Source organism: Dendropsophus ebraccatus, chromosome 11 (genome assembly GCF_027789765.1).
Source record: "Dendropsophus ebraccatus isolate aDenEbr1 chromosome 11, aDenEbr1.pat, whole genome shotgun sequence".
In the NCBI taxonomy this organism is placed as follows: domain Eukaryota; kingdom Metazoa; phylum Chordata; class Amphibia; order Anura; family Hylidae; genus Dendropsophus; species Dendropsophus ebraccatus.
The window spans coordinates 41,867,422-41,999,030 of record NC_091464.1 but is presented as its reverse complement, the minus strand read 5'-3'; the positions used below and the strand labels follow the sequence as shown (position 1 = coordinate 41,999,030).

Here is a 131,609-nt window from a genome sequence, read left to right as displayed (position 1 = left end):
GATGATGGGGTGACAGAGGAGGTGAGGGGATGATGGGGGTGATAGAGGAGGTGAGGGGATGATGGGGGTGATAGAGGAGGTGAGGGGATGATAGAGGAGGTGAGGGGATGATGGGGGTGATAGAGGAGGTGAGGGGATGATGGGGGTGATAGAGGAGGTGAGGGGATGATGGGGGTGATAGAGGAGGTGAGGGGATGATAGAGGAGGTGAGGGGATGATGGGGGTGATAGAGGAGGTGAGGGGATGATGGGGATGATAGAGGAGGTGAGGGGATGATGGGGGTGATGGGGATGATAGAGGAGGTGAGGGGATGATAGAGGAGGTGAGGGGATGATAGAGGAGGTGAGGGGATGATAGAGGAGGTGAGGGGATGATAGAGGAGGTGAGGGGATGATAGAGGAGTTGAGGGGATGATAGAGGAGGTGAGGGGATGAGGGGGTGACAGAGGAGGGGATGATGGGGGTGATAGAGGAGGTGAGGGGATGATGGGGCATCGGGGGGTCTAATCGGGGCAGAAAAATCCTATTCAGACCTGAGAGGGATCCGGCCAGCTGTCAGTGAACCGGGCCGGCGAGGACTGGTGGTGCGCGGGGCTCCCCCGCTCCGGGCTGTGACAGGATTGAAATGCGGCCTGGGAGATGGGGCAGCCCCGGCGTCCACCGCCCGCCGCCGCTGTTTCCACCTGGTGGCCCTGGACGCCGGGGCTGCCCCATCTCCCAGGCTGCATTCCACTCCTGTCACAGCCCGGAGCGGGGGATCCCCGCGCACCACCAGTCCTCGCCGGCCCGGTTCACTGACAGCTGCCCGGATCCCTCTCAGGTCTGCATAGGATTTTTCTCGGGTCCGGCAGCCGCAGGGGGGACAGCATGCAGCAGACGCTGCTGTGCCCTGCTCCCCCTGCCATCAGCCTTACTCTCTCCATCTTCCCCCCGCAGCATCTCCAAGCCCGTTCCCCCACAGAACGCTGCTGAGCTGCTGCTGGGGGAAAGAAGGAGAGAGCTGCGGTGACTGGTGCCGGGACATTGCTGGGTGATAGCAATGTCCCGGCACCCAAAGCAAAAGTTTATTAAATTTCTCCCCCTCCGGCGTGGGGGCGGGGGGGAGAGAGAGCTGCACACAGTTCTCCTGTCCACTCACTGTGCGGTCTCTCTCTCCTTCCCGGTTCTCGGGCTGGGACCTCAAGAAAATGGCGCCGCCACCCGCCCCATGTACTGTAGCTGTGTACTGCGCATGTCTATGCACATGCGCAGTACACAGTGACGGAGCCTCCAGTGAAGTGAACCAGACGGACTCCGTCGGTTCACTTCAATGATGTGGAGGTGCCGTATAGTGTCTGTGTGTGTGTCGTGAAATGACGTCACACACAGACACTATAAACATGGCAGCCCCCTGTGCAGCAATACATTTTAGAAAAAAATACTGAAACACTACATTAAAAAAAAAAAAAAACATCCTACAGACTTATTTATACTTATTACTTTTCATTAAAAAATTATCAAAAACGTGACACTGTCCCTTTAAAAGGGGAAATATCAGCAGGTTAGACTAATCTAACCTGCTGATAGCCCCCTAATGCGCACGGGGTGCAGAGGAGGAAGGTATGACTCTTACCTTCTTCCTCGGCACAGTTCTTGTGCTGTTAGTAGTTGAATCCATGGCCCGGAATACCAATAGGAACACTGCCCCACCCCTATCATGCTGGCACAATCTGGCAGCCTGGTGGCAGCTTATGCCTCTGTGAACATATGGGTTGGCCAGTGAAATTTCATCATGCTCGATACCTATCTTCACTGATATCATCTGTTGGTGGAGTCCGGGGCGACCCCTATACATCTTATACTGCAGGTTATATTGCAAAGTAAAAAAAATTATTTGTGGCATTATGCTTATTATATTGCGTAGTGTTGAGACCTTTTTAACATGTAATTTGCATGGTTGCAGTGATAGGCTATGTTCCTACAATGTTTTTTGTTTTGTCCATTTATAATTTTTTAAAATAACGTCCATCATTTTGAGGCCAAAATAACGTCCGTTATTTTGCGGTTTGGCTGTTGGTACATTATTCTAGTTTATTATTCTAGTGGCCTCTGTATCTGCCCTTAATTCAAAAGTTTATTGAATTTAATAGTAAAGACGGTGAAAAAACTGTGTGTGAACAAGTAAAAGATAATGTCTACTGTTTGCAAACAATGTCCGAAAATAATTGTCGTGAACATTATTTGGCACGCGCCTCAAAAGACGTCCATCCTTTCATACACTATGTGCAGTGTGGGCGTTTATTATTTTATAGAATTCAATGCAAGTCAATTAAAATGATACAATAACGGATGTTTTTTATAAAACAAAAAGAGGACGCCTTTTTCCTTTTTTTTTTATTTAGTGTGAACATAGCCATATAGTAGCTACAAGAAAAATCAACAGTTTTACCTCTTAACTTCACAGCGAAATAATTTTAAAAAGATTATTTATTAAAATTTTATTTTATTTATTTTCTTATCCTGTCCCCACAATGTCTTTTTTTTTTAATGGCCGTTTGCGGCAAAATAACGGCCGTTATTTCATAATTACAGTCATTTGTACAATAACAACCTTCATTGTGAAATAACAGCTGTTATTTGGTTTCAAACATCCAAAAAAAAAAAGATGTTGACAGACGTTTTGTGACTATAGAAACATATGAAGGCTTTTTAATTGCGGGACCAATTGTTATTTGTACATGTTATGTATATTATTCAGATTAGTACAATAATAATACCTTACAAAATAGAAATTATTTTTAATAAACAGGTTTTAAATTGTGCTATTCTGGGGTCTATTGGCACCACTTTGGCATATATGTGACCTTCTGATCGCTTATTCTATTTTTTTCTGTAATGTGATATGACCAAAATCAGCTATTTTGGACTTTGATGTTTTTGTGCCTATGCTGTTGACCGTCCAGGATTAAAAGTGTTATCATTTAATAGTTTGTATAAATATATATATTCTTTTTTACATACTTTTATTTGAAAAAAAATTGAAAAGGGGTTAGATCTCTCTATTGGTACAGCCTGGCAAGTTGTATTAATAGCAGAGTCACAGCAGCCACAGAGGCCTAACCTACGGCTGGGATGACTATGGATCAGCTTCCCTCAATGACAACATGGGGTGTCAATCCAAACCACTACATCACCAAAGACGCACAGTTTAAGGGAATGTACCATCTAGGGCTCAAGCACTGGAGGCAGGCCGACCCATCCCCAGTGGGAGGAAACCCCCGCCCCTCTATGACACTACCCCATCAATGGAGCCGAATCATAGAGGTGCAGGGGTTTTCTCCCACTGGGGGTGGGTCGGCCCACCTTCAGTGCTTCAGCCCAGGCCTGATGGTACATTTACTTTAAGCTAGTTAAATGTTGCTGTCAACTTTGACAGCAGCATTTAATTTGGTAAATAGCTGGCATGGAGATCATTCTGTGTCAGCTATTAACAGTGGCCTTCAGCTGCTGAAAGAAGCTGGGAGTCGCCGGGTATAGAATGGACTTGAGTTCTGTAGGACGCATGATACCTTCTTGAAAGTGTGGCAACCCTTGCTGAAGTAGCAATACCATCATGGTTTCCCCCAATGGCTGCTCCTCCAGCAAGCCCTTCACCTCCCACTTCTGAGACAGGTGACGTCTAGTTAGCCTCTTGTGCGTCTTTGGTAGAGGTAACGGCCCTCCACCACTGCTCCCCCCCCCCCCCCCCCCCCCCTCCACTCGCTCCCGCCTTTGCTTGTGCCTCCTTATTTCTCCTTTGTCTCTTCTCGTTCTGTTTTTGACCTACAGCCCTTGGTCTTCTTGTTTTTCATTGGTAATATATGATAAGTATATGTGCCTTCCTACTTTGGATGGGTACTCTCTGACACCGCACTTGGACACCACTCCTCGCTGTCTAATCCCCCGTCTTGAGCATATAATATAGGTTATAATGTTAATGAACAGTATTGGTATTTTTTGTCTCTTTTCATGTCAAATTTTCTGTTGCTCCTATTCTACCATAGTCATCAGATTCCCGCTGTCTGCCCGCTCTGTGCAGCGGGTGGATACAGCCAGAGGACCGCCTGGAAAACTAGGATACAGCTTATGGTTATGGCTGTATCCCAGTTTTCCAGGTGGTCCTCCCACTGTATCCACCATCTCCACGGAGAGGGCAGACAGCGGGAATCATTTCCGAGGGTTCGGGTTCGTACGAACCCGACCCGAACCAGATTCGGACCATCCCTAATACAAATTAAAGGGGTAAAACATTTTTTTTTTTTTTTACAACATCAACTATTTTCAGAAAGCTATACAGATTTATAAATGACTTTTGTTTTTTAAAAAAAATCAAGTCTTCCAGCTGCTGTATGTCCTGCAGGAAGTGGTGTATTCCTTCCAGTATGACACAGTGCTCTCTGCTGCCACCTCTGCCCATGTCAGAAACTGTCCAGAGCAGGAGATGTATTTTGTAGGAATTTACTCCTGACGAAACAATTGGTAGTCCAGCACTTGCAGAAGAATGAATTTATTTTCCAATAGCATAAAATAGCATCGTAAGGAACGCCTGAAAAACTGGGATACAGCCAATGCCAATGGCTGTATCCCAGTTTTCCTGGCGTTCCTTACGATGTATCCACCCGCTGCTCGGAGGGAACAGACAGCGGAAGTCAGCCGCCGAGATTTCTGATTCATACGAACCAGAAATCCGGCTGGTTCGCTCATCTCTAATCAAGAGCGCGCATGCGCTTGAAACGCGTTCTGTGGGGTCACTGCACTTAGGTGTTTGTTGGATTTTATTTTATGCTATCGGAACAAGAAATTAGGCTGGTTCACTCATCTCTACTCTTGATCACCTATCATTCCCCTGTGTACAACTTCCTTAAATAATCACCCAACCAGGTGTATAAACAGGTGCACAAACGAGATGAATAAAAGAACATTATATGGTTTTGCCAATGCAAAAACAGATTAGTACAAAGTAAATACAAAAGAACACAGAGAATAAATATGCTGTATGCTCTGTGTTCTTTTGTACTTACTTTAAAACGCGTCCTGTGGGGTCACTGCACTTAGGTGTTTGTTGGATCTTATTTTATGCTATTGGAAAATAAATTCATTCTTCTGCAAGTGCTGGACTACCAATCGTTTCTTCTCCAGTATTGTATCACGCATCAGCCAGATATGAGTTTGGGGAGTGTTACAGATCGGTGAGCTGACATCACGTTCTCACACAGGAATTTACTCCTGCCCTGGACAGAGGTGGCAGAAGAGAGCACAGTGTCAGACTGAAAAAATAGAAAAAGTAGAAACAGCACTGGTGTCTCACAAATATCCTGGCCGCACGCCCTCCACAGCCTGGATCCTTCGGCTCCAATACGAACAGCAGATACACATGTAGGCAGCACTTCAAATCAGTGAATCCTTTTTATCGCACAGCAATTTTTCGGTTTAGACTTGAGAAAGGTGTAAGCCGAAACATTGCTGTGCGATAATAAAAGGGATTCACTGATTTGAAGCACTGTCTACATGTATAGACTGAAAAGAATACACCACTTCCTACAGGACATACAGCAACTGATAAGTACTAGATGGCTTGAGATTTTCAAAGAATTTATAAAAACAATATTTTATATATGTTTTTTTAATAAATATTTTTTCTCTGCTGTACCTCTTTAACAGCACAATCACGTACAGTATGTGTATGTGATTTTGCATCAAAAGATTGAAAATTTCAATAGGGGACACAAATTTTGGGGCATGTGTAATGAAAAGTAACATCATGAAAACCATGCTTTTTACTTGCTCAAAGTACACTGTCTCCTCAGTTTTATGAGATACCTATATGGTCCTGGTTCCCTGGTGACTGTTGTTTTCAATTTTAATGATTTTTATTTTTTTTTGTGTATAATGAAGATTCTTTAGTGTAGCTTTGTTAACTTTTAAGCACATTGATTTAGGCTTCTCACAGAATTAATATATGTTACATATACAGTACATTTGGGGGGGGGGGGGGGGGGGAGATTTATTAAACATGGTGTAAAGTGAAACTGGCTCAGATGCCCCTAACAACCAATACGATTCCACCTTTCATTCCTCACAGACTCTTTGGAAAATGAAAAGTGGAATCTGATTGGTTTCTAGGGGCAACTGAGACAGTTTTACTTTACACCATGTTTGATAAATCTCCCCCTAAAAGTCTATAATTATTAAGTGATATTATTTTAGAAATAAATTAAATACAGGACAGGGGAATTAAAACATCATGGGTATTACAGCAAACTGTGCAAGGATATCCCAATTATACCTCATAGATTAAAGATTAAACATTTGTCTCCAAGGAGATCTTCTAGGCCAGAATTGGCAAAAAGGATCCTTGAGAAAATTCATTGTGTCATGGTTTTCTGCATTGTTAAAGTATTTTAGATGCGTTCACGTTCCTTCCTCATTCTTAAGCACAGATAAACATTTATACAAGTGAGACATTAAGTTGAGGTGAGGTTATCCTCCATATGACCGGATAAAAGGAACATATCACCTAAGTTTGATTTATTTACGTATGTATGTCATCACACATACCATAAAGTTGTGATTGTGTGTCTGTGTGTGTGTGTGTCTGTGTGTGGGGTGGCGTTTGCTTTTTGGTACTGCCACAACTGTTTTCAGAAGATCAGCGGCAAAAAAAAAGCCCTCTAGTAGTTTTTCAGATAGACGTCCTCTCTACTGTAAACAAGGAAATTTGTCTATAACATACAGTGAATGTCTATATAAATGATATGAGTGTAGTGTTATTTCAGGTTTACCAGACTGTAAATTGTTTATAACATAAGGAAGTAACTGTACTCTGCAAACATTACAGTTGTGCAATCCTGTCCTCAAGTTCTCTGATTCTGGTATGATATTGATCAATCATTACAATTCTATTGTTATTCTAGAATAATTATAATGTATCGATTCTAAGAACACCATGATATTTAGAGGCTTATACAATATTAGGCCATGTTCACATTTGGCCAATACTGAAGCATTATTTTTTTCTGACATGTTTCTTTCTGATTGTATCATAAAAAGTTGATTTGAACAATAGGTAATTTCTCATGACGCGTTCCCTTCCAGGTCTTGTCACACAGCAAAATTAGGCAAATTTTTTTATTTATTAAACATGTATCCCCATAAGAATATGGTAGCCATGATGGCAGTAGTAAGAGACTTGACCACTGAGGTCACTGGCTGGCTGCGGTCACATGTTGAACCAGAGACTGGTGGCCACAGCTTCTTTGTTGCTGGATTGATGAAGGATCAAATAAATGAGTAAAATCTCTATATGTTATTTTATGACATTTTGTTTTTGACATTTTTTGTGAAAGGTTGGGGAACACCTCTACTTACCTCTGCCCACATAGGTGTCAGTTGTCAGGTGCAAACATTAACTAAGCTCCCCCATTACCCATGGTGGGACAGAGCTTTAAAAACAATGCCTCATGTAACCAGTCTATACTTAAAAAAAAAAAAAAAAAAGTATTCTGTATATTTACAGAATCCCATGCAGAAATGTTAATGTCTTGGGTTTTACATAAGTACATGTGTGGACACTCTGCAGCTAGACACGTTAGTTGTGAGACTTGAGAAATACCAATGCAATACCAGGGGTCCATTAGGAACAACTGTATTTTGGTCAACCTCAGATTGAGAAAGTGAGGAACTTAACTGAAGAAACTGTCAGAGAAAGAAAAGGTGAAAAAAGACGAGTGTGACAACATAATTGTTTCTACACACAAAAGGGATTTAGACATGAAAATTACTCTATACTAGCAAATAAAGCAAATGTAGGATTTTAACTTAAATTGCTGTCTAAAGTGTTTGGTAGTCCTCCCTATTCATAAAGAATGAGTTTTTAATGTCCTGAAAAATTTTCCAGTTCTCTTGCACACCCTTTTATGTAACTATTGTGTCATCTATCAGTGTACTGTATATACATCACCTGCTCAGAAGCTTCATACCTATGTAAAGGATGTGATTTCCATACTGTATATTGAACAAAAAGGGTCTCCTGTGGCAAGTATTGTACTAACTAGAGATGAGCAAATATCGAGTATGCTCGAGTTCTTCCCAAACATTCCGCATTTGGCAAAGAGGTTGGAGGCCGCCCTAGGGAGTCCTGGAGACACAGATATAGTCAGCCTCGTTACATTCAGAAGATGTCATTGCTAAGCCAAGCTGCGGCATATTATAGCAATTCTTGAGTAGTCGTGGCAAAAAAAATCAAGCAAGGTGACCTCTACCCATTATGAATCCCAATCTCCAACACTCCAAATCATTCTATAAGACCCTATACTACACAAGGCCAGAGCACAGCGTTGTAGCTCTGTCCTGAAGACATTGGAGTATGTAGCTGTAGGCTTTGGTCTTTAACTTCAATGTTAGTAATATAACAATATTAAAAAAAATAAAAAACAGTTTTCATATTTAGTAGTTCTTTGTGTTTCACCTAAGTAATCATAAAACAGACACACTTGTCAACGCGTTTGATACCAATTTGCAGGACACATGTTAAAGCTACTCTGTACCCACAATCTGTCTCCCCCAAACTGATTGTACTTTCGGATAGCTGCTATTAATCCAAGATCTGTCCTGGGGTCCGTTCGGCAGGTGATGCAGTTATTGTCCAAAAAAAAAAACTTTTAAACTGGCAGCCCCGTGCCCAACGGCCAGGGCTTAGATTGTGTATGCATTAGGCTGGCACAACCTCTCTGTCCCTCCTCCCCACCCTCCATATCATTAGGAATGGTCCAGGCAGATTGTCTCCTATTCTTAAGCTGTGTGAATACTGAACATGGGCTGGATCGTTAAGGCACCTGTGCAATGTTTAGGAGAAAATGTTCCAGTGGCATTCCTAATGATAAAGAGGGTGGGGAGGAGGGACGGAGAGGTGGAGTAATGTAAGGGCACAGTTACTCTAACCCCCGGCTGTTGGGCACAGGGCTGCAAGTTTAAAAGTATTTTTTTAGGACAATAACTGCATCACCTGCCAAACGGACCCCAGGACAGATCTTGGATTAAAAGCAGCTATCCAAAGGTACAAGTGGTTAGGGGGTTAGATTGTGGGTACAGAGTCGCTTTAAGCCTGCATCTACTTATTACACCTATAAGAGTTTATAAGACATCCCATTCTACATATACAGGCATTAAAGGGGATATCCGGAGAACAGGGAAGCTTTTTCGTGCTGATACTTCCACAGACAAGAGGGGGCAGGTTGTGGTCAGTGATCAACAGGTTCCCAATGTTATTGGTGTTGCAGTGGCATTGGGCAGCTATTGAACTTTGGGTGTGGGTGTGGGCGTGGTTTCCCGCCCACAAGATGCCCGCAGCGCCTGCAACATGCTCCCCCCCTCGTCTAGGGAAGTCTGCAAGGATAGGCAGAAGGAAGAAGGGGAGTGCTGGAGAGCAGAAAAGGCAGGACCTCTTCTGCTCTCGGGATATCCCCTTTGATAATAAACTTACCATTGACTCCCACCACTTTTCCGGGAAATGTATTTAAAGTGTATGTGCTCATTCATCTAGAAGAACATTTGTGAGATCAGACCCTGATTTTAGATGAGGTCTGAGAAAACACTGATGTTAGATGAGAAGTGACTATAAGACTAAAATAATGGCAAGTAGTAATGATTTTCTCTTCCATGTAAAAGGAATGGTTCTTTTTTAGAGATGAGCGAACCTTGAGCATGCTCTAATCGATCCGAACCCGATCGATCGGCATTTGATTAGCGGTGGCTGCTGAACTTGGATAAAGCCCTAAGGCTATGTGGAAAACATGGATATAATCATTGGCTGTATCCATGTGTTCCAGACAACCTTAGAGCTTTATCCAAGTTCAGCAGCCCCCGCTAATCAAATGCCAATCGTTCGGGTTCGGATGGACTCGAACCCGAACCCACTTCACTCTTCTCTATTCTTTTTGTATTTCCTTTTGGTAGCCAAGATATTTCTCACCATGCTTCTTATTAAAGAAAAATCTGGTTCAAAGTAAAAAGAAATTCATATATCCAAATTTATGTTACAGAATAAAAAAGAACAGCAAAAATGAACATGGATTTATTTGTGTAAATGCAATAGTGACATCTATGCGTGCCAAGCTTCATGGCACAAATGTGAAAACATTATAACACCATGGCCTATATAATGTCTTCTCTTACAGTCACAGTGTGTTCAGAATCCATGGCCTAAATGCCTCCACATCTCTCTTCCTGCTTAGATGGCAATGCAGGATATGACAGGACCCTGGGAATAGACCCATATAGCACCTACCAAAGGGAAGAATTCACACAGGGTTTTGTCTAGAAAATGTGAAATTTCATAGACAAATATCTGTGCTGGGGTCTTAAGTTCACTGAGTGATCTTAGGTCATGAGTGCTAATCCTCTCTCGGGTTATGGACACAGCTCCCACTGTACATTTATACAATATATAATATTGATGTCTTCCAAACAATTCTACATGTTTAGTTAAAACCAACTTATAATTTTTACTCCTCCGGAGAACATTGCTGCATGTGTAAGTTTACAGCACCAGGAATATCAAGTAATTCTCTCTTTCTGTAACTATACTATTGTCCAGTAACCTATAAGGCAAAAGTTGTAGTCCATTTTCTTGTACAGCTAATTTAAATATGACTGAATAATAGCTGCAGGTCTCTCATACGCCCCCTAGGGGCTTATTTGTGCTCCTGGTCCCTTGACACCCGTTAATGAATTGTATTGAGCCGTGAGGAAATAACTGAATGCTGTTATCAAGCGCCCGGTTGTCTCCTTTAGGTGCCAGAATCTTACAGGCTTTTTGACGTGACGCCAAAGGCTTGAACTATTGCTCCGCACCCAGTTGAGTTTTTTCTGGCCCCCTTCATGTGATCCTAAACTAACATATATATCAAGAAATGGAATATATTTGTCTCCCAAGCATTGAAGGTGAGTGGTGGCAGTATAAAGGTTTCTGAATCCTCTTTGATTCACCGTGGATACTCGTCGTCTTCTTTTTCGCCATTCTGTAGCCCATTAGGAAAACTCAGAACCAGTTAGACGTGGCCAGTCCAGGCTGTGTTGAGAAGATCTGAATTGAATGCCATAGACGTGTGCTTATTTATCTGCTGTGTGCGTTCTGGATGTTGAGTGGAAGCTGTAATACAGCTTATTCAGCAGCTGCAGTGAAAAATAAATAATAATATAAATAATAACAATCACAATAAATATCACATTCTTGCAGTAAATATACATATTAATGAAGAAATAATAGGCTCATACAGTAGAAGCTAAAAGCTGACATGAACAAAACTACCAGTGTCACAACCTAGGGGTTTATACAGTTCCTCTGGTAGGAGCTGAGCACTGTCGGCTTCATTTTATTCATTGTTTAAAGGAAAACCAAGAAAAACTGAAGCTGACCATTGTATTTATTCTATAGAAAGTACTTTAGGCTATAGGCGTTAGGGGAGACTGTGATAGATGTCCACACTTTCTAAACCGTCATCCACTCTCTCTTTTCCAAGGATAGTTCAAGAGGAATCAGGAAGTGCATAAACAACACGTATCACCTATCTGCAGGATAGCTGTTAAAAGGCGGGTACCATTTTATTGGTGCGGCAGGATACCCTTTCAAAACGAAAAGGTAGTACATACCTTTTTAAAATTTCCGTGGCTCTACACTCTACACTTTTCTGTACGGAGTGCACAGCCATGGCAGTTTTGAAAGGGTATCCTGCGCACGAATAAAATGGTATCCGCCTTTTAACAGCTATCCTGCAGATAGGTGAAACGTGTTGTTTATGCACTTCCTGATTCCTCTTGAACTATCCTTGGAAAAGAGAGAGTGGATGACGGTTTAGAAAGTGTGGACATCTATCACAGTCTCCCCTAATGCCTCCCCTAATCTCCTTTTAAGTGTTTGATCAGTTATGGTAAGATCAGTGGTATTCCCATGCTCCTTAGAACTGGGGTTCCTTGTTTCCCATTTGAATGAAGCAGTGGTTGGAAAATGCTTTTTTGCCTCTCCCTTTAACTCTATGGGGAAAATAAATGAGTACAGAGCTCAACTATGTGTGACAGGTCTATAGAGCTGAATGAAACGGTCAGAGGTTCAAGGTTTGTGTTCACAAAATATTAATAGAGATGAACCAACCTGGAGCATGCTCGAGTCGATCCGAACCCGAACTTTCGGCATTTGATTAGCGGTGGCTGCTGAAGTTGGATAAAGCCCTAAGGCTATGTGGAAAACATGGATATAGTCATTGGCTGTATCCATGTTTTCCAGACAACCGTAGAGCTTTATCCAAGTTCTGCAGCCCCAGCTAATCAAATGCCGATCGTTCGGGTTCGGATTGACTCGAATTCGAACCCGGTTCGCTCATCTCTAAATATTAACAATAAAAACAGGAATTATTGCTTCTACTGAACTTGTGGAAATTAGTTTGTTACTGATCCTCTATAGGAAGTCAATCAGTCTAGATGTAATTTCACCTTTTCATTTTTTAGTTTATAAAATCATTCTGAAATGTTTCTATGACTTATACTCAGTATCACTTCGGGTTATGCAATATAGCGCGGTACGCTTACCATCTCCCCACCCTTCTGAGACTCCAGCTAATTCATAGTGCTTCTTCCTTAAATCTCCAAGTTTTTCTCTCTCTTTTTGCAACTGGCTCTCCAACTCCAGCACTCGCACCTATCAAAGGGAATGATCATCAGAAGACTAAATTACAAATAGTTATACAAAAACTATAAATTGTTAATTAATTTACTGAGTAAAATAAACATTTAATGACAAATTTTAGCACACCTAAAGTCCTATGAGGACAGGAAGGCCATTTCTAAAAGCTTGTTGATAACAAAAAAGAAAATGTAGACACCTACTTTGTTACATAGGTGTTGATATGCTGTATGCAATAATATCTGTAGGCAGATATACTGTATAAATGACTAGAAAGATTACCTAGTGTTGCCTGGGTATAAAATGTTAATCTTTTTGTATGTTTGTTGGGTTGTTACAAGGGTTCCCAGGAGGTCTATTCATGCTCTTGGTGTTATGTTAAAGGGGAAATTGCTAGTGTCTCTATATAGAGAACACATGAACATTCAGCTGTGCAGAAAGTTCATATGTATAGGGAGGACAGAAAAGATATATAATCGTTCAGCCAACAGCGATTGAAGGTGTATAGGCAGCTTTAGCAAGTATGTTTAGCTTTGTACTGTATGTTCAGCAAGGTAAGGACCTTTACAAAAAGCTCCCCAGGCACCTAATGTACCTACAGTATGTGTCAAATTTGGAGCCAAACGGTTGAGGCATTCACATTCACGGTTGAGACATTCACTTTAGTAATCTGGATTACAGGGGGAGTCTGATTAGACAATGAGTCTTGCCACAAGTGGTGCAAAAAGTGTTTTCTCTGCTGGATGAGGATGAGGAGCCGCTAAAGTACAGACAGGGGTAGAGCTTGCTGCCATTGTGCTGTATGTCAGCTGAAGATGACGTGGCCCGGTAGAGGCTGTGAGACTTTCTGGAGATGAGGTGGAAAAGTGGCAAAGAGCCCATGACTAAACTACTAACAAAATAATTTTAATGCATACTGAGGTTACATAACTTTATTTCTGGATTGTGCTATACGCGCTGCCGATAAAAGGAATAAGAACGTAATGCATCCAAAAGCAAAAAAAACTGGAAAGTCCAATAAAGAAGGGGAAGGGGGGGGGGGTGACTGAAAGGATGGATTTTCCTTCCCACCCCAGCTCAGTGATATGTGCCGGACATCCTGCTGCCACATGTGTTATCCAACTGGTGTGATTCCAACTGGCATTTTTCTGCAGGATAATGCTCCCCACACACAGCAAGGGTTTCCCAGGAACGTCTCCACCTTTCTTTAGCTTGCCTGTTACCAAATTTATTGCCATTCTAGCATTTATGGCACCATCTGGATGCCAGCTTTAGCAACCTATAAGTGTGCAGGATCTACAGGCCCAGCTGTAACATCTGTGGGTGAATGTGCCCCAAGATGCCATAAGGAACCTGTATTCTGCATGCCCAACCATATTTCATCCAGTATTCAGGCTAGAGGCGGCCCCACAGGTACAAGAGCCTCCTCACAATTGTACAATTGTCCTTAGTTTATACTTTTTCTCTTATATTGTAACCACCTACATACACTCACCGGCCACTTTATTAGGTACACCATGCTAGTAACGGGTTGGATGCCCTTTTGCCTTCAGAACTGCCTCAATTTTTTGTGGCATAGATACAACAAGGTGCTGGAAGCATTCCTCAGAGATTTTGGTCCATATTGACATGATGGCATCACACAGTTGCCGCAGATTTGTCGGCTGCACATCCATGATGCGAATCTCCCGTTCCACCAGATCCCAAAGATGCTCTATTGGATTGAGATCTGGTGACTGTGGAGGCCATTGGAGTACAGTGAACTCATTGTCATGTTCAAGAAACCAGTCTGAGATGATTCTAGCTTTATGACATGGCGCATTATCCTGCTGAAAGTAGCCATCAGATGTTGGGTACATTGTGGTCATAAAGGGATGGACATGGTCAGCAACAATACTCAGGTAGGCTGTGGCGTTGCAACGATGCTCAATTGGTACCAAGGGGCCCAAAGAGTGCCAAGAAAATATTCCCCACACCATGACACCACCACCACCAGCCTGAACCGTTAATACAAGGCAGGATGGATCCATGCTTTCATGTTGTTGACGCCAAATTCTGACCCTACCATCCGAATGTCGCAGCAGAAATCGAGACTCATCAGACCAGGCAACGTTTTTTCAATCTTCTACTGTCCAATTTCGATGAGCTTGTGCAAATTGTAGCCTCAGTTTCCTGTTCTTAGCTGAAAGGAGTGGCACCCGGTGTGGTCTTCTGCTGCTATAGCACATCTGCCTCAAAGTTCGGCGTACTGTGCGTTCAGAGATGCTCTTCTGCCTACCTTGGTTGTTACGGTTGGCTATTTGAGTCACTGTTGCCTTTCTATCAGCTCGAACCAGTCTGCCCATTCTCCTCTGACCTCAACAAGGCATTTCCGCCCACAGTACTGCCGCTCACTGGATGTTTTTTCTTTTTCGGACCATTCTCTGTAAACCCTAGAGATGGTTGTGCGTGAAAATCCCAGTAGATCAGCAGTTTCTGAAATACTCAGACCAGCCCTTCTGGCACCAGCAACCATGCCATGTTCAAAGGCACTCAAATCACCTTTCTTCCCCATACTGATGCTTGGTTTGAACTGCAGGAGATTGTCTTGACCATGTCTACATGCCTAAATGCCTAAAATGCCGCCATGTGATTGGCTGATTAGAAATTAAGTGGTAACGTGCAGTTGGACAGGTGTACCTAATAAAGTGGCCGGTGAGTGTATATCATCATTACATTTACACATATCAAGTTTCATTCAATTCCAACAAATCCTCCTTGGTGCATTACTTTGTTTTTGTCAATGAGTGTATGAATTCATTAATAAGGCTTCATATTTTAGACACATAAGCTCCCCCAATGAAGATATTTCTAATAGGGTAAAGGGGTTGTTAGCCATTAAACATGTTTTAACACAGTAAATTGCTTTCCATTAGACAGCTATAGTTATTACTGAGAGTTATGCTGCGTTTACACGGAACGATTATCGTGCAAATTCGCACGATAACGATTGAACGTGTAAACGCTGCGAACGATCAAACGATGAACGAGAAATCATTAATTTTGATCTTACAACATGTTCTAAAATAGTCGTTCGTAAAAAAAAATTCACAGATCGTTCCGTGTAAACAGTCGTTAGCCGATTTAACCAATGTGTGAGATAGGCCTAAGCGATCGCAAAAGATAGCAAAACGAATTTTCATACGATATAATGTACCGTCTGAACGCTGACCGTAATGAAAAAAAAATCGTTACTCTGACATCGTTAATGGTACGATCGGGCCAATTATCGTTTCATGTAAACGCAGCATAACTCTCACCTTTCAGACTTACAAATTTCTCAGTTCTGCCCAAGACTCCTGTACTACCAATCTGAATCTGACTAAATGGACAACAATCCTGCCCTGATGCTAACACCTATCCTGCGAGCGCTGACAGAGGGTCACAAATGGTTACTGGCGGATAGGTATGTGGAAATACTGCTGCACACATAGGGGTTACCTGACTCCTCTAGTGGCACATAGACTTGGTATCCTACCTCAGGGCACTTGTGGGGAAGCTAAAGTGAACCTATTTTACACCCTTTGGACCTGCCCCTTACTTCAAAAATTTTGGAAAAAAGTCAGAAGTTTTAGCTCCAACTGACTCATCATTACAGGTCTCTCTAATGCAGTTTCAATGATATTTAGTTTTACAGACATAGATTCACAGGAGGTGGACAGGAATGAAGCCCACCATGCCAGATTTTGACAGCGTATCAGAATAGATGATGAATCGGGGGCATCTGATAAAATACTTTTCAGATAACTTTCTTCTCAGGTGGATGAGAAGCAAATATGAGTCTACATGAAGAAATATAAGGGAATATGCTGTGAATGAAGAACAGTTGTTGTTATTAATACCTGTGAGTCCATTTCTTGTCGCTTGATCTGAGTGAGGGTCATACTAGAGAAGTCCATTGTATCTGTAGACAGAAGAGGAGAAGTCCTCATATGCTTGGTCCTTACACTAACATTGTCCTTAGACTGGTATGCCACTAATTTGTAGCAAGATGCTTCAAAAATATTCTTGAGAAACAGAAGAAAACAAGTCTTTACTTACCTACTTCTTCTATCTGAGACTTGACGGATTTTGTAGAGGCCACCACCCCAGCAGCATTGTGATTCACAACTTTAGAGGCTTGTTGTAGTCTGGTCAAATTAGAACTGTTCTTATCTGCCTTTACCTACAGCAATCACAGAGAATATATCATAAACCCAAACCTCCCATAAAAGCTACTGTGATGGTGAAACATGAATATACTCTACTTGGTAACATCATCAATGCCTGTTTCCTTTCAAACTGATATGATTTTAAAGGCTATGGGAGAAGAAAACTTACAAAACTCAACCTACTGTAGTTCAATATCTACTAAGCCATTCTAGTAATCTAATCTCGGAAATGTACTATACCTTGGAAGCCGCTACAAGCTGGGCAGTGCTGGCTGCAATTTCATGGGAGCAAACGATAAGATCTTCAAATTTCCCCTGTCCTTGGACCACAAGGTCTGCAGCATCCCTGAAAAGGCAAAAAGGATGATCAAAAGAAAAGCATAGGTAGATATTGTATAGGACTGACAATTAGTGTTGAGCGAATTTGCTGAAAGTTCAAGCTCAGAAATAATTGTCCGAACACGAATGTCCTGCATTTGACTCCCAGCTGCTGAAAAAGATGGATGCAGCTCTAGGAAGTCCTGGAAAACATGGATACAGCCATAGGCTATGTGCAGACCTCGTATTAGACCAGCGGGGTCACGGAACGGGCGGTCTATGAAAAGATTAACCCGGCCAGTACTGCAGTACCGGCCAAATGATCTTTCGGCCCACAGAGTTCTGATGCGGGTGCATCCGTGCGCGCCCGCATCAGAACTTCCCACAGCACACAACAGAGCACACGGCCAGAGCCGTTCTGGATCTTTGCGGCGCCGCTAGGGATCCTGTACCTATGTGTATACACTCCGTCTGGGATTCCATAGGCATTAATGTAACGTAAATTTTCGTATAAATCATGGCCGTTATACAATGGCCAAGGTTTTACGAAAATATACGTTGTGTGAACATAGCCATAGATTGTATCCATGCTTCCTGAGAGCCCTAGGATGGCATCTAACTTCTCCAGACTTTGGTAGTCAAATGAAGAGTATTTGGGTTCGGGCTGAAATCTGATGAGAAAGCCAATATAAAGTACAATGCAGATAGTTCCAGAGCTGACAATAAGCGGGCATGGTTTGGGAAAAGAAAATCACTTGAGATCAACAGTCTGTGATTGTCAGGGCATGCTGGGAGTTGTAGTTTTGCAACTGATAGGATGCCACAGCCCAGATATCACTGTCTAAAATTATCAGTCAAGCTATTCCCATGAGAGCTATTTGGGGAGGACGACTTTTTCGTCATGAACTGGACAAAATATTATTCGGCTGTTCTCAAACTGGGTTTGAAAAAGTCTAGTGTCACCTTCATCTGCACTTTACATGAGAGCTCAACATTACATGAGAGTTAGTAATACACTCATTGTCACTTACACCATCACAGTGGCGCCCCACCCCACTGCCTTAGAAGCTGAGATCAGCCCTTCTGTCCACCTCGAGTTTCTAGCATAAAATTCTTTTGGAGATGCTGCACCCTGCAGAAAAATGAACATAAAAGTGACAATGAATACGCAGTATGAAGAATGACTGAAGATTTGCTACAATAGCTCCTGCAACAAAACTGGTCCACAGGTTGCATGTGGTGTAGCATTTCATCCCCATTCGATTCAGTGGAGCTAAGCTGCAATTCCACAAACAACCCGTGGACAATTGCTGTTAAAGGAAAGGCAGCCACAGTTTTCTAATCCTGGACACCCCTACAGGTTACATGCACTCTCAGTTTTTTGGTCTGTTTTTAGCTTCAAAAAACAGCTGAAAATTTCCACAACTTTTTCTGCTTTTTTTTTTTTCTTTGCAATTTTTATTTAGACGTTTCTTTGTACAATTTTTCTGCAAATGCTATTATTTTACTTGCAAAACAGATGGTTCTAAAGGTCCTAAAGGACTTTAAACCTTATTTTATAGCTGTAAAATTAGGATATTAAAATGCTATGGGGATTACTAGCAGTTTGTCCACTGAATTCTGTGGAACTTAATATGATAAAACTGACAATTTGTCATTCTTTCTTGAGCCATAAACTCAAATTTTATGGGCTGTTTGTGGGTGTGAACATAGCTTCAAGAATTAAAATTCTGCAGGTCATACAGTCTGATGCTCTACAGAGGCAAACTAAAAATATCTAAGTAATGTTGGGAGGGGAATAGAGATGAGCCCAACTCAAGGTCTGCTCAAGTCCGATTGTTCGCCATTTAAATACCGGTGGCTGAAGAAGTTGGATGCAGCTCTAGGAAGTCTGGGAAACATGGATACAGCAATTAGCAGCCAGGAAAACATGCAGAGGTACAATAGGGCAGATTTCCCAATGTTTGCTGGCATTTATGAAACCTTTGCATCACTTACGGTAACCCATGGATGTGCCAGGAAAAGAAGCTGTGTGCTATTCATTTCTAACAAAGCTCCCTACTCTTCAACATAGAAATGTGGCTGCAACCAAAGGCAGGATTTTGCTACCATTGTTTTTACCAACAGCAGGGGAAATAACAGGGCACCGCCCCCATCATCGGGTGGGAGACCGGCCCACCTAACAAAACTTTATAGCGCGGATGTCTTAATCTGAACTTGTCAAAAGCAGCTAAAAGGAATAAATTTACTGACACTTCCACTCTCCACGATTTCCTTCTGGAGGTCCTTTGAGGCCAGTATCAAGGCTTGAATTGCCTGCATGAGATCTGTGCATGAGCCGAGAATCCTGCAGAACACAAACACATATAGTATACAGATGAGCTGATCTGTGTATTGCATGTCAGTCCTTTGATTTGTCCGGGGCTATGCTACAATACCACCCAGTCAATGGACTAGAATGATGCTCTTTATGAGGAAGAAAAATACACGTGCTTCAAAGGGATATTCCAGCTCTTACAAAAATGAATACGCTGCTCGGTTCTTCTTCTTCTATTCCCTTGCCGCTGATCTCTTCAGCCTGCTTCAAGACCTGCCCGCTCAGCAAATCACTGGGCGAGACAGGACACTGCTGTGACCAATAACTGGCAGGTCCTGCTCCGAGCAATATCCTCAGAAGTCGCTTATGCAGGACAGCCGCCCAGTGGATCATTGGCCATAGCAGTGTCCCCTCTCAGCCAATGATTTGCTGAGCGGTCAGGCCCAGCTTCATCGATCGTCTTGGAAGCAGACTGAATAGATGAACAGCGGCGGACTGGAAGATGATCCAGAGCTGTGGGGGGATCAGCAGGGGACCAGGGCTGGGTAAATATAGCTAAGAGCCAGAAGATCCCTTTAATACTGACTCCAGTGTGCTGACTTATGGTTAGAAAATAGAAAATATCTTACTGTTCGTTGACTTGTAATTTTAGTCCTGTATCATCTGTCCGTGACTTTTTGAGCATTTCCTGTGGGGGGAAGAATATGATGAAAGCACAGCAGCTACACAGTCATTTTACCCCTTACGAAAAAGTTTTTTATAGACATAAATAATGGGATGCATCAAAAGAGGTATAGATGCTAAGGATGAGAACATAGTTTTGCCTCTTTATAAATCACTAGTCAGACCACATATGGAATACTGTGTACAGTTTTGGGCACCGGTATATAAGAAGGACACAGCTGAACTGGAGCGGGTGCAGAGGAGGGCGACCAAGGTCATTAAGGGAATGGGTGGGTTACAGTACCAGGACAGGTTATCACGCTTGGGGTTATTTACGCTAGAAAAAAAGACGTCTCAGGGGCGATCTGATCACAATGTACAAATATATGAATGGACAGTACAGAGATTTTTTTAATGGTCTTTTTACTCCATGACAAGGTGGCATCCTCTACGTCTAGAGGAAAGAAGATTTCATCATCAGCATCGACGCGGGTTCTTTACTGTACAAGCGGTAAGACTATGGAACTCTCTGCCACATGATGTTGTCATGGCAGATTCATTAAATAAGTTTAAGGGAGGCCTGGATGCTTTTCTTGAACAATATAATATTACAAGTTATGGGCATTAGATTTCCGGTGATACGTTGATCCAGGGATTGTTCTGGTTGCCATTGGAGTCGGGAAGGAGTTTTCTCCCTGTGATGGGGCAATTATCATCTGCCTCATAGGGGTTTTTGCCTTCCCCTGGATTAACACAGTAGGATTTCCCTAGGTTGAACCTGATGGACTCTTGTCTTCTTTCAACCTTATTAACTGTGTTACTATGTTATTATAACAGAATAACACTAGTAACATCCAGTATATGGTAATACTGTTACACTTCCTTCATATCCCTGTGTTGGGAGACCCCCTATAGACATCAGACAGCCATTCTCACTGAAATTGAAGGCTTAGATAATGTGTGTAGGCAACCACAGAGTTCAATAATGGTTTCAGCTCTGCTACATTTTCAATGGTGTGTCTATAGCAGCGAGCACACCCTATGTTACTCGTTCAGCCCATTATGAGAGAGCTGTACCTAGAAAAAGAACAGCAATGACTTGCATGCCACAGATATAATCTAATCTAAACAAGTACTCTTCGTCTATTTGCCTTACAGATTTCATGGAGCAAGACTGGCAGAAAGAGAACCTGGCTGGGGATCAAAGCAGCTGTACCTATAAGTATGTCACACAAAGTAAAGTCAATCAGTTATTAATATGTGCAGTATAAAACACAGGCTGCAGATAATGTGATACAAGCCAATGCTTCATTAATTCTTAGAGGACTGGGCCAATTTGCATTTTTGCACTTCCGATTTTTTCCTCCTTGTGCTTAAAAGGCCATGGCGCTTGAATTTTTTTACCTACAGACCCACATGAGCCCTTATTTTTTGCGCCACTAATTGTACTTTGCAATGACAGGCTAAATTTTTTTCATAAGGTACACTGCATAACCAGGAAAAAATTTAATGTGTGGTGAAATAAAAAAAAAAAAACGCATTTTATTTATTTGGCAGGTATTTGTTTTTACGCCGTTCGCCCTGGGGTAAAACTGACTTGTTATATATGTTTGTTACGATAAAAACGATATGTAACATGTATAACTTTTATATTATGTGATGGCTGGTAAAAAATTCAAACCATTGTTAACAAATATATGTTCCTTAAAATCGCTCCATTCCCAGGCTTATAGCGCTTTTATCCTTTGGTCTATGGGGCTGTGTGAGGTGTCATTTTTTGCGCCATGATGTGTTCTTTCTATCGGTACCTTGATTGGGCATATGCAACTTTTTGATCGATTTTTATTACAATTTTTCTGGATTTGATGCGACCAAAAATGCACAATTTTGCACTTTGGGATTTTTTTGCACTTATGCCGTTTACCGTGCGAGATCAGGAATGTGATAAATTTATATTTTGGCTGATTACGCACGCAGCGATACCAAACATGTTTATTTATTTATTTTATTTTATAACCTGGGAAAAATGGGGTTGATTCTGACCTTTATTAGGGGAGGGGGCTTTTTATTAATAAAAACACTTTTTTTTTTTACACATATACTAGAAGCCCCCCTTGGGTTAGGGTTATTCTCCCTGGGGTTAGGGTTATTCCCCCTAGGAGACTTTTAGTATATGCACACTGATCTCTCATTGAGATTATGCAGTATAGTTATACTGCATAGATCAATGAGATAGGCACTGGATTGCTTTCGGCTGCCGCACCCAATCCTCTAAAAAGTTTTTTCTTCTACAATTATCTGTCAGACAAAGGGTCAGAAATATCATGAAATGTCGCCATATGGAAAAATGCTACAGTGCTGGAACAGACACTGGGATTCTTTGCAGCCTAGTTTTACATTGCTGTATATGTTTACGGTAGTCCAGATGCGGAGGGCACTGTACAGAAGCAGCAATGGTTATCTTCAGTGCCAACATATGTTGTGTTAGAATATTTTAATGCTCCAGGGATTACAAAGATCTAAAGCCCTAAGTCTTAAGCACCATCCATGCACATATATTGATATATAACAGCATCTGTGGTTCACTTCTATCACTTTATTCCTTGTTCACTGTTGTACCTCAATTCTGCATGCAGCTGTCTCGACTGCCGCCGCCGTGGCTGTCATCTCCTTCTCCACCAGGTCTCCCAGCTCTTCCTCTTTAATATCAAGTGAAGGGGGCCGCAGCTCCTGAAAGACAATAAGTAATGTCATGGCCCAGATTACTCTATACAAATCCCACCCTAACCAGCACACAGAAGTACACAGAAGGAGCACTTGCTAAACTGAAGCTCTTAATGGGACAGGCAATGGGGTCCTTATAACTACTTGGCTTTGGCATAGAAATGCTAATTTCCTCTTCACTGTATTCCCTCTGTATTACTGATTAGTGCTGAAACCAAGGCAGAAAATTATGGAAATGTCATAATTAACACAAAGTATAATTGCAGCCGGGACGTGAAGCTCCTGGCGCAGAGTAAAGTAGGTCGTGTCACCGGAGGGACTGTGTGTGATTAGACCTGAGGACTGGAGCCTGTGTCAGGGCTTAAGCAATCCTTCACCTCCCGATGAGATCACATCTATGATTAATACTCTGTGGACATTCATATTAACCATGGGTTTATTCAAGGAAATAGGAACTCGCTTTTTTATTCTAAAAGGAAATATTGCAAGTTTTACATCCGTACCCTCCCTCTACAAAGCAAATATTATCTCAGATACCTTGCTGACAATAGGAGTAGACAGTATGAAAGGTTAAGAATATCTGAGAGGCAGCTGGGGAGGGGAGATAAGAAATAGTCTTCTTTTGGTTAGGTTGAGATAGAAACCAAGAGGAGTTTTATTAAAAATGTTTAAAGGTCTCCATACAATTTATACTATATAATGTATGCATCAGTATCAAGTATATGTGGCTCTGCCGAGACTCCTGGAGACAGGGGTCAGGCATGATGGAACTTTGTTCCCTTTGTTATTGGAGAGATAAGCTGCTGCCAAAACTGCCTGGCTGTGTATTACCCCTCCCCACAGAGAACACAGGAATGTTTTGTCTTGCCAAATGTTCATGTGTATGAGGAGGATGGGAAAGACAGCTAAAAGTTATTGAAAGTTTGACGGTGTATGGCCACCTTAATTCTTAGAGAGCGCAAAGTTCACTAGACTAAACAGAGTAAGGCTAGCAATACACAGTGCCCCCTCTGAGCCTTGCCATGCACTCCCTGCTCACCCATCAGGTAAACAGGGCTTACAGTAGCAAAAAAATCACACATTTTTGCTTATTTGAGCAAAAATTTGCCGCTGTTTGACAATGTATGCTAGGAGGAGGGATGTTAAATCCCCTCATAGTACAACAAAGTTTATTCATGATTAATGTCGAGCAAATCTGTCAAAATGTTTAACGCGACTCCGTGCCAACAATCTGTCCCCCCCAAACCGCTTGTACCTTCAGATAGCTGCTTTTAATCCAAGATCTGTCCTGGGGTCCGTTCGGCAGGTGATGCAGTTATAGTGATAAAAACAACTTTTAATCCGGCAGCGCTGTGTCTAACGGCCGGGGCTTACATTGTGCTTGCATTGAGCTGGCACAACCTCTCTGTCCCTCCTCTCCGCCCTCCTCATTATTAGGAATGCTCCAGGCAGATTGCTTCTTATTCCTCACCTGTGTGTATATTGAATATGGGCTGGATTGTTAATACACCTGTGCAAAGCTCAAACAGCAGTAAATGTTCCTGGATCATTCCTTATAATGAGGAGGGTGGGGAGGAAGGACAGAGAGGTTGTGCCAGCCTAATGCATATACAAATGTAAGCCCCGGCCGTTAGACACAGCGCTGCCGGATTAAAAGTTGTTTTTATGACATAAACTCCATCCCATGCCTAACGGACCCCAGGACAGATCATGGATTAAAAGCAGCTATCCGAAGGTACAAGTAGTTTGGGGGGGACAGATTGTGGGTACGGAGTCGCTTCAAGTTTGGGCAACAGTGTTCGACCCCAAAAGTTTGGCTTTTGATTCCCTGCAACTGCAGAAGATGGATGCCTTCCTAAGGCTGCCAGGAAAACACGAATACGGCCTGTGGTTGTGTCCATGTTTCCAGGACTCCCTAGGGCAACAGCCAACTTTAGCAGCCACAGGGACTGAAATTCCGAATGTTCAGGTTCGAATAACATTGCCAAACCCGAAGATCATGATCCATCAGACCAATCCCAAATCGGATTATCCATATGGATTTAGCATTTCAGCAATGGTATGAGCAGGTTACCTGCGCAATGTCAGCAATGTGCCTCAGCGAGGCAGTAATCTGGCTACAGTCAGCAAAACCTTGCGTGGCTTTGTTCTTCAGAGTGGAGAGATAGTTCAAAGCTTCAATACCACATGTACGACAGCTATCACACAGCTCTGAGAAGCAAAACATGATGTAATATATAAGAATTTATAATCATGCATTTATATACTGTCACAAATGTTCAAATAATCATGATGACAAAAGTGTAAAGGGCCCAAGCCAAACAACCAACATCTAATGTACAATATACTTTACATTATCTGTATATAAAAACATCAAATATTCTATAGTTAAAGTCATGTTAAAGACATGTCAAACGCTTTGATCAATGGGGGTCTGTATGTTTAGACCTTCCTTAAACATTAGAACCAGGGGAAGCAGTAAACATTACCTCTCCCTAATCTGTGGGCAAGACAGAAGACAAGCCCATAGACTTTCTATAGAAGTCTGTCTCCTGACGCACAGAGAGAATGGAAAGTGAAGGTGCTTAGCATCCTGCCTGCTTAAAGGGGACCTGTCACTCCGACTGCTGGGGTGAAGCCCGCATGACCCCCTCGGTGGAACCCCTTATACTTATCCCCCTCTCTAAGTCCTGGTCCCGGACCCCATCCCGCTGCTGAGATATCGCTGTCGGAAGCCGTGCACGCACTCACCAGAGATGAGTCCGACGTCCATAGAGAATGACTGGAGCAGCGGGGGTGTCGGGCCGGCTTCACCCTGGCAGCTGGGGTGGCAGGTCTCCTTTAAGCTAAAGATCGGTTGGGATCTAATGTCCCAGACCTTAACCAATCTAAACTTTTTTTATATCTCCCCAGGATATGTCACTTTTTTATGTCAATGACATTTAGCCATACACACTAGATATGTGTCAGCTGATGTATCTATCAGTAGGACTGGCTACTTTAGGGCCTTCCTGCCAATATTATGAACAATTTTGGGTGTATTGTACCTATGGATGTTTACAGTATTAGGGTATATTCACACGGGCGGGCTCGCAGCGAGATTCTCGCTGCGAGCCCGGCAGGTCCTGGCAGTTCCCATAAACTACATACTTGCTGCGGTCTAAACGACCGCAGCGAGTATGTAATTATACCGCGCTTAACCCCTTCTACTTCCGCCGGCTCCCCCGCTGTAAGCAGCATACATTACCTGTCCTTGCTGCACGGGTCCGGTGTCCTGCTCTCCCGTCCGGCCAATTAGTGTGTTGCCCAGCCGCAGCCACTGATTGGCCGGGCGGGAGAGCAGGACGCCGGACCCGTGCAGCAAGGACAGGTAATGTATGCTGCTTACAGCGGGGGAGCCGGCGGGAGTAGAAGGGGTTAAGCGCGGTATAATTACATACTCGCTGCGATCGTTTAGACCGCAGCAAGTATGTAGTTTATGGGAACTGCCAGGACCTGCCGGGCTCGCAGCGAGAATCTCGCTGCGAGCCCGCCTGTGTGAATATATCCTTAGTGAAGCCACCGAGCAGATTACATCACATGGAGGAGACAATTACTCACTGTCAGATGTCCTGGTCTGGGCTCCTTGCATGATCACATCACTTATTCTGTGTGCAAACTGGACCATGTTTGGCAACAGGAAATTTACATCTATGAAAAGAATAGAATAAGTAGAGAGATCTATAAAACAGAAATGATTCTACCATATACTGTATAAAAATCCCAGTGACCAAAAAACAAATGTCCTGACCATTTCCAAAGATTAAACCTAATATGTCTTCGTGACAAGTCTGCATCCTCTAGATCTTATTAACAATGTTACTGGTACTGTCAGCTGAGATTTTAAAGATGGTGATAAATATATCCTTTGTATATATGCTGAACAACTTCCTTAGTATAACACTGCAAAAGCAAGAACAAATGCATGCAAGCAGATATTGAATAGTGGCATAGTTGCCTATGATGGCCAATCATATTCAACTTCTCATTTTGCAGTGGCTCTGCATTGGAAAATAAATGCAGTGATGTGAATGGCTGCCATGGGAAACTACTACAGTTTTCCTTTCTGACAGTATGGCTACATCTGCCCCTCAAACTAAATATATCCACAGCTTGTTACTGCAATGAAGATGTGGCTCTTGAAATACTTGTGAATACTATCTATCTAATATTTCCCTGGTGCCAGTTAAAAGCAAAGAGACTTCTGTCTCTTCACTAATGGGCACACAATGTTCTGCATAATACTTGTCGTTTATAATGAAGTCTGGGCATCTGCATGTGGACAATACTGCCATCTTGTGTCCTAACTCAGTAACTGAATACGTGGACAGATTCATCTTTACAGTTAAACCTGTACAGTTAAACCCGATTAAACTGTACAATTAAATCTTTTTCTTTCAAATCAACTGGTTCCAGAAAGTTATATAGATTTGTAATGCACATACATTTAAAAATCCTTAGACCCTGCTGACATCTCTGCCCAAGACAGGAACTGTCCAGAGCAGTAGCAAATCCCCATAGAAAACCTCTCCTGCTCTGGACAGTTCCTGTCTCGGACAGAGGTTTCAGCAGAGAGCACTGTGTCAGACTGAAAAGAATACACCACTTCCTGCAGGACATACAGCAGCTGACAAGTATAGGAAGACTTGAGATTTTTAAATAGAAGTAAATTCTATTAAATAATTCTAATAAATCTATATAACTGTCTGAAAGCAGTTGATCTAAAAAAAAAGATTTTTTGCCTGAGTATCCCTTTACAAGGGTTACCCAACTGATTTCCGAAAGTTCTATAGATTTGTAATTTACTTATTAGCTGCTGTATGTCCTGCAGGAAGTGATGTCTTCTTTTTAGTCTGACACAATGCTCTCTGCTGCCACCTGTGTTCGAGACAGAAACTGCCCAGAGCAGTATAAATTCCCATAGAAAACCTTTTCTTTTTGGTGTTTTCTTTTCAGTCTGACACTGTGCTCTCTGCAGCCTTTTGCTCTGTCCATGAGAGGACCTGTCCAGAGCAGGAGGCAGCAGAGAGCACAGGGTCAGACTGAAAAGGAAACACCACTTCCTGCAGGACATACAGCAGCTCATAAGTAAATTAGAAATCTATATAACTTTCTAAAACCAGTTGATTTGAAAGTAAAAGATTTTCGCTGGACAACCCCTTTAAGTATAGAGCAGTGGTCTCCAACCTGTGGATTTCCCACTGTGGTAAATTGTGGATTTCCTGCATGCCGGGGGCTGTAGTTTTGTAATAGCTGGAAAATCACAGACTGAAGATCACTTTTATAGAGGAGACTATGTATTTTAACAACATTAAAATATATTTTACAGATTTCTACAATAATTTTGACAATGAGATAACAATATTAGCAATATCAGAGAAGACAATATGCTAACATATGTGGATTTTGCTTTTTGCCAGGAAATACCCTGATGACAGCAACTTTCCTATAATGCCTATCTCCACAGGCTACCTGCTTTCTATATCATGCAAAGCGTAGTAGTTCAGGATGTTAAATGGCTTTGGTCATGGCAATAGGCACTTGCAGTTGTTTATTAGCTAATAGTTATTCCTCTGCTCACTATAATAGGACCCTATGTCAGTTTTTCCCAGCACAAAAAGGATGAGTAAAGGCATGTTCACACAGCAAAACTCTGTGCATTTCTGATACAAATTAGTCCACAACGTCCTCACATTGTAGTGTATTATTTACAGCCTTACATAGAGAGGAGCAAGTGAAGATCAGCTGGAAGATACAGACTGCTTACAGTCTATGGTAAGTGCAAAGTCTCTACAACATGTTCATCTTCCAGTGTTCTCTTCTACAACCTGTCATGTCTGACTACTATGCAGTTCCTCCACTTGCCTGCTACACTCTTTACAGCTTTTGGTCCTCTCCCATCTTTTCTTCTCACCTGAAGTATCAGACATGTGTCTCTTCCAAGCCTCGTCTAATTTCTCGGTGCTATCTACCGCCGCCACCGTTCTGGAGATTAGAAAGTCTGGAAGATAACACTGGATGGATTAGTGGATGTGGATGTCAGATCCTCACACAGTAGTTCGCTGAGTGTGAGATGGTGTCCTCACCTGTAGACACGCTGCTGCTGGTATACAGAGGTTCCTCTAGTTGCTGCAGCGCCTCGTGGAGGATTCCTTCCACCTCCTGCATCAATCGCCGTAGAAAACCCTCCTCAAGCTCCTTAAACTGTGTGAGGTAATCCTGAGAGGACATGGCAGAGGAGACAACCAGTTCTGTATTACTTTAGGTACTTGGTCAACACAGGGATCAGTGTAAAAGTTATGGTTAAAGGGGTTGTCCAGCGCTACAAAAACATGGCCACTTTCTTCCAGAGACAGCACCGCTCTTGTCTCCAGTATGGGTGCAGGTTTTACAACTCTGTTCCACTGAAGTGACTGGAGCTTAATTGCAAACCGCACCTGAACTGGAGACAAGTGTGATGCTGTCTCTGGAAGAAAGTGGCCATGTTTTTGCAGCATTGGATAACCCCTTTAAGCAGACAGGAGATAAAAATGTAGATATTTGTGTCACTGATCCAAGCTGTGGTAATGCCCTGATTTTACTGTGAGATGATGCCATGGAGTCAAAGTCTTAAAATGGTTGGTAAAAATATAACGGTGCCCACTGTCTACTATGGAAAACCAGGCTGTTTAACTGTGCCTTCTCCATAACGTAACCGGAGCCCATCGGCAGCTTTGGCATTTGTGGCAATGGTGGAATTTAGAAGGTTGGCCTGCCACACGGGTCACGTTTGAGGTCTAACTGACCCTTATGACACAGCTGCCATATCAGTCTGGGGCCTTATCAAAGCCTCCGTGTCTGCCATGACAAGACTCCTACTACAGCTGAGCTCAGTGGTGAGCTTGCATAAGTTGCATAAAAATTCTAAAGCTTATATCTCAATTCTGGAGCGATAGACTGAAATAAGAGTTATCGATCCTGCTTCAGGGTAAATTCACACGGGAGTTTCAGGCACGAAATCCGCAGCTAATCCGCAATATACGTATTAATAATAATAATACGTGTATTGCGGATTATCTGTGGATTTCGTGCGTGAAACTACCGGCGGATCCGCCCGTGTGAATTTACCCTCAGGGTAAAAGCCCTACTGTACACTACCTTTACTTTAGTCAGCAAAAAGCCACTAACAGGTCCATTGACTTCTGCTTTTCAGACATCTCACCTGCTTAGAGGTTTCTATGGTGCTCTGAAGGAGCTGAACTTCTTGTTTGCTGCTCTCTAGCGCCCCCTGTATCTCATCCATCTGATGCATCTGTTCCTGCGCCTATAAAATAACATCAGAAAGGAGATTACTTACCAGTGTTCTTCCATTACATTCATTAACGAGTAATCGCTTGTGCATCTAGATAGGAACCACTTTCGCACATTTAAGGGATATTCCCTGCTCAACGCTTTCAATAAGAGGGTATAATGAAGTCTTCTGTTTTATATTTAGATTTACTAAGATGGAACATTATAAATGGTTTACAAATGAATTGAAGTTTCCTTTAAGCCTCTCCTGAGACTGGTAACATCTTGTATTGCACTTCATTAGGCTATGCCACACTCCTGCCCACGGATTTTACTTGCTTATTTTCTAATTTGTTTAGCAGACTGCAGTTCAGTAACTTTCCATTACACTACGTCCAGGGGGAAAGCGGTCCAGCCTCAGACACTGTCATTTGTCATACTGTATGTCCTATTAGGCCATGCAGAGAAGAGAGGAAGCTACAGCCAAATGTGTAATCTAGAGTCTGCAGGCGTTCATTGTATTCACTGCTTTTAATGGCCTGTCACACCTTGTTTTCCCTCCAGCAACAAAACAAGCATTTACATTCTGCCTCTTTAGCAGATAAAAATGCATTGTGTAGGGGCACCCACAAAACTGGACAATCCCTTTAAAAAGATCTTGGTGCTATAATGAACACTCTATGGATACAAATGAAACTTGTTTTTCCTTGTTTTTCCATATCCACTCCAATATGCCAGGCACACAATGCCTACATTGCCTCCTATGTCTGTCCAGAAAATTGGCACATTGAGTGATTCTCTCATTAGAGAATTAATGTGGCCACCAGGGCAATAATCTGATCAGCGGCTGCTACACGTACGCATGGCGGCCACTTATTTGAATGGCCATAGATGTAATACAAGACTGATCAACCCCCAAAAGGAATCTAGTTGCACAGAGCAGCTTTTCATTCAGGCTAACAGAGTCAGGTCATGAATGGGAGACCCAGCTCCATCACATCCTTATGTGTCTGCTGTACATAGAGACCTCACCTTCCTCTGTGTATGCTCATTCACACGTTGGTACGAATCCTCAAGCTCTTTTTTGGAGCGCTCCATGTCCCCCAGGGCTTCACGAGCCACGGTCATCTGCTTAGTGACTTCAGCATTCTAACATTTGAAAAAGGAAATCGAGTTACTGTCATGTCTATATGACATGGGTCTCAACCTTTGACATGTCACTATGACTCACTGCAAAAGTTTGGCTCTGTAATAAGTCTATGAGACAGACTTTGTGCAGAGTCTGAGAGTGAATCGCACTGCCACACGCTTCTCCCATCTATGTATAGATCAGCACTGAGACCTCACAAGTTTTTACACGACAGTGGAGATTTAAAGGGAACCTGTCACCCCCCGTGCCGGGGTAAAAGGCTCCCTCCCCCCCGCTGGAGCACCCTATACTCAATCCGGCGCGCACTCCTCAGACGAGTCCAACGCTCATAGAGAATGATGGAGCGTCGGACTCACCTGTCATTCTCTATGAGAGTTGGACTCATCTGAGGAGCGCGCGCGCGGGGCTTCGGGCGCTGATATCTCAGTCACCCGACCAGCTCAAGAAGCGGGACCCGGCGGGATCAGGTGAGTATAGGGTGCTCCAGCGGGGGGGGGGGGGGGGGCGGTTGGAGGGGGGGGGGGGAGGGTGACAGGTCCTCTTTAACTTTAAAATCTCCCCAGTCTTACTTCTGGCGTGAACATACCGAAAGGTTAGTGGTCATGGTCCATACCCCTGGCATTATGGCTCCCATCACAGACCAGTGATGTCAGGAATACGCCGACCTGTGACTTATGATACTGCTGATGGTTATAGTGGTCATGTGATGTCTGCTCCAGAAGGAAGACTGGGGTGCTGACCGGAGCCTGAACAGGGATCAGTGCAGGATTGGTGCATTGAGTTACTGCTCCTTTTTTTTAAGCATTTGGGGGCCCTTTAACATTTGTTAAAAAGCATGAATAACCTCTTTAAGGAGGCTGGGGTGGGAATAAGCCATCAGGGACTCTCCTGTGACTTCAGGCAGGCAGCAGTTAGTCGAAGAATCCTTTGGCTGACAGTAATCTCTCCCGTCTTCCTTATACACAGGAAGGTTCAGCAAGCTTTCCTGTATTCTGTATGGGGAGGGGTAAGCCGCAGCCAGACTGCTCTGGTGGCTTACAAAATAATTACATTTCCATTACAAAATAATGTTGGGAGAGCCCCATACACATTATACCAACATAAGTATAGAGTGTATGGAGACCTTTAGTAACTCGGGGATAACATTTTTAACATTAAAGAATCACGTGGACAATTACTGTTCCTGCAGTAAACTGTATGTGGTTGGTTGCATGACACCAGTCTTATCACTGAGTTCAATGTTCATAATTCTAAATTATTCAGCTTTTAAATTCAACATTGGACATTGACTTTAACCCATTCTACTGTAGAGGGAATGTACCTACAGGCATGGTCAGGTACCCAGACACACATAGCTGCTCTGGGGATCTTAACAAGGCCTGCTGCTACTCAGGAAATCTATCTGTAGCGACAAAGCCAGTAGTTACAGTGGGATCCTAGTTGTTATACTGACAGCCGAGTACTAACAATCACTGCACAAGAGACCAGCATCGCATTATTTATCCCCATTGTAAAGAGCCAATAACCAACCTTACTGACCACCACCACCATATTGGCAGCTGTTAAGAGGTTAAATGGAAATGGTTACATCACACATGCTCTACAATGGTCCCCAATACCTTGTAGTTTTCTGAAATATAGGTCTTCATCGCCGCTCATATTGCCCGGTAAACAGACATGAGGACGGAGCTGCAGTGGCATGTAGTCACGCTGCCTCCACCCTCCTCCCAGACACTCAGGCATGACTGGCATTTTAAGCATTGGGCTTTACACTAGATTAAACATTTCTAAAAATGAGTCAGAATCAAGCACCTTTCTCAGGAGATCAGCATGGCTCTGGACAAGCTCTGCATACTTCTCCTTCAGCTTGGTATACCGCTGCTCATTTGCTATGGATTTTCCTGTAGCAGAAATAGAAAGAGGTTGATCATTTATACAGTGTTCACATTAGCAGCCCACACTACAGACAGTCAGTAAAGACAGGGGTGGCCGTAATATTTCTGATAATCCTTGCTTTCCCCCAGCAGGTGAACCAGCACCAATGTTACAGCTCTAACATGACAGATACCTCACCAGTCATAGAATCACTTCTGTATCTCCATTTCTCCAGTCAGAATTATTGTACCATCTGTTCTTAGACCACTAGATCATTAAATAAATATGACAGCTGCATAAATACTTAAGATCAAAGCCATTATCCGATGGAAGACCCAAAACTGTAGGCAAGTTGGATACAGTCTACATAGCTGTCGACTAAATGCTCCGAGCTATCTCTCCTAAACCACCCCCATACACCTGCACATTCTGTTTATCTGAGGATGCAAGTGTTCTTAAAGGGGTTATCCAGCGCTAGAAAAACATGGCCACTTTTTCCCCTCTCTTGTCTCCAGACTGGGTGGGGTTTCAAACTCAGTTCCATTGAAGTAAAGGGAGCTTAATTGTAGGGATCTGTCCTCAAAACAAAAAATTGGGCATACATTGAAATACAAGTTGGCTTCACAGACCTCAGATGATCACAGTACAGTCAAGATTAAAGTGTATACCCAGTGTTATATAAAGTAATGCTATACCATTACTGAATGAACACCTTTAAAGGGGTTATCCAGCGGGGGGGCACTTTTTTGGGGGGACCGGGGAGGAGTTGGCTAAAATAAAAGACGTCCACTTACCTCCCCGGTTCCAGCGGCGGGTCCCGCATCACGGCGCTCCGGTGCCCGGCCGCTTCCTGGTGTCTGACGCCGCCCGAGACGCTATGTCTCAGGGCCGCTCAGCCACTCAGTGAAGGAGGCGGGATCCGTTTGAAGTCCGCTCGGATCCCGCCTCCTTCACTGAGTAACTGAGTGGCCCTGAGACGTAGCGTCTCGGGCGCCGTGATGCGGGACCCGCCGCTGGAACCGGGGAGGTAAGTGGACGTCTTTTATTTCAGCCACCTCCTCCCCGGTCCCCCCAAAAAAGTGCCCCCATGCTGGATAACCCCTTTAAGGTCTATTCACATGTACTGTATTGCAGAGAGTTTCTTGCAGTGAAATCTGCTATAATAGTCTAGGACACTTCATTCTTGCAGTGGATTTTTATTCCACTGCAGGGCACCAGGGGAGTCTCTTTATTTAATTTTTTTTAACATCACAGCAGCACTGTATATAAGTTTTAAAAGGCTATGGCACTATACTCCCATTTTCAGTCCACTGTTGGAATAGAGTGCCATAGACTTTAATAGTAATCAGTATTTCAGCTGATTTCACTGCAAAACCTGTAGAGCAAAATCCACTGCAATACAGTACGTGTACATGGATCCTTAAGTCAGTGCTAGTATTAATGCTCAGTTATCTCTGACTTTTGGCTTTATTCCAAAGTGCAACTTGGGTTCCTGTTCTCGAGATTCCAGTTGGTCTTCGGACCCCCTGTTGAAGCCAAACAAATCAATTCCTACATCTAGTTTGGCTTGAGTGGAATAGGTGTGTGTGTGTACTACAGTCTGTATTAACAAGCCAGTACATTACTGACTTTTTATAATACCGTAATTGTTGTATTTCCCCACAGTATAATACATTCCATAAAGGGTTAACCCTACACTGGCTCCCTACTTTCTATTTCAGTCAGGCTCTTCTGGGCTTTCTCAGTGTCCTGTCTCTTCCTCTTCAGCTCCTCCAGCTCGGTGCGCAGGAACTCATTTTCGTCCACTGCCTGCTCCCTCAGATGCTTCTGCTCCGCTAACTCTGCCTCCAGCTCCTGGATTCGGCCCCTCAGATTGAGAACCAACCGATGACTCTGAAATAGAAAATAAAACCAGGTGACTCTGTACAATGTCATATATTAGTTCTTGATTCTTTAAAGGTTATGGAAACCACTGAAGGCATTTTTGCACATCTTGCTTTGTGTATATTATAGTGCAATATTGTAGTGATCTGATGGCTAAAGTAAAGGCTGGCTTTGCTCTAGCCATCCTGAAGTTTAGAAGAGAACAGGGCTGAAAACAGATATGTCAGGTTGCTGCAAACTGTAAATGAGACAGCAGCCAGCGGTATATAAGAAATCATTAAGGCTATAGAAGAAAAACCAAGCCAAATTTATAAAGGGGTATTCTGGCGAGTAATTTTTATAAATAATTATAAATACTTAGGCTGGTGTGCCAACACAAACACCAGGAAGTGCTGCACTGCAGGACCAGGCTCTATCTGGACGGTGGCAGATTTACTTTTAAAATTTTTACACCAGCCTGAGCTTTATTGTTTTAAAAATATACGGATGTGCCCGCATCAGAACTAAGCGGCGCTAAAGATCAACCGGCCGGTACTGCAGTTCCGGCCAGGATGATCGTTTTTGAGACCAGCCGTTCCGTCACCCAGCTGGGTCATGGAACGGCCGGTCTCTTACGAGGTCTGAACATGGCCTTAAAAGTGAAGCGGTCAACAGGAAAACTGGTGTAAATAAGAAAACTGTTTATGTGTCGGCACTGAAAAGGACTATGGAGTTAAAATACAAAATAATCACTTCATATAGTGACATAATACAGTCACACATATATGCTGTCAACATAACAAAGATAGATGCAATATACTGAATCACAGAATAGATTCTGACTTGTCTAGAAAAGACATATTGTTAGTTCTCCTGACGGGAAGCAGTAGTTGCGCCAAGTGTTTCTAGGTTACCCATTATGCCATGTTACTTACAAAGGGAATGCATAAAGGAGAGATGAATAAATTGGAATATATATCGCATATAAGACACCTGTCGGACGCCTAACATATGTTCCTTGATGACTTGGTGTAATATTAGACAAGACAGAATGGGAAAATCATGAGAAATAGAGCTGAGCTTATTCACAGTGCAGAGGTCATTGTCATCATTTCTCACGTTGATCGGCTCATTCAGGCAGAAGACGTCAGGCAGCTGCCCCCACTTCTCATAAGAAATATCGCTGCAAGGCAATTTCTGATGTGACATCAAAGTGTCCTCTCTGAGACCAAAGAAAGGAAATGACTCCTAGTTTAACACTTGCTATTGTACCCAGTGAAATTTCTTACCTCTGCTTTGAAGTTTCCCAAATCATCCCTCAAAATGGCAATTTCTTTATACAGCTGTTCTATCAGCCGATCTCTGAGGACACAAAGTTGAGGAGATAATGCGGATCTTATGTAAATCGCAGCACACAATATAAAAATCAGCATGAATTGAAAATGAAGAGTCGTCTTTAATATTCACTTTTCTACTATCGTTGGCATATGATATGGATGGAGCAGTGCCCCGAGGATCGGCGATATCGCCTAGCAGACATATTTTTGACCATTGGGCAAGAAAATGTTTTTGTGTTCCTTTCCGTGCCTAAAAACATGATGATAGATTATAAAGCTTCCTATGATAATAACTATAGAAGAGTAAAGAGCGAAGCATGGCAGTCAGTGCATACACAATTATTGGGAAATGTTGGAATTTCTCACTATTTTTCTACAGATATAAGGAGGAAACATCAGGGAGTGTATAGGTCCTCTGCATAGGAACACCACAGAGGAGCCTTGCTCCGTCAAGCTCTATAGCAGGGTTGGATTAAACTTGGTCCAATAATGGCAGCCAGGTTTTACTTCTTGCATTTAGCAGCTGTTAATGGTGTCATTGACGGCATCCATATCTCCCTGCAGCAGCAGTCTGGGACACCTCCTGCTGGGCTGAAAGCATGTAGCAGCTGTAACATAATGGCACTGGTAACAGAGACCAATGATGGAAGCCATCTACAGAAGACAGCCACATCATGCAGCATGTCGCTTTCTGACTGTGGAGGGTCCTTACTGTAAGCACAGGAGGCCATTACATGGGTGGGGGCTGGGCTGCAGGAGTCCTGTTGTCTACTGTGTGGCTATAGGAGCTAGGAAAGACCTTGCTGTGACTACTGACAAAAAAGGGAGCTGGTGGCGTCCTGTGACTACTGTGTGAGGAGTGTTAAGTAAAGAAAACCTTGTGATGAAATGTCGGTAATATTACTGCTGGTAGGTGGTCATACCCTTGCTATGATTACCTGAGAAGTAGCAAGTGAGGACCTTGGCAAAAATGAATGTTTTACTGAGAAGATAAAGTAGCTCTCTCCCAGAAGAAAAAGAGATTGATCTCTGTTCCTATTTAAGGAAGATTTGTCCCTTAAATCCCCAGTCATGTTCTGTCTTTCAAAACAGCCAAACACTGACTTGCATGGACACTACCTTCAATAGTCGGCACAAGCTCTTTTCCTTCTGGGAGACAGCTACTGAACATATAGTTGGAACATAGAACCTGAACGGCCTGTAAGTGTGCACATTACTTTTGTCATTCGTTTTCTTTAATGAGAAACATTACATCCCCATTCCTACTGATCACCTGCAAAATCCTTTAAAAAAAATGTTCCTGGATGTTTTACCACTGGTGAAGAGCACCTACAGTCATATAAACCAATCCCAGTCAAGAATCATAAAATTCCTTCCCATGACCACATTTTTGGTAGGTTCAGTAAAGGAACTCACTATACATAAGCTGAAGCTATACATCCCATCCTTCTTCTGAAGCTATGCGTCACCTACAGATGGTGTCCAAAAATTCATCTATACAAAGCAATCAGTACCTCCTTGTGAACACAACTGTCAATATGAAAGGTTTCATCCTAACCAAACCAGTCACTTACTTGTCATCCCTGGTCATGCCGTTCTGGCTACTGAAATTGAAAGGGTCATTGCTGAAGGAGCTGCCGAATATATCATCAAACTTATTTTCAGGCATACTCTGGAATAAAAACAATATGCAAGATGAAGCCGAAACACAGACACAAAGAAAGTATACTTAAATGAGAGTTTTACAAGTCCCTAGTATACTTTCTGTTATATTCTGGGTTTATTAATAATTGAAGCTGTAACAGATGGTATAAGAACAGCAATCTTTTACTTCATTTAACAAAAATGAAGGAACGGACATAAAACCTACAATTATAATTAAATTAGGAATTAAACATTTCAATAGCTGAAGTTGCTTTATAAACCGCCAGCAATAGCGCCCTCTAGTGACACCAGGCATTAATGCAAAGCATAAAAATCAATACATAATTCAAGTGCATCTCCCAGACTGTTGGAACACCAGAGGCATTGGACAGACAGAAAAGAATACACTTTTTTTGTTTCTTTTACCCCAGCTTCAGCACATTTAAAGGGTTTTCAAAACAAAATTATTACTTATGCATAAGAAGTAATTTTGCAAGGAAAACCCTTTTAACTGTAAAAAAAAAAAAAAAATCACTTTTTAAAGACCTATAGAACATAAGTGGTGAAATAATGTTAAGGCTTGCCCTATTATTTTTGAGTAGACCCAAAAGAAGCCTTAAAGTGTCACTGTCATTATAAATTTCAAAATCTACATTAGGGGAGGTGAAATAACGCAAGTTTGCAATTTACATTTATTTTTTTTGGTTATCATGCAAAGCTATACTTACTTGTATCCAGGTCCAGTCTCCTGAAGGCAGCTATTTAGTCTTGTGCTGGTTGTAAAAAATAAGCTAAACGCAGGAAGTCCTGGTTATCTGCACGCTCAAAGTCATGTGACGGACAGACACATTCAGCTGTGACAGTCTGTGCTGGCCAAGACCTCCTGTGTTTAGTCCTTTTTTTTTTTAACTAGCAAAGACTAAAAAGCTGCCTCCAGGAGACTGGACCTGGATACAAATAAGTATAGCTTTGTTATAAAGCATGATAACTAGAAAAAAACTGTAAATTGTATTTAAATTGCAAACTTGCTTTATATCACATGCCCTATATATTTAGATTCTGGAAATTATAACGACAGTGACACTTCAATTTTACAACACCTTCTATATGACTCTAAGCAATTATGAAATGCATTTACTCCAGGCACAATGGCTAAAGCCTCTATCAGTCTACCAGTTTGTTCATAGTTTCTTCTTGTAGTTCTGGAAAAAAAGGCCACTAAGGGATCTTGTTTTCTGTTACCTGCCCCTATTCCATACGGCTATACATCACAAGAAGGGTAAATGGGTGGTCTAGATCCTAATTTGCCAAGACAGTATAAGATCATAATAATTCTTGGCATCATCGAAAGCCTTGCCATGGAAATATGTCCAAACTACATTTTTATCCTGCAATCTGTCAAGAGGTTCTGCAGCAGCTGCTATGTCTTTTAGAAAGAACAAACAAATTTACCATGTAAAAATGCAACTCTGATTTATTTTTGGAAACTGGCGCTTTATGAAACGCCTTGACTTTTTTCTCAGTTGGATGAATTCCAAATGCATCAACCCAGTATCCAAGGAATTCAAAACCGCATAACAAAAACACATATTTTTCTTTGTGTAGTCTGCACTGAACTGTGTGTAGTCTGCTCTGTACTGTATGTAGTCTGCTCTGTACTGTGTGTAGTATGTAATGTACTGTATGTAGTCTGCTCTGTACTGTGTGTAGTCTGCACTGTACTGTGTGTAGTCTGCACTGTACTGTGTGTAGTCTCCACTGTACTGTGTGTAGTCTTCTATGTACTGTATGTAGTCTGCACTGTACTGTGTGTAGTCTGTACTGTACTGTAAGTAGTCTGCACTTTACTGTATGTAGTCTGCTCTGCATTGTAGCAATGCACTGCAATGCACTGTGTGCAGTCTGTACTATACTGTGTGTAGTCTGCTCTGTACTCTGTGTAGTCTGCACTGTACTGTGTGTGTGTGTGTGTGTGTGTGTGTGTAGTCTGTACTATACTGTGTTTCTAGTCTGCACTGTGCTGTATGTAGTCTGCTCTGCACTGTGTGTAGTATATATTGTACTGTGTGTAGTCTGCTCTGAACTGTGTGTAGTCAGTAATGTACTGTATGTAGTCTGCTCTGCACTGTGTGTAGTCTGCACTGTACTGTGTGTAGTCAGTAATGTACTGTATGTAGTCTGCTCTGCACTGTACTGTATGTAGTCTGCTCTCTCTGCTGTAAGCAGTCTGCTCTGCACTATGTGTAGTCAGTAATGTACTTTGTGTAGTCTGCTCTGCACTATGTGTAGTCAGTAATGTACTTTGTGTAGTCTGCTCTGCACTATGTGTAGTCAGTAATGTACTTTGTGTAGTCTGCTCTGCGCTGTGTGTAGTCAGTAATGTACTGTATGTAGTCTGCTCTGCACTGTGTGCACTCAGTAATGTACTGTATGTAGTCTGCTCTGCACTGTGTGCAGTCAGTAATGTACTGTATGTAGTCTGCTGCCATAAAAGCATATTCAAAAGGAGAACAACTCTTGGGAGCCCAATGAGAAGTTAATCCGTTAAACTAAAAAAAAAAGTCCTGGGGCCATACAAACATCAAACTGTAAGCGGGTAGCTGGACTGCATCTCTGTGAGTAATGACTGGCATCTTCAGCTGTATCATAGACATCCAGCTGCTAGTCAGTTTGTTCTGGATCCAATTTAGCAAAAAGCTTTTTTTTGGCTAAAGCACTAATTATTAGACTTACAATGGGGATCTGATATGACTTAGTGGTGTTTAATTAATCTTAATTTTTTAGGTGGAACTAGATGCCAGCATACATACTATAATCATATGCAGAAACATCAAATGATGCATTAACCTCATGCACTGAACAGGGCAAGTTCACTTTTACTGTCTTAGGCGATGCTCTACTTGGTGACACTCATAGTATGTGTTTATGGCGTTTACATTGATGGCAGACTGTATGAGATGTCCACCCACTGAATAGAATATCCGCTTTGCGGGGACGATGGATCCTATGTCTGTCTGACTTGTATGCAGTGCAGCGGATCTACATCTGAGGTTTGCACAGTATCATTAGATATCTGTCTTTCTCCTGAATGAAGAACTAGAGCAGATGTTAGGTTTTTCTTGGCTAATAACGGCCTTTGAAATGCTTCATCTCTTACACCACACACAACTTTCTTCATAGTTACTTAAAGCGGTTGCTAATATTGCATTGTGTACTTCAATAAAATAGAAATACCTCCAGTAAGAGCAAAACTATTTTTAAGGGTACATTTTGTCAATTTCATGCTGCAGATTTTTATAGAAACCAGAATACCTCTAACTTATTATTAGTATTATGCTCATCATATATATATAATTTTTTTTTATTTATTTTTATTTATTGTACCTGGTTAGATGAAGAGTCCATCCCAACAAGATCATCAGTCTCCACTAAAGTTTCGCTGTCGGGTGGAGAGTTCCCTGTAGGTATAAGAACCACCGGGCTAATGTGCTCAGATAAGGCAGAAGCTCGCAAGAAGTTTGGTGGGTTCTACAAAGTAAATAGGAATGAAAAGTATATAAGCACAAAAACTCATAACATGGCTTCTCCATTACCCCGGCTCCCCTAGACGGCTGATCTGACTCATTCCAGGTGACGGCCTCCACAGGCTTAATATGGAGCCCATCTCCAGCAATAAGTCGGATTAAGCAGTGAGTCAGGGAAAGACCTGCTCAGCTTACCAGAAAGTGGGATTGGCTTTACTGTAAAGATGACATGACATAAATGTGCCCAATATAGGTGTGAGTACAAATGGTGTCATATGGACATGTTTTATCCACTTCTCTTATAATTCTGAAAGGCATGCATTGCCGAAAACCACTACAACAGCGGAATTATTGCAAAATACTCACAACTGCTGGGACTTTTATGAACCTTATAAAAAGATATGAACCTGTAGGCTGTTAAGCTACAAACATAATTTTATTTTCAAACCTTCATCGTCTCTTGGATAATTCAATGTAGTATTCATATTTACTGTATACATCTGTTGCATTCCTGAACCTTTGCATATAACACATGTGGAGACATCTCCTTACCTCTGGAAGCTGTGGAATCTGCAGCAGGCGTTTGAAGTATTGCAGGTTACTTGAACGGTAGAACAAGTCCTTCAACCTATGAACAACATAACACTAGGAATTACATTTCTGACTAAGCTGGGTTCACACTACGCATATTTCAGTCAGTATTGTGGTCCTCATATTGCAACCAAAACCAGGAGTGGATTAAAAACACAGAAAGGCTCTGTTCACACAATGTTGAAATTGAGTGGATGGACGTCATTTAATGGCAAATATTTGCTGTTATTTTAAAACATTGGCTGTTTTATTGAAATAATGGCAGTTATTTACTGTTATATGGCGGCCATCCACTCACTTTCACCATTGTGTGGACAGAGCCTTTCTGTGTTATTAATCCACTCCTGGTTTTGGTTGCAGTATGAGGACCACAATACTGACTGAAATATACATAGTGTGAACCCAGCCTTAAAGTACATTTCTTTCTTCTTTCAGAAATAAATAAATTAAAGCGGTACTCCGGGCTGGGGTTATTTTTATTGTGTGGCCGGGGAGGGGGTGGATATAGAGGCCGCTGGTCACTTACCTCCCCGGTTCCAGCGCCGGGTCCCGGATCGCGCAGCTCCGTTCTCCCGTCCCGCTGCCGCTTCCTGGTCTGAGCCGCGGCTTAAGACGTGACGTCTCAATGCAGCTCAGCCATTTAGTGGCCGAGGCGGGACCCCAATATGACCGCTAAATGGCTGAGCTGCCTTGAGATGTCACGTCTCATGCCGCATGACCAGGAAGCGGCAGCAGGACGGGAAAACGGGGATGCGGGATCCGGGACCCGTCACTGGAACCGGGGAGGTAAGTGACCGGCGGCCTCTATATCCACCCCTTCCCTGGTCATACAATAAAAATAATCCCAGCCCGGAGTACCTCTTTAAATATATACTGTATTAGAATACTTTTTAACCCAGGAAAATCTTCTCAAAAGTCAAGGGTCGTCTTATACGTTGGGTGTCGTCTTATAGGGCGGGTGCTGAAAAACTTTGGAACTGAACTAGAGAATCTGTGGTTGCTGCATACAGTGGGGGGAGCTAATATAGCTGTATTCCTGCCGTATGCAGTGACAGTATGAAGGGCAGAGCAAGCTGTAGGCATCCGGGGTATTGAAAAAAAGAGATACGGTAGAGTGGCGCTGTGCCCAGAAATACACACCTATTTCACCCGTCTGGCCTGCCCTTGTATCCTACAGGCATTACTGTACCTCCTTCTCTGTCTCTCAGTTATTGCTGCTGTCTGATGTTTTTTTTAATAACTTTTATTTAGTGCGCGTTGGAACAGGGGTAGTCTTATATGGCAAGTATATCCTAAACTCTATATTTTAACTGGAAAAGTTGGGGGTCGTCTTATACGCCGGAAAATACGGTGTGTGTGTGTGTGTGTGTGTGTGTGTATGGTATACAACATGATGCTGGTGGATGGGTCAGCATATTTAACTCAAGGGGTTAATCTAATAAAATATCTAATCCTAAATCATTTGTTTTTTATGCTGACTTCCACCTCCTCAAACTATCTGCGTCTTATATTTCTCCGTCTATTCTTCTTTCTTTTAGGTTATTTGCCTAGCCAATACTGGGAACAGTTCTCTCTCAGCGGCTTCCCTGCCAGCAGCAGTATTATTCCCATTAGCCAGAGCCACTCAGCATAACAAATGACAATGGAGATCACAGGGGGAAGGCAGGTTATATAGAGATGTAGCAGACCATGTCAGAGCAGGATTAGAGATATGGAGAACAGGTGAACTAAATCCCTATTTAAAAAAAAAAAATCACATTTTCAAGCTAATGATGTTATTACATTTAAAGGGAACCTGTGACATTGAATAAGCAGGCACTACATTATAGATCTTTACTGATCTTTGATCTGCTCCAATATCACATTTCTATACTTACTTTTGAAACTGTTCCATAAATCGATCTCTATGACCCTGTAATGTATCCGTAGGAAGGCCTAAAAGACACAGTACATTGATAAAATTGCTAACTTATATTCAACTACATAAAGTATCTCAGATAAATTACCATATACAGTATATTACTTAATGGAAAAAGACCTGTGTTTTGAGACTCTTCAATGAGGCTCCACAGGCTCTTCTTTTGCATATTGATGTTTCCCAGGGGGCAATGCACCTAGGACTTCACTGCATTGAGCACTTTCACTAGCAGCCGTCAGTGTTGTCATTTGGCTGGTCTCCCTGAGATCAGTGATCTTTTTCTCTTTAATGGAAAAAGTTGCATATCCCTATTCCATTGACTTCAATTACACTTTGGTAATATCGGATGTTATTTTAAAAAAGAAAAAGTGGCCGCCTTTTCTCTTTTTTTTTTACTTAGTGTGAACATAGCATAGGATACATATCAGGTATTTATAGCACTGCTGACAACTGTGTTTTGTAAAAAAAAAAGACCACTACAATTGCAAGAATTATCTTATCTATAGGGAACTTCTGTTGCTGCAACATTCAACAAAATATATTGGTGGTTTATAGTTTAGCCTAGCTTATCACAATGTATCAGTGGTTTTGCACAGGACAACAGATAAACCCAGTTCTCTCAGTGAGACATCAAAATGCACAAAAGATCACAGGGGGAAGGCAGGTTATATAGACAACAGATAAACCCAGTTCTCTCAGTGAGACATCAAAATGCACAAAAGAAACAGGTGCACATTGTTGCATTCTGATGACGTTGCTGCATGCAGTTTATTATCGGTGAGACCCGGATGGATGGGGGTGGAGGGGGCTGGGGACTTTGTCACTACTAGTTACCATCAAGTTATTGGGTTCAATTATGCATCTCAACTAAAAAAACTATTTTCAAAAAGTGTTCACTTACAGTGACACTGTCACCCCCTTTTAGTATTATGACATCTCTACACAGGTGTAAAGGGTCAATTTTGCAGTTTTAATACCTTATTTTATATCATACATCATGGTGCTTGTTCCAGTAAAATGTGATCTTTATAATCTGGGATAAGGATACCTGGGCGGGGCTCCACAGCAGCAGCACCACTTAGACCCGCCAACATCACCACTGTAGGTCCCGCCCCTCCGTGACGTCATCGGCGCATAGACCCTGCCCTCTCTGCGGCCATTAGTATGGCCTGACCTAGAGGGGGTGGGGCCTAGACCTTTAGGACAGCCTGTTCCAATGGCCATCAAGGAGGCGGGGACTATAAGGCTATGATGTCCCAGAGGGTCATGGCTAAGTGGTGCTTCGCACAGTTGTGGGCGGGGCTAAGTGGTGCTTTAGCCAAGAAGCCCCGCCCAGGTGGCACAGTCCGCAGATGATAAAAGAGCACTTTTAACTGGAACAAGCACCATGAGGTATGATATAAAATAAGGTATAAAAACTTTACCCTTAAATCAGAACGCAAAGTGTCACTTTAAAGAGCTGATACATCTTATAGGAGGCAGCAGAGAGAAAGCTCTTTTCCTGTCTATTATATAATGAGTTAAATCAGGAGACTGGCTATTGATTGTGGTCAGATATGACTGGCATTTACCAGAAGAGATGTGCAGACTACTGAACTGACACATTCTAGTACTCAGCTCTTCCTGTTAGCCCTGGACACAATCAATTCAGCGTTATATGTTGTGCAGACTTAACTGAGGTACAGACTGACACCGAGGTCAGAAGGGGTCACCTTCCTCTGCTGGGGGTATATACGGTGTGTGTGTGTGTGTGTGTATATATATATATATATATATATATATATATATATATATATATATGGCTTGGACAAGACTGATCTAGATAGATAGATAGATATACACACAGATAGGAGATAGATATGATATGAGGGGCTGTATATTATAAGTGGTTTCCACATGCATTGTGACACACTCCATGTGAAAGTACTCAATGAGAACATGATGTTCTTCTGAGCGCCTCTTCTTTGTACAGGTTGTAGGTTGTATATAGTGTAAAAACTCCTATTTTAGCATTACTTCTTGGAAATTACTAACTGAAATTAAAGAGGTTATCCAGTGCTACAAAAACATGGCCACTTTCTTCCAGAAACAGCACCACTCTTGCCTCCAGTATGGGTGCAGGTTTTTCAACTTAGTTCCATTAAAGTGAATGGAGCTTAATTGCAAACCGCACCTGACCTGGAGACAAGAGTCCTGTTGTCTCTGGAAGAAAGTGGATATGTTTTTGTAGCGCTGGTTTACCCCTTTAAGTCCATCAAACATTAAAGCATATTGATAGACTCACTGGCCTTCCTAGGAAACTGCCTATAGTTCTGCGAGATGGTTCAGGGGTAATACAAAGAAAAATGCCTAGGTACATATTTTTTATACAATATTATAAAACTGGAGGATAATAATCTCTTTAACATCTTCCTTGACAAATTTTATCACATACAGTGTAACAACAAGCAGTTGTGTCTGTAGGTGGCGCTGTTTATTTTACCATCTATGTAGGAGGTTTACACTGATGAATTCACCATGAAAAATTTTGAACAGAATTTCAAATGGACACCGTACAAATACAAAACAGCGGAATGTAAAATAAATAGTATTTAAATAAAAAATTAATAAGTAACTACAAGTTAACCACTTTTATGTAGTCTTTCCCCTCTAACCTTATGTCTATAAGAGCCATATTCACTAAAATGGAGCACAGACTATATGATGTGACCTACGACTAGCTGGCCAACAGGGTTTTAAATAGAGATGAGTGAACCTGGAGCATGCTCGAGTCCATCTGAACCCGAACGTTCAGCATTTGATTAGCAGTGGCTGCTGAAGTTGGATAAAGCCCTAAGGCTATGTGGAAATCATGGATATAGTCATTGGCTGTATCCATGTTTTCCAGACAACCTTATAGCTTTATCCAACTTCAGCAGCCACCGCTAATCAAATACCGAACGTTCGCTCATCTCTAGTTTTAAAGTAGAAAATTTCATGTTATTAACTTTTTTAATTATTTGTTTAAAATAATTTCATACAAAATACTCACAAGAGTGAAGTTTAAAGAGAAGTTTCACAGTGTAGTCATACAGGTGGCTGCAGTCTAGTATGACTTGGATTAGAGGCGAGAGGCGGCACTGGCCAGCAGCGGTGACAGACACTGAACGGGACATGTCCAACGATTTGAAAACTGAAGAACAAAAAAACAATTTTCAATTAGAACAGCAAAACCTAGTACACAGATCTGTACAATCTCCTGGGCTAAGGTAACCATACACTCAGTATTTATAAGATTTTGCAAGCAGGGTAGGGTAAAAAGTCAAAAAGTGAAGCAAAAGCATCATATCAATACAAAATGTGTCACATTTAACCAAAAATATACAAAATCTGATTAATTGATTCCAAAAAGACCCACTGAAAATGTAGCATTAGAGAGAAATTTTGACACAGAATGCGCTAATATCTATACATGAAAACCATACAGGAAGATGTCTTGATTCATGCTAAAAATTATAGCTCTTGTATTTTTTTAATTTGATTTTTTTTTTATACATTATTATGGGGGCTGCCATCTAGCCTGAGCTATTTTAATGGAATTTAGAGAAATGCTTTTTAGCAAGCCTCATGGACCAAAGGAACAACAGACAGCACATGTCCCATTCAGATGAATAAGAAAGGCTTCTGGGCATGCTCAGTAAGCATGCTTCATAGTGGCCATACTACAGCAGAGGGAGGCTAAGGGCCCTATTACTCGGGACAATTATCGTGAGAAAAATTGTTATATTGTTCGAATTTGAAGGGTAATCGTTCTGTGTAATTGCAGGCAACGATCGATCATGTGTCATTGATCGTTGATTTAGATCTGAAGCTAAAATCATTGTTAATCGCTCGCTGTAATTCCACGCTCGTTTGCTCAAGTTCCGCATTTTTTCACTAATCGTTCAGTGTAATTGCACATTGTTCATTGTTTTGCTGGGATTAGGAGGAATAAACGATCATAGTAACGATCGCAATAACAATCGTAACTAGCCACTATACTTCTGTGTAATATGGTGAACGATTTCAGGTTAACCATAAACAATCTTGTTTGCGATCATTTATTGTTAATCGTTAAAAATTATTCCGTGTAATAGGACCCTAAATTGTGAGTTATTGTGTGTACCTCTGTAACCTATATACTGGTGTCACCTATCACTAATCCTATCTGTGATGATAAGAAGCATTCTGCTGGGAAATAATCTGCACAGAACAGGAAGTCTCAGCTTAGTTTTAGGTAACTACAAGATTTCTGGATTATTTTAAAATATAGAGAATAACATTGAAGGGGGGGGGGTTAAACCTGATTTAAACAGTAATTTACCATGACACGTTCCCTTTAAGGGCTTATGTTCATTTTAATTTATTTTTTTAACTTTTTTGCACAATGCCATAACAGAAGTGCTACAAAAATCGCTTTAGCTTGTAAGAACCCACAACATGCTTCATTGGACTACATATGCACAGTAGGTATTCTTTTACTAGAGGCACTGCTATGGGGCCCAGAACAGACTGCACACTAATGTAAGGGGACCATGTGCAAGAGCCCTATGCCTGAAAATTCAGATCATTTGGTACTAGGGTACAGGTATAATGCTATATCCTTTATCACTGTACTGCTGCCTACACATTGTGCAGTTGTTAGGCTGGGTCCACACTATGATTTTGCAATCAGTTTTTTGCAAAAAAACTAATGAGAAAAACTGATGCATTTGTGTGCATTTGTTTTGATCCTTTTTTCCATTGACTTCCATTATAAAAAAAAAAGGATCAAAACGCATCAGTTTTTTTTAACGTACACAAAAATAATGTCAGCTACGTTTTTGTGTACTTTAAAAAAAAAACAGATGCGGTTTGATCCCTTTTATTTTTTATAATGGAAGTCAATGGAAAAATGGATCAAAACGGATGCGTACAAATGCATGTTTTTTCCATCTGTTTTTTTATCCGTTTTTGCAAAAAAACAGATTGGAAAAAACGTAGTGTGAACCCAGCCTTAGTGAAATGTAATTAATGATTAGGAAATAACGTAGCGAATGAACTGAGCTTAATTCTGTTTAATCAGCACACGTCAGTCAAGTAAAACACATGCTATAACAAGCGCGTGTAGGAGGAAGCTTCCACTTAGTACAGAGGATTAGGCTTTACTATTTATTAAGACATTGTGAACAAAATGAACATAAATGGAAAAAATTCATGCATCATTTTATTTTCCATATTTGTGCTGCAGCCTTGTAAGTGCAAGAGACCCATGTAAAACCGTAACATAATGTAGATTATTCTTTAATGTGTATCTTAATTTACTTTTTTAATACTCTGAGTGCACAGATGTGCACTGTTCTGTGTGTGATCAGCTTATTGCTTGCTGCATAGGTACTTGATGTCCGCCAGACTATGGAGTACCTGCAGCAACAAGTGTTCCTAAGCCAATGAAATTCACACCACTTTAAGAACAGCGGCCACTTTTGCTGCAACTTTTGTCCTCTTAACAGCTAGTTGGCCGGGGTGTTGAACACTGATGGCCTATCCTGAGTTTGTCTCTGTAGTCCTAAGTAAGAGAATTGTTTGATACAGTTATATTAGTGCCTTGTATCGGGGTGTTGGACACTGATGGCCTATCCTGAGTTTGTCTCTGTAGTCCTAAGTAAGAGAATTGTTTGATACACTTATATTAGTGCCTTGTATTAAAGTAGCCAAGTGAGCTGACACAGATAAAATTATATTTGTAAGCTCACTTGTCACACATGACCAGGCCACACGAAGAATTGCTGCATTGTTTGTGCAGCTAATTCATAGAGCGTTGGGCCTCAGGAGTCCTGGAAAACACGGATACAGCCTATGGCCTATGGCTATATCCATGTTTTCCATGCAGCCTTAGGGCCGCAATCAACTTCTTCCACCACCGACAATTTGATCTATTTATACCATTGGTATATTTTATATATGAAGCATCCCTGCTCGACCCACTTTATACAGAGGGTGCACGTTTATAAGGGCTCTCTCGCTATAAGCCACAAAGTTTTTTCAGTTGTTTTTTTTTAGCCTCAATAAAATAGATTAAAAAAAGTTCCCAAAATACTAGGTGTGAGCATAGTATCCGGGATCCAGTTACAGGTCATTTGTGGAATACACGTTCTCTGATGAGATCACAGTCCAAAGAGAAGAAGAACTACATGTTATAAATTCACCCAGCTTAATAGGGCAAATAACAAGGGTTTGTAAATTAACTGTACCCGCTCCATAAAAAGTCAAACAAACATTATACAGCATTGCCTTTCCTCACATTCAGACATGTAACATTTTTCCGCTGAAGCATTGACACACTGCAGTCAGTGAGAACCTTCCACTATTATGCAATGGCACAATGGTGTTACTTCCTATGACACATTAGCATTCTGTACTGGTCAACAGAAAGGAAGTGAGTGTTTAACTAGTGATTAAATGACTAACTTCCCAACTCTGTGAGAAAACTTTGTGAGCTGTACCCCCTGCTACATGCTGTATTCTGTATGAGGACATGCATGGGACTGCTGACAATACCTAATGTGGATATATCACATAGACAAACTGATGTACAGACACTGATGATGTCATCAGAACAGTGTCTTTGTAATTATATATATTGAGTGTGAACTGCATATTCACAGAAAAGTCAAGCAGGCCCTTATTTGATGTACTAGTGGAGGTTCTATAAGCAGCTACTCATTGACCATACATGTATGACATATATAATAAAAGATGTCTGCCTGCCTAATTGTCTGTACATATTGTTCCTTCTCTTTATATTTACTTGACATGGTAAAATATCTTTTTACCCCACATCTTGTTCATATTGCAAATATTTTTGCTCAGCTGATACAATGGCTGGTCCCACTTTGTAAGTGAATTACCAAGTACAGTTACGAGGCGGCAAATACCTTCCACTACGGTGCACAGTAAGTGCATACACTGTATTTGACAAACTAGCTGACTGTATATGGTAGTGTTCTTGATAATGTATGGAAAGTATCACAGTGATTTGTCATTACGCTGACAACAACTATAAAGTATAGGACTAATGTGACAATGAGATATGGTCACTTGTTCTCTTACTCAGGATACATACGGCTACAAGATCTTAAATACTAGAAAAGGGAACAGAAATGGTAACAGCCCAGTATATAAATGTGCTCTAATGTATTTTTAGGAAATGGGATATACGACTTTCTATATGATATTAGTTGATACTACCTGCATTTTATCTTCAGGGGACAAACAATCTAGGGCCGGGTTCACACTGCATTTTTGCAATCCGGTCAAGGCATCCGTTTTTAATTGGTTACTTTTAATGGACTGAAAAACATAGTAAACACTCTCATTCACTCACATTGGGACACTGAGCACGGCGGAATTCCGCGGTGTTTGCTCAGTGTGAACACACCCTTATAATGGAAGTCAATGGAAAAACGGATCCAAACGGATGACACACAATTGCATCCGTTTTTTTCCATAAAACGTATACATGAAACGGATTGCAAAAACGCAGTGTGAACCCAGCCTAAGCAGTATAGCCCTAATTGGGTCCTGGGTGCCATGGCTAGAATAAACAAACTGAAGACTGTGACCCCAATAATCCTGAGATGGGGTCCCATTTCCACCAACTGCAGAAGAAGGTGGCCAAGCACTCTTGGGTGTCTGCTGGTCAAGCACTATGTATTATAGTTTACAAAATAAATGGAAACAGCCAAGCATAACAACATTTGTGTCTTCTTGACAGATAGGGCCTTGCTTGTTGTACACAGTATAAGTATTTTAATTCATATGAATGATGTGATGGTAAAATAGGGGGAGGGGGGTGGCATGGGGATCTATGAGGGAGGGAATTCTTATACTTAAAGTGTACCTGTCACCCAAAAAAAGGTTTGACATGTTCTAGAGATATGTCATAAAGTTTTGACCCCCACTAACTTTTAGAACCAGTGGGGAGAAGCATGTGGCTTAGTGCTTTTTGTGTTAATAAGAAACAGAAGCAACATGAAAAAATATTATTTTACTAAAAGAGTAGTAGATGCTGAGAAAAAACTTCCAGCAGATGTGGTTGGTGGCTGAAGAAGATTGATGCACCCTAGGGAGTCCTGGAAAACATGGTTACGTGACTGCATTGAGGCTGACACTATAAGCAAAGATGCCGGGGTACAGGACATATGACTCATGTTTGTTAAAAATATACAGTTCTATATATAAATCTAATATTTCTTTCATCACTATGGTGTTATCCATATTACCTATCTGTATAGAGACAGTTAAAGCTAGACATGTGAACGCATACAGCGCCACGTGCACTGTAGCATTAACCTCCAGGGTGTAATCACTAGTTGTGTGGACTAATTATTAGGTCACTGGCATAAATGTCATTCCTGCAGAGCAGCGCTCCACACTAGGAATGACAGGTCTCAGTCTTCCAGTACATCAGCAGGGAACGGCAACAAACAGGAATTACATGAGTCAGTCAGAAAATGCAGGTAACATACTGACCTGTATGAAAGAGATTGAGCTCCCACTCCATGTAGTCAAATATTTCCACCGTAAGCTGAAAACTGCAGAACATTAAAGTTATTATGAGCAGAAGTAGACGCAGGACATTATGGTAATTTTATATATTCACATAAATAATAGTTGTACTGAATGTTCCCCATCTTGATTTCTATAGAATAATTGCATCCTGCCACCTTTCACTTACATACATTAACTATATTAGTATAAAGCAACTACAATTACACTACAATTCACGTTGTCGCCACAATATATCATCTATTTAAAGGGAAACTGACAGCAGGTTTGTACATAGGAACCTGCTGTTATGTACCTGGAGGCGTTCTTATACACATTCTAAAGATATCTTTTTTGTTCCCATCCATTGCACCATTCTATTTTAAATTATCAAGAAAAAAATATATATATACTAATATATAGGGGGCCTCCAATGCACAAAAGGCGCAACAGGTTGGAAAGAAAACTATATCTGTAGAATCTGCATCAGAACCCCTCCAGGTACATAACAGCAGGTTACTGAGGTGAGATAGTGACCATGTACATAAAGGGGTACTCTGAAGGGAAAGAAATTCAAAACAACTAGTGCCAGAAAGTTATATAGATTTGAAAATGACTTCTATTTGAAAATCTCCAGCCTTCCAGTACTTATTAGATGCTGTATGTCCTGCAGGAAGTGGCGTTTTCCTTCCAGTCTGACATTGTGCTCTCTGCTGCCACCTCTGTTTGTGACGGGAACTGTCCAGAGCAGTAGCAAATCCCCATAAAAACCTCTCCCGCTCTGGCTGAATAAAAAGCTGTACAAATAAAGTGGAAAATAGTGTAGATTTGTGGTTAGATAAACTAGGGACATGTATCTTGTATTCCAATGTAGAAAACAAGTAGTATGCAAACTTCTTTCATGGTAGAAACATTATAGGGGAACTATCAGCAGGTCAGACCAACCTGATATGTCCCTACTGTACAAGAAGCACTGAGGAGGAAGGTATATCTCTCACCTTCCTCCTTGGCTCCCCATAGCCCCAATTTGGCCAGACTGCTCCATTGATTATAAAAGGAGAGAGGTGGGCCGGACAGGAGGGATTGGCGACCGTGGAACAAACTACTAACAGAGACATAAGAGACATACCTTCATCCTAGACGTCTCCTGTCCAATAGGCACATATCAGCAGGTCAGATTAGTCTAACCTGCTGATAATTCCCCTTCAAGGGTGACTTCACATGTACCGGATCCGCAGCGGATTTCACGCTACGAGTTTGCAGCAAGATCCGCTGCGGATCCATGTAGTGTGAAGGTCTATGGGGGAATATTCATTCCACTGCGGATATCTTAACCAGCCCCTTTAACCCCCGGCCGCCCACAGCCCTGGCCCAGAGCATACATTACGAGCTCGGCGCCGCGGCTGTGTGTAAGGCTCCCGGCTCCCGTCGGTCCCCATCAGCCAAATGAGTGTGAACTGAAAGCTAAATGATGTATCTATTTACTACGAGACTAAGTGCATCATGAGTATCACCTATGGTTTCCATCAATACAAACAGTGCTCCTACCGGAGTAAATGTCTGATTGTTTACTACGGCTAAGAGCACATTTGCAATTTCCAGTGTATAACTTTCTGTGCATGTCATCAGCCTAAGCAATCATCTCTATAGGACGGTACACTCTGCCACAGAGAGTGACTGCAGTGAGTGATAAACCAGACTTCTGGCAGGTTTACCCGGCTCGGGACACTGTCATGTGTTTGTGTCCAGGAGTGAAATGAGCCGGCTTTATCAATGTAACTCACTCCTTTATGCAAAAAAAAAAAAAAAACTGTGTGGAACGTGAGATGGATCACGATTTCCTCATCTGAAAAAGCGAACATAAAAGCATTCAGTGCACATAGGCAGAAAACTGAGAGCGGGTCACAATGTCGTTCAGTCTGCATCCCTGACTGCAGCGTCATACAGAGCTGGAGAGAAAGAGAGGCAATTTGCTGCCAAGCCACTCGCTATAGTAGACTGTATTTGCTAATCTGAATCTAGGGCACCGTTTCATTGCATGTATATATAAGACGCCCATTCCATAGGGGATTATATAAGAAGTAAATGATGACACTCAGAGCTTTCAAGTACAGCTGCGCTCTGCTGGGATTCTCATTTTCTCCTCAACTAGCAGAAACCTCTTACAAACCTGCACTAACTCTGTACAGTCATACATATTCTGCTATTTAGTGAGCAATTTATACATATACAATCATTACTGACATTTCTTTATCTAGGTTATGATTTGTCTTCAGGCAAGAACTGAAAGCTCATACTTTTTTAACCTGGAGTGTTTTTTTTTTTTTGTTTTTGCAAGTATTTGTGGATAAAGATTAGTCTAGTAATTGGGCTTTACAAAAAGTTTTCAGCTTGTTGCCTTCTGTAGCTTTTATATATCACAGTACACAGCAAGGCGCAGTAACAGTGAAACATAGAAGATTGTCAGCAGAAAAAGACCACTGGGTCCATCTAGTCTGCCCTTTTAGTATTTCTCTACTTATTATCTTAGGATAGATATATGTTTATCCCAGGTATGTTTACATTCAGTTACTGTAGATTTACCAACCACATATGGTGGAAGGTTGTTTCAAGCATCTACTACTCTTTTAGTAAATTAAACCTTAGATAGTGTCTCCTTGTTCTTTAGTTCAGGTTTTTAATAACCCTTTCACGATGAAAGGTTACGGATTCACGGAAGCCTTATAAAAGCAATAACGCTTTTATTTTTCCACCTAAAGGACTGGTTGGGGCGTAATTTTTTGGCCATGATCTATAGTTTTTATTGGTATCATATTGGTATAAAAGAAAATTTCTGATCGCTTTTTATCATTTTTTTATATATAATAAAAAATCAGCAATCCAGGTGCTTTATTTTTTACCCTCTTTTTGTTTACGCCGTTCACCGAGCGGAAACAATATTGTTATACTTAACAGACAATCCTGCAACTTACAATACTAAATATGTTTATTTTATTTTTTACATGTTTTTATTTGTATATTGGGAAAGGGGGTGATTTACTTTTATTGGGGAAGGGTTTTTTTAAAAAATATTTCTTAAAACTTTTTTTTTATACTTTATATGTCTGCCTAGGGGACTTATAAATGCAATAAGTATTATTAAGCATAATAATATGATATTGCACAGTATTGATCAGAATGATCACTTCTCTTCTCATAGAGTCTGCCTGAGGCAGACTTTATGAGAAGATCGCTGATCAAAGAAGAAGAGCGCCTCCTGGCCAAAATCCAATGGATAAGGGAAGGAAGGGTTGTGCTACACACACAACCACACTCTATATCACACGTATCAAGCGCAGGCCCTCCAGCTGTTTCAAAACTACAAGATAAACTTTATACTTACGCCTTGAGGGACCTCCGGGAGGATTGGTGGTGGTCCAGGGGTTCACGCATGCACGGGAAGCAGTCCGTCTCCGAATGGACTGCTTCCCGGCGCAGCCGCCATGTATAGAGCCCACTATGCAGTTATGAATATGCATAGTGGGCAGGACGGCAGGGGGCGGGCAGCGGCAATGCTCTCTGGTCCCTAGCAACGCCCTAAATGCTCTTATACTAGTAATTTGCATAAGAACATTTAGTGATTTTACAAACAATGCGGGGCGTAGAGAAGTTAAAGGGGTAGTGCGGCGGTAAAGAAATATTGACAGAATAACACACATTACAAAGTTATACAACTTTGTAATGTATGTTATGTCTGTGAATGGCCCCCTTCCCCGTGTCCCACCACCCCCACCCGTGTACTCGGAAGTGTGGTGTGCTATACATACCTGTCACCTGCCGACTCGTCTCCGATCTTCAGTCTGCGATGTCGTCTTCGGACGGCCGGGCCGAATCCCTCCGAGCGTCCTGAGTGCCGGACGCCCTCTTCAGCGTCATCAGATGCTCAGCCGCGATTGGCTGAGCACAGTTATGCTCAGCCAATCGCGGCTGCGCAGCCGATGACGCTGAAGAGGGCGTCCGGCACTCAGGACGCTCGGAGGGATTCGGCCTGGCCGACCGAAGACGGCATCGCAGACTAAATATCGGAGACGAGTCGGCAGGTGACAGGTATGTATAGCACACCACACTTCCGAGTACACGGGTGGGGGTGGTGGGACACGGGGAAGGGGGCCATTCACAGACATAACATACATTACAAAGTTGTATAACTTTGTAATGTGTGTTATTCTGTCAATAATTCTTTACCGCCGCACTACCCCTTTAAACTAATGGCTACTTTACTTTAAACTAATGTGTTACTACGTTCCTCTGCTACTGCGGCATATCAGTCTGGCTAAAATTTTTATTAAAGTATTGTATTGCCCCCCAAAAGTTATACAAATCCCCAATATACACTTATTACAGGAAATGGTAATAGTGTAGTGTTTTTTCCTTGCACTTACTAATGTACATAAAGTGTTTTTTCCCTGCACTTACTACTGCATCAAGGCTTCACTTCCTGGATAACATGGTGATGTCACTTCCTGGATAAAATGGTGATGTCAGGACCTGACTCCCAGAGCTGTGCAGGCTGTGGCTGCTGGAGAGGATGATGGCAGGGGCACACAGAGGGACACAGGGCACTGGAGGGACACTGAGCATCACTCTGCCATCATCCTCTCCAGCAGCCACAGCCTGCACAGCTCTGGGAGTCGGGTCATGACATCACCATTTTATCCAGGAAGTGACATCACCATTTTATCCAGGAAGTGAAGCCTTGATGCAGTAGTAAGTAGTTATGTGCATTTCCCTGTGTATATTGGTGATTTGTATAACTTTTGGGGGCAATACAAAAATTTTCACCGGACTTCTCCTTAACACACAAGTTCCTAAATCTCCAGCTGTACTCAGCTATCCTCAGCATTCCCATAGACTGTGAGCAGAGCATCAGCACACCCATTCCAATGGGGAAGTCAGGACTTCCATTGTCAAAATTTTGGAGGCATCCTATAACTGAGATAATACTCTTATCCCATATGCTGTGGATAGGGGATAAGTGTTAATGCTGGTACAACTTTTTAAATAAGCAGTAAACATGAATGATTTTTTAAAACTAATGCGTATAAGTAGAACAAAAAGTTTAATCTGAATGTATGAAGTTCGATATGACTGCATGTTCTCAGAACTGGTAATATGTGAGGTCAAATAGTGAGCTTCTTCTCTGAGCTATTTTTTTATGGGATTACTGGTGCACCAACTCGGCCCCATTGACTTAAATAAGGATGATCTTTAACGCCATCCACAGTCTCCAACAAGTGTTACAGCAACAACTATAAAGTATCGCTGCATACTTTACCCCTTAAGGACAGAGCCTGAAATGGCCTTAAAGGGGTAGTGCGGCGCTCAGAAATTATTCACAGAATAACACACATTACAAAGTTATACAACTCTGTAATGTATGTTATGTTCCCCGTGTCCCACCACCCCCACCCGTGTACCCGGAAGTGTAGGTGCATTATACATTACCTGATCCGTGTCGAGGGCCGTCCGCCATCTTGTGCCAAACGTCATCTTCGGACGTACGAATCGCTGCCGCCCCTCCCCCCTCCACCGCGTCACAACTGTGCTCAGCCGCGATTGGCTGAGAACAGTTATGCTCAGCCAATTGCGGCTGAGCATCGGATGACGCTGCAGAGGAAGAAGACGTCACTCGCCCGAAGAAGACGTCGATCGCTGAAGATCGGAGACGGGTGTCGGCACGTGACAGGTGAGTATAGCGCACCACACTTCCGGGTACACGGGTGGGGGTGGGGGGACACGGGGAAGGGGGCCATGCACAGACATAACATAAATTACAAAGTTGTATAACTTTGTAATGTGTGTTAGTCTGTGAATAATTCTTTACCGCCGCACTACCCCTTTAAGGACAGAGACAAATTTTATGAATATGACCTGTGTCACTTTATTCATTAATAACTTCGGGATGCTTTTACCTATCCGGCTGATTCTGAAACTGTTTTCTTGTGAGATATGGTACTTTACATTTCTGGTAAATTGGAGTCGATACTTATAAAGAATATTTATGAAAAAAAAACAAAATAACGTGAAAAATTTTGAAAAAATGCATTTTTCCAACTTTGAAACTTTTCTGCTTATACAGAAAATGGTTATGCCACATAAATTATATATTAAATAGCATTAGCAACATGTCTACTTTATGATGGCGGTATTTATTAAACTATTTTTCATTTTTTTTAGACAATAGAAAGCTTAAAACATTAGCAGCAATTTTCCAAATTTTCCGTAAAATTTCAAAATCAGATATTTTTAGGGACCTGTTCAGGTTTATTGAAGTGTATTTGAGGGGAATGTATGTTAGAAAGCCCCACAAAGCACCCCATTTCAGAAACTGCAGCCCCCAAACTCTGCAAAAGCACATCAAAAAAGTTTTTTAACCTTTTAGGAGAGTCACAGAAATAAAAGTTAAGTGTGCAAGAAATTTGAAAATTTTAATTTTCTGTGCAGATTTTATTGTAATTCAATATTTTTCATAATTATAAACCTATTAGCAGAGAAATGCACCCCAATATTGATTGCCCCGTTTCTGCAATTTATATAAATACCCCATATGTGGCCCTATTGCGTTGTTTGACGCAACCACAAGCCTCAGATATAAAGGAGCACCTAGTGAATTTCAATGCCTCTGTTATACTTGGTCATTTTTGACTGTACCACTTCAGGTTGGCAGAGGCTCTGGGGTTCCAAAACATAAAAAATACCCCTAAAGGGACACCATTTAGAAAACTACACCCCTCAAGGAATGTAACAAGGGGTGCGGTGAGCATTTGGACCCCACAGGTGCTTCACAGATTTTCAGAACAATGTGGCGTGAAAAAAGAAAAATGTATTTTTTACACTATAACGTTGTTCTAGCCTTCAATTTTTCTTTTTCACAATGGGATAAAAGGAAAAAAAAACACAAAACATGTAGTGCAGTTTCTCCCGAGTACAGAAATACCCCACATGTGGACATAAAGTGCCAAGGGGGCGCAGGACGAGCCTCCAAAGGGAAGGAGCGCCAATTGGCTTTTGGAAGCTGGATTTCACTGGAATGGATTTCAAGGGCCATGTCGCATTTACAGAGCCCTTGTGCTGCCAAGACACTTGAAACCCCCCACAAGTGACCCCATTCTGGAAACTACACCCCTTAAGGAATCTAATAAGGGGTGCAGTGAGGATACTCCACCCCACTGGTGACGGGCACAAATGTGGAACAATGTTACGTGAAAGGGAAATTTTTCATTTTTTCACTTTCACGGCACAAATGTGGCCGTCATCAAGGGGTCCATATCCTCACTGCACCCCTTGTTAGATTCCTTGAGGGGTGTAGTTTCCAGAATGGGGTCACTTGTGGGGGGTTTCCAGTGTTTTGGCAGCACAAGGGCTCTGTAAATGCGACATGGCGTTCATCATCCTTTCTGGCCGAATCCAGCCTCCAAAATCCAAATGGCGCTCCTTCCCTTTGGAGGCTTGCCCTGCACCCACATGGCGCTTTATGTCCACATGTGGGGTATTTACGGACTCGGGGAAAATTGCTCTACACATTTTGTGTGTTTTTTTCTCTTTTAACCCCTTGTGAAAATGAAAAATTTAAGGCTAAACCAACATTATAGTGTAAAAAATGTAATATTTCATTTTCACGCCACATTGTTCCACATTTGTGCCCGTCACCAGTGGGGTCCATATGCTCACTACACCCCTTGTTACATTCCTTGAGGGGTGTAGTTTCCATAATGGGGTCACTTGTGGGGGGTTTTAACGGTCTTGGCAACACAGGGGCTTTTTAAATGCAACATGGCCCCTCGAAATCCATTCCATTCCAAATCCAGCCTCCAAAAACCAAATGGCGCTCCGTCCCTTTGGAGGCTTACCCTGCACCCACATGGCGCTTTATGTCCACATGTGGGGTATTTCCGTACTCAGGGGAAATTGCTCTACGCATATTTTTTTTTTTTTTAACTTTTAACCCCTTGTGAAAATGAAAAAATCAAGACAAGATCAATGAAAAATTAAGCATTTTTTACACTAAATGTTGGTCTAGCCTTGATTTTTCCCATTTCCACAAGAGGTTAAAAAAGAAAATGAACACAAAACATGTAGAGTAATTTCCCCTGAGTACGAAAATACCCCAAAGGGACAGAGCGCCATTTAGAGGCTGGAATGGAGGATGGAGGCCATGTCGCAATTACAAAGCTCCTATGCTGCCAGGACAGTAGAAACCCCCCACAGGTGACCCCTGTCTGGAAACTACACCCCATAAGGAATCTAACAAGGGGTGCAGTGAGCATATGGACCCCACTAGTGACGGGCAAATTTGTTGAACATGTGCCAGGAAAAAAAAAACATTTTTTTTTCATTTTCACGTCCTAAATGTGGCCGTCACCAGGGGGCCATATCCCCGCTGCCCCCCTTGTTAGATTCCTTATCGGGTGTAGTTTCCAGAATGGGGTCACTTGTGGGGGGTTTCTACTGTCCTGGCCGCAGAGAGGCTTTGTAATTGCATCATGGCATCCTCTAATGGGAATGGCGGCCATACCTATTTAGCTGGGGAAAAGGGACCATTCTTATATATTTGGGGGTATTAGGCCAATTATTAGTTTATAAGGTTGAAAATGACAGGTGTCCATCAAATTCAACCTGTGTTGATCCAGAGGAAGGCAAAAAACCCTTGTAAGGCAGACGACAGTAGCCTCATCACTGGGAAAAAATTCCTTCCTGACTCCATAATGGCAATCAGAATAATCCCCGGATCAACGTGACCCCTGAAATAGGAATAAGGGACAGAATTTAGAAAATGTAGAACTCCGATGACGTGTGGTACGCCTTGAAGCGATCCTGTATGCAGAGGCCGGGGCGATCAGGACAGGTGTCACACTGTAAAATGGTGTCCTTCCTGATCCCCCTGTTACGCCACACTCTGCAATTCTTCTGGGGTCTCCTGTTTTCCAGTGTGGGGGACGTCACCTGGAAAATGTTGCCCTGGTGCGATACGGGGTCCCACATATCCAGAAGCGCTGGGTCCGCTCCATGGCTGCTAAATATTAGGGCTCTAATTACTGGTTCTGATATTTTCGGATCGTGCCACAAGCTACAGTAGCTCGGGCAGCGAGGGACCAGAAGAGGGGGTACTGGTATAAAAGTTATCCCAGTACGGGTGGTAACCTTTATCCAGCAGTGGGAGGATCAGTTCCTGAATGATCTTCCCACTAACTCCGAGGATGGGGGGGGGCATCTGGGGGCTGGATTCGGGTGTCCCTTCCTTCATACACTCTAAGGGTACGTGCACACTGCGGAATCGCGACAGATAACCCTTTGTGCATTCCGCAGCTGGCACCCACCGGGGGACTGATGCGGGCGCGCGTCTCTGTCCGTGTCATAGACTCCATTCTATGCACGGGCGGATTCTGCTCTCCGTCAAATGTGTTCATTCTTTGGACGGACGATGGAATCCGCCCATGCATAGAATGGAGTCTATGACACGGGTAGAGACATGTGCCCGCATCAGTCCGCCGGCGCGTGCCAGCTGCGGAATGCACAAAGGGTTATCCTTCGCCATTCCGCAGTGTGCACGTACCCTAAATCTGTAAGTGTACCCTGAGGTACTCTCAAAGAGTTTGGAGAATTTCACGCCATACCGTCATCTCTTATTGGGACGGTACTGGCGGAAAAGACGTGTCTGGGGGGCAGCGTACCCTACGCTACCCCCAGACACGTCACTGGATGATGAGGATGATGAGGGTGAATGGAGGAAAGAAGGATCCCCCCCATTCATCCTCACTGGCTGTTTCGGTGTCGGAGGTAATAATAACGTATGCGTCCGACGCCGAAAACACCCTGGGGGCCATCTTTATACCGGGACTAGTATATGGGGTATGTAAATGTGTTCTGGTGTAGTGTAAAACTTTATTTTGTGTAGTGTGGTGTAATGTAGTGTTTTTTTTACGTTTTTTTTAACAGTAAAGAAAAAAAAAACCTACGCCAAAAAAAAAGCTGCTGATAAATGCCGCACTTATGTGTGGTATTTATCAGCAGACAGTGGCGGTAGGATATAGGGGGAAAAATGCCCCTACGCCAAAAAGGAGGAGTTGCTGATCAGCGGCGCACTTACGTGCAATGCTGATCAGCACTCTGCGGCGTTAGGGCGGGAAAAAAAACAAAACAAAAAACATCTTTTTACCCCATAGCAAATGATCAGTGTATAATATACACTGATCAGCCGCTAGGGGGCAGTAGAATGGAGCTGGCGGAGATGGCCGAAGATGGGGGCGACGGAAAAGCCCGAAGAGCCGAAGATTCCCGACAAAGACCGAACGAAGACCGAACGAACCCGGAAGTGGCGGCGACGAGGAGAAGAGGACGCGCGGGACCGCGAATCTTCGTTTCGGAGGCCAGGATCAGGTGAGTATAGAGCACTACACTATACACACACCTGTTCTGCACCCCTCAGCTACCTAGCTGAGGGGTGCAGAACCCGGCCGGACACTTTTTAACTGTTAGATCGCCGTGATGGGCCGGCCGGTACTGGCCGGCCTATCACGGCGATCGTGGGGGTGGCACCGGCGCCATCTTTGTTAGGGACAGTAATGGCGATTGGTGCTGTCACGGACGCCATTGCTTTCCGGGTCACCAGGTCACCGATGACCCGGAAAGCTGTATTCAGCTGCTATTGGCTGATCTGTATTGATCAGCCGATAGCAGCGATCGGGGGGGGGGGGGGGGGGGGGGCGGTTAACCACCCCCCGTGCCGACGAGCAGAGATGGCCTGCTATACATTATAGCAGCCCATCTTCCCCGATCGCTGTGTGTGAACACACGGCGATCTGGAAACATCGGCCATAAATTTACGTCCATTTGCGCTAAGTACCAGGGCGCGGGGGCGTAAATTTACACCCCATGTCGTTAAGGGGTTAATCACATGTAAAGAAAATAAAAACTGCAATATGGTTAGTAAAGGCACAAAGCACACATTGATAATTGAAAGCCATAAGGAGATGTAAAAACCCCAAGAGATATATGCATGGAGTCTGTATGGCGGTACACGGAGTCCCTAAGGGCTCTATTCCACAGGACGATTATCGTTCAGATTATCGTTAAATCGTTCTAATCTAAATGATAATCGTTCGTTTGAATAGCAGTTAACGATTAACGACCGAACAAGAAATCGTTGATCGTTTACTAAGACCTGGACCTATTTTTATTGTTGTTCGTTCGCAAATCGTTCGCATTGAATAAGATGTCGTTCGGTCGTTTGCAGTAGTGACGAAAGCAATAGCGACGACAAGAAGACCGCAAAAAGAACGATCATAAGTAACGATTATCGTTCCGTGTAAATGGGTGAACGATTTCAGGTCTTTTGCAACAGCAGTCGTTTGGATCGTTTATCGTTAACGATTATGCAAACGATAATTGTCCCATGGAATAGGGCCCTACGGCTCTACAAATCTCTGGTATTTTACTCTAGATGGAATACCGCTAAGGGGGAATATCTGCATAATGTATTTCCGACTTACTGCAATGTTGAATGTAGATGGTTTTTTTTTTTCTATTGGAGAGTACGGTCCCATAGACTTGTAGTGTACAAGTGCAGCTTTACAACTCTATACAGAGAAACAAACTCACTCTGTACACTGACTCTGGACTCTGTAATTGATGTCAATGATGGAAATCCCACCTTCTTCTAGCAATTCAGGTTCTACAGAAGGACAGCAGCAGGGAACAGAAGATCTCCATGGCTTTTTTCCTTGAAAAAATATTTCATGATTCCAGAGAGGAAATGGGCTCTTGTGAAAGGCTGCAGTAAAGTGTATTCTGCTGTCAGTGCCAGAAAGGGAATTGTAATTCTCATGAGAGCAATTTTCTTTGAAACTATATACTAGGGAATTGCTCATAATGCAAATCCATAATATATAAGTTACAGTGACTGTAAAAGTTCAGCCTCACTTATATAAATGGAGGCAGAAGAGCGGCGCAGCTTGGCAATAACCCTGTGATCTCCTAAGTAATACTTTAATGTCTTGCAGAATGTAAAGTCTTATAATGAGCCGGGGAAGAAACTCACAAATTATTGACATCGTTCTCTCCCGCTTCATCCAGCTGTCTGTCAGTCATCTGAAGGTTTCCAGGGAAACGGGGATTCTGGGAGCACAAAACAGAAAAATGGGTAATGATAGCGCATGGAAGGAACAATAATGGTGGAGAATATTGCAGCTATAAGCTTTACAGTATATAACAGTATGCAATTACAGGGCAGAAGGATACCAGCTAGGTGCACATATTTAGCTGTACAAAGATGACTGTAGTATTTCATAGGAAAGTATTGTACAATCCTTGTTAGTGAGCTATGGGGATGGAAAACCCAGCACTAGAGCAACAAAGGAACAATGGATCAGTAAATATGCAATGTGGAAATATCATAAAAAGCCATTTACTGAATGTTGTCAGTGGAATGCAATAAAGACGACAAATTGCACCCCTGGTTACAACACCAATATTCTCCCAGTCTGGTTATACAATGATGGCCATAGCATGCAGAGTCCACTGCCAGGTCTTGGTCCCAACATTACCACACATTACTAAAGGAAGAAGAGCAAAGGAACTGCAGGGTTTCATAAATGCTGGTTTCCCACATGGCCGTTTTTTGGATATCTGCTACTGTAGTTTTTGTGCCAAAGCCAGAAGTGAATTCAAATGGGATAGAAAATATAAAGGGAGGACTTGTACTTGTCTTTCCTACGGGATTCACTGCTGGTCTTAGCACAAAAACTGAAGTGGCAGTATTCCAAAAAACTGCCGTGTGTGATTCCAGCCTAATAGAGTTTTGTCACTTTGCAGTTTTATCATGGAATAAAGAAGTCATAATACCCCGACTAGATGCTGTTACTTTATCTAAGACAATCTCTGTATACATGGACACTACCCGACTACCTACAATGAAGTGGCAAACACAACAGACTGTACATCAGACAGCATGATGTAAAGATGCTCAGTTACAAAAAAGCACTATTTCTGCCTGGTCTGAAGCAATTTTTAAAGGGAACCTGCCACAAGGTTTATGCCACCTTAATGAGGGCAGCATAAACTAGTGATAGACATGCTGAACAGATCGGTGTATTACTTACATCATTCTCTTCAGCCGTTCTCCTAATATGCAGGAGAATAGGATTCTTGCCATACCCCTCCCCCTGTTGATTCACAGATGACTGCCTGTACACAGCATGGATAGATAACTGCCAATCAGCAGCTGGTGGGTGGAGTTTTCTGCTTCTCATGAATATCCAGGACTACTGGGCTCATGCACATAATGGAGATAATGGACTACTTATTGTCCATGTTATTCAGGAGGATATCTCTGTATCAGCTGGATAAGTAGTGACAGACATTGTGATTTCAGTCTTCTGTCATTTAGGCTTTTTCCATAGAGTTTCCTATTAAAGGGGAACTCCGGATAAGAAAAACTTGTTTTCTATTAAAAGTACATTAAAAGTTATATAGATGTGTCTATATAATGTATTACTGTATCTGTACGGTTCTGCCACACTGGTAGCTGAAAAAATCCAGGAAGTGAAAAAAAATTGCCCCTGTGCCAATTTACATTGTTTCCTGCTCCTTCAGCTATCCCCCTTAGGAGACAAATCTTCCATGCCTCTGTCTTACATTGTGTGTCTTTGCTGAGCACAGACTGATGATGCAGACAGGGGGCAGGGTGTGATGTCACAGGAGGCTTGGCTGGATCCCCCAATCCTGAGTGATTCACAGTCTCTGTCCACCCAGAAGCAGCTGCTGCACTAATTTTACTGATTGTAATGGGTTGGGGCTGTGATGATCACATGAGGGAAAGCATTGCATTCTGGGAAATGCTAAACCAGGAAGGACAGAAATACAAAACAGAGCAAAAATCCCTCTAAACAAATGGATTTTTGGTAGTTTCAAAACTGGGATAGACAGGTAAGTAATGTGTTATGCTTCTGCAGAAGTTTCATTTTTTTTAACCTCTACCTGGAGTTCCCCTTTAAATGCATGTTTAGAGGGGTGGACATGGCTTTTTCCCCAGAGTCTAGGAAAATTTTGCTGGCATTCTCACCTTTGTGTGGAAATCCATCTTGGTGTTCAGGAGCTTCAGATAGATGCTGCATAACTGCCCATAGCCATCACTAAGGTGTCCCTGTAAGGGAAAGGGATAAGAAAAGGCATGCTGAAAGGCATTCAGTGACCTGTATTAGATTATATATTGATATAATGTCCATCTGTATCACTACAACAGCCTCCAAATCATCCAAATATAAAATAAAAATGTATGGAAAATCTGCCCTCTTACCCACATCCGGCTCATGTCTATTAGTTCATTCTTGTAGCGTAAAGAGTCCTTCAAAACCTAAAAATAAAAACAGCATTTGTTATACAAGGAAATACTTCCAATGCCAAGGACTTCTATGGAATGACAAGAGAGCATCCATAAACTCAGACACAGCCCACATTTGTAGTGTATTACTGTTCCAACTATTGACATCTTAGTTATGGTAAAGGTGGGCAATATACAGACATTTATATACAGACATGGGGGGGAAGCATTTAACAATATAGAAATATAGGGAGGAAGAAAAATTTCAAAGACAAAACTTAATGCAAAAGCTTAAAAGTACACAACTTCCATGGACCATAAGCATAAGGGTGTGTTCACACGTACAGGATTCGCAGCAGATCTGCAGCAGATTTGATGCTGTGTTCAGTTATTTAGTTACATTTATTTCTGCATCATCAAATCTGCTGTGGATCTGAGTACCTGTCTTAAAAAAATGTCAGAGTTACAGCCCAAACATTCTCTCCCAGATCTGTGTTGCATCATCTGGACAGCTGTATAATGTAAACCTATGGGGCGACCAGGTAGGAAAATGACACAGAACTGGGAGAGAACATGGGTGGACTTCTCCCGGCTTGTTCTCCTGATCAGTTGATAAGTTGTGGTCAAACACTTAGTCCATGAGATCAAAACTTTTCACATGTCTCTCTTTTTTTTAATGGCAGGGCCTATTTAAAGGAGAAGACTGTCGAAAAATTGTATTAAAGTATTGTATTGCCCCCCAAAAGTTATACGGTGATGTCACGACCCGACTCCCAGAGCTGCGTAGGCTGTGGCTGCTGGAGAGGATGATGGCAGAGGGATGCTCAGTGTCCCTCCAGTGCCCTGTGTCCCTCAGTGTCCCCCTGCCATCATCCTCTCCAGCAGCCACAGCCCGCACAGCTCTGGGAGTCGGGTCGTGACATCACCATTTTATCCAGGAAGTGAAGCCTTGATGCAGTAATAAGTGCAGGGAAAAAAGCACTTTATAAGCATTTCCTGTAAGAAGTGTATACTGGGGATTGTTATAACTTTTGGAGAGCAATACAATACTTTAATAAAAATTTTCATCAGACTTCTCCTTTAAGGCCTTATTAAAACTTTTATTATGCAGATTTTATTTCAGAATCCCCTGAAAACCCATGTGGATTTTTATTTCATAAACAGCACTTCTAGTATCAAAGGGTTGTGTCTAATATTACAACTCCTTCCAATTCAAGTGAATTGGGCATAACTGCAGTACCGGACAGAATATGGACGCATGGACAGAAGTAGAGTTGCTTCTGTAAAAAGAATAAAAAAAATTAAAAAAGTTACACCCCTTTACTAAAAAGTCGATGTTGGACATATCAGCATCATAGATAACTTTAAGGACATTTCTTCAATTTGTAATTTTAAGAAGACCATTCAGATAACTCTATCGGTTTAGGTGTACTCACATTTGGGTGTCCATCGCGGAGCAGTTTGTGAAACACATGGCAGAATTTCCAGCAGAGGACTGCATTGCTAGACAAGGGCAGCCGATTGACAGCCGCCCAGAACGTCTGAGCTCCCTTCTCATGGTGTGTTCCCAATATACAAGGTAGAAGTGAATTAAGGACACAACACTTCCCAAACCGCAATGCATTGGAACATTCAACACAAAAAATATATGAGAGTAAAGACCATCACAGTTGTATAATCAATTTGGGGTCCTAATCTGTGTCAGTAAACTATCACCCCATATGTGGCCCATCTACATGTGAAGGGATATGCATACTATCATCAGTTTTTATGGAGCTGTGTTGATGGAAGTAGCAACACGGTTGTACTCATAGAGCTCTAATGGCCATAATTCGTTTTCCTATGTAGGAGGCTAAAGGTCCATTTATGCTAGCGTATCCTGATAACATTTTTCCCTTAGTTCCATGACTGCTGACAATGTATATGTAAAAATGCAGGAAACTAGCAAAAGGCAAGCAGGAATAGAGATAACCCCGCTATCTTCAGGAAGTATTCTGATTATTGAGAGAAAAGGGCACGGACAGCATAAAATTGTTCAAAAGCAAAAAGAATAGACGGGATCTTTGCCAAGAAAAAAAATCACGACTCCATCTGCTGAGGCCTGCACTAGAATAGATCAGCAAGTGTTTTGCTATTAAAGGAGCATCAACCTAAAATAGTCACTGCCTCATACATATAACCCTATGTGTGCTCACTGCCCAAATAACACTGATATTTAGTGAGGACAAAAAAGAGGAAACACTGCTCCCAATCTCTATTTGTTTCTGTAAGTGACAAGAAGTGCAGAAAAATAACACATCTAAATTTGTTTACGAGAAAAAAATTATCAAGTAAAGTGACAATTTACCAAAAAGCCGACTTAAAGTGAATGTGTCACCTTTTTTTTATGATCAGAGCCGGATACTGAAACATATTCTTTGTTCCTTTTTTCTGTAAATGTTTAATTACATTTCTTCTACATTATTAGGGGGGCACTCATCTTGCTTAAGTTTCAGCTCTGCTCTGTTAACAGCTTTACAGCAAACCCCATGGACATAAGAAACAACAGACTGGGGGTGATGTCTATTAATGTCTATGGGAGTATTTTTTATGTGTGCTATGTAACCTATACAGCGGTTATTGTACTGGGATGAGAAGAAGAGCAGCCATAACCATCACCTATTGTGAATGGCCTGATTCCATATTGTCTATATACTGGCGTCACTTTTCACTGTAACCCTGCCTGTGACCATAGTGAGAAGACTGCTGACAAGTGATCTTTACAGGAAGTGTCAGATTAATGTTAGACTTTCAACTGAAACATTTCAAATAATTCTAACATACAGATAGTAAAATGGAAAAAGTAACCAAATATGTTTTATATAAAAGATTGATCTAGGCAATAGGTCATTTCCTGATGACACATTCCCTTTAAAGGTGATACCGAATGTGGCTGCAACTTCCTATTGTCATCTGTGCAAAAATGAGTGTGCAACTGAATAAAAATATGAAAGCCACAAATGAAGGAGTCTAACTAGTCCTCTCCATTATATTCCTGAGCTAAGTAGTCCTCTCCATTGTATTCTGGAGCTAAGTAGTCCTCTCCATTATATTCCTGAGCTAAGTAGTCCTCTCCATTATATTCCTGAGATTATTAGTCCTCTCCATTGTATTCTGGAGCTAAGTCGTCCTCTCCATTATATTCCTGAACTAAGTAGTCCTCTCCATTATATTCCTGAACTAAGTAGTCCTCTCCATTATATTCCTGAGCTAAGTAGTCCTCTCCATTATATTCCTCAGCTAAGTAGTCCTCTCCATTATATTCCTGAGGTAAGTAGTCCTCTCCATTATATTCCTGAGCTAAGTAGTCCTCTCCATTATATTCCTGAACTAAGTAGTCCTCTCTATTATATTCCTGAGCTAAGTAGTCCTCTCCATTATATTCCTGAACTAAGTAGTCCTCTCCATTATATTCCTGAACTAAGTAGTCCTCTCTATTATATTCCTGAGCTAAGTAGTCCTCTCCATTATATTCTGGAGCTAAGTAGTCCTCTCCATTATATTCCGGAGCTAAGTAGTCCTCTCCATTATATTCCTGAGCTAAGTAGTCCTCTCCATTATATTCCGGAGCTAAGTAGTCCTCTCCATTATATTCTGGAGCTAAGTAGTCCTCTCCATTATATTCTGGAGCTAAGTAGTCCTCTCCATTATATTCTGGAGCTAAGTAGTCCTCTCCATTATATTCCTGAGCTAAGTAGTCCTCTCCATTATATTCTGGAGCTAAGTAGTCCTCTCCATTATATTCCTGAGCTAAGTAGTCCTCTCCATTATATTCTGGAGCTAAGTAGTCCTCTCCATTATATTCCTGAGCTAAGTAGTCCTCTCCATTATATTCCTGAGCTAAGTAGTCCTCTCCATTATATTCCTGAGCTAAGTAGTCCTCTCCATTATATTCCTGAGCTAAGTAGTCCTCTCCATTATATTCCTGAGCTAAGTAGTCCTCTCCATTATATTCCTGAACTAAGTAGTCCTCTCCATTATATTCCTGAACTAAGTAGTCCTCTCCATTATATTCCGGAGCTAAGTAGTCCTCTCCATTATATTCTGGAGCTAAGTAGTCCTCTCCATTATATTCTGGAGCTAAGTAGTCCTCTCCATTATATTCCTGAGCTAAGTAGTCCTCTCCATTATATTCCTGAGGTAAGTAGTCCTCTCCATTATATTCTGGAGATAAGTAGTCCTCTCCATTATATTCCTGAGCTAAGTAGTCCTCTCCATTATATTCTGGAGCTAAGTAGTCCTCTCCATTATATTCTGGAGCTAAGTAGTCCTCTCCATTATATTCTGGAGCTAAGTAGTCCTCTCCATTATATTCTGGAGCTAAGTAGTCCTCTCCATTATATTCTGGAGCTAAGTAGTCCTCTCCATTATATTCCTGAGCTAAGTAGTCCTCTCCATTATATTCCTGAGGTAAGTAGTCCTCTCCATTATATTCTGGAGATAAGTAGTCCTCTCCATTATATTCTGGAGCTAAGTAGTCCTCTCCATTATATTCTGGAGCTAAGTAGTCCTCTCCATTATATTCCTGAGCTAAGTAGTCCTCTCCATTATATTCCTGAGGTAAGTAGTCCTCTCCATTATATTCTGGAGATAAGTAGTCCTCTCCATTATATTCCTGAGCTAAGTAGTCCTCTCCATTATATTCTGGAGCTAAGTAGTCCTCTCCATTATATTCTGGAGCTAAGTAGTCCTCTCCATTATATTCTGGAGCTAAGTAGTCCTCTCCATTATATTCTGGAGCTAAGTAGTCCTCTCCATTATATTCTGGAGCTAAGTAGTCCTCTCCATTATATTCCTGAGCTAAGTAGTCCTCTCCATTATATTCCTGAGGTAAGTAGTCCTCTCCATTATATTCTGGAGCTAAGTAGTCCTCTCCATTATATTCTGGAGCTAAGTAGTCCTCTCCATTATATTCTGGAGCTAAGTAGTCCTCTCCATTATATTCTGGAGCTAAGTAGTCCTCTCCATTATATTCCTGAGCTAAGTAGTCCTCTCCATTATATTCCTGAGGTAAGTAGTCCTCTCCATTATATTCTGGAGATAAGTAGTCCTCTCCATTATATTCCTGAGCTAAGTAGTCCTCTCCATTATATTCTGGAGCTAAGTAGTCCTCTCCATTATATTCCTGAGCTAAGTAGTCCTCTCCATTATATTCTGGAGCTAAGTAGTCCTCTCCATTATATTCCTGAGCTAAGTAGTCCTCTCCATTATATTCCTGAGGTAAGTAGTCCTCTCCATTATATTCCTGAGCTAATTAGTCCTCTCCATTATATTCCGGAGCTAAGTAGTCCTCTCCATTATATTCTGGAGCTAAGTAGTCCTCTCCATTATATTCTGGAGCTAAGTAGTCCTCTCCATTATATTCCTGAGCTAAGTAGTCCTCTCCATTATATTCTGGAGCTAAGTAGTCCTCTCCATTATATTCCTGAACTAAGTAGTCCTCTCCATTATATTCTGGAGCTAAGTAGTCCTCTCCATTATATTCCTGAACTAAGTAGTCCTCTCCATTATATTCTGGAGCTAAGTAGTCCTCTCCATTATATTCCTGAGCTAAGTAGTCCTCTCCATTATATTCCTGAGCTAAGTAGTCCTCTCCATTATATTCTGGAGCTAAGTAGTCCTCTCTATTCATCAACATGAACAGTTTATATCTTTACAGCAGGGAAATACAAAGGAGAAGAAAGCATGACTCTTTTTTTCCAGTTTGGGTGCAGGTTTTGCAACTCAGTTCCACTGAAGTAAATGGAGGTTAAAGGGATTATCCAGTGCTACAAAAACATGGCCACTTTTGCACCACTCTTTTCTCCAGATTGGGTGTGGTTTGAAACTCAGTTCCATTGAAGTAAATAGAGCTTAACTGCAAACCACACCTGAACCGCACTGCAGCAGGCCATAGTAATCTATGACCGATCTAATCGATCTTTGCTGTGTATATACACAGCATTGATCTCTATGAGAGATCAGTGCTGTCTATATACAAGTCCCCCAGGGGGGCTTCTAGTTACAGTAAAAAAAAAAGTAAAAAAGTGTTTTTATTAATAAAAAATCCCCTCCCCTAATAAAAGTCCAAATCACCCCCCTTTTCCCATTTTATAAATATAAATTAATAAATAAATAAATAAACATATTTAGTATCGCCGCGCGCGTAATCGCCCGAACTATTAATTAATCACATTCCTGATCTCGCACGGTAAACGGCGTCAGTGCAAACAAATTCCAAAGTGCAAAATTGCGCATTTTTGGTCGCATCAAATCCAGAAAAAAATGTAATAAAAAACGATCAAAAAGTCGTATATGCGCAATCAAGGTACCGATAGAAATAACACATCATGGCGCAAAAACTGACACCTCGCACAGCCCCATAGACCAAAGGATAAAAGCGCTATAAGCCTGGGAATGGAGCGATTTTAAGGAACGTATATTTGTTAACAATGGTTTGAATTTTTTACAGGCCATCCGATACAATATAAGTTATACATGTTATATATCATAGTAATCGTAACGACTTGAGGAACATGCATAACAAGTCAGTTTTACCATAGGACAGACGGCGTAAATGCAAAACTCCCCGAAATCAAAAAAATTCGTTTTTTTTTTCAATTTGACAGCGCAAATGATTTTTTTCCGGTTTCGCAGCATATGTTATGGAAAAATAATGCCTGTCATTGCAAAGTACAATTGGTTTCGCAAAAAATAAGCGCTCATATACGTCTCTAGGTGAAAAAATGCAAGCGCTATGGACTTTTAAACTTAAAATGGAATAAGCAAAAGCGCAAAAACGAAAATAGGCTTTGACCTTAAGGGGTTAAACATAAGTCCTGCAGGAAGTGGTATTCTTTCCAGTCTGGAGAGGAGATATTTTCTATGGGATTTGCTACTGCTCTGGACAGTTCCTGTCACGGACAGAGGTAGCAGCAGAGAGCACTGTGTCAGACTGGAAAGAATACACCACTTCCTGCAGGACATAAAGCACTAAATAAGTACTGGAAGACTTGAGATTTTTTTGATAGAAGTAAATTACAAATCTATATAACTTTCGGACACCAGTTGATTTGAAAGTTTTTTTGTTTTTTTTGTTGCTGAACTACCCCTTTAAAGTTGCATGTTTTATGAATAAGTCAAATATTAATTCTCTTTCTAAGAATAGCCTGCCAGGTTGCCAGCTATGCCCTGTGGGGACAGAAATCCTAATGTGCTACAGCATTTAGTATTCCTTTACCACCCCCATCCTGTAGCACACATAGCACTGTCACACTGCCACACTGCCTGCTGTAAAATCCCATTCAGCAGCGATTGTGAGCCCTTCCTCCCACACACGCTCTCAGAACACCTTCGGCTGTGGACTCCAGCGCCCCACTGGTCGGATCTTTTCAAAGGATATTCCTTGCATGTTTCTCTTTCACGGCCGCTTCTTGAGTGTTGATAGCTTTGTTTATACTCACAGTCTGAAAGAGGAAACATTAAGAGCAGGGTGAGAGACAGCAATGAATACAATAGGCAGAGCACGATCCAGTCACTGCGACAATAAACATGGCAGCTGTGCTTAACTACTGCAGCGCTGGATAGCTGAGCATTCACCTCCATGGCTCATATACCAACCTGGTGTATAATAATGGGAGGGGGGCATAAACAGGTTACATATGTTTACTAACACCTTGCATCTTTTTTATGCATAAGTACATTGTGAGGCTAGGTTCACACTGCGTTTTTGCGATTCGTTTCTTCATCCGTTTTATGCAACAACAAAAAATTTATGCAATTGTGTGCATCTGTTTTGATCTATTTTTCCATTGACTTTCATTGTAAAAGAAAAAAAAAAAAAAACGCACCCATTGTTGTGTATGCTTAAAAAAAAAAAAAAAGGATGCCCTTTGACCCTTTTTTATAATGGAAGCACATGTTTTTTCATCTATTCGGCCGTTTATCCGTTCAGCCGCTCCTATTCCACGGAAAGACAGCAGCAGATCGCTGCTATATTAGTCGGTTGTCTTTCAACATGTTGAAAGACAAACAACAGCAGTGATCAGGTGACATCGTTCATGTTGGCTGATCATTGCCTTGTATTACACAAGACTATTATCGGCCGTAACGGCCGATATCGGATGATAGTCGTAGGGCCTTAAGACATAACAGAAGTTTGTAAAAACAATAATTACAGTTTGACTCAATGTCATTCACATCACCTTAACAGTAAATTACACAATAATCAAATGATATAGCTGATAGAAGGGCAATAGGGAAGGAAATGTAGAAGTAGGGTATACACATAAGTTTACAGTTATTCAGCAACCAGCTTGTATAGAATGTCCGACATTAGTAAAACTTATCTCGTGCATCCCGAAGATGACTTTTATATACACATACCTTGTGCCGCTTTTTAAACCCATATTGCCGAAATATTATATCAATTGTATTTAACACACTTGCCTCCACTAACTTTATTTATAGGAGAATCCTCTTTAACATTACGCCAGTAGCATAGTAAAAGAAAAGCAATAATTAGTTTTGACGTCTTTAGGATGTTTACAGAGGACGGCAGACGTCATATATACCACCTCATGTAATGCATTGATAGAGTGCTTGTATATCACACAGGCTACATTTCCCTGCATGCTGCTACAATTACCATGGCCTTCTACGTGTTCGGCCTGACAGCTAAATAAGCAGCTTGTGGCCATGAAGGCAGCTGGTGCATATATAACCTTAGGTTAAATGGTATACCTGCCAAGTGTCATACCGGTCCGCTTCTCTTCTCGCACTTTTCTGCCCACTGCATTACTGTAGGCAGCTGGCTTATGGCCAGATAGATTCGGCTCGGGTTATTATAATTTCAGAAAAATGGAAATTGCTGGGTTTATGCTGTTATTATTATGGCACAACTGGATTAGTACCTTTTTAGTCATACTTCCGAAGAATAAGCTGCTGGTCAGATATCTAGGGTATAAATAGCATATATTCATATATAAATCTACATATCTATATCCATATATTTATCTATATAGATTTTCATGACTTTATCTGTCTATCTACACCAATCGGCCATGACGTTAAAGGGGTTTTCTGGGCTAGTGAAAATAGTGCTTAGAGAAAGGTGACTGTAGGGAAAGCACCAATGATGTTATGGTACATAGGGCATGGCAACTCATCACAGGCCTCAGAGGTCATGTAACTGCTGAGGCCAATGACTGGCTAAAGCATTCAGTGTCACTGGGGTGCTTATGTCAAGGATGCAACGGAGGTGGGGTATTGGCATTAGTGTAACAGTATTGCTCTAAAAATCAAGTATCCTGAAGACAGGACTAAAGCCCCATTACACGGCCCGAAGTCTAGCCCAATATTCCTGATAAGCGAGTGACGATCTTCTAGTAGCCTATTATGTGGCTGAACTATCGTGCAGCTTGCCTTAAGTGTAAAATAATAAACTTTATACATACCTGACCACACTCCCCGGTGTTCTCCTAGCTTCTGCCCGCTGTCTGCAGCTGCTGCTGGAGCCGGTCCCTAAGGTGACAGGCTGCTCAGCCAATCACTGGCCACGGTGCTATCCCGTCTGAGCCAGTGATTGGCTCATCTGTCTGTCACTTCAGAAACCGGCTCTGAAGCACCAGCACTGGCAGCGAGGAGGGGGCAAAAACTTGGAGAACACTGGGGAGCTAGCACAGATATTTGTAAAGTTTATTTATTCATTTTTACATAGTCATCAGCCCTTGGCCGCCCAATGCTATTACACATATCGATGCATGTTTTTTTCAACGTGTTTTAAGATACCAATCAGTCAAAGACTGTTTCTTTTACTGATCTTTGTCTTTATTACATGGAGCGATAATTTGCTGAATCTGACTGTGTTTTGCTCCATTCCCTCCCCCCCCCCCCTTTCCACCATTGCCTTCAGTTTTGACCGGGCATATTGGCCTTGGAAAGTCTCTGTAAATCCTTCAGGACACTTAAAATTCATTAGCCAGCAGCTATCCAACCTTTTCCACAGTTTACGTTGGCGTCAATGCCTTGAACTCTCTGGCATATTTCTAAAACCATTCCTGAATAATGTTTGCAGTGTAGCCTGGACTTCATCCTGCTGGAACAGGTCACAGCCATAAAGAAATACCATTCCCATAAAGAGGTGTACTTGGTCTGCACAATGTTTAGGTAGGTGGCACATGTCAAAATAACATCCATATGAACGCCAACGTTTCCCAGCAGAACGCTGCCCAGAGTATTACCCTGCCATTGCCAGCTTATCATTGTACTGCACACCCATGTTATTGCCATAGATCAGTACACAATGACAATGAACAGACAAGAGTCTAAGGAGTGTGAGAACAAAAGTCCATTCCATAAATATAAAGTTACATAAAAGTATCCGCTCTACAGTGTCCCATCAGTGACAAGATGACAAAAAACACAGGTGTAAACCCAACATAAAGTTATAAGCAAAAAAAAAAACCTCAGATTAAGTTCTGGGTAAATTGTTATTTTCAAGCAATTTGCTTGCCATCCCTATAACAAGCAATTCAGCAGTATCTTCTGTCTACACAGAGACACCAAAAGCAGCTAGACTATATAATCTAATTTTCCCTGTAATTTATTAGCTGCTATTAACTCACCAGCAAAGCTGTGCTATAGATACATACACATGCAATGCACGCATCCAACAATCACTTCTAGCAGGCTGACAAGCAGGCTTTGCAGGGGCAGCGACACGACAACTGAAGCAATATTAGTTTTCACTCCTGGTTTCATCGCAGCATTAATACGGCAGGAAATTAAAGTTTGCACAATGGAGACCACAAAGGTCAGAAATCGAAAGAACAAACTTACAGCCCTGACTTCTTTAAATCCTATAATCAGATCATCTGAGACCCCGGCAGGAAAAAGAACAAGTATTTTATGCAATACTCTACATAGTGGAATTGGACTGGATGATGTGACCTGGATTGGGATTATATAAGCGTCTGGCTCGCAGCGCATAAAGGTCAATGCGGTATCCATTGTACAGCTGTTTATTATTAACTGCTGGGATAAAATCCCCTTAAAAGTCAATGTGGATAGAGTACCATATGGATGAGGGTTATGCAAAGCATCAGACCAGTCATTTCTTTTTTAACAACATTCAGATGCAATTAGACTGCCATCAGGTCAATAAGGCCACACTGCCCGGCGCGCCGTACAGATGGGATAGGAAAGCTTTTTCCGGGTGTAAAATCTCTAAAGGAAATGTCTCATATCTGATATTGATTTCATATAGTGCAACATCAATTGAAGCTAAGTCTATGTAGTGAGTGAATTGACCACCCAGTCCAACCAATGACTTTGAGACGGAGAGGCCTAAAGCAGCGATTCATTGACTTTCACTTAGATCAGGGGTGGGGAACCTTTTCCATGTCGAGGGCCGGTCGGGCATTAATAAAATCATTTGAGGGCCGCATACCGTGCGCAGCAGTTAGTAGTGTGGGTTTGCAGCACCCAGGGCAAGGCAAAGTATTGTTCCCCTAGTTCCCCTGCTATTGTAGTTAACCCCCCCCAGTGATGCCCCTTGTAGTCTAGTTAACCCCCAAGTCATGTCCCTGGTAGCCTAGTTAACCCCCCCAGTGATGCCTCTGGTAGGCCTAGTTAACCCCCATCAGTCATGTCCCTGGTAGCCTAGTTAACCCCCATCAGTCATGTCCCAGGTGGCCTAGTTAACCCCCATCAGGCATGTCCCTGGTGGCCTAATTAACCCCCATCAGGCATGTCCCTGGTGGCCTAATTAACCCCCATCAGGCATGTCCCTGGTGGCCTAATTAACCCCCATCAGGCATGTCCCTGGTAGCCTAGTTAACCCCCATCAGTCATGTCCCAGGTGGCCTAGTTAACCCCCATCAGTCATGTCCCAGGTGGCCTAGTTAACCCCCATCAGGCATGTCCCTGGTGGCCTAGTTAACCCCCATCAGGCATGTCCCTGGTGGCCTAGTTAACCCCCATCAGGCATGTCCCTGGTGGCCTAATTAACCCCCATCAGTCATGTTCCTGGTAGCCTAGTTAACCCCCATCAGTCATGTCTCAGGTGGCCTAGTTAACCCCCATCAGGCATGTCCCTGGTGGCCTAGTTAACCCCCATCAGGCATGTCCCAGGTGGCCTAGTTAACCCCCATCAGGCATGTCCCTGGTGGCCTAGTTAACCCCCATCAGGCATGTCCCTGGTGGCCTAGTTAACCCCCATCAGGCATGTCCCTGGTGGCCTAGTTAACCCCCATCAGGCATGTCCCTGGTGGCCTAGTTAACCCCCATCAGGCATGTCCCTGGTGGCCTAGTTAACCCCCAAATAAAAAAAATAAACATCCCACTCACCTTACCTCCGCTCCCACGCTGCCCATGTCCTCTTCTGTCCCAGGTCCTCTGTGCCGGTCTTTCTCCTGCAGGCAGCGCGCGATGAAATGACGTCATCGCGCGGGGCCCGCAGGAGACTGAAGACACGTGCCTCTCTGCTGGGGAAGAAGCCGGCATAGACAGCATCTTCCGGTGTCCGCCAGCTGTCACAGACACCGGAGGATGCTGTGTATGCCGGCTTCTTCCTCCTCCAGAGAGGCGCACATCACAGGGGAGCTGCGGGCCGCATCGGGAGGTCTCAGGGGCCGGATGCGGCCAGCGGGCCGGAGGTTCCCCACCCCTGACTTAGATCATCAGGAAATAACTGTAAGGCCTACATACTATGTGCATGACAGCACCGAAATACCCTAATCAGCCATAAACGTATCATGTATATGTCACTAAAACATCTATAAGGCTCAGTTCTTATCTGCAAAGGAAGGTCCATCTGGTTTCTCCATAACAAGATCCATCAAAAATATAGACTTTGGCAAAATGTTGGACACCATGCCAGAAACTCAGAGGACGCCATAAAAGTTTTGAGGAGGCCAAGTTAACACCTTGAACTCTTCGTCATGTTAGTCAAGCTGTTCTTGATAGAGAACCCTTGGCATTTCCAGGACTCTTTATTTCTACATCCAACTCCATCAGCCACCGGTAATCAAATGCAGACATTCAGGTTCGCTCATCTCTAGTTCTTGAAAGATTGTTGCTGTGTGGTTGGGCACAGTGTTTAACTAGGTGGTATCTGTCAGACTGATATCCTCATGAACATTGCCCATAGCATCACACTGCCTCCGTTGGTTTGCCTTCTTCTAATAATGCATCCTGATGTCATTGCTTCCCCAGGTGACACACACTTTGAATTCCATACGATGTAAAGAAAAATCTAATTTGTCAAGCCAGGCTGCCTTCTTCCAATGTTCCCTTTGTGCACACTTAGTAGTGGGCAGGGTCAGCACGGACACTCTGACCAGTATGCCACTATGTGGCCTCATATACAGCAAGCTGCAATGCACTGTGTAATGTATACCAAATCCCTGTGGCTGCACAATGTACAAAGAGATGTCCAAAAATGACAAACATTAGTCCATCACCACCCGTAATCACAGAGAGGAAAAATAGTATCAGTATGTCACATAGGATATGCGTCTGTTCTACAATACAAGTGGGCACACTGTCAATCCGGTCTTGTAGACAAGAAAGTGAAACAGGCACACACTTGGATGGAGTTATTTAAGAAGAATGTATCCTTATGTTCCACCCAGCATTATAGAGGGATCTGTCATGATGCAGTATACTCAAAAAGGGAAATATCTGGTCTGATAATCATGCAGTAAGGGCATGCAGCCAGGACCTCCGTGGCCTGTGATTGGCTGAGCGGCCTGTCAGCCCTGCACAGTAAGTCAGTGATGCCTTATGCATCGACAGCTCACTGTTAGTAAATTCTCTGGGCCAGACACTGTACTCAGACCAGCAAATACTCTATGTCTTGCATTATAACCATGTTCCTGTGTTGTCCTCAGATCTTTCATGCCAGGATCATTGTCTTCCCCTAGAGCATTTGTATAATCTGTATAACCTGGGGATGTACCCTGTTCTGTGCCCACACAATGGCTCTGAGTGGAATGTGGGTGACAAGTAGGAAAATGAAAACTGTGGTCAATTCTAACTGCCAGTCTGTTTAGCCTGTACTTTAAAAGACTCTTGGGCCCTTAGTGCCCTACACTAATATCACAGGACAGCACAGGAAGTCAAAGCAAGTATCCCTTATAGGTGGTATATTACTGACATGGTTAGCAGTGGCCACATCTGCATAAATCAATTTCATTCATCTATATGGAGTTGTTTTGGTGACAAGCACATTTAGGCCGGGTTCACACACAGTATATTTCAGGCAGTATTTGGTCCTCATGTCAGGTCCTCATAGCAACCAAAACCAGGAGTGGATTGAAAGCACAGAAAGGCTCTGTTCACACAATGTTGAAATTGAGTGGACGGCCGCCATATAACGGTAAATAACTGCCATTATTTCAATACAACAGCCGTTGTTTTAAAATAACAGCAAATATTTGCCATTAAATGGCGGCCATCCACTCAATTACAATATTATGTGAACAGAGCCTTTCTGTGCTTTCAATCCACTCCTGGTTTTGGTTGCTATGAGGACCTGACATGAGGACCAAATACTGCCTAAAATATACTGTGTGTGAACCCAGCCTTAAGCTCATTTAGATGAATAAGAAGAATTTGCTGAAATTTTTGCAACAAATATGCTGTGAGTACCCTTGATTAAAAATAACTTTGGACATGTTGTCAGAAGTGTCAAAAGGTATTGTTCGCAGTGGGTCTCACTGCTGAGACCCACTGTGATCAGGAGATACTGTACAGCCAGGGAGTGAGTGTGGCAGCAGCGCAATCCACTGCCTTGCCGCTTGTTGGAAATAGCCGATGGGGAGACATTCTTAGGCTATGTTCACACTACTTAAAAGTACGGCCTTTGTTGCCATCGGCAACAATGGCCGTACTTAATGCAGTGTGGAACGTTGCCTATTCCTCTAAGGGATCCTTGCCAGAGCGTATACACATTGTTTACGCTCCGGCCAGGATCCCACGCCGGGCCGCAAAGAACTGACATGTCAGTTTTCTGCGGCCGCAATTCAGTGAATTGTGGCCGTAGGAAACCCTGTCAGTGCACACTATGGAGCGAGCGGCTCTGGCCGGGTCACGGAACGGTCGGTCTCTTACGTAGTGGGAACATAACTTTATAATAAATTGATATTGTTTAGGTTGTTAAACAAACAGCTATCCCATAAATTAACAATAGGAATAATTCTGATCTCTGATAATGTCTGATCTTTGACACTGAGATTAGATGACCAAGGGAAGTGGGGTAACCATGGACAACTGCATGTTACTGCAGCTATACACATAAGTCTATGGGCTCCATAATGCTCAGGCAACTACAACATCTATGCAACACCCTTTGCAATAAGATAACTTTTTACTGCCATGGAACTCATTACAGGCGCCACTAAAACATAAATATGATGGATTATATGAAGTGCACATATACAGCTTATATGCATTCTGATCAAAGTTTTGGCATCTGTTTTACATGTTATTCAGAATAAAATGGGGTTTGGGAACCAATTGTCTGCATTTCAATGATTTCTTATGGGAAAATTTGCTTTGGTTTAAGAGTGATTTGGATTACTCGTAATCCAAGGCACCACTGTACACTATATATATATTTGCACAGTTTGGGTATTCAGCCATTCATTCCCTTATCTGCCTACCTTGTCCAAAGAATAAAATATACATTGTATCAAGAACCAATGTCCATAGCAAATGAGAGCATGAAAGTCAAAATGTAACACATGCAAATGTTACTGAAGATACACTGCCCAAAATTGGTTTAAGAACTATGGGGGGATTTATCAACTTAAACAGTTCTATTTTTAGACTTAAAAAGGGTAGATGCAAATGAATTTATTCGCAAAAGCCTGTTTTGCGTATAAAACTTTTGCATCAGCCTGGTTTACGCCGCTTGCGCCAGTTGATTTTGCGCTGTGGGAACATTTTTAAGCCTGGCGCAAAAAAGCTGGACTTAATAAATGTCCCCCTATGTCTCAGGTATACTTCAGGATACTTCAGCAAAAAGGAAGAACATTTTAACTTTATGCCGATGTATACTTTGGACATAATCAGAAAACCTTGTGTGAATAAGGCCTAAGATTTTCCAGGCAAATCTAACACCCTAATATATTACATGGAAGAAATATCAATGGTGGAAATATCAAGGTGGAAGAACAGGACCACAGTGGGAATCGGAAGAATGCAGTGTCAGCAGTGGGGGAGAGGGGAAGGTGAGTATGCCTCTTTTACTAAAGTATTGGAGTTGCATGGAAAACCCGTTTAAGTAACAACTGTGGGAGAAAGCCTGGACCTATTTTTACCTTTTGAAGGTATACCAGGAGCTTTGCTTCCAGCGTCTACAGTGACCAACCTATCTGACCTTTATGGCATATGCTATTTATATTACATATATGGCAGGATAACTATACATGGTTATGCATCTGCTGCAATATTATGCAGTGTACAGAACATACTCCTCACAGGTCAGTCTGACCCTCAAGCACTTCCATGTTCCTAAATATGAATATTTATACATCACAACCTTGCACAAATGGCCATGTCCTGCTCTAAAGATGTATCTGGGTCAAAGCTGTTACTGTAATAAAAGGCACATTAATCTATTGTAGCTTAAGAGCCCTGACCAGGTGGTCATATTAATATACTGTAAATCAAAAGTCTAAAGCGAATGCTATATAAAAGCTGTGTCTGTGGTATACAGAATATGGCAATAACCTTTAACGGGTGGCATTTTTATGTGTGTATTACTATCTCTCCGTGCCCTTCAGTTCTACCAGCACCCAGTAAAAAGTTCAAGGTGAGTTGATATATGAGAGGGAGGGTGGCAGAGACAATGCATCCATACCGGGTCTATGATACTACTACAGTTGGATGAAATTGAATCTGTATTTGTGATTAAAAAACCAATCCAGTAACATTGATTATAATGGACTATAATTATTAGGTTAATTATAACAGAATACAATGAAACTACAATGCGTACACTAGCTTCCTGACTGTCCCTCAATGGCAGATGTTGGGGGAAAGAAGTATGGGGTATGTTGGATCTCAGCATGGTACATGGTTTGTGTTGACAAAACATAAGACATTTCCGGACTCTGGCAGCTGTGTTCCTACAGCTCTCCAATGAAATAGGCGTGCATGCTCAGCTCAGCCGAGAGTGAATGTTTGAAGACGAGATTCTGGTGTTGGGATGTCCAATTTAAAGAAAGCACATCAGACCTCTTTAACTTAGAGCATTTGCTTCATCTTGTAAAGTAAGCCAGGCAATGAATTGTTAGGGGTGGCCTGTACTGACCACAGCACTAAGGTTTGTAAGATTCACTATAGACCATGGCGTACCTGCAGTCGCCTATTCACTATAGAACATGGCTACCTGCAGAGGCCTATTCACTAAAGACCATGGTGTACCTGCAGTGGCCTATTCACTATAAACCATGGCATACCTGCAGTGGCCTATTCACTATAGACCATGGCATACCTGCAGTGGCCTATTCACTATACACCATGGCATACCTGCAGTGGCCTATTCACTATAGACCATGGCATACCTGCAGTGGCCTACTCACTATAGACTCTGGCATACCTGCAGTGGACTATTCACTATAGACTCTGGCGTACCTGCAGTGGACTATTCACTATAGACCATGGCATACCTGCAGTGGACTATTCACTATAGACCATGGCGTACCTGCAGTGGCCTACTCACTATAGACCATGGCATACCTGCAGTGGCCTATTCACTATAGACCATGGCATACCTGCAGTGGCCTACTCACTATAGACCATGGCATACCTGCAGTGGCCTACTCACTATAGACCATGGCATACCTGCAGTGGCCTATTCACTATAGACCATGGCATACCTGCAGTGGCCTACTCACTATAGACCATGGCATACCTGCAGTGGCCTACTCACTATAGACCATGGCGTACCAGCAGTGCCCTATTCACTATAGACCATGGCGTACCTGCAGTGGCCTATTCACTATAGACCATGGCATACCTGCAGTGGCCTATTCACTATAGACCATGGCGTACCAGCAGTGGCCTATTCACTATAGACCATGGTGTACCTGCAGTGGCCTATTCACTATAGACCATGGTGTACCTGCAGTGGCCTACTCACTATAGACCATGGCGTACCTGCAGTGGCCTACTCACTATAGACCATGGCGTACCAGCAGTGGCCTATTCACTATAGACTCTGGCATACCTGCAGTGGCCTATTCACTATAGACCATGGCATACCTGCAGTGGCCTACTCACTATAGACCATGGCGTACCAGCAGTGGCCTATTCACTATAGACTCTGGCATACCTGCAGTGGCCTATTCACTATAGACCATGGCATACCTGCAGTGGCCTACTCACTATAGACCATGGCATACCTGCAGTGGCCTATTCACTATAGACCATGGCGTACCAGCAGTAGCCTATTCACTATAGACCATGGTGTACCTGCAGTGGCCTATTCACTATAGACCATGGCGTACCAGCAGTGGCCTATTCACTATAGACCATGGCGTACCAGCAGTGGCCTATTCACTATAGACCATGGCATACCTGCAGTGGCCTACTCACTATAGACCATGGCATACCTGCAGTGGACTATTCACTATAGACTCTGGCATACCTGCAGTGGCCTATTCACTATAGACCATGGCATACCTGCAGTGGCCTATTCACTATAGACCATGGCATACCTGCAGTGGACTATTCACTATAGACCATGGCATACCTGCAGTGGCCTATTCACTATAGACCATGGCATACCTGCAGTGGCCTATTCACTATAGACCCTGGCATACCTGCAGTGGCCTATTCACTATAGACTCTGGCATACCTGCAGTGGCCTATTCACTATAGACCATGGCATACCTGCAGTGGCCTACTCACTATAGACCATGGCGTACCTGCAGTGGACTATTCACTATAGACCATGGCTTCCTGCAGTGGCCTATTTACTATAGACCATGGATTCCTGCAGTGGCCTATTCCCTTTAGAGGACTAATGACAGTCTACAGTTATTAGCAGAATATCTACTTCACTTTTATAAATTGAAAATATTCTCAGTTATATATAAGCCATCTGTAACAATCTACTAGTCTCTCTTATTGTGGTTGCCTTTTAAATAAGGGTAAGATTAGATGACTTTTGTAGCCTACTTCATGTCATTGGACACAGTTTTGTTCGGTAGGAACGGACTGAGTTACATAATATACATTACAGAACGTGACTGTCACACTCCTTACAGCTAAATGAAAACTGCTGCTCTAGACAATAGAGAAGCTTTTTAATTAACTTCCATGGGGAAGAAGGAAAAGGTCAGTCGAAGGGATTGTCCATCTCCGAATACCAATTTTCATATACTGTATTGGGAGGTCAACCCCTATACGGGATCCCATCTTAAATGGTAAGTAGTTACAGAGACTATTTTAGTTTGTTTACCGTCAGGGGACCCTTTTAACAAGAAGGGACTGTCCAAAGCGAGAACCCCTTTAGCTCAATCTGTTAACCATATGAAAGAAACTACATCACATCATCATCTCTAAATCTAAAAATGGACAAATATCTATTGTCGAAATGTTTTTTGGCTTTGTTCTTCCATTATGAAATATACTAATTTATCCACCATTTATTCCAGTTTCTCATAGCCTGCTGGAGGTACGGGCGTTGTGTTTGGGGCATCTATTTTTAGAACGCAATGTGAGCCTTCCCCGCGCCAAACAGGAAGCACCACTCCTATGTTCCAGCACAGCTCCTGCACCTTACAGACAGCCATTTAGTCAGTGCACAGCATCACCATTTCTCAGCATGATCGCTTTTCCTCATGGCGGACAGAATCTATATTTGATGTCATTAAAAAGGTGTTCTCCGAAAGGTCAACTCAGTCGGAGTCCTCCGCGTCCTAAGTCACAGACTTATCGCATTATTAATATTTAACTCTTTCCCATCATATGTGGTCCGACAGTCCACATCGGCATAAAAAACCTAGATAACAGGTAACAAAACGTGAGAAATAATTAAAGCTTAAAGCTGGGAAACCAAAAGGACTTCAGTAAAGTTCAATGAAATAGTGGTTCACTTTCCTTCTAGGTTTTCACTTTGTTGTTGTTTTTTGCCATGTCATAGGGATAGAAAACAGAATAGATCGAAATATCACGGAGCTGAGACAAATAGATCCCAACAAATCTAGATAGATCCTACTGGCTTACAGGTTTCCATCACGACACTGCTATATTTGATGGAAATATGTGTGCATGACCAAGATGGGCCTATAGATGTACATCTCAGTTATGTGGCACAGCACTTATACCGTCTCTTTCTGGACATGGTGTGAACACTCAAACTTTTACCAATCAAATCTTTTGCCAAGTCTATACGACAATTAACCTAAGAATAAACTGGCCGAGTTTACGGCACAGTAGCAAAGTTCAAAGCATGCAGCGCTTCAATTGCACCACTGGATAGGCTGTATGGAGGAACATGTCTTACAACGTCCTTGCCTTTAGATGGTCAACGAAAAAAAGGATAGGACACTTGATGACAACTGATGGCTTTTTGTGGCATTAGTTGTCATCAATTTCATGTAAAAGAAGGATGCCGGACCACCTGATATATGTAAACCTGGCCTAAAACTAGATAAATAGGTTGGCTTATAAATAGAAGCAGGGATTGGGAGCTATTCAATAACAGCAAGCTGTCTCCAAGTAGGCCAGAAATCGGCTGTAGCCCAACACCCTTCCCCGTCCTTTATTCTACAAACTGGAACCAGATGAAGAATAAAAATAAATGTTTTTTGTTTTAGCAATATTTTTGTGCTGTCACAATGTGAATGTGCACAATTCCAAAAATCCACAACAATTCAGTCCTATGTGAACTTTGTCTAAGCCAATAAGACTTGATAATGTTTTATCCTTATAATGTTTTAAGACTGGACTAGACTGATGTCTAAAAGGCAACACACCTGATCAATGATGCTGTTATCAACATAGAAGAATAACAACATCAACTACTTACTCTTACATAAAAAGGGAACCCAAGAGATGGTCTGGCAGTACAGAGAAGCACTAATATGGCTTTCCTATAGTGAATAGAAAGTTTTCAGCAGCAGTAAAGAACATGGCACAGAGAGCTCATTCAGCTAAAACCACGCCAGCACCACATAGACTGTGAGAGTCCCAGGCTGGCACCTCTATGCAGATTACAGTGGATGAATCTTCCTCTAATTTATACAACCTCAAAAATTTTCAGGGGCTTCGCTAGAAAAAAACATAGAATAAGGCTAGGGCCACACTACGTTTTTGCAGTCGGTTTTTCCATACACATTTGTAATAAAAAATGAATGGATGGAAAAATAGATAGAAAAATGGATGCAATTGTGGTGTGCAATCAGTTTTGATCTGTTTTTCCATTGATTTTCATTATAAAAAAAAACTACTTTTTTTTTTTTACAAACACAAAAACGTTAAATGCATCAGTTTTTTCATAATTTTTGTAAAAACGGATGAAAAAAACGTTGTGTGAACCTAGTCTGAGTCTTCTTTTTTTTATATTTATGGTCATACTTTCTCCTCATTTGGTGTTCTCATCTAATAGTCCATCCTTATAGTTAAATCTGTTTTGCTTTGGTGATGGACATCTGGTTCCTCCAATTAGTCTTGCTGTTTTTGTGTAATTGTGATCCAATCACATCCTGGACCGGGTCCCTGACCAGAGCCCTGATATCCATGCTAGCTATTCAGTGTAGTTTCGCCCGGCAAACTTAGCTATCCTTGTGTTATCTCCTGTGCTTTCCTTGGCTTTATCTGACCCCATCTTTCTGTACCTGACTTCCCTGGTTATCTGGCTTCCCTAACCTTTTGGCTTTTGGGAACTGACCATTCTCTGGTTTATGTTTCTGTACTTCTGCTTTGTTGTGACCTCGGCTTCCTGACCATCCCTTTCTGTTTGTATTGTCTTGCCAGTGTTCCATGTTCCACCCTCGTCACAGGTGAGGGACTGTCTCTATGGTTGACCAAAGTTGCTAAGGACTGTTTGAGGCAGAGACAGTGGGTGGGGACGAGTTTGGGGTTCACTGTCTGTGTCCACCCCATCCCTTCCCTGGCTGAACTCTACCTGAGGCCGTGACAATTTGTCTTTTTTTTTTTTTTTAGTCTAAGTAACTATGCGTTACAGTGCCTTTCAGATTGAAACCACCACAAACATCAACCAGAAATGTGGTATCACATGGTGACAAATTGGATTAATAGCTATACATGTGTGATGTTAGCGGCTGTAGACTCATATAGGGGAGTCCCAAGTGGAGCACCCTCCCCTATGATATCCATATTACCAATATGCATACCATAAGGGAGTACAGCCTGTTACAGCAGGGTTTCCAGACTTGGCTTAATGGTGCACACTACCTGTTTTAGAAAGATTTAAGAAAGTCAAACACACTAACTTTACAGCTCACATAACCTAATAAAAATAAAGGATTTATATATGCCTGTATTATAGTCATCCACCCAATCCTTAATAGTAACCGTTAAAGGATTCATTGACTTACAATGATGCAGTGAGTGGGTTTTCTTGTTTACTCTGACAGCGTTTAGCAATAAGTAACCCATTTCCTTATGACATCAGCTTCCACTTTTCTGCTTTGAAACCGTTTCATTTTCTGTGTACATATCCAGTAAAAGGAATGGTATTTTGCTATATTTAGATATTTTTATTAGACGCCAATGAAAGTCTTCATGAAAACAAGGGAAAAAGTTCCGGGAACAAAATACACCCAAGCCTAAAAATATCATCATGAGTCTTAAATAAATATTACTCCAGTTACAAAGCACTCAAAGCAAAGGTGGAGAAATGTGTCCACCCAATGACACAGAGACCACTACAAACGCCCAAAGCGCAAAAGACAAAGAGTCAGATGTCTACTATTACTAATCCGACTTAGGAAGTATTATGTCCAAGCAAATGTGTGTAATCTGGCCAAGACTCAATGACTACATTTCATCAAAACTTTTGTGGCACCCTCACTACCTTTAATGTCCACCTGCATAGTCCCAGATAGGGATGGTCCGAACCTTGTTCGGACGGGGTTCGGACGAACCCGAACCCTCCGCAATGATTCCTGCTGTCTGCCCGCTCCATGCAGCGGACGGATTCAGCGAGAGGAACGTCTAGAAAACTGGGATACAGCCATAGCCATAGGCTGTATCCAAGTTTTCCAGGCGGTCCTTCCGCTGTATCCGCCCGCTGCACGGAGCGGCCAGACAGCGGGAATCCGATGCCAAGCGTTCGGGTTCAGCCGAACCCAAACCTCGGATGGTTCGGACCATCCCTAATGTAGATGTTTCTACATTTGAATTCTCTGTGTATTACATATACATATTATCTGAATGATGTGGTCTATAAGAAGGGAAATAATTCCAGGTCACTATTCAGACAACACCTTTTTTAGTGGTAGCAGGTAACATAAGGGAATTCCTATTTGCATAGGTCATAGGTGTGTTTAAAACCAGTATTTTACATAAGTCTAATCTAATTGTGACTACGTTCGGTCCATTTCCCAAATTGCCACTGTTTGTTTAGGACTCCAAAACTTGGTCCCAATTAGAGATAAACGCAAATCGAGTAGGCTTGAGTCCGATAATTTGGCATTTGAATACCAGTGGCTGAAGACGTTGGATGCCGCCCTAGGGAGTCCAGGAAAACATGGGAACAGCCATAGTCAAAGATTTCTATACATACCTGGACCCGAATACCCCCATGCGAATTAAATATTTCTTAGACCATAAACTATCTACAGTAGTAGAGTCCAAACCAAAGTTGTGTGGATCCAGCACTTCCAAAAATAATTGTTAAAATCTAAACTTTATTACATATTCAAAAAGATTAAAAGAAGTCCCACTTGGGGAAACACACTGGCTAAGTAAAGGCATTTTAATGATTATTTTTGGAAGTGCTGGATCCACACAACTTTGGTTTGGACTTCTATTGAACGCAGGCAGGCTACTGAGGATCCGTGCACCCCCTCCCATGAATTTGGATACGGAGCCAAATAGGTGAGCTGACACCCACCCGAAAACTCTTTTTCTATGTTATCTACAGTAGTTGTCGGACAATGTTAGTTTTCCTAATTCTGACATTTTTTTCCTTTCTCCCTCCCTGAAGGCCACAGGTTGAGCAGGCAATGGCCATTTATAGCATCAGCCCTCAGTATGAACAGCTCCCAGTCATCTTTTCTTTCCTGTCTCCTAATTCCTATTAATTGTAATCTTAGCCGCCCTGCTACCCACGTTCTTCACACATCGACATCCTTCACATGTCTGCCACCTGTTTATTTGCTACTTGATAGTGTTTGAACATCCTAAAAGCCATTCAGTAGCAAACACTACAGCACATACTGTGTATACATGAAGGCTATATGCCCGCTATGGTTACCTCAGTAATCTCTGCCTGTTTTAAGGTACATTCACACGCAGCAGATTTCTTGCAGAAATTTCTGAAACTGTCCCATCCATCTGGATATAGCCTGCAGAAATCCTTACACGTGATGCAGAAACAAACTCATTCACACACTGCTTTTCTATGCATTGTCATTATGGATCAATAATGCAACCAGCTATTGTTTCATCCTCCTCCCTATTGTCATCCTTGCCCCTTTCTTTGACAACAGACACAAAGCATTAAAGCATTAATGTGCACAAAGCCTTCTGCCCTACTATACAACCTCTATAGCAGCAGATCTTTTATGGACAGAAAGTATGTGAACCCCAAGAAGAAAACAAGTCTTTTTTTTCTATTTATTATGTACTCTCAGGATCTTTCCAGTGTCTCCCAATGAAAGAAGCTTGTTATACTGATACACTGCAGATGTACAGAGGATACAAGTTTCTACATGCCATAGCACTAAGGTGTCTGGAAAGTCATGCTGAGACTTGTAGTTTTACATCAGTAGCCCTGTTCAGAATCTGGTTACATATACATGAGGGATCGGGGGCGTAACTACCACTATAGCAGCCATAGCGGCTGCTATGAGGCCCGCCGCATCAGGGGGCCCCATGGCCTGCTCCTGCAATACACTGGGCCCCCTGAGCCGTCATCTTTTGCAGCACCGGGTGGCCCTGCTGGTCTCCTGGGTTTTGCAAATGTCCCTTTAACTGCAAGCACTCCTGACCAGAGCTAGCAGTTATGTAGTTATCACTTCACTTGACCGTTTAGTGGTCAGTCGGGGGGGGCGGGGTTTAATCAAAAGTTTGCTATGGGGCCCAGCCATGTCTAGTTACGCCCCTGTGAGGGATGGAAATAATGCAACTAAAATCCAAGGCAGATTATAGTTCTGGGTACAGGGATGAGATTTTACAAACCCTAAAGAAGTAGGTTAAAATATGTGGTGAACATGTACAAAATATAGCCAGATGTAGTGGTCACCAAATTTGAGAGGTGGTGCACTACTTTTTTCCAAAGTCCACAATGCTATTAACATACAGTAGCACACCTTGGAAACTGCCAACAGGAACAAGGGCTTCTTTCTTTGACAAGAGTCCCTGCTCCTGTACCTACTTTTTATGGTGTCACATGCCAATAATGCAGGGAGCCAAGAAAAGTACTACAGGTGCAGGGACTCCTGTCAAAGTAAAGAGTCCTTGCTTCTATAGGTGTTGGGGTGTGCATGTCTCCCTACACATTAGCACTAACATTCACTTTGCTGGGTGCAGAGCGCCCAACTCCATGAATGTTGTAAGTAAGCAACAACGAATACAGCACAAACACCCACTTGAAGGGTGGCCAAACACATTGGCTTACACATCACCACTTACTGGTATAGGGCACCACTGAAAGTAAAGTAAACTTATTGAGGCACTGAGGCAAGCGGAATTCCGAGCGGAGTCCGGATTCTGCTCGTGGATGCGGATTCTGTTCGGAATTTCGGCACTGAACTGACCAATTTTGGCGCCATCCAAAAAAAAGAGAATGGCTGCAAAACAGACAAAAAGAGACATAGGGGCCTTCACTCTAAGCGGAGAGGAGGCGCACTGAGGCAAGCGGAATTCCGAGCGGGGTCCGCGGATTCGTCAGTGTGAACTGACCCTTATAATGGAAACTAATATAACAGTGCTAAATTATTTGTACTTATATTAAGGACTTATATTGGGGGTTATTTTATTGTGATATCCATCGCTTTGATAAAAAGAATGGTGCTGAATTATTATTTTTGCTATTCTTTCCATCAAATCTGCTGGAATCAATTACATATCGATACATATTGATGATCCCTGTTATAAGTCAATAGGGTCCAATGTATTTTCTTGGCTAAATCTACTAAAATCTATAAAAGTTCTAGAAACAGTTTGTGAAATGTAACTACAAATGTGTCATGGAGATATATTTGTTGACTGCTTCTACCTTTCAACTAGAACTAGATAACATATTCAGTTTTACATCTGTTTATCCTGTGTGCATTTGAGGACCCATTGATTTCTATGGCCCCACCCCCAAACATACATCCATAACTGTTAAAGGAGAAGACCAGCAATAAGTCTTTAAAAAAAAAGCAGGGGCAGGGTGGAACATTAAAAAAAAAAAAACTTACTCACCTCTCCCTGTGCTCTCCGGCGCTGGATTGCGCCCCGGGACCCCCACCATGCTCCGGGATCTTCTCTCAGCCAACGTCATGACACAGTTGATGGACTGCTGGCTCAGCCAATCAGTGACTTGGACGGGACGTTGCTGTAGTCACTGATTGGCTGAGCGTGCAATCCATCAGCCGGGAAGACATTTCTCCCCTCGTCATGACATCATCAAGACTCAGGGGAAAGGAAAATGCCTTCTGGCTGGGGTCTAAGTTAGGATTCTGTATTAAGTTTCCCCCTGCCCCTGCAGGCTGCCAAAAAAAATGGCCAGACTTCTCCTTTAAGGATTTGTGTTGGATCACCTAATTTAATAAATGGCTCCATGCAAATGCAAACAGTTACAGATACACATCCATATTTCTGTCCATGGTTACAAGTCTGCAACTATGGAGAGAATCACGGATGTGTGAATGAGGGCTTAGGGCCCTTTTACACAGAAAGATTATCTCACAGATTATCTGCCAAAGATTTGAAGCCAAAGCCAGGACTGGATTTGAAAAGAGGAGAAATCTCAGGCTTTCCTTTATGACCTGGTCTCTGTTTATAGTCTGTTCCTGGTTTTGGCTTCAAATCTTTGGAAGATAATCTGTCAGATAATCTTTCTGTGTAAAAGGGCCCTAAGTCAGCAATCTGGCCCTGAGCAATCAGTTGTAAGGGAGGGAAAGACCCATCTATCCATTTCCCTTATAGTGACTATAATACAATTTAAATGAATACCCAAACATGTAATCCTGCCACTGTAGGATCTCATACACTGGGGTTCTCTGTCTGACCCTTAGAGGGACCACACTGTGATATCCATATGCTGTAATAGGGCCCATGGACAGCGGTCACTTTATGAGACCCATAAATAGCATGAGTTCTGTTCTCATACAAGTCTTTTGGCTGTAGAAAACACAATGACGGATGAATATATCAGGAAATACCAACCACTTTATAAGAATTTACTAAATCCCATAGAAATCTGAAATTTTCTGAATTTCTAGAACACATCCTTATAAGGATCAGGAGTGCATCATTCATTTCTATCCATCCCTACATACTATCCGAGGCAGTCTCTCCTGTTTTTCCAAAAATGTGGAACGTAAACAAACGGGAAAATAACGCTCTAATCTGAATGAAGCCTTAGGTAAAAGTTCTCATGGGCTATTTATACAATGGCATATTTACTTATGATGTTAGAGATGAGCTTATGATATTCTGAGAACATACAGTTGCGCTCAAAGGTTTACATACCCCGGCAGAATTTTTGCTTTCTTGTTCTTTTCTCAGAGAATATGAATGATAACACAAAATCTTTTTCCCCACTCATGGTTACTGGTTGGGTGAAACGATTTATTGTCAAACTACTCTGTTTTGTCTTTTTAAAGAGGACCTGTCACCCCCCGGTGACGGGTTGACAGACTCCTGACCCCCGTTAGAGCCCCTATACTCACGTGATCCCGCCGGGTCCCGCTTCTGGAGATGGTCGGGTCACTGAGATATCGGCGCCGGACGCGCACGCTCCTCAGATGAGTCCAACACTCATAGAGAATTACAGGAGAGTCCAGCGCTCCGTCATTCTCTATGAGCATTGGACTCACCTGAGGAGCGGATTAGGTGAGTATAGGGTGCTCTAACAGGGGGTCGGCAGCCTGTCACCCCAACACGGGGGGTGACAGGTTCCCTTTAAATCGTAATGACAACCAAAAACATCCAATTGACCCTGACCAAAAGTTTACACACCCCAGTTCTTAATACGGTGTATTGCCCCCTCTAATATCAATGACAGCTTAGTCTTTTGTGGTAGTTGTGGATGAGGCTCTTTATTTTCTCAGATGGTAAAGCTGCCCGTTCTTCTTGGCAAAAAGACTCCAGTTCCTGTAAATTCCTGGGCTGTCTTGCATGATATGCGCTCTTGAGATCGCCCCAGGGTGGCTGAATGAAATCAAGGTCAGGAGACTTAGATGGCCACTCCAGAACCTTTACTTTGCTCTAGCCAATGACAAGTGCTGCATTCATCTTTCCTTAAACTTTGACCAAGTTTCCTGTGCCTTTGTAGCTCAAACGTCCCCAAAACATCAGCGATCCACCTCCATGCTTTACAGTAGGAGTTGTGTTCCTTTCATCATAGGCCTTGTTGACACCTCTCCAAATATAACATTTATGGTTGTGCCAAAAAGTTAATCACTCCAAATTCCCTTGTTCCAGAAGTTGTGAGACTTGTCTCTGTGCTGTTTGGCGTATTGTAGGCAAGATACTTTGTGGCATTTGTGCAGTAATGGCTTTCTTCTGGCGACTCGACCATGCAGTCTATTTTTCTTCAAGTGCCTCCATATTGTGCATCTTGAAACAGCCACATCGCTATTTTCAGAGAGTCCTGTATTCCAGCTGATGTTATTTGTGGGTTTTTCTTTGCATCCCCGACAATTTTCCCGGCAGTTGTGGCCAAAATTTTTGTCAATCTGTGTCAACCTTTGTGCATATTATCAGGTCAAAATGACCAGGGTATGTCATTTGGATGTTTTTGGTTGTCATAATTATTCAAAAAGTAAATAGTTTTTATTGAAGAGATTGGAAAGAAATTAAGCATTGCTGGGTGCGCACATCGTAAGAAATGGAAGCAGCTCCAGCCAAATATAAAGCGGTTGTTCACAAAAAAATTTTTTTCTTTCAAATCAACTGGTTCCATAAAGTGCCAGAGATTTGTAATTCACTTCTATTAAAAAATCTTAAGCCTTCCAGTACTTATCAGCTGCTGTGTGTCCTGTGTGTTTTCCTTCCTGTCTGACACAGTGCTCTCTGTTGCCTCTTCTGTCCATGTCAGGAACTGTCCAGAGCAGCAGCAAATCCCCATAGAAAACCTCTCCTGCTCTCCAGACTGGAAATAATACAACTTGCTGTTGGGCATACAGCAGCTGATAAGTACTGGAAGGCTTGAGATTTTTTAATAGAAGTAAATTACAAATCTCTGGCACTTTATGGCAGCAGTTGATTTGAAAGAAAAAATTTTTTGGTGTACAACCCTTTAAAGAAAAAATGTAACAGAATCTAACTGCTCCAGAGTTTGCAGAACAACTCCTACTAAAGGCATCCGGTCCTCCAAAGAGTCCAAGCTTAACAGTATAGGACTACGTAGAAAAGCAGACTGTAGTTTGTATAAAAAACACAGTAGTTTGACAATAAATTGCTTCACCCAACCACTAACCATGAGTGAAAAAAAAAGGTTTTGCGTTATCATTCTTACTTTCAGAAAAAGAGACAAGCCCTAAAATTCTGCCAGGGTATGTAAACTTTTGAGCACAACTGTATACCTGAAGAACATGCGGTAACCCCTTCGTGCACCAGACTAGAGATCTACTAACTATCTGCTACTCGGATCATCCACATCAAGTATTGAATCTTTTATATAAATGGCCATATGTAATACTGCTTTACGTTTGCAAATGGACCAAACCTTTTCACTACAAACTATCAGACTACATTCAGTCAACTCAACTAAATGGGCATAGGTGTATCCCAGTACACCTGGCAAAATGACTGAGCATGTTGATAACCAACGTGCTTGATCCTCACTTCCCATGGCTAGGTTCACACAACGTCTTTTTTGGCCATTTGATGTCCATTTTTTTGGACGTCCGTCATTTTGAGGCCAAATAACATCTGTGATTTTTACCCTCAACATATTGGATGTCCAAAAAGACAGACGTCATAGGGGCAAAACAAGATGTTGTGTGAACCTAGCCATCAACGTTACAAATGTATTTAGCACGTTTTCTTGACAAATATAATATTACAAGTTATGGTCATCAGATTTCATGTGATAGGATGTTGATTCAGGGATTATTCTGATTGCCATTGGAGTCGGGAAAGAATATTCTCCCTGGGATGAGGCAATTGTCATCTGCCTCATAAGGCTGGGTTCACACTGCGTTATTGCAATCCGTTTTTTTCATCCGTTTTTTGCAAAAAAAGGATGGAAAACAGATGGAAAAAACTGATGCATTAGTGTGCATCCATTTTGATCCGTTTTTCCATTGACTTCCATTGTAAAAAAAAAAAAAAGAATCCGTTTTTTTTTAACGGACACAAAAGTAGTGTCAGCTACGTTTTTGTGTCCATAAAAAAAAAACTGATCCGTTTTGATCCGTTTTTTTTTTTTTTTTTACAATGGAAGTTAATTGAAAAAACGGATGCACACAAATGCATCCGTTTTTTTCATCTGTTTTTTTGCAAAAAACGGATGAAAAAAAACGGATTGCAGAAACGCAGTGTAAACCCAGCCTAAGGGTTTTTTGCCTTCCCCTGGGTCAGTACAGTAGGGTTTCTCTAGGTTGAACTTTTTTCAACTATATTAACTATGTTACTATGTCACATTTCTGAAAACATTTATTTCAGTGTATGCGTATAACAAAAGGTAAATATACGGCTACAACATTATATACCATCACTCTAGCCAAAATATTTATACATAGGATGGGACCAATTCATGCACTGATTCTTTCCAGTTCTTGGTAAGAAAATAAATCAACCATTTGTGCATATTTGTGCATACCTATATTGTGACTTTTTAGTTCTTTTATGCCACTCCTGTCCCAAAAAAAAGTGTACCCGGCTTATTGAGAGGGGGCATGGTCCATCATATGTACATTTATCTGGCGTAGCTTGCTCCGAGGACGAGCTAGGCCAACTAGAGAGGCATAGGATGATACCCCCTCTTCTCTCTGGGGATCCCAAAGAGAAGACCCCACACACACACCATGATCCAAATGGCCTATTACATTATGTAAGGGGTTGTCTTAGTAAGACGCTCTAGTAATGCTGAACAGTTTTCTCAGCCATTATCTTCAGAATTGTTGTATTTACAGTGTAATTTCCTATACGGTCAGACACAAAAGACGCAGTTATAAGTTCTGATATAATAAGAAGTTTTCCACAATATCAATATTTCTCTGATAACTTGCCGCTATCAAATTGCAATAATTGTGAATAGGTATCAAGTCTTTCCATTACATCCATTACATCCTTTGAACTCTGTTCCCGCTTTATTCCATTTATAACAGAAGCCAATATGCTGTAACAATCTCAGAGGGAACCAACTGACTTTTATGGCGTCCACAGGGGTATCTGTCATTTTGTAGGCAGGGACGGCTCTAAAGCTCCACATTTAAAGGGGTTATCTGGAGAGTAGAAAATGTCTTCCCTCTTCTGCCCTCCAGCGCTACACTTCCTCCCACTGCCCATCTCTGGTTATAACTTCTAAAACAAGAGGGAGCAGGGTTATGTTGCAGGCAATGACCAATAGTCGTCTGATGTTACCGATGTCACAGCAACATTGGGTAGCTATTGGACATTACCACACCCACACACAATGCCTGCAGCACCCGCAACATGCCCCGCCCCCTTATGTTGGCGGAAGATATCAGCACAGAGGGACAGAGGGAGGAAGAGGAGCACTGGAGAGCAGAGGTGGATAACCCATTTATAACCCAAGTGGATAACCCAATATGAGTTTTGAACACTTTTTTGATCAATTTTCCATATATTTATATTTAAAGTGTAACTCTCATTTATAAAAACTTCTGACATGTCACAGCAACCTGTCAGAAGTGCATATCGGTGGGGGTCCACTAATCGCTAGAATGCAGTCTAACTGCAGTCTACTGAATTATAATGGAGCCTTTGGAACTTCCGGCCAGCATGCTGCTGAGCGCTTCTGCCCCCTTCATGCTTAAGATCAGCGGGGGTCTCAGCACCCGGAACCCCACTAATATACACTTCTGGCATGTCGCTATGTTTTTATAAATGATATTTACACTTTAACCAATAACTGACATAAACTAGGCAGTCTAAGGGCCCTATTCCACCGGACGATTATCGTTTGCATAATCGTTAACGATCTCAAACGACTGCTATTGCGAAAGACCTGAAAAGTTCACTCATTTCCTTGGAACGATAATCGTTACTTATGATCGTAATTGCGATAAAAATAGGTCCAGGTCTTATAAAACGATCAACGATTTCTCGTTCGGTCGTTAATCATTAACTGCATTTCAACCGAACGATTATCGTTTAGATTCGAACGATTTAACGATAATCTGAACGATAATCGTCCGGTGGAATAAGGCCCTAATGGTGCTTTTGCACGGGACGATTATTGTTCGTTTTTGCACGATAACGGTCGAATTCGAACGATAATCGTACTTGTAAACGCTGCAAACGATCAAACGACGAGTGAGAAATCGTTCATTTTGATCTTTCAACATGTTCTTAAATCATCGTTGATCGTTCGCAAAAAATTCGCAGATCGTTCAGTGTAAACATTCTTTCAACGATTTCCTCTATGTGTGAGATAGGCTTAAGCGATCGCAAAACGATCGCATAGCAAATTTTCCGTACGATGTATCGTTCCATCTAAACGCTCATCGTTATAAAAAAAACATTGTTCATTCAAAATCGTTAATCGTGCGATCGGGCGAATTATCGCACCGTGTAAAAGTACCGTTAGGGTCCTTTTAGATGTACGAATCGTCAGCCGTCTGCAGCTGCACACATCAGTTAGATTGGCCCTCCTTTGCAGTGCCTTTACAGGGCAGAACTAGTCATGCTGCTGGGCCACATGAACGATCCCTGTATCATTTGTGCGGCCATTAAATTCATTGCTTACATTACAAAGGGACATGTGTGGCTGGTAAACAATTATTTTAAGACCCACACAAAATATGCGACTAGCCAGGAACCAGGTATTTTTATCAGCACTCCTTGCTGACAATCGGCCCGTCTAAAAAGGGCCTAAGAATATGGCAGATTTATCTAACAGCCTTTGATAAACCTGACACATTCTTAGACAGCCTGGTATTAGTTCAAGCTGTCTGAAAACGAAACAGTTTTGGTAAGTCTGGCCCATAGTTTTTGTTGTTTGTTTTGTTGTGTTATTTCTCCACAGTACTTATTTTACACATTTTATGCACTAAAAAGGCACGGTACTTATTTAATGTGCAAAAAAAAAAATCAGTGCATATTTTCAAACATTTTTCACATTTTTTTGCTCTTAACGGCTTCATAACACTTTGGAAAATGCTAGCAGAGACCTGATCTGCATATAATGCCCATAAAACCCACCCATAAGTACTTACTAAAATAAAAGGGTGCAAAAAAGGGTAAAAAGAACAAAAAATGTATCAAAATTAAAGGCTCATAAAACAAGCACATGTTTGATCCTCAAAATAAATTGTATGTAAAGTGATGGAAACAGCCGCACCTGACACGCTCATGAGGCCTGAACAGCAGTGTGAACGATACCTAACATGCGGAGTCTGTCAGATATCTACTGTGTTTACCAGACACGGTGGTGCTGCATATCCCTACAATATCATGACAGCCAAAACACCAACTAACACAAGTGTCAACAGGTAAAGCAAAATATGCAACAAGACAATGTCATCATTTACACACCGGAGCGCGAGAAAGACTCTGGATTATTCACTCACAATGCGACAATAAATAAATAATAAGTAATAATAAATATTAACAATATTTTTAAATATTATTATTAAAATTAGTATTAATGAATAATAATAAATATTAATAATTAATATTAATAAAAATAATTGTTGTTGATATTAAGTAACAAATAATAATAAATAGTAAACAAAGGTTTGTTTAAAATACTAAAACATCTTCATAAGTTAAGAACTTTATTGTCATGATGACTGGGCCTATATCATGGTCTACAGCCAGTCGTGGCGGTCCAGCCATCATCAGGGGGTGCACAATATCTAAAATTTAGGGGGTTGGTAGCCAGTTGGACAGTAAAGCAACACAGGAAGAATAAGGAGGTGTTCTTTTTATATACATACATCCTTCTCTTGCTGCGATGCCCAACCTGTGGCTCTCCGTCCGGCTGTTGTATCACTACAACTCCTAGCATGCCTGGATTTGGAGTTGTCGTTTTACAATAGCTGGGGAGCCACAGGTTAAAAAAAAATAAAAAAACCTTTAAGGACACTATCCCTGTGTGGACCCCATCTCTGCCCCCTTCTGGCCATTCTAGTCCCTAGGATTAGCTTGTACATATCTGCACAGTACATATCAGAAAGTTGCAGCAAGTCCATGTGCTCAGGGGTCTGAGCTCTGTTTATAGACACATGGAGAAGCCCTTTTAGGCACTCACCATTTTGCTAGCGTCCATCTTTTCAATGAGCTCCTTGCAGGCCACTTGCAGCCCCCCTTGTTGTTGCTGCTGCTGCTGCAGGGTCCAGGCTCCACCTCCAGTGCCCAAAATGCAGTTTTTAGGAGTTGTCAGAATGCTGGATGCAGCACCATTCTCCCCCTGGAGGGAGGGGGCACAGCCAGAGCACAGGGGGCAGGGGACACAACTAAGTGCTCTGCACAAAGGGTTAAGCTAGAAAGTAGCCACAAGTGATGAGGATGGCAAGAGGCAGAAGAGGGCAGAAGTAGCCAGCCTGAGAGAGGGGAGAGGAGCAGCACTGGGCAGATGGTGCTGAGCCTGGAGCCCAGGGAGGAGGGTGGAGAGAGAGGGCAGCCAGGAGAGACTCCTCACACAGGGAGAGATGGATGGAGGAGGGAGCCGGCCACTGCGACCAGCCAGACACAAGTGCTCTAGTCACACAGCCTGGCATCACACGGTCAACTCTCTTCCTGCTGCTGGGGGGAGAGGCCGAGACAGCCCCCCGAGAGGAGGGGCGCAGGATGGGAGAGGATTGTGGGATAGAGGCCCCCCCAACCCCGAGCGGCGGCAGACAGGAGGGGACGGAGCGCATCTGGGTCCCGGCATTACAATAAGAATAGCCGCCTATTGTGGGGGAGGAGGAGGAGGGGGCTGCCCGGGGTGCTCACACACACACTCACCTCACACTCAGCTCAGCACACACTCACCTCACACTCAGCTCAGCACACACCTCACACTCAGCTCAGCACACACTCAGCTCAGCACACACTCACCTCACACTCAGCTCAGCACACACACACTCACCTCACACTCAGCTCAGCACACACCTCACACTCAGCTCACACTCAGCACACACTCACCTCACACTCAGCCCAGCACACTCACCTCACACTCAGCTCAGCACACACTCACCTCACACTCAGCACACTCACCTCACACTCAGCTCAGCACACTCACCTCACACTCAGCTCAGCACACACCTCACACTCAGCTCAGCACACACTCACCTCACACTCAGCCCAGCACACTCACCTCACACTCAGCTCAGCACACACTCAGCTCAGCACACACCTCACACTCAGCTCAGCACACACTCAGCTCAGCACACTCACCTCACACTCAGCACACACTCACCTCACACTCAGCTCAGCACACACTCAGCTCAGCACACACTCACCTCACACTCAGCTCAGCACACACACACTCACCTCACACTCAGCTCAGCACACACCTCACACTCAGCACACACTCACCTCACACTCAGCCCAGCACACTACCTCACACTCAGCTCAGCACACACCTCACACTCAGCTCAGCACACACTCACCTCACACTCAGCCCAGCACACTCACCTCACACTCAGCTCAGCACACACCTCACACTCAGCTCAGCACACACCTCACACTCAGCTCAGCACACACTCAGCTCAGCACACTCACCTCACACTCAGCTCAGCACACACTCACCTCACACTCAGCTCAGCACACACTCAGCTCAGCACACTCAGCACACACACACACTCAGCTCACACTCAGCACACACACACTCAGCTCACACTCAGCACACACTCAGCACACACACACACTCAGCTCAGCACACACTCAGCTCACACTCAGCTCGCACACACTCAGCTCAGCACACACTCACAGCTCAGCACACACTCACCTCACATTCAGCTCAGCACACACTCAGCTCAGCACACACTGCTTACACTCAGCTCAGCACACAATGCTTACATTTAGCTCACACACACTCAGCACACGCTCAGCTCAGCACACACTCAGCTCACACACTCGGCTCAGCACACACTCATCACACACTAAGCTCACCACACACTCAGCTCAGCACACACTCATCACACACTCACAGCTCAGCACACACTCTGCTCAGCACACACTCAGCTCCTCACACTCATAGCTCAGCACACGCTCAGCTTATCACACACACTCAGCTCAGCACACTCACAGCTCAGCACACACTCAGCTCACACTCAGCACAGCACACACTCACAGCTCATCACATACTCAGCTCATCACACACACACACACTCAGCTCATCACACACACTCAGCTCAGCACACACTCACAGCTCATAACACACTCAGCTCTGCACACTCTCAGCTCAGCACCACTAGTCAGGATTACACAATCAGCTCAGCACACAGCTTAGCACACACTCAGCTCATCACACACTGAGCTAAGCACACACTCAGCTAAGCACACACTCAGCTCAGCACACTTACAGCTCAGCTCGCACACTGCTCAGCTCGCACACTGCTCAGCATACTCACAGCTCAGCACACACTCAGCTCAGCATACTCACAGCTCAGCACACACTCAGCTCAGCACACTCACTGCTCAGCTCGCACACAGCTGAGCACGCACACAGCTCCGCACCGCTAGCCGGGATTACACACAGCACAGCTGCATTCAGCCAGGATTAGGGAGGATTAGCCGGGCCCAGCTCTGCCACTGGCCTGGGATGTGCTGCAGACACTGGTAACCCCTCAGTGCACTGGGAATCCTCCTACAGCTTCCAGGCCATCTCTAATAAAAGTGTTCAGATTATCCCATCATTCAGACACAATCCAGTCTGTACTGAACCTGATAGAGATTCCCTTATCCACTATCTTTAACCCTTTGAGGACCAGGCCCAAAATGACCCAGTGGACCTCGCAAATTTTGATCTTAGTGTTTCCGTTTTTCCCTCCTCCCCTTCTAAGAGCTCTAGCACTCTCAGTTTTCTATCTACAAGCCATGTAATGGCTTATTTGTTACAGGAATAGTTGTACTTTGTAATGGCGCCTTTCATTTTACCATAACATGTATGACGGAATCCCAAATATATTATTTATGAAGATATAAATTGGTGAAATCGTAAATAAGAATGCAATATGGTAACGTTTGGGGGGTTCCTGTGTCTACGTAATGCACTATATAGTAACAGCGACATTATACTATTACTCTATAGGTCAGTCCGAACACAACCATATGCAGGTTACACAGATTCTCTAATGTTATATATGTATTTTTTTTATGAAATCCTTTTTTTTGGCAATTAAATATTAATAAAATGGACCTATTGTGACGCTTATAACGGTTTTATTTTTTCACCTATGGGGCTGTATGGGGTGTAATTTTTTCCGCCATGATCTCTAGTTTTTATTAATACCATATTTGTGGAGATCGGACGTTTTGATCACTTTTTATTGATTTTTTTTAATATATAATGTAACATAAAATCGGTAATCTGCGCACTTTTTCCCCTCTTTTCGTGTACACCGTTTACCGGTCGCAATGACGCTTGTTATATTTTAATAGATCGGACAATTACGCACGCTACGGTATATTATATGTTTATCTATTTATTCATTTTTATATGTTTTATTTATATAATGGGAAAGGGGGGTGATTTAGACTATTATTGGGGGAGGGGTTTTGGGGTAGTGTGTTAGTATTTTGAACTTTTTTTTTTTTTTTACACTTTTGAAGTCCCTTTGGGGGACTTGTACATACAGTACTTTGATTTGTACACTGATGAATGCTATGCCATAGGCATAGCATTGATCAGTGTTATCGGCGGTCTGCTCATTGAGCCTGCCTGTGCAGGCTCAGTGTAGCAGATCGCCGATCGGACCGCACGGAGGCAGGTAAGAGACCTCCGGCAGTCTGTTTCAACGATCGGGACCCCCGCATCGGTAAGTGACAGGGGACTCCCCCTGTCACTTACACTTAAACGCCGCTGCAGCGTGTCATTACCGGTGAGGTCCCGGCTGCTGATTGCAGCCGGCCCCCACCTGCTATGAAGCGCGCGGGAAAAACACCCAGGACGTAAGGTTACGTCATGGGTCGTCTGGGGGTTAATGGTTATGATTAGAGATCAGCAAATCAACACAAATTCATTACAATTGATTAGAATCCAAACTTTATGTGAATTCTTTGGGATTTGTTTTTTCCCTTCTCCAGTACACAGAGAGGCCTGGGGCTAGACAGGGATGCTGGATGTGTGGCAGCCACCAGGACTCTCTGTGCCTGTGATCAGAGTCCCTGCTCCTGTGCATACGGGTCACTTCCAAATCCCAATCCAAAACTGATCAGATTTGCCAAATCAGGCCTGAAACAGATATCCAGAGATTGATTCATGTACGACTACAAATAATTCTATCATTCATACAGACAGGAAGATTGTGAGCCCTAAAGGGGCAGGGACAAAAATTGGATAAAAATCAGTTGGTGCTATACAAATAAAAGCATTATTATTATTATTATTATTATGTGCAAATCAGATTCTAAACCAAAAAATTGAATTTATTGTTGTTATGGTGCGTTTACACAGAGAGATTTATCTGACAGATTTTGAAAGCCACAGCCAGGAACGGATTTGAAAAGAGGATAGATCTCAATCTTTCCTTTATGACCTGATCCCTGTTTATAGTCTGTTCCTGGCTTTGGCTTCTAAGATCTGTCAGATAAATCTGTCTGTGTAGACACACGATAATGCTGCGTTTACACGAAACGATTATCATGCGAATTTGCACGATAACCATCGAATTCGAACGATAACCGTACGTATAAACGCAGCGAACGACGAGCGAGAAATCGTTCATTTTGATCTTTTAACTTGTTCTTAAATCGTTCGTCGTCCGCAAAAAATTCGCCGATTGTTCCGTGTAAACAGTTGTCGTGCGAAAGTCCGGCCGCCCGCAGCCTGGCCCCCCGCACGCAGCCCGGCCCCCCGCTCATCCGCAGCCCGGCCCCCCAGTCATCCGCAGCCCCCTGCGTCGGCTCGATCGCCACCCCCGCCGCCTTGATCGCCACCCCCGCCGCCCCGCTCGCCGCCGCCGCTCTGATCGCCCTGCCACTGTTCGAAATCCCCGCCTCCCCTCTTCAGTGCATTGATTGGCTGAAGAGGGGAGCCAGGAGTTTCAAACGGCTCCTCTTCAGCCAATCAGTGCTCCTCTTCAGCACTGATTGGCTGAAGAGGAGCCATTTAAAATTCCCGGCTTCCCTCTTCAGCCAATCAATGCACTGAAGAGGGGAGTCGGGGATTTCGAACACCTGCTACGCGGAGCAGGTAAGGTATGCTCCTGGCGGGGGCGATCGGATCGGCGACGGGGGGGGGAGTGGCGATCAGAGCGGGGGTGGCGATCGGAGTGGCGGGGGTGGTGATCGGGGCAGCGCAGGGGGCTGCGGTTGACCGTGGGGCTGGGTTGCGGATGAGCGGGGGGCCGGGCTGCGGGCGTGCCATCTTAAAACGATCGCAAAACGATTTTTCCGTACGATATATTGTACCGTCTAAACGCTGATCTTTATGAAAAAAAAATAATTTCTCCGACATCGTTAATCGTACGATCGGGCCAATTATCGTTTCGTGTAAACCCAGCATTAGGCCCCAATATTCCTCTGCAGAAACATTTTAGGTGATTGAGAAGGATCTTAGGGACAATGCAGGGAGTGAGGTCAGGGCAGTTTGGCACCAGGGCTTTATGGCCCAGAAGCTGTTGCTCTCACATTTGGCACTCTGCAATTTATGGCTTTTTAGACCATTGATGAGATTAAGGACAAAGGTTTTAGCAAAGTGAAAGAGATGCTAGGAGAACTGTGTGAGGTCCCAAGGTGCCTACTTTAAAGAGACGGAGGAGTCGTTGCCCTATGTACAGGCTTTATTGTATCTACTTCTATAAATGTTTCTTTTTTTCATATTACACGGCAGGAGATTTCCAGAATGGATGTTGTACACTTAAAAAAATACATACCAAAAGATGTGCTAATTTTTACAGTTTAGGGCTATGTTCACACAATGTAAGTTCCACTGTAATCACGGCCATTGTTACAACGGACGTAATTTCAATGGTACTTACGTTGTGCTGCAGACTGAGGGAATCCCGGACGGAGTGTATACACACGGTAAGAAACTGACGTGTCAGTTTTCTACGGTCGCTATTCAAAGAAAACCATGTCAGTGCATACAGTGGAGCGAGTGGCTCCGGCCGCACGCTCCATTGTGTGCAGTGGAGAGTACTGATGCGTGCGCGCACAGATGCGCTCACATCAGACATGCATGTTTGTTTCAGCTGTACGATAAGATAAATCTTCATTGAATTTTTCCACCTACAGTATGTGCAATGCTGCAGGTTAATTGAATCTATCTATCTAATCTATCTATCTATCTATCTATCTATCTATCTATCTAATCTGTCTATCTATCTATCTAATCTATCTATCACCAGCAATCTAGTGCTAAACTTACAGGAAACCAAGCACCAAAAAATTATTATAAACTTACCAAATGTTGCTAAAGCTACTAGCCATGCACTGCAGGAACATATAGCTGTTCCCTGTGTACCTACCTGCTGTGACCCACAAACTTACTTTTATCAACTCCTGTGTGTATGTAAATGCAGGTGAACTAGTCATTTGGGCGGTCCCTGAGGCCTAACTAGTCACAGTCCTGGGGATGGAAAGGCGCTGTTATCACGACTCTGTGGGTGTGATTCACAGCTCTGTATCATCCCTTACATACCTGTACAGGCCGCTTCTGTGTGATGTGGCAAGGATACAAAGCTGCGAATCATGCCAGTGTGTAGACATTACAGTGCCTCGCCAGCCCCAGGATAGTGACTAGTTAGGCATCAGGAACCGCCCAAATGACTAGTTTGCCCGCATTTACATACAGAGCGGAAGGTGATAAAAGTTAGTTTCAGTGGTTTTAGCAACACTTGCTAGGTTTATAACAATTTTTGGGTGATTCGTTTCCTTTAATTGAACAATATTAAAGAAATATGGATTCCTCTTCACTCATGGGTATGTTCCTTCCTATACAGTCTTCAGTGAGTCTGAACATGCCAAGACACATCACTAGAGAAATATGGAGCCTGGGGTCTCTTATACATCTGTCGATATGGGTAGCAGTTCAGCAAAATAGAACTGACTCCCATCTGTGCAAGGCAAGCAGCGTCACCTCCACAAGCAGTACGTCTTTGTCCTCAAGTGCATGGAGTACAGCAGTATGCCATGAACCTCTGGGAGACCTGGGATTTTCTGCTAGAAGCAATGGCTCTAATTCTTCTATAATACAACATGTATTAGCAGTGTCGGACTGGGCCACCGGGGGAGTAGGAGTAGGCCCCGCCCCCCAGTCAAAGGACACAGGGCTGGAGACCACATCAATGTGGTCTCCACCCAGTAAGCCCAGCGGGGCCCCCCGTGCTCCTGGGGGGCCCACTCAGCCGCCGACTGCCGCTCCTCACCCTTTTAACTGGAAGCGATCGCTTCCAGTTAAATTTGGCAGTCTTCCGATTGACAGCGCAAGAAGCCATAGGCTTCCCGCGCTGTCAATCACTCTTGGGACCGCAAGTAAGAAGCTGCTTGCGGTCCCAAGAGTGATTGACAGCGCGGGAAGCCTATGGCTTCTTGCGCTGTCAATCGAAGCGTACCTCCGCCACCCCTGACAGATGCGCAGCTCCTAGTCCCGGGCAGCTCCGTCACCACTGAGCTCTGTGTGCGATGCGGCAGCTGGGACTTCCGGTACACGCAGCGCATACCGGAAGTCCCAGCCACTGCGGCGCGCACAGAGCTCAGTGGTGATGGAGCTGCCCGGAACCAGGAGCTTCTCGTCTGTCGGGGAAGAGAGAAGAAGAGGCCCGCGACCGACGGGGGAGCGCAGTGACAGGTGAGTTGGGTTTTGCTTTTTTTTGTTTTTTTATCATAGGGGGACATCACTGGGGGCTATAGGGGGGGGGATGAACATCACTGGGGGCTATAGAGGGGGATGGACATCACTGGGGGCTATAGGGGGGATGGACATCACTGGGGGCTATAGGGGGGATGGACATCACTAGGGGCTATAGAGGGGGATGGACATCACTGGGGGCTATAGAGGGGGATGGACATCACTGGGGGCTATAGAGGGGGATGGACATCACTGGGGGCTATAGGGGGGATGGACATCACTGGGGGCTATAGAGGGGGATGGACATCACTGGGGGCTATAGGGGGGGATGGACATCACTGGGGGCTGTAGGGGGGGATGGACATCACTGGGGGCTATAGGGGGGATGGACATCACTGGGGGCTATAGGGGGGATGGACATCACTGGGGGCTATAGGGGGTATGGACATCACTGGGGGCTATAGGGGGATGGACAATATAAGGGGGGCTATAGGGGGGATGGCCAGCATGAGGGGGGCTATAGGGGGGATGGATATCACTGGGGGGTATAGGGGGGATGGACATCACTGGGGGCTATAGGGGTGATGGACATCACTGGGGGCTATAGGGGGATGGACATCACTGGGGGCTATAGGGGGGATGGACATCACTGGGGGCTATAGGGGGATGGACAATATAAGGGGGTCTATAGGGGGGATAGCCAGCATGAGGGGGGCTATAGGGGGGATGGACAATATAAGGTGGGCTATAGGGGGGGATGGCCAGCATGAGGGGGACTATAGGGCGGATGGCCAGCATGAGGGGGGCTATAGGGGGGATGGACAGCATGAGGGGGGCTACGGGGGGGATGGCCAGCATGAGGGGGGCTATAGGGGGGGATGGACAGCATAAGGGGCGCTACAGGGTTATGGACAGCATGAGGGGGGCTATAGGGGGGATGGACAGCATGAAGGGGGCTACGGGGGGATGGACAGCATGAGGGGGGCTACGGGGGGATGAACAGCATGAGGGGGGCTACGGGGTTATGGACAGCATGAGGGGGCTACAGGGGTTATGGACAGCATGAGGGGGGGCTACGGGGGGATGGACAGCATGAGGGGGGCTACGGGGGGATGGACAGCATGAGGGGGGCTACGGGGGGATGGACAGCATGAGGGGGGCTACAGGGGTGATGGACAGCATGAGGGGGGCTATGGGGGGATGGACAGCATGAGGGGGGCTACAGGGGGATGGACAGCATGAGGGGGGATATAGGGGGGGATGGACAGCATGAGGGGGGCTATAGGGGTTATGGACAGCATGAGGGGGGCTACGGGGGGGATGGCCAGCATGAGGGGGGCTATAGGGGGGGATGGACAGCATAAGGGGCGCTACGGGGTTATGGACAGCATGAGGGGGCTATAGGGGGGATGGACAGCATGAGGGGGGCTACGGAGGGATGGACAGCATGAGGGGGGCTACGGGGGGATGGACAGCATGAGGGGGGCTATAGGGGGGATGGACAATATAAGGTGGGCTATAGGGGGGATGGCCAGCATGAGGGGGACTATAGGGGGGGATGGCCAGCATGAGGGGGGCTATAGGGGGGGATGGCCAGCATGAGGGGGGATATAGGGGGGATGGACAGCATGAGGGGGGCTACAGGGGTTATGGACAGCATGAGGGGGGCTACGGGGGGGATAGCCAGCATGAGGGGGGCTATAGGGGGGGATGGACAGCATAAGGGGCGATACGGGGTTATGGACAGCATGAGGGGGGCTATAGGGGGGATGGACAGCATGAGGGGGGCTACGGGGGGATGGACAGCATGAGGGGGGCTACGGGGGGATGGACAGCATGAGGGGGGCTACAGGGGTGATGGACAGCATGAGGGGGGCTATGGGGGGATGGACAGCATGAGGGGGGCTACGGGGGGGATGGACAGCATGAGGGGGGCTACATGGGGGATGGACAGCATTGGGGGCTATAGGGGGGTGGACAACATAAGGGGGGCTATAGGGGGTGGACAACATAAGGGGGGCTATATGGGGGGGAATGGACAACATGAAGGGGCTTTAGGGGGATGGACAACATGAGGTGGCTATAGGGGGATGGACAACATGAGGTGGCTATAGGGGGATGGACAACATAAGGGGGCTATAGGGGGATGGACAAGATAAGGGGGCTATAGGGGGATGGACAAGATAAGGGGGCTATAGGGGGATGGACAAGATAAGGGGGCTTTAGGGGGATGGACAACATGAGGTGGCTATAGGGGGATGGACAACATAAGGGGGCTATAGGGGGATGGACAAGATAAGGGGGCTATAGGGGGATGGACAAGATAAGGGGCTATAGGGGGATGGACAACATGAGGGGCTATAGGGGGGAATGGACAACATGAGGGGGCTATATGGGGGGAATGGACAACATGAGGGGGCTATCTATATTGAAGAAGGACAACATGGAGGGGCTATATATATGGGGATGGACAACATAAGGGGGTCTACCTATATGGGACATAGACAACACTGGGGGCCATCTATATGGAGGACTGAAAAAAGGACCATCTATAAGGTGTCTACACAGAGGGGACCATATACTATAAGGGATATATAATATATATATATATATATATATATATATATATATATATATACATACACACACACATACATAGAGTCAGGGCTACCCACCAAATGAGGGTGTAAAGGGGCCAATTCAGATGTGCAGTTAGTATAGAGATGAGGATGGTGACAGAGTGAGGAGCCTAATATTGTTTGTCTGGCAGATTCTGTGGATTCGTGGCTCTGAGAAGTTCTCATAACGGCCCAGGACAGATGGAGAAGAAGAAGAAGAGGGAAGAACTCTGATCAGAGAAGACGTCACCTGATATAACTGCACTGTAATGTATATGGTGTATAGAGCCTGTGTAGAGCTGCGTCCACCTCTATATGACTGGATGAGGTGATAGTGATCTGTGTACAGTGGATTATTCAGTAGCAGCGATGGTATTAGTCAGTATGTGGTGGTGTTAGTCAGTATGTGGTGGTGTTAGTCAGTATGTGGCGTTGTTAGTCAGTATATGGTGGTATTAGTCAGTAGATGGTGGTATTAGTCAGTATGTGGTGGTATTTGTCACTTGTAATCCGGTACTGTGTTTTATTGGTCTCAGCATACTGGATTTGCTCAGTAACAATATGGTAGTGATGGTTGTGGTGTGGTGTAATATTTCCCCCTTGTATTCTGGTATTATTGGTATACAGGATTTGGTCAGTAACAGTATGGCGGTAATATGTATGGTGATAATATTTCCCCCTTATATACTGGTATTATTGGTAATATCACTCTCAGTATACAGGATTTGGTCAGCAACAGTATGGCAGTAATATGTGTGGGGATATTTGTTCTTTATATACTGGTGCTATTGGTAGCATACAGTAGTATACAGTGTTATCATGCAAAGAAAATTGTCTTATAGCCCAATTACACCGGCCAATTATTGGTAACAAGCGCTCCTAGGAAGCCCCATGTAAAAGTGCCAGAGACCAGCTGACAAGCGAGCAAATGGCCGATAGTCGGCTGATTTGATCTTTTGTGCGGCTGTAAAAATCGTTGTTGGCCGCACATCTCTATATATTCCTGCCCTGCTGATTCCTGCCCTGCTGATTTGCAGCCCTACACTGCCCCATATCACGCCGTGTTAATGGACCCTTATTAATGTTACCATACATAAGTATAGTGGCAGAAGGGTGGGCCCCAAGAATGATTTCCCCTGGTGGGCCCAAGGACTCCAGTCCGACACTGTGTATTAGTGCACTCCACAGAATGGATTTATTTCTTCTATATAACCATATATGATAATGCTTCCTTATCATATTCAGTGTACAGTCGGATTAAATGTTTTCTTTCTGTAAATACTACAGTGTGCACGAGGTCTTAGAATGTGTGTGATAACCGTTGGGATGGCATCACAGAGACCTACCTTCTTCAATGGAAACTGATGTATAATTTTTACTCCAACTAGCAGTGCACCAAAACAGCTGCACAACTACAGACCTATAACATTTGGGCTTTGTTCATACCTGGGTGATGACTTCAGTTCATAACATAGATCATAACACTAAGACTAAGGGTATGTTCACACTGAGCAAATGTGGCAGAATTCTGCGCCTCGGAATCCCACCTGCCTCAGTGTGACACTGTTTCTCTATAGAAGGGCTTGCGCACCTCCACTCCCGCCACTCTCCGCAAAAGCCCTCCCATAGAGAAACAGTGTCACACTGAGGCAGGCGGGATTCTGCGGCATAGAGTTCTGCCGTAGCATTACGGCACATTTGCTCAGTGTGAGCTGACCCTAAGGGTCCTTTAACATTGACAGATTATTGCCCCCTATGAGTGCTAGTTGACTATACACAAGTCGATCAGTGCTCACTTTTGTGCTGCGTTTACACGGAACGATTATCGAATCGAATTCGAACGATAATCGTACGTATAAACGCTGCGAACGATCAAAACGAGAAATCGTTCATTTTGATCTTACAACATGTTCTAAAATCGTCGTTCGCTGTTCGCAAAAAATTTGCAGATCGTTCAGTGTAAACAGTCGTTCGTTGATTTAACCAATGTGTGAGATAGGCTTAAGCGATCGCAAAACGAATTTCTGTACAATATATCGCACCGTCTAAACGCTGACTGTTATGAAAAAAAAATTGTTACTTCGACATTGTTAATCGTACGATCGAGCCAATTATTGTTTCGTGTAAATGCAGCATTACACAGCCCAATTGCCATGAGTGAACAGACACCTAAACGATTGCTGGATTGTAGATGTGGCCATTATATTATGTCAGAGGAACATTCCCTGTTTACACAGGGAGATGCACTGCCAATAAACAATGCATTTTATGATGCCTGCATAAAAGATGCGATCAGCCGACAAAGCAGGATTTGCTAATTCTTTGGCTGATTGCAGGGCCTATTACACAGGCAGTGTCGTAGCTACAGTGAAGGCAGGGAAGGCAACTGCTATGGGGCCCCTTCATGAAGGGGGCCCGAGGAAGCCTGCCCTGCCTTCATGGTAGGTACCCCGCTCCCCCAGGGGTCCAGAGAGGAAGAGGGACCCCCACTGCACTGTTCAGCCCCCTCACTGTAGTGCCGGGTGAGGGACTGAACAGAGGAGCAGGACCTGCCAGACGGCACAGGAGAGGGATGAAGGACCTTTGGGTTACATGACCGAAAGGTCCTCAATACCTATGTGAAGATCAGCCCGGACTACAGGAGGAGGAGGAGGGGAAGCCTGGGAGCTGTAAGTGCTGTGTATGTGTGTCAGTGAGTGTATATATGTATCTGTGGGTATATGTATATGTCAGTGTGTGTGTATATATATGTATCTGTGTATATATTTATATGTCAGTATGTGTATGTATCTGTGGCTATATGTGTGTGTGTATGTCAGCAATGTCTGTAGCACTGGTGTATATATGTGTGTGTGTATGTCAGCAATGTCTGTAGCACTGGTGTATATATGTGTGTGTGTATGTCAGCAATGTCTGTAGCACTGGTGTATATGTGTGTGTGTATGTCAGCAATGTCTGTAGCACTGGTGTATATATGTGTGTGTGTATGTCAGCAATGTCTGTAGCACTGGTGTATATATGTGTGTGTGTGTATGTCAGCAATGTCTGTAGCACTGGTGTATATATGTGTGTGTGTATGTCAGCAATGTCTGTAGCACTGGTGTATATGTGTGTGTGTATGTCAGCAATGTCTGTAGCACTAGTGTATATGTGTGTGTGTGTATGTCAGCAATGTCTGTAGCACTGGTGTATATATGTGTGTGTGTATGTCAGCAATGTCTGTAGCACTGGTGTATATATGTGTGTGTATATGTCAGCAATGTCTGTAGCACTGGTGTATATGTGTGTGTTTGCTCCCAAAGATGTTCTGCAGCAGCTTCTATTAATGCTGGGCTCTAATAAAGGAACCCACCATTAATATCTGCTGCATTTGCTTTTATTTCTGGTTGACTATTTCGTATTACACTGAGATGATTTCCCTGTGTACAGTCTATTCATGCTGTATACATCTGCAGTAGTGTAATCACATTACAGTGTATATATGTGTGTATGTCAGTGGCGTATCTGTATATATGTTAATGGTGCCTCTGTGTGTGTATATGTGCGTCAATGTCTGTGTTTGGCGGGGGGGGGGGGGGGGGGGGGGGGGGCCGTACAGGATTTATGGGGCCCCATACAGTTTTTTGCTATGGGGCCCCATGAATCCTAGCTACGCCCCTGTACACAGGGCAATGATTGGGGAAGACCATTCTTATGAAGGTTAGTGCATCTGATAATTGCCCTGTGTACATTGCCAGTCTAGTAAATATTCCCCTGCGTATATTCAGATGTTTCAGTCATATAGCTGTTTGCCTATTGCCATAGAGCTGCATCACACTTCAGCCACTGGTAATCAAATGCAGAGCGATCGGGTTTGGACGAACCTGAATGTGCTCAAAGTTCAGCCATCTCTAGTTTTTACCATTTTACAAAAGTGCTAAAGAGGTGCAGAGGGGCCCCCATATTACTGCACTGAGTGGCCTCATTCCCCTTAAATACTCTTTAAGACTTTGTTTAACTTTAATGCATTTTTTAGTTTCAGCCAAAACCAGGGGTTTAAAAAAGAAGTAAAAATACAAAGTGTTCCACATTTGGTTCAAAAAGAACAAAGCAAAGTAATCAGTTATGTGATCTCTCTTGTCACTGTAGATTTCCTCAGACGGATCAATGAAACTCATTTGTAATTACCAAAAAATGCTTAGGACAAGTGCTGTTAGAAGTTCAGCTTTGCCTATTGTCCTGACGGCAGACCGTCACTATTGTGATCGGGATTTTAGAACATGCAGAAAGACAATGATCAGCTGACATTGTGCACGTCGGCTGACCGATGCCTTTCAACATGAGCTATTACATCAGCCAGTAATCGGCCAAATAAGGCCAATAATCACTTAAAGTAATAGGACCCTTAGAGCCCTATTACATAAAGCAATAATCTGCTGAATCAGGTTGATTAGGCTGAGGATCAGCTGATCATTGTGTTTTTGCAGGTTTAAAAATCGTTGACTACTGACACACATCGCTCCATGTAATAGGAGGTGCGCAGTCGATGGCTGATGAAACAGTATATAGAAAATAAATGAGTAATACTTACCTGTCCACAATTCCCGGTGGCCTCCTGGCTTTTCTCCGCTCATGGCAGCCACTGCTAAAGCTTCTGAGGGCAACTCTGAAGTGACAGGCCACTCAGTCAGTCACTGGCCGCTGTCCCTTCTCGGTCTGTGATTGGCTGAGTGGCCTGTCAATTCAGAAGCTTCGGCGGCTGCTGCCGTGAACGGGAGGAAGCCAGTAGGAGTGTGAACAGGTAAGTATTACTTTATTATTTTCTATATATGCAGCAAGGGCTGCACAGCTGCATAATCATTGAGATTTGTAATAGGCTCGGTAAGCCTACTAGATCAGCACTCGCATACAGCTAACGTTGGGCCATGTAATATGGCCCTAAAAGCTAGGATAGTTGTTCTAGAGCAACAGATCTGCTAAGGGACAGCTGCATACCAACTACCTCAAAGAACGCGGTAGACAGGAGACGGATGAATAGTGGGAGAAAGCCTGTTACTCATAACATAGTACAGTAAAGTAAAGCACCTGCTGCTGTAAACAGGTCCGTTCTAAGGTCTGTAAATAACTGAAAAAGAGAACAGTACCTATATTCTTGTCCTAATATGTAATAATCTAATTCGACTACATAACTTACACAATGGGCATCCGCTGGTGTAACACATTCAACCCACATACAACCTGATTCCAAAAATGCAAGTGGAGTGTCTGCTTACTGTGTGAATCATCACGTTGATAAAATGAATGACTGAGCAGTTAGCAATAAGCATGACATGAATAATTCAGCGTTCACACCAGATGCTCCATACAGCCTATGAATGTACTTTGCAGCCTGCGGAAAACCCCTTGCTGGTGTTTACTAACAAGTATTTGATCAGCAGACACGTTTAAAGAAGATTATAGTTTATTTCTGAGGAAAAAAAATCATTCTGTTAGTTCGTTGGTAATCCACATGGCAATATGTAGGAGCCAAGCTACCCTGAAGGTCCTGTGTTGCAGGGCTACTCTCTATCAGTTTTAGAGGTTATCTGTTTATTTCCTATTGGGTTATGCAAATAAATATTAGGGAATATTGACCAGGATTCTGACGCAATTGCACCAAAACTGGTGTTTATGCCTTGCATCACACTTATGTGTTTTTGAAAACCTTATGCGCCATTCTCACCAAGGGGTATAGCTTAGCCAGAAAGGGCTGTGACTTATGTCAATTAGGGAACATGGTCTGAATGCAGCATGGTGTGCCAAAAATTTCACCATAATTTTGGCAAAATTTTTTTTTGTTTAACAGAATCTAACCAACAGGTGATCTAAATTTAGACAACAGTGTCAGAAGATGCGTAAATTTTTCAATAAGCCTGGGTTCACACTACATTTTTACAATCCAATTTTTTTTCATATTTTTTTGCAAAAAACGGATGGAAAATCGTTGTTTTTTTTCCATTGACTTCCATTATAGAAAAATACGGATCAAAACGCATTCGTTTTTTTCTAACCTACACAAAAACGTAGCTGACCTTATTTTTGAGTACGTTAAAAAAACCAGATGCATTTTGAGCCTTTTTTTTATAATGGAATTCAATGAAAAATGGATCAAAACGGATGCACACAAGCTGTAGGCAGGAACATTTTGTAACAGCTTCTTACCATTGGGATATCAGGTAGGCCAGAAATGGCTCAATAAGGATTCATCATTACCTGATCAGTGACAGGGGCTTCTATTGATTAGGTGAGAAACTACGCAAGAACAAGGTTCTAGATTTTTTATAAATATCTGACTTTGGTCAACATCTGTCAGATTTGTTCATGTCAAAATAAGGCAGACATTTTACTAGATACAGGAATGCAACTTTAACTTCAGATTTTAAACAGATGTTAATTACAAGTCTATATAACTTGCTACATAACTTTTTAAAGCCATTTAACTTTCAAAATCTAAATGAACAGTAGATGTAATACAAAGCAAGTTTGCAATTTACATTCATTATTTTCAGTTATCATGCCTATACTTACCAGAAATCCAGGTCCAGTCTCCTGAAGCTTTTTTTCTGTTGCTGGTTGAAAAAAAAGAGACTAAACAGAGGAATTCCGGCCAGTACAGAGTCAAAGCTCAATGTGTCTGTGAATCACATGACTGCCTTTTCTGTGAGCGCTCAGATGGCCTGGGTAACACTGGACTTATTGTGTTTAGACTGTAATAATACTGTAATAATAATAAAAAGTGTCAGAACACAAGAAGTGCTGTGTTTTCCCTAACAAAAAAAAAAATAATTACTGTAAAATGCACATCTACTGTTGGTTTAGATTTTGAAAGTTATTATGACAGTGACACTTTAAGGTCAATGTATTACAGTGATCTCCAACCAGCGGTTCGGGGGGCACAACTGGCTTGCAACCCCTGCTGTATGTCTTGCCAAATGACCTAGAGCTGCTGGACCTCCATTTATACTATCCTTTAAATCATTGGTCTCTAACCAGTGTCTCAAGAGCCATCTATCTTGCTATAGGAGTCCTGACAGGGTGTTGTGGATCCACATACTAGTAGGAATAGCAAAGTGGTGCTGGAGAAGAGTAGAGCCCGGAGAAGCACAGAAAGTAGTTACCCCGCACTCACAGATTGATAGATCCTGGCATCCTTAGGAAAAGTGTGCAGGCTGTCAGCATGATGGCGGCGAGAGCTGTGCCTAGACTAGGAGACAGCAATAAAACGCATATCCAGGCCGCATAAACAATTGTTGTATTTGTGGTGTCCCACTAGGGGTGTTATTGCTGTTCATACTCTTCGCAAAAGTCTGTACTTTTTTTGGTCTTGTTGAAGTCAAAGTAGTATTTAAAAAGGACCACTAGATGTCTCTGTATTATGTGTTTAAGTGTGAAAGCTGCACAGCTTTAGTGTCTCAAAGGGTTATTGTGTTTATGTACCAGAATCAACGAACCAGTAGGATCCTTACTTTCTTTTGTCCTATCAACTATTCTCTTTCTGCTCTTCTGTTACACTCTTTCCACCCAACCACAGCGCACCTTACACGCTGGGCAGGAAGTGAGTCACGCGGGAAGAAAGAGGAGTAGTCTTAGTCTAAGTTAGTGCCCCGCATGGGTAAGACGTAGGACAGTGCTCCTCTTCAAACTTCTCTCCGCAACTAAACACAGCGCTATGCAGTGCTAAAGCCTTTTAGGAGAGGACTAGCCAACAGATAATCTCAACCCACGCCATGGATTAGGAAATACAACCATGCAGGACAGTATCCACTACAAGAGCCAAAGAGCTAGGAACTGATCCGGGTGGAGCAAAGTTACTATAAAGTCTATAAACTCCATCTCGCAATTCTCGAGTGTCAGACAGGAAACCCTCAGCACTCTGCTCATGTTCAAGTATTTATTGGTACTATATTCAGTGTACCTCTCAGCTGTATTACCTGTTGCACGTTTGCTACTAGTAGACAAGTCAACGTCATATAAGGAGTCTGTGATTATTCACTACCACCTGCACAGCACTTACACCGCAACCTTGGGACATCTCCACTTTCTGTGGGTGGCGGGTCCTACTATTCGGGAGGGTCACTACACCGCTATGGCCACCTGTGATAACAACATCCATGACAACACTATCCCAAGGCACCCAGTAGCAACCCGACAGGACCCCGACCACAGGGGAAAAGGGTACAACCGGCCGTACACCTTAAAAGCAGGCGTGCCATCACACCTGTGTGCCCACCAGGCACTGGTGTCACGAGACAAACCCTTAAGATCCGGCTGTATCTCGGCCATCCACCACACCTTCATCTAGCAAGTGACCGGCCATCCCACCGCTACAACATCATCCGGGGGCTCACCACAGAACGTTCATGTGGCCAATAATATTGTTATCAGCCACACATCTCCTGTTTAAAGAGAAATGTGCGGACAATAATGATATTTACTGCTGTGCAAAAGATCAGCCGACGACTGGGCGTTTGCTAACGTTGGCTGATCTCTGGCCCTTTTACATGAGCCGGTTATCAAATAAAAGGAATAATCTGTCAGGTCCGTACCAGGTGCTGAGAAGATAGGTGATAGGAAGATGAAACAAATGATGCCTTTGTCTTGGCTGATGACCATTTGCAGAGATATAAAATAGCATTTTTCCCTGGAAGTTGAAGCACCACAGAAGTGATACTGAGCCACAGCATGCATGCCTTCTCCCCACCTCTTCCTTTCCTTCCTATAATTGATGTATAGAGCTCAGTCTTGTGCATCAATCAGATAAGACAGGGAGGGTGTGGAAGGGAGGTGGCATGCATGCAGAGGCTCAGCATCACTTCTGTGGCACTTCATCTTCCAAGGAAAAATGCTGTTTTATATCTCTGCAAATGGCCACCAGCCAAAGGTATCATTTGTTTATCTCCCTATTACCTATCTGCCTGTATCTGCATCTCTGTGCTTGGTACGGACCTGACACATTCCCGTTAAAGGAGTTATCCAGTGAAAAGCTTTTTCTTTCAAATCAGCTGGTTTCAGAAAGTTATATAAATTTGTAATTCAGTTCTATTTCCCATTCTTTTCAGCTGCTGTATGTCTTGCAGTAAGTGGTGTTAACTTTCCAGTCTGACACAGTGCTCTCTGCTGCCACTTCTGTCCATGTCAGGAACTGTCCAGAGCAGCAGCAAATTCCCATAGAAAACCCTTCCTGCTCTGGACAGTTCCTGTCTCGTACAGAGTTGTCAGCAGAGAGCGATGTGTCAGACTGAGAAGAATATACCACTTCCTGCAGGACATCCAGCAGCTGATAAGTACAAAAAGACTTGAGATTTTTAATAGAAGTAAATTACAACTTTCTGAAACCAGTTGATTTGAAAGAAAAAGCTTTTTGCTGGACACCCCCTTTAAATGGGCATTCCTAGGTATCCTTGTTAGCAATTATTGGCCCGTGTAAATGTGCTGGTACAATGGAACCTGTTGCCTGCAGTGAGAAGGGGAGAGAAGTGCTCAGCTAATGATCGATGGACGTTTGGACGCTCACCCAACCCAAAACTTCTGTCCGTGTGACGTCAAAAGTTTGTGCAAACGATATTTTAAGTCTTTGTTACCGCTCGGACATAATCCTGGAATAGTGAACATTCTGGGAAAGCACGACACATGGCATTTCATGGGATGATATCTCGCTCTTTATTTTTTGGCAGTGCACTGCTGATGTGTCAGGGAAGAGATCTGCCGTTGTTGGCAAAAGGATATTTAAACCCACAGTTCCGGCCTTTACATTCAGCTGAATAATAATTTGCCAGCTGCGTGTTGGATACTGAGGAGCTGTGTGTGGAGGTGGAGGAGGGGGGCTACCCCACTTTTAAGATCCCATTCATTTGCAGCTGCTTGTATCTCCCAAACTGTGTTGTGAGTGCCAGGGAGAGTTCCTCACACAAGGGGTCAGCTCTCATAGCCTAGAAAGGCTGAGCGTGAAGAAGGAAAACCATCAGAACAATGAAGGAACTGGTGGAGCTGGAGATAGTAGAATTAATAGAGACACTGCTATACATTGTTATTACAGGATGCTGCCTAAGCTCCTCTGATGAATTATTAAAGGACATTCGATGAGCCGGATTTAGTCCGTCCAGTGGGACCATTAAGAAGCTCTTAGTCTGCCTGGCTTTTTTATTTTCAGGGGGAGCACACTTTCTTCTTCAGTTATAAAGGGGGCCTCAATATACTATCTGATAGATACCATTGCCTAAAAGAAAGAAGCTGTATAGTGTATAGTGTGGATCTACAGTACGTCAATAAGAACAAGCTTTTGTTTCATGAATTTATTTTTTTAGCACTTTAAAACCTTTCATAAATTTTTGCAATTTATTTTAAAAAGTTTTTTATTGCTAAATGTAAAAAGTGCAGCGGCCAGGAGCAACTTGGCTAGGACTAGCTTCACTTCACATACTGGGGTGGGAATTTATTTAAACTTACATTTAGTTAAACTGACATCTCAGCAATCTCAGCATCTCAGCCCTAAAGGCGTTTAGGGCCTAGGGCAGCAGCAGCTGTTAAAACGGCCCTGTATATTGGGGATTTGTATAACTTTTGGGGGGGCAATACAATACTTTAATAAAAAAAAAATTGACGAACTTCTCCTTTAATGTTTTACCACTTTTGCACAACATAAACTTTTTTTTTAAAAAGGATTTGTCCCCACAGTCCCAGAGCCATAACCTTTTTACTGTCATCCCCAAGAAAGAAGCATTCCAACAATTGTTTGTGTTTTTAAGTGGGAAGAGACTGATGACATGCTATAGCCTTCCCCTTACTGGATGACACACCGTCTGTTGCCTTTTATCCATGTCCCAGTGGTCTGCATTACCTAATGTTGATTCAGAAGATGACCGCAGAGGTCACAATAGCCTCTGGAGACACTTACAGCTTGAGACACTTACAGCTTTCCCCCCCCCCCCCCCCCCTTGCTTTAATATGAAATAAAACCAAATGGATTATTCACTATTCTGTTTGTTTATTTATTTATTTATTTATTTAATTTATAAAAAAAAATTGTAGTGTTAGTGGTCTATGCAGGATAACAAAATGATTGCTTATTACTAATAAAAATCTATTATTTCCATATAAACATATATTGGACATGTTAAATGGCAAAATACAACATAGACAGAATAAAAGGTCTGTTCATGAGACATTTTTGTATCCTGTTGAAATATACTGATTATTATTTTTATTTTTTTTTTTGCAAAGTAATACATGTATCTTCCCTGTTATTTATTGTGCAGTTACTGAAACACTGTTGAGCATACACTAGGAATAATGGGTGAACTTCACTGACAGTGATGCTCCCAGTTTTCAGCCAAGGGTGGAGGATTACAGGTGACCTGTCTCTATCTTTATCTTTAACCTGTTTCATGGCCCAGACAGTCTTTATAATACATAACCATAGAGATTTAGCGTATACGTAGAAGTTCTCTTTAGTGATACCAAATGTCACTGCTTGTTCTTACCGTTTGCCATTAATGACAACCAAGCATCTGCTTTATTATTGACGTGAAACTAGAAAACAAATCAAAGTCCATTAACCCCTTAACGACATCGGGCGTACCCATACGCCCCCGCAGGGTGGGCTTTAACGCAAACGGGTGTATAGGTACGCCCGATGTTTCCCCGATCGCTGTGTGTTCACACACAGCGGTCGGGGAAGATGGCCTGCTATAAATCATAGCAGGCCATCTTAGCTTCACGGCACGGGGGGTGGTTAACACCCCCCGTGCTTACGATCGCCGCTATAGGCTGATCAATTCAGATCAGCCAATAGCGGCGATCGGAACCTTTCCGGGTCATCGGTGACCCGATGACCCGGAAAAAAATGGCGGTCGGTGCTGTCCGAGGACGGCACCGACCGCCATTACTGTAAAAAGTAATGGTGGTCACCGTGCCACCGGCCCGATCGCCGTGAACGGCCGGCCGGCCGTTCACGGCGATTGGGCCGGTGGCACGGTGATCAGAGTCCCACAATATAGTAAATACCTGCCCTGGACCCCTCAGCTAGGTAGCCGAGGGGTCCAGAGCAGGTATTTGTACATTACTCACCTGTCCCGGGCTCCTGATCGGCGTCTTCCGGGTTCGCGGCGTCCTCGTCTTCGTTCGGGTCTTCGGCTTCCTCCGTGACGTCACGTTCGGCTATTTTCGGCTCCAGCGTCGGCTTTTTCCGTATTTTGCGCTCTGCTGCCCTCTAGCGGCTGATATGTGTAATACACTTATCAGCAGCTACAGGGATGTTCAGAATGTAGAAAAAGTTTTGGTTTTTTTTTTCAAATTTTTTTTTTTCTATTTTCCGCACCCTATCGCCGCTGAGTGTTGATCAGCATCGCACGAAAGTGCGCTGCTAATCAGCAACTCCTCCTTTTTGGCGTAGGGTGTTTTTTTTCTATATTCTACTGCCACGGTCTGCTGATAAGTGCCGCGCATAAGTGCGGCATTTATCAGCAACTCCTTTGATGGCGTAGGTTTTTTTTTTTTTATACTTACTGTAAAAAAACACGTAAAAAAACACTACATTACACCACACTACATTGAATAAAGTTTGACACTACACCACTACATACCCCATATACCAATCCCCATATAAAGATGGCCCCCAGGGTGTTTTTGGCGTAGGACGCATACGTTATTGCCTCCGACACCGAAACAGCCAGTAAGGATGAATAGGGGGATCCTTCTTTCCTCCATTCATCCTCATCATCCTCATCATCCAGTGACGTGTCTGGGGGTAGCGTAGCGTACGCTGCCCCCCAGACACGTCTTTTCCGCCAGTACCGTCCCAATAAAAGATGACGGTATGGTGTGAAATTCTACAAACTGTGTGAGCGTACCTCAGGGTACACTTACAGATTTAGGGTACGGGCACACTGCGGAATGGCAAAGGATAACTCTTTGTGCATTCCGCAGCTGGCACCCGCCGGCGGACTGATGCGGGCGCATGTCTCCACCCGTGACATAGACTCCATGTTATGCACAGGCGTATTCCGTCGTCCATCCAAAGAATGAATACGTTGGACGGAGAGCGGAATCCGCCCGTGCATAGAATGGAGTCTATGACACGGACGGAGACGTGCGCCTGCATCAGTCAGCCGGCGGGTGCCAACTGCGGAATGCACGAAGGGTTATCTGTTGCGATTCCGCAGTGTGCACGTACCCTTAGAGTGTATGTAGGAAGGGACACCTGAATCCAGCCCCAGATGCCCCCAGATGCCCCCTCCCCCCCCATCCTCGGAACAAGTGGGAAGATTGTCCGGGAACTGATCTTCCCACTGCTGGATAAAGGTTACCACCTGTACGGGGATAACTTTTATACCAGCACCCCCTCTTCCGGTCCCTCGCTGCCCGAGCTACTGTAGCTTGCGGCACGATCCGAACATATCAGAAGCAGTAATAGAGCCCTAATATTTAGCAGCCATGGAGCGGACCCAGCGCTTCTGGATATGAAGGACCCCGTATCGCACCAGGGCAACATTTTCCAGGTGACGTCCCCCACACTGGAGAACAGGAGACCCCAGAAGAAGTGCAGAGTGTGGGGTAACAGGGGGATCAGGAAGGACACCATTTACCAGTATGACACCTGTCCTGATCCCCCCGGCCTCTGCATACTGGATCGCTCCAAGGCGCACCACACGTCACTGGAGTTCTACATTATCTAAATTCTGTCCCTTATTCCTATTTCAGGGGTCATGTTGATCCAGGGATTATTCTGATCGCCATTATGGAGTCGGGAAGGAATTTTCCCCTGTGATGAGGCTACTGTCGTCTGCCTCACGAGGGGTTTTTGCCTTCCTCTGGATCAACACAGGTTGAATTTGATGGACACCTGTCATTTCCAACCTTATAAACTAATAATTGCCCTAATACCCCCAAATAAATTAGAATGGTCCCTTTTCCCCAGCTAAGTAGGTATGGCCGCCATTCCCATTAGAGGATGCTATGATGCAATTACAAAGCCTCTGTGCGGCCAGGACAGTAGAAACCCCCCACAAGTGACCCCATTCTGGAAACTACACCCGATAAGGAATCTAACAAGGGGGGCAGCGGGGATATGGCCCCCTGGTGACGGCCACATTTGGGACGTGAAAATGAAAAAAATTTTATTTTTTATTTTCTCGGCACATGTTCTACGTAAGTGCCCGTCACCAGTGGGGTCCATATCCTCACTGCACCCCTTGTTAGATTCCTTATGGGGTGTAGTTCCCAGAATGGAGTCACTTGTCGGGGGTTTCTACTGTCCTGGCAGCACAGGAGCTTTGTAATTGCGACATGGCCTCTATCCTCCATTCCAGCCTCTAAATGGCGCTCTGTCCCTTTGGTGACTTGCCCTGTGCCCATATGGCACATTATGCCCACATGGGGGGTATTTTCGTACTCAGGGGAAACTACCCTACACGTTTTGTGCTCATTTTCTTTTATAACTCCTTGTGGAAATGGAAAAAAATCAAGGCTAGACCAACATTTAGTGTAATTTTTGTAAAATTTTTACTCTAAATCATTAATCGTCATGATTTTTTCATTTTCACAAGGGGTTAAAAGATAAAAAAAAAACATTTAATGGGTAGCACAATTTCCCCTGAGTACGGAAATACCCCACATGTGTACATAAAGCGCCATTCGGGTGCAGGGTAAGCCTCCGAAGGGACGGAGCGCCATTTGGTTTTTGAAGGCTGGATTTGGATGGAATGGATTTCGAGGGGCCATGTTGCATTCAAAAGGCCCCTGTGTTGCCAAGACAGTTGAAACCCCCCACAAGTGACCCCATTATGGAAACTGCACCCCTCAGGGAATGTAACAAGGGGTGTAGTGAGCATATGGACCCCACTGGTGACGGACACAAATGTGGAACAATGTGGCGTGAAAATGAAATATTACATTTTTTACACTATAATGTTGGTTTAGCCTTGAATTTATCATTTTCACAAGGGGTTAAAAGTGGAAAAAAAAAACAAAATGTGTAGAGCAATTTCCCCCGAGTCCGTAAATACCCCACATGTGGACATAAAGCGCCATGTGGGCGCAGGGCAAGCCTCCGAAGGGAAGGAGCGCCATTTGGATTTTGGAGGTTGGATTTGGCTAGAATGGATGATGAAAGCCATGTCGCATTTACAGAGCCCTCGTGCTGCCAAAACACTGGAAACCCCCCACAAGTGACCCCATTCTGGAAACTACTCCCCTCAGGGAGTCTAACAAGGGGTGCAATGAGGATATGGACCCCTTGATGACGGGCACATTTGTGCCATGAAAGTGAAAAAATAAAATTTTTTACTTTTACGTCACATTGTTCCACATTTGTGCCCGTCACCAGTGGGGTCCATATGCTCACTGCCCCCCTTGTTAGATTCCTTGAGGGGTGTAGTTTCCAGAATGGGGTCACTTGTGGGGGGGTTTCCAGTGTCTTGGCAGCACGAGGGCTCTGTAAATGCGACATGGCGCTTGAAATCCTTTTCAGTGAAATTCAGCTTCCAAAAGCCAATTGGCGCTCCTTCCCTTTGGAGGCTCGTCCTGCGCCCCCTTGGCACTTTATCGCCACATGTGGGGTATTTCCGTACTCAGGAGAAACTGCGCTACACATTTTGTGTCTTTTTTTGCCTCTTATCCCTTTAAGAAAATGAAAAATTGAAGGCTAGAACAACGTTTTAGTGTAAAAAATAAATTTTTCTTTTTTCACGCCATATTGTTTGGAAAATCTGTGAAGCACCTATGGGGTCCAGATGCTCACAGCACCCCTTGTTACATTCCTTGAGGGGTGTAGTTTTCTAAATGGTGTCCCTTTAGGGGTGTTTTTTAGGTTTTGGCACCCCAGAGCCTCTGCCAACCTGAAGTGGTACAGTCAAAAATGACCAAATATAACGGAGGCGTTGAAAATCACTAGGCGCTCCCTTATATCTGAGGCTTGTGGTTGCGTCAAATAGCGCAATAGGGTCACATATGGGGTATTTCTATAAACTGCAGAAACGGGACAATAATTATTGGGGTGCATTTCTCTGGTAATAGGTTTATAATTATGAAAAATATTGGATTACAATAAAATCTCTGCACAGAAAATAAAAATTTTCAAATTCCTTACACACTTAGCTTTTATTTCTGTGACTCCCCTAAAGGGTTAAAACACTTTCTGGATATGCTTTTGCAGAGTTTGGGGGGTGCAGTTTCTGAAATGGGGTGCTTTGTGGGGCTTTCTAACATACAGGCCCCTCAAATACACTTTAAACCTGAACAGGTCCCTAAAAATATCTGATTTTGAAATTTTACTGAAAATTTGGAAATTTGCTGCTAATGTTTTAAGCTCCCTATTGTCTAAAAAAAATGAAAGATAGTTTAATAAATGCCGCCAACATAAAGTAGACATGTTGCTAATGCTATTTAATATATAATTTATGTGGTATAACCACTTTCTGTATACGCAAAAAAGTTTCAAAGTTGGAAAAATGCATTTTTTCACATTTTTTCACATTATTTGGGATTTTTTCATAAAGATTTGTTATGAGTATCGACTCCAATTTACCAGAAATGTAAAGTACAATATGTCACGAGAAAACAATCTCAGAATCAGCCGGATAGGTAAAAGCATCCCGAAGTTATTAATGACTAAAGTGACACAGGTCATATTCATAAAATTTGTCTCTGTCATTAAGGCCATTTCAGGCTCTGTCCTTAAGGGGTTAAAGATTGTTGATTGTCGAGACATGGATCTTCAGAGAGAAAGCATAGTAAAGATGTTACCAATACAATAAAAGGCTAGGACAGCATAAATCTAACCTTTCATTGGATATGGAGTGCATGTTCACAAAGGGTGGACACGCTGAGGATTTTCCTTCTTGAATTTAAATATCCATGTAAAAACTCACCTGTGGTGCAGATTGTAAACCTGCCGTGTCAGTGGGTGCAGCACATAGGATGCCAAAAATCAGGAGTGAAATACATAGGTGCAGCGGGTGGGGCAGTATTTCTGCAGCACAAACCACGGGTGCACATTCTAGTGCAAACAATAATGCGGCTAGGTTCACACTTGCGTCGGGGCTCTACTTGGGGCCTCCATCTCAGAGTCTGCTAGGCTCCACAAAACGGAGCTAGAAGACTCAACAACAGACGCCAAAGGATCCAGATGGATCAGGGGAGACCCCACTGACTTTAATGGGTTCTGTCAGGATCCCATCTTGTATCCGCTTATTCTTTTGTCCACTCAGATCCTGCAAAATAAACAGAACAGAGCTTTTATGCAAGTGTTAAAGCATTCTTGTCAGTAAAAACTTATCAGACTGTGACTGATTAGGAGAATGAGCAGGGGGGGGGGGAAGTATGCACTTATTCACTCCAGGCCCTGTGGTCACCTGTCCTGGATGGACTCCCAATGCTATTGTCCCGGAGGAGCGATCTCCGTGTGTGGTGCTGGCCGGGGTCCGCTCCAAGATGGCGCTGACCCCGGCTCGGCACTCGTTTTTTTTCGGCTGCAGGAGCCGAAAGCAAACGAGTGCCGATCTCTAGTTTCTAGGCTTCTAGTATATGTGTAAAAAAAAAAAAAAAAGTATTGTTATTCGTAAAAAGTCCCCTCCCCTAATAAAAGTTTGAATCACCCCCCTTTTCCCATGTTTTAACCCTTTAAGGACGGGGCCACTTTTAGTTTTTGCGTTTTCGTTTTTTCCTCCTTGTGTTTAAAAGGCCATAGCACTTGCATTTTTCCTCCTAGAAACCCACATGAGCCCTTATTTCTTGCCTCACTAATTGTACTTTGCAATGACAGGCTGAATTTTTGCATAAAGTACACTGCGAAACCAGAAAAAATTCAAAGTGTGGTGAAATTGAAAAAAAAACGCTTTTCTTTTATTTGGGGGGATTGCGTTTTTAAGCCATTCGCCCTGGGGTAAAACTGACTTGTTGTTCATGTTCCTCAAGTCATTACGATTAAAACGATATGTAACATGTATAACTTATATTGTATCTGATGGCCTGTAAAAAATTCAAACCATTGTTAACAAATATACGTTCCTTAAAATTGCTCCATTCCCAGGCTTATAACGCTTTTATCCTTTGGTCTATGGGGCTGTGTGAGGTGTAATTTTTTGCGCCATGATGTGTTCTTTCCATCATTACCTTGATTGCGCATATACGACTTTTTGATCGCTTTTTATTAAATTTTTTCTGGATTTGATGCGACCAAAAATGCGCAATTTTGCACTTTGGGATTTTTTGCGCTGACGCCGTTTACCGTGCGAGATCAGGAATGTGATTAATTAATAGTTCGGGCGATTACGCGCGCGGCGATACCAAACATGTTTATTTATTTATTTTTATTTAAAACCTGGGAAAAGGGGGGGGGTGATTCAGACTTTTATTAGGGGAGGGGGCTTTTTACTAATAACAATACTTTTTTTTTTTTTTTACACGTGTACCTGGGGACTTTTAGTATATACACTTTGATCTCTATTTGAGATCTTTGCTGTATAGTTATACAGCAAAGATCAATGAGATCGGTACTCATTTGCTTTCGGCTACTGCAGCCGAAAACAAACGAGTGCCGAGACGGGGACGGCGCCATCTTGGAGCGGTCCCCGGCCGGCTTCAGTAACGGAGATCGCTCCTCCGGGACAACGTCCCGGGGGAGCGATCTCCACCACTAGACACCAGGGAAGTGCTGGATACGGTAATCGGATGCAGCTGTCATCTGATTACTGTATTAGCGGGCACGGCGATTGGACCATGCCCGCTAATACCCGCGGTCCCGGGCACCCAGGGGCACCCAGGACCGCGGCGGAAAGAACACATCATGGCGCAAAAAATGACACCTCACACAGCCCCATAGACCAAAGGATAAAAGCGCTATAAGCCTGGGAATGGAGCGATTTTAAGGAACGTATATTTGTTAACAATGGTTTGAATTTTTTACAGGCCATCAGATACAATATAAGTTATACATGTTATATATCGTTTTAATCGTAACGACTTGAGGAACATGCACAACAAGTCAGTTTTACCCCAGGGCGAATGGCGTAAAAACAAATACCCCCCCAAATAAAAGAAATGCGGGGGGTTTTTTTTCAATTTCACCACACTTTGAATTTTTTTCTGGTTTTGCAGTGTACTTTATGCAAAAATTCAGCCTGTCATTGCAAAGTAAAATTAGTGACGCAAGAAATAAGGGCTCATGTGGGTTTCTAGGTAGAAAAATGCAAGTGCTATGGCCTTTTAAGCACAAGGAGGAAAAAACGAAAATTGGCCCCGTCCTTAAAGGGTTAATTTGTGCAAAATTGATGTAGAAAAGCAGCAATTTTTTGCAAAACATGGCAGACATGTAGCCAGGAGATAATAAACCACTAAAACTGAGTGTTTAGGGGGTCATGGGCCCCCCAGGAGCTCAGGGCCCCGGGCTGCTGCCCAAAATTGACCTGTTATAATCCGCTACTGAGGTGTTGTGTGCAGCTGGTGGGCT

General features: G+C 43.1%; 1 protein-coding gene across 1 annotated transcript; it reads right to left on the bottom strand.

Moving 5' to 3' along the window:
* Positions 1-10,073: 10,073 nt before the first annotated feature.
* Positions 10,074-102,457, bottom strand: HIP1 (huntingtin interacting protein 1). The gene is made up of 30 exons (XM_069944725.1): positions 101,841-102,457; positions 74,439-74,502; positions 68,455-68,597; positions 66,995-67,051; positions 66,761-66,841; positions 64,739-64,815; positions 52,648-52,709; positions 47,147-47,287; positions 44,075-44,132; positions 42,159-42,234; positions 41,467-41,610; positions 38,013-38,110; positions 36,391-36,463; positions 34,948-35,131; positions 33,176-33,264; positions 31,246-31,362; positions 30,146-30,247; positions 29,031-29,163; positions 28,859-28,945; positions 26,506-26,595; positions 24,980-25,116; positions 22,801-22,911; positions 20,148-20,206; positions 19,455-19,548; positions 18,233-18,333; positions 17,124-17,229; positions 16,774-16,897; positions 16,575-16,636; positions 12,600-12,708; positions 10,074-11,189 (listed from the first exon to the last, which is right to left on the bottom strand). Exons 1-30 carry the CDS (start codon positions 101,856-101,858, stop codon positions 11,179-11,181), a joined length of 2,808 nt encoding a protein of 935 aa, XP_069800826.1. The 5' UTR covers positions 101,859-102,457; the 3' UTR covers positions 10,074-11,178.
* Between the last annotated feature and the right edge of the window lie 29,152 nt (positions 102,458-131,609).

Bases quoted from the DNA above. Each gene is read 5' to 3' on its own strand.
- HIP1 (XM_069944725.1), bottom strand. The intron at 16,637-16,773 runs GTAAGTAAAGAC...TTCTGTCTACAG, and splicing joins GTCTCAGATAGAAGAAGTAG to ATACAATGGACTTCTCTAGT. The intron at 12,709-16,574 runs GTATTAATAACA...TCCCTTTGATAG, and splicing joins GACAAGAAATGGACTCACAG to GTGCGAGTGCTGGAGTTGGA.